Genomic DNA, 144,179 nt, shown 5'->3' on the forward strand with positions numbered 1-144,179 from the left:
GGCAAGTCATGTGGGACCCATAAATCAAACTTGTAGTGCTTCGCAACTTGATAAAGTTGCTGCCGAATGGTTTCGTAACTCACACTGGTTGTGTTCAGAGTTCCTCACACGTCTGGTCACTGTTCACATCAATTGCTGCCAGAATATCTCCATTTCATACATTTTTGGTCTTCCTGCACGTAGTTCGTCTACGAGTGTTTCGTCACCGTCCTTAAAGTTGTTAAACCACTGCTGCAGTGTCCCCAAAGTCACGACACCCACATCAAAGGCCTGTCATATTTTCCGTCCCGCTGACACTAAGTTTGATCCCAGTTTGACTCCTGAATCCATTGTAGCTGAACTGGCAAAACCCGGTAGTATGTTGTGATATAATCACATCAACAACTGTCCTTCGCCTTATCTTCATTCGTATTGAACTCACGAAGTGTGGGCCAATGGAACACAGACGTCCACAAATAGCGACAGAACTTTCTTGGTAACATTTATAGTATCTCCCATGCTGAGCACGGGCGAAACGTTGAGACTACCCACTATAAATATTCATTGCCCGGTTATTAAATTTTCAGATGCAACATTACTATAGCTCCACGAACTTATAGAAGTGTAGTGTTTTAACAAATAAAATTAACTAGATTGTTGTATTGGTCTACTTATGGCATATTATTGTGCGTAAATTATTGAGTATACGTGTTTTTGTGCTTCATGGAATGTGTTTACTTCTATTATATTTTAATTGCTAATAAATCTTCGGACCATGTAACCAAGAAATAAGCCAATGAGAAATGATCTTCTTAACTTGAATAAAATGATGAAACAACACTTCTATTAGCTTTAATAATTATGAAACATTTTGGTTGGAAAAATAAATTATTACCTTAAGGATAATTTGGTAATGTAGTATACACTCAAAGATGTTGTTCTCGATTACATCTTCTTCCCTAAGATTCAATACCTACAAAGGGATTAACTGATTTTTAGAAAGAAATTGATTAAAACTTACAACTTTTAAAAGAAAAATGCATATTATCATACTTACTGTTATTGCATAGATAGGGGTTGTAAAAAAGAATCTAAAACTTTAGCTAAAGTGTGAAAAGCATGCCTAGTATGGTGTGGGGCCTCCTTTTGGATTCCACGTGGAATGGACGTATACAGATCCTGAATCTTGGTGTGTGGAATTTTATACCGTTGTTCCTCCAAAACATGCTACAATTCCTTAAGGAATGCTTGTGGAGGGTAATGATACCGGAGATGGCTCTATAACTCAGAACGCATTTGGTCAATGATGCTCAGATCTGGCGATTGTGGGGCCCAGGGGAGGTTTGATAGCTTCTGGTCATGTTTCTCAAACCATGATTTCAAGGTTTTTGCAGCGTGACAGGGTGCCAAATCATCTTGGTAGATGCCATCACCATTAGGGAACAATATTTGAGTCATGGGTAGAACTTGGTTCCCAAAAATGGCCTCATACGCCTTAGCATTCATCATTCCATGCAGGGCTATGATGAGACCTGCAGAAAACCACGATTTCATTGCCCATACTGCAACTGAACAAAGCCCATACTTTACAGTTGGGAGCAGTCACAGGAAACACCGTTCTAAAATTAACAATATACTGACGGTTCGGTTAAGGACACTTATACAATACGACCAGCAAGTTGTGATTCATCGACATCAGTACAAACGAGAAATCATTTGAATTGATATATTAAACATCACTCATTGACCCAAAACCAAAGGAGTCATGCTATCTTCACAGATTAATCCAAATAAGAAACTATAGGGTGTATTAATTTGGAGAGAACGCGAAAATGTACCGTCTGGCTAAAGTTACTGAACTCAGATATTAAAGGAGTGGATAAATCAAGGTGTGCTGTGGAATCATCCTTCGATCTTGTATTCAACTGCTTCAACCTACAGAGTACTATCACATTAAACCCTCGGAGAGTCTCTGGCATTATAATGAGATTCAAGCTTACTATGTCCGTTTGTTTGGGGATGGAGTAACCTTTGATTTCATAGTAAGTGAAAATAATAAACTTCTCCATCAAACTGGCATAGTCAAATGATCACTATGAATCTCAGGATATTAGACGATTGATTGGTTCATAGAATATCCATGCTTGAACCGATTGCACCATGCGTTGGACATTCTTCATAGTCAAAATTCACGCCTTCACAAGGCTTAAAGATGTATTCTCAATATCGACGAGGCACTTATCCAAAATAGTAAGTCAAACCCATCCAGTTATTGATAATCTGAAACACAATAGACAATGAAGTTTTCTGCATGTCTTGTTTGTGTCGGCAAATCATACCAACTTTTGGTTTCCTGTACATAAACATTTTCTTGGATTACTAAAAGGACGCATATTCTAATTTTCACGCACATGTACACATTCGTTTCTGTTACTCGTTTGAATGCCTTCCCTCATAATGTTTTCAGTCAGTTACCATCAGCATTTCCATCCTCCACTATGGCTAGTTCTCCTTTTTCTCAGAATGATACATCTAGTAAACACAGTAGTGGTTCGAGAGTTCTAGGAAAAGAAAGTGTCAACGATGATGGCGTTCTAAATGACTTTGCACTCCTTCCGGCAAAATTAACTCTTGGCTTTTGAACCTCCAATAGTAATATACAATAATAACAATTGTCCTGAGAAGATGTGATACTGAGTTCTTGAATATGCATTGACGACATTCGTCATGGCAACGTCGCAGATTAATTTGGACCCATTAGCATTACTCTACGAATGCAACAAGCAGTTAAATCGATTGCTACAGTAATAAGTGATGCTAATGTCAAGCAATATCGATTTCAGTTGCCATCTCAAAAGAATTGATATAACTATTTGGTAGATTGTTAGATCTAATCTATGGTTCTTTATTTGTGACGTTGTCACATAGTGCAATTTGTGTCTTCAGACGAGTACTCGAAAGGTGTATATATATATATATATATATATATATATATATATATATATATATATATATATATATATATATATATATATAAAGATTACCATTGTTGCACCCGCTACATTCCGCAGAATTGTGGCAACCACTAGAAAAGGTTAAGCATATTGGTTTCCATGTGCAAATATTGTCAAAGTTACATTTTATCAGAATAAAAATGACTTCTGATTTTAAAAATTTCCAAAAAAAAAAAAAAAAAAAAAAACTAGTGGGTTTCCATTCCATAGGTAACGTGGAATCAGTGCATGGTACCTGATTTTGATACCCGAAATAAACGGTCCCACAAATTTTACTCCATTATCTGTATGAAAACATTCAGTGCACCTTTGTCTGTGCAATATTTCTTGTCATTTGTTTTAGTTGTGCAAAAGGACAGAGAGGAATCAAAGAAGAGTGACTAATTTTTGTTTTCTGGTGTTTTGTTGGAATTTCTTCTTATTCTCCCCCTTCTCTCTCCCACACAAGGGATGACTTATTAGACAGTAGTTCAGATAAAATGCAAACTTCTTCTACCGACTGATATCTTCGGGCACCAACCAGAATTTTGAAAGTTGACGCCTGATGGGCAACGAGCAGTGGACCGAAACAAATGAAATTGTGCACAGATATTGTAGACGTAAAATCAGGGAATACTTGTCACTCACTTTGCTGGAAAAAATTCTAGATGGCTCACGCGGCCCCCTCGAAACATTTGATCATGAAATATCAAAATGTGTGATATGTGTAATTCAATAGTATCTAAATCATACTGTGTACAATTTCAATAAAACTCAATTTAGAGACAATACGCACAAAATAACGAAATACGTGTTTTTTGATTGTGTACGAAAAAACAGTTCGGGAGCAAAAGCATTCACCAAAATTCTGAAATTTGCCGCCCGAATGGTAGCAAGAAGTGGGATGCAGGAAATGTGTACAGATATTTTAGTTAATATGCCTTTCGTATCTTCCTAAAAAAAAAAAAAAAAAAAAAAAAAAAAAAAACTTGAGTGGGGCATGGAAACATTTCATCATGAAATAACTACATTTTTGGTAAGTGTAATTTGAAAATACCTAAAGTACATGCAGAATTTTAAAGAACTGCATGGCACCTGTCTAATTTCTCTTCTCTTCTGCCGTCGCGCCGAAGCAAGTACATCTTCTACTAACTTTCGTTCGATATATGTAGTTAGCGAATACTTAACAACGAATATTTAATTCATAATAAAGTTATTGCTGTTCAGTATTTTTAAACTTTACTTCTAAAGTAAATAAATGCAGTGTACATTACTTCACTTCTTAACAATTTGGTTTTACAGAAAATTAACCCTCAAAGAACCAAGGGGGCTATAAACTGTCCACACTTTTGAACATCGTTGTTTTGATGTTGAATATTTGTGAGCCAGATCTCCATATTTTTATTTTGTGTCAGTAAGATATCTAAAATAATTGTTTCGATGGGACAAAACTTTCTCCTTTGTTTTGTTGGTTAATAATAAAACCAAAATTCGACGGTGGACACAAAATAACCCCCTTGGTCCAATTAAGCACCTTGAATTTTGATTTTTTTTAGTTACTGCTATTAGCTGGCTACTATGTTCATATAGCAGACAAACGACTATCTACATCTTCCCCATTAGCAGTACAAGGGTGATATTCCTTTGAGAACAGTTGTACAGTCAGTGAACAACCTTTCTATAGTTTTCAGTGCGTTCGGTTCTTTTTTACAATATAATAATGAATAGATTCTTGTGGGAAAAAGAAATAGCGGAGGAACTTTCTTCTGATGTGAGTGAAACTGAGTTATGTGGTTTAGGAGAAGATGTAAGTGAGACCGAGAGCCATGTAAGTGACATCAAAAACATTTATTATTGTGACGATGAAGTTTACCATTCCAGTGACTCGGAATTGCTAAGATCAAAATGTAGTGATAATCCAAATGTGAACAATAGTAAGAGAACATATGTTTCTACAAAATACATAAGCAAATCTGGTAGATTGTACGTTGATAAACCACCAGCTTGTCTACGACGAACAAAGCAAAACATTATACGTGAACGACCTGGACTAAAGCCAGACACTGTTGTAAACAATCTTTTCGGAATCTTTTGACAGGTGAAATTCTAGCAGAAATCGTGAAACATACCAATGAAGAAACATCTAGGGAAAATATAGACCCAACCGATGAAAGTAAAGTGCTAGCGCTTATAGGAGTGCTTATTCTGATGGGAACAAAAGATAACACTAATTTAGACTATCATGATTTGTGGTCCGAGGAGTTAGAATTATCTGTATACATTGCAAACATGAGTCGGAACAGATTCCGTTCTCTTCTCAAAATCCTTCGGTTTGACAAGGATACGCGATAGTAAAGGAAAGCTAAGGAAGAATTTGCATCTTTACGCGAAGTGTTCAACACTCTGAACGACACGTTTCCGAAGTATTGTAAACTTGGAACTAATACAGTTATTGATGAAATGCTTTCCCTTTTCCGCGGTAATTGTAATTTCAAAGTTTTTATGAAAGAGAAACCTGGCGAATACGGTATACTCACCGGGATGTTAGCTGGCTGTGATCGCCGATACGTTTATAATATGGAAGTGTATGCCGGTAAGGAAGAGAGCACAACAACTGCCTCAAGAGGACCAAAAGAAGTAGTCAAACGGCTTGTCACTGCTATAACGAATACAGGTAGGAATGTCACTACAGACAGGTACTGCACTTCAGTAGAATTAGCTGAAGATTTTTACACTCACTATGGTCCTACATTAGCAGGAACATTACAAAGCAATAGGAAACACATTCCTGAGGAACGGAAATCCATCAAAAATAGGGAACTATATTCTAATGTTTGTATTCACTGATCCCAACAGTGGAAAGCCTCCGGTAACAATAGTGTCCTATGCAGCTAAGGAAAAAAAGAAAACAAAAACTTCTATCAGTACTGTCAACTCAACATAATGATGAAAACATAACAGATTCGGAGGGAAAGAACAACTCAGACACAAATTTATTCTATAACGCAACAAGGTGGTGTCGATACAATCGACCAAATGGCACGTAAATACAGCACCAAGAGAAGTACACGGAGATGGCTAGTATTCGTCTTTTTTACGCTTATTGACATCGCTTTATAAACGTATATACCTTCTACACAATGCACTTTCCTGATTGGAATTATGTAAAGAAACTATGTAGTGTATATAATACATACTGACTAACTATATGATACGACTAACAATGTATATACAAGGGTGAATCAAAAAGTAAGGTGAATTGTTGATTTACAGAAAAACGTACAGAGATACGTCGATGAAGCTTTACTATGTTTGAACTATGGTATCACACTATTATTCGAAGAAGGAACCGTAGTTGTCTAAACATTTGTTCCAACGTGGCACGAAATCATCCATGCCCTGTTCAAAGGAATGTGGTTCCAGATTTCCTAACCAGGTATGTGTAGCATGTTGTGCCTCTGTCAGTGTCTGGAAACGCTGCCCAAGGAGATGTTGCTTCAGGGGGCCGAATAAATGGTAATTCGATGGGACTAAATCAGAGCTATACGGAGGGTGATCGAGAATTTCCCAGTTGAACCCGCCGAGGGTCCGTTCGGCTGTATGTGGACGTGCGTTATCATGCAGTAACAACACGCCCTCTCGGAGTGCCCCCCGCCGTTTCTGCTGTATGGCTGCTTTCAGCCTGTCCAGGGTTTGGTAGTAGGTGTCTGCATTAATGATCGTACCCTTTTCCAGAAATACAACATGAATAACACCGAGACGGTCCCAAAAGACAGTAGCCATTGTTTTCTGAGCAGATGCTATTGTCTTGCATTTCTTGGCCTGTGGTGACGATGGATGTTTCCATGTCATGCTCTGACGTTTGGATTCAGGTGTCCATAGAGGTATCGGAGTTTCATCGCCCGTTATGATGCGATGAAGGAATGAATTTCCTTCGTCGGCATAACGTGTGAGGTGGCTCAGGAAAACGCCCATTCGCTGGTTTTTGTGTTCGTTACTCAGAAGCTTGGGTACCCAACGCACACACACTTTTGTGAAGCCCAGTTGGTCATGGACGATACCGCTTACGGAACCATAAGAGATATTCAATTCATTGGCAATGTCCTGAAACCGCACTCTTCTGTCTTCACGAATCATGGCATCGACGACAGCCACATTCGTGTCGGCGATGGACGTTGATGGTCTGCCACTTCTGCCATCATCTGTGACAGTACTCCTACCACTTGCAAATGCGTTACACCACACGTAAACTTGTTTCAGCGACATAACACTATCTCCGTAGACCTGCAACAATTCTCGATGAACATCACATGGTTTTGTTCCCTTGGCCCAGAAAAAACGAATGACACCGCGCACTTCCTCCTTGGTGTAATGTTCCAGTCGTTGCGCCATCTTTGAGTTGCTCTCAACACCAGACTGGTGGACATAGAATGTTGTACAAGCCGTCACACTTCTATTACCAGGTTGCCTGTAACATGGAAAAGAATTAATTAGCTACACACAATACTATGGGTTTGACAGGCAATTTCACCTTACTTTTTTATTTATCCTTGTACTAACCAACTATATAGCGTAAATATACTTGTTTAGAATACTGTATTGTATATTTACTTGCCTAAAGAATTTCAATGAATTTTTATAGCTCTGTTCTAATATCTGAATGTAGTTCAAAAATTTCAATTTTAAATATTTACAGTACTTCCTAACAGGGTTTCTTATCCATGAAAAAATAGTACTTCAGGAACAAAGTAAATCACATATGGATTGGCATAAGAAAAACGTTCCACCACCAAAAATAGTTCGGAAATAATAACAACCCTAGGGCGAATGGTCCCATAAAAATATAGCATAACATCACTGACATTATATAATCTTTCATCTGCGAAAGATTTTTTTTTAAAAATCATTTACATAAAGAAACCGATATGTAAAGAAGCAAAAGCTGCCTACGCCAGCATCCAATTATCCATATCATAGAATAAAATTTAGCATATAAATATCGGTATTAGGTAAACTTCCAACAGCAAAAGCATTTCTGAAATCAGTTCAATTGGTTCAGATAAATTTTTTATACATCATAAATTAATAACGCCCCCAGAGCCCGATGCCTCATGTTTCGGAGTAAAATGTAATATATCATCAAATGCATTAAATAAGCAAATCGATAGTGAAAGAGTATTTTTTTTTAATCGGTACAGTATAGTTTCAGAAAATCTCATTATAAATAACGAAAAAGATTACTCCCATGCGCCCGAGAGCCCTTTACCAGAATAACATATAACGTATCATTATAGCATTAGATAAGCTTTCCAACACGGAAAAAAATTGAAATCGATTCAGCCCTTTCTATATATTTCTTATATATAGTGAACCAAAAATGACGTCAAAGCACACAATTGCCTATTTTCCAGGATAAAATATATCTAGTGTATCATGATTGGAATTAGAAAAGATTTCGAACACGGAAAGAATTTTTGAAACCGATTAAGTAGTTTCTGAATAATTCTAATTATTATATTTAAGCGAAACATAACGCCCCATCGTCCGGGACCTCATTTTCCAGGATGAAGTATTGGGTATCATTACTGTCATTTAATAAGTCATCCCGTATCAAAATAATTTTAAAACCCGTTTAGATGGACCTATTCTTCAGAACAAAATATAGCGTGTCATCACTGGAAGTATGATACGCTATATCACCCAAGCTTTTCAACAGGAAAGGAATTTTCGAAATCGGTTCAGTAGTTTCTGTATATTTCATATATTAACTGCATCGAAAAATGACGCCTCAAGGCCCATTTTCCACGATAAAATACAGCGTTTCATCACTGGTATTAGACAAGCTTTTCAACTCGCAAATAATTTTTGAAACCGATTCAGTGGGTTCTAAATATTTCTATTAAATATATTTGAACAAAAAACAACGCCCCAGCTCCCGGAAGCCTATTTTGCAGAATAACAAATAGTATATCATAACTGTCATTAGACAAATTTCCCCACAACGAAAGAATTTTTGAAATTCGATCAGTAGTTTCGGAAAATTTCTTATATATAGACAATGAAAAAACAATGTTCCGTACATCCAAGGCCCGATTTCCACAACAAAATATAACGTATCATCACTGACATTAGACAAGCTTCTGAAAAGGGAAAGAATATTTGAAACTAATTCAGTAGCTTCTCAATATTTCTATTAAATATATTTGAGCAAAAAATAACGCCCCAGCGCCCCGAAGCCCATTTTGCAGAAATTAAAATATAGGATAACATAACTTGCATTAGACAATCTTCTCCACAACGAAAGCATTTTTGAAATCCGTTCAGTAGTTTCTGAAAATTTCCTGTACATAGTGAATCAAAAAACAATTCCCCTACATCCAACGGTTCATTTTCAAGGACAAGATATAGCGTATTGTCACTGGCATTAGAGAAGCGTTCCAACATGGAAAGAGTTTTTGAAACTGGTTCATTATATTCTGGATATTTCTATTAAATATACTTAAACAAAAAAAATCGCCCCAGGGGCCAGTAGACCATATTCCAGGATAAAATATAGGATATCATCACTGGCATTAGATAAGATTTTCCACATTCAAATAAGTTTTGAAATCCGTTCAGTAGTTTTTGAAAATTTCTTATATATAATAGATCAAAAAATGACGCCCCTTGCGTCAAAGTGCCCATTTTCCAGGGCAAGGTAAATAGTATCGTCACTAGCATTAGACTAGTTTTCCAACAGGAAAAGATCTTTTTTAAATCTGTTAAGTAGTTTCTGAAAATTTATTATAAATAGTGAATACAAAATGACACCCTTATATCCAAGGTCCCATTTTTCAGGGCAGAATATAGCGGATGGACACTGGCAATAGACAAGCTTTCCAACACGGAAAGAATTTTTGAATGTGATTCAGTATTTTATGAAATTTTGTATTAAATATATATAACCCAAAATAACGCCCCAGCACCCGGGAGCCCATTCTCTAGGATAAAATATTAACACTGGTATTAGAGAAGCTTTCCCACAGCTAAAGATTTTTTGAAATCCGTTCAGTAGTTTCTGAAAATTTCTTATACATAGTGAATCAAAAAATGACTCCGATATATCCAAGATCCATTTTGAGGTACACAATTTAGCGTATCACCACTAGCATTAGACATGCTTTCCAACACGATAACAATTTTTTGAATTCGGTTCAGTAGTTTCTGTATATTTTTTATAAATAGTTGAATCAAACAATTATGCACCCAGCGCCCAAGCGCCCATTTATCGCGATAAAATGTAGCGTAGTTTTACCAGCGTTAGTAATGTTTTCCAATAGCGAAGGAATGTTTAAAATCAGTTGAGTATTTTCTGAACATTTTTTTTTATTTCTAATGAATGAAAAATGACTCACCAGCGCCCGTGAGTCTATTTTTTCGGGATAAACTGTAATGTATCGTAATCTACATTAAATTATCTTCCTAGTAATGAAAACGTTTTTAGAACCGGGAGAGTATCGGCTGAGAACTTGTGATATGAAAATTAAACACTCAAGTTCATAGTTTCTAGAATTTTAGCACTAACGTACGTTAATCATGTTACTGTTGTTGACGGATTCGGGGGAGGCGTGTCCCTCCCGTCAGCTTCGATTCTTCATGGTATGACGTCACGTTTAACAGTTATCAAGCAACTACTAGCTGTGGAATGAAATCACACACTCAGGCTAAGGCAGAAGAGGAGAGAGTGAGAGAGACAAAATCATAGATCATGTGTGTCCAGGCATATTTTTAATTGGCTCTCGCTGTTACCTCCTATGAAACAATTAAAAGCCATTTCAAGCAGCCAGACAAGAGTATCAACATTCGCGTCGTTGGTAACTTTGAATAAAATGTCGTGGTTGGCTTTCTTGTTTAAATGAAATGTCTCTTCCACTCTGGGAATGACGGACCTTGAATCCATCCTCATGCATGACATTTCCCAATTGAACCAGGAGTTGCTCCTTTCAAGAGTGATGAGGTCATTTTTTTCTAGGAAATATGAACATTGGAAGGACAAAGCCCCCCCAGCATTCATACAACAGACAAATGTAACTAATGATCCCTTTCTGCTGAACGCAGTGCTCCCACATGCTTTTTTAACTTTGAGACCAACCACTCGTGGTGTTTTGCTTTGCACGATGGTATCCCTGTTTCATCCACATTGAAAACTCGTTGTGGTGGATATTGGTGACTCTCGAATTCAGCCTCTAAAATGTAAAAAAGAATCACTGCATCGCGATTAAAAGAATTTGCACGTACACATGATGTTGTTGTGTGTTTTAATATAGATAACACATTCTTATGTCTATTCAAAAAATGATCAAGTCACGCCCGCCCAGCCAGGCAATCTTTGAAGGTGTGTTGCATCCCGTTCCTTTCACATCATTGGAATGCCAATAGTCGTACATCTACCCTGCTTCGTCCATGGAAATTGCTTTCCATTATCAATAGATAATTCACTACTTCTTCGTCCAGGTCTTTTGCATTTTGGGGTTTCTTCCCACCAGAACATTTACACCATCTTCTAGTCCAGTAAAGATAGGATTAAAGGAACAAATTAGAAACAAGCTGAAAATTGGTATGGAAGTAGAGAGATGTATCAGGAATAACATACTAAAAGTCCCCTAAAATACCACTGTAACTTTTCCCGCAATTTTAAAAAAATGTCCACCATCTTTAGACGACGACAAGGAATTTATGGAAATCGTCACCCTTTATGTTTATTCCTCTAGCCACTGTTCTAATTATCACAAAGCCATGAATCATATATGGTTGGAAAGCTTGAAAGACGGAAAATCTAAGTAAATAACATATATGACCATCGTGCTAAATTTCTAGAAGAAGAGGAAGAAGAAAACAGCTTTTTTCTTTTAAAAAAGATATATTTTCAGAAATCATGAGGAGTTTGCAACACTGACAGTTACTGCACAACAACGAAACAACACCAACATATGTCCTTGATGTTTATCTCAATCATAGCCAACCATGACACAAATCCGTGCAATACAAGCAGAGAAAACAAATATAACTAATGTTACTTTCGGACCTCTTTGTACGAAAGTGCATAAGGTGACATACACTTTCACGGTTCTAGTCACCTTCTTTTATCACATAGAACCAGGACTTATATATCATTGGAAATCCTAAGAAACGTAAGTTCGAACGAGGAAACACTCAGTGACGTAACTAAAATCTTCGAGGCCCCACCTCACACAGCGAGGAATGGGGCCCCGTCTCTACATCCCACTTCACGATTTGGGGTCCCGTGATGGCTTGGTCCCTCCGCGATGCGGGATCTGCGGGACAGTTATTTACGTCCCTTCTAACACTTATACTAATCAAGCCCAATTTGTGTAAGAATCGGAAAACCCAAAATTTCGGGACAAAACGTGATTTTTGCATAAATTCTTTAAAACTTGCAACACTGACAATTATCGCATTTTAACAAAACTCAGCCACCGTTTACACTATCGTCATTATTAAATTTACTTTTAAAATGACTAATATTTTTCCCCAATGGAGTAAGCTTTTATGACACATAGTTTTAAATCAGTTATATATAGCACAACAATTATTTATTGACAGCATTAGAAAGTAGCAGAAATTGGTAGTCTCCTTTTTATAGGAAAATCGTAATTCACACACTTAAAATCACTCTCAACTACAATAGTCATTTAAGTGTATTTTTTAAAATGCGATGTTTATAACTAGAATGCAATTTTCCTCCTAGTATTCTTCAAATCAACTTAATATTTACATTAAACGTTAGTATGCAGTTTAGGAACATTTTTGTAACTAGTCCATTCGGACTTACCTTATTAGAAAGGAATGAGGTTATCATTATCTCGTTCATCTCCATGGTTTTCATCATTTGATTTTGTATTCACACATCCAATTCCTCGACAATGACATAAATTAGAGAACAAAATTCCTGCTTTCCGACAACCGTACATACTTTCACAGCCCTTTTTACAGTTATAGGATATTACACGGAGCGGGTTTCTTGGTCGTTCTTGCTGGTACGAGAATACCTCCTAATGTTGTTCATTCATATGCAGTCGCTCGCATATCATTGAGCAATACCTGAGCTCAAAAAACGTACACTGTCAAGGAATGAATGACTAAAGAAGATACCGATACTGATGTAGTTTTTCAACATTCAAACATAGTCAATCAAGATTACAAATGACCTGAAGTTATTCATTGACGCTGCTGCAGAAACAAACCGCATCTGTAAGTTATTCGCTCTGTACTTTCAGCTTGTAGAAATTATGCGTCTTTTAGTTCGAAAGAACTGGAGACTTGAATCTTCATCTTCACTGCATGTGGGAAATGTTACTATACTTCTATGCAGCTGGGTATCTTTTGTAAGTCATCTTTACTTACAAGAAATGTTGCAGTTGGAGGATGAAATGAATTTTCATGAGTTCCAGCTATTTACAGGAGACGGTTACTTCACTATTCGTAGAAAAGATATATTTTGTAGTGTTACATGGTCTGATATGACAATTGAACAGGTTTTAACGAGAGCAATAAAGAGCAGCGGTGGACTGACCCATGGGAGAGACATGACTGATAAGATAATATCTAGGTGTGTGCCAAGTATGCCAGCAGCATGCCACTTACGAGAATGTCTTGAAAAATTATTAAACAAAGATAGGCATGAACGTCACACTGGTCGGCATGTGGACCTGTACCAAAGGAGTCAATCGCGTGATATATTACATCTAAAGAAATTCTTGCGTTGGTTTTGCCAGCATTCTCCATTCCCTTCATATCCGAAGCTCGTGTCCCTAAGCACTGGCATGGTAGGTAATGAAATGGTAACTGATAAATCTAAGGAAATCGGATTGGCTGTTATGGAAGGAATGTTTGGACAGACGTTTGGAAATGTGAAACTTAAACAAAAAGATAAAGCCATCCCACTATCCGTAATGCGCAATGTAGTGCGTATCCGTGATGAGCTACTGGCTGTAAACGCCATACTTCAACTGAATCATATGAGTAGAAGTCCGAAAAAGAACTCCAGCAGTGTTTTACTTAAGAGCTTCCACCCTATTCACTTTCTCTCTTCACAGAAATGTCCATGAGAAAAACGAAAAATTCCGCTGTGCACGACATATTTGAATGTGGGACAAATTTTAAAACTCAAATTGAAAACACTGTGTACGTTATAGATAGTGGATGGCTTCTACATCATATTGTTTGGCCACAACATGGAACATACCTTGATGTGTACAAGTCATATGTGTCCTATGTACTCACAAACTCAGGAACGAAAGCAACAATTATTTTTTTATGGGTATTGCACTGAAAACTGTACAAAAGCCGATGAGCGGGAGCAACATGAGTCAAAGGTTCAATCAGCTTTGGTGTTATTCTCAAACGAAACCGCATTATTAACAAAAAAAGACAAATTCGTAGGTAAATTCAAAAATAAGGATTGTTTCGCCCGTGAGTTGCTGGTTCATTTGACACAAGCTGGAATTTAAAGCCAGCAAGCAAGAAGTGATGCTGACGCACTTATGGCTAAGAACTGCTGTAGCCAAGTCCTTAAATCCTTGTAGGCACGTCGTAGTATTTGGGGAGGATGTTAAAATTTTAATCATTTTGCTCGAACAAGGTAATAATCAGTACGACATCATATTCCGAAAGCTTGGACGTGAACAAGATGTGAGTAAAGGATTTAGTACTAAGAAGTTGTAAGATACACAGACACATATACTAACTGTTTTGCTAAGTTACCATGCTTTAACTGGATGTGACACATCATGTGGTTTGTATCGACAGGCAAAGAAAAAGCCATTGCGATTATTTCAAAAACGGAAAGATTTATCCTATGACTTGAAGTTTTGAATCATGATAATGCTAGTATACAATCTATGAAGCTGGCACATCATTTCTACTAACACACTACGATTCTCCAGCAATAATAACCTTACTGGATGAATTCCAGTATCATTCATACATCCTTGCAGAAAGTCGCTCCCCATTCAGAACGAAATACAATTGGCAACATTGCCATCCATCAGTGAAGCTGCGAAACACCATATCATCAGGTTCAATTGTACCGTGGAAATGTTTTGCGAGCTACTGAATATGGATGGACAACATTAGAAGGTATTCTCGTACCAGCAAGAATAACTAAGTAACCCGCTCCTTGTAATATCCTGTAACTGTAAAAAGGGCTTTGAAAGTATGTATGGTTGTCGGAAAGCAGGAATTTTGTACTCTAATTTATGACATTGTCGAGGAATTGGAAGTATGAATACAGAATCAAATGATGAAGACCATGGAGATGAATGAGATAATGATAACCTCATTCCTTTCTAATAAAGTAAGTCCGAAGGGACTAGTTACAAAAATGTTCTTAAACTGCATACTAACGTCTAATGTAAATATTAAGTTGATTTGAAGAATACTAGCAGGAAAATTCCTTCTAGTTTAAACAAGGTTTTTCTTAAAAAAATACATTCAAATGACTATTGTAATTGAGTGACTTTAAGTGTGTGAATTACGATTTTCCTATGAATAGGAGAATGCTATTTTCTGCTACTTTCTAATGGTGTCAATAAATAATTGGTGTGCTATATTTAACTGATGTAAAGCTATGTGTATGTTTCCAACCATATATACTTCATAAAAGCTTACCGCATTGGGGAAAAACGTTGTTCATTTTAAAAGTAAATTAATAATGATGATAGTGAAAACGGTGGCTGAGTTTTGTTAACATACGATAATTGTCAGTGTTGCAAGTTTTAAAGAATTTATGCAAAAATCACGTTTTGTGCCGTATTTTTGGGTTTTCCGCTTCTTACACAAATTGGGCTTGATTAGTACAAGTGTTATCTCGAAACGTGAAAGTGTATGTCACTTGATTCACTTTTGTACAAAGAGGTCCGAAAGTAACATTAGTTATATTTGTTTTCTCTGCTTGTATTGCACGGATTTGTGTCATGGTTGGCTATGATTGAGATAAATATCAAGGACATATGTTGGTGTTGTTTCGTTGGTGTGCAATAACTGTCAGTGTTGCAAACTTCTCAGGATTTCTAAAAATATATCTTTTTTAAAAGAAAAAAGCTGTTTTCTTCTTCCTCTTCTTCTAGAAATTTAGCACGATGGTCATATATGTTATTTACTTAGATTTGCTGTCTTTCGAGCTTTCCAACTATATATGATTCATGGATTTGTGATAATTAGAACGGTGGCTAGAGGAATAAACATAAAGGGTGACGATTTCTATAAATCCTTGTCGTCGTCTAAAGTTGGCGGACATTTTTTCAAAATTACGGGGAAAGCTGCAGTGGTATTTTAGGGGACTTTTAGTATGTTATTCCTGACACATCCCCCTACTTCCATAACAATTTCCAGCTTGTTGCTAATTTGTTCCTTTCTTGGCAGAAAAATAGGCTATCTTTACTGGACTATTCTGGCTTCACATCAATATGGGTAAGTCTCTGGAGCGTTTGTCTGGAAACTGAAAATGTTTTTGCGGCTTTCTAAACCGATGGATTCATTTCTTAATGCTCGAATGGACTAAACCATGTCATCTTTCTTCCAAGATTTTCTGTGCGAGGCTTTTGGTGAAAAGAGATTTTTCTAGGCATCTGTAACAAGCAAAAGAAAGTAATGCAATGCTTGTAATATGAGCCCCTTTAGTAGGGGGCTCACATTAGCAGCAGGTTTGGGGCTCATTTTTCAACCCTAGTCATGTTGACATTCAGTACTTTATAACCTTACAATTTGGCGAAAGTTTTCTCTCACATTACACGACAATATTCCTTACAGATGTACATAAGCAAAGTGCTAATCATTACACTTACGTACAGTACGTAAAATATAGTGTGACAACGTGCAACAACATGAATTACAAAGTTTTCAGCAGGACGAAAACGCACACGTTCATACAGCTGACAGCCCCTATCAATGACTGGCACTAGCGCGCAGCAACATGTAATCCAGTGCATAATGCAGTGATACCAACTGCTGTTGGTACAAAAACAAATTCCGAGAGACCATTGGGGCTCGAGATACTCGCACGGGCTCGATATACTACCTTTTCCTAATTTCCCGTATCTTAACCTACTAAGTGGCGTGGTATATTTCCATGTCTTGCTCCTCATTACAAATATAAAGAAATAGTTCATCCAAGTTAGACGTGCAGTTATTGTTTAAATTAAACCAATTGCCTATCGAAATTCGGAAAATGATAATCAGAGACACATTAAAGTGGAAGGGGATAGGCACGCTGTCTTTTTCCAGCAAAATACAGATGCCTGATGAGTAACAAATTTTAACACCAGATAATATTTAAAATATTACACAAACACACAACTTAATTTTGAAAGGTTAAATCAAAATGAAAATTACATTTTTTCGACTTACTTTTATACGATTGCAGTACATTGCCACTCTCTTGATAATTTTTCGTTTGCTTGTAAATTCTCATCCTAAGAGCAAAAGTTTTTTATGCAGGTGCAAAGTCTCTAGCGTATTACCAAATTAAAACAATGACAAAAAGTGATTAATAGTAACCTCCTTTTACCACAAATGACACAAAAACACATAAACTCTGGATAAATGACGAAAAGTAAACTAAAATTGAAACAAATGGAAATCAACATGCACGGCAGTGCATGGCAGCCAAGTTCCGCTAAGAAAATTAAAATTGGCCTGCACTGCCGTAAGTATGTTATACACGAACAGCATGTTTTGGTCGATTTCGAGGCTCTGTAAACACGACTCTATTAAAGGTAGAAACACGAGATTTAGAATTTAAGGAGATATACTAATGATGTGCTCATATGCGAAATCTAAAATTCCTACCTTTAATCAGATTTGAGTACTAGACCCCTAAATTATGCAGTTTTCAGGCTCACTAACTTACTGATTCCTCAATTGATTGGATACTTCCCAATGAGATAGAAACGTGACACTTTGCATAAAAATACGGCATAATGACTGAAGTACGAAAAAAGTCCGAAATGTGAGGAATGTGCTATGGAAAATTTTTATGGCCAAAAAATGTCCTTAGCTAAGTGAAAAATCGTTTCAATCACTCACTCATGAAATTTATTATGTTCTTCCTAATGAGATAGAGACGTGAAACTTTGCATGACGATACCCTATAATGACTTGACTACGGAAAAAGTCCGAAAGGTGAGGAATGCGCTTTGGAAATTACTTTATGGCTAAACATTTGTTTTTAGCGAAGCAAATAATCTTTTCATTCACTCACTCATCAAACTGATTTGTACTTTCCAATGAGGTAGCGATGTGAAACTTTACATAAAGGTACCCTATAATGACTTGTGTACGTAAAAACTCCGAAATGGGAACACTGTGCTATGAGAATTTTTTATGAGCGAAATCACTGATCACGTTGATGAGGTACTTCGCAATGAGATAGAGACGTGAAACTTCATAAAAGTACCTTATAATGACTTTAGTATGGAAAAATTCCGAAATGTGAAGAATGTGCTATGGGAATTTTTTTATTGACGAAAAATATTCTTAGCAAAGCAGAAATCGGCTCATTCTCTCACTCATCAAATTGATTAGGTACTTGACAATGAGATAGAGACGTGAAACTCTGCATAAATGTACCTTATAATGACTTAAGTGTTAATTAATTCCGAAATGTGAGGAATGTGCTATGGGAAATTTTTCAGGGGTGGCAAACTCTCCTTACAATAGCAGAAATCTGTTCATTCATTTACTCATCGCATTGATTTGTTAGTTTCCAATGAGATACTGACGTGAAACTCTGCATAAAGGTACCTTTTAATGACTTGATTAAAAAAGAAAAGTACGAAATGTGAGGAATGTGCTTTGGGAATTTTTTATCGGTGAGAAACTGTTTTTAGCCAAGCAGAAGTCGGTTCATTCACTCACTCTTCACATTGATTAATTACTTTTTATTGAAATCGTGACTTTACACTCTGTATATTGGTACCTTATAATGACTTGAGTATGGAAAAGTCTGAAAGTTAAGGAATGTGCGAAGGGAAGTTTTTTTATAGGTAAAGACTGTCCTTAGCGAAGCAGAAATCGGTCATCTCACCCACTCATCACATTGATTTGGTACTTCGCAATGAGATAAGACGTTAAACTCTGCTTAAAGGTACCTAACAATGACCTTAGTATGGAAAAGGTCTTAAATTTGAGGAATGTGCTATGGGAAATTTCTTATAGGCGAATCATTATCCGTAGTCATTAGGCACTTCCCAATGAGATAAACATGTGAATGTCTACAGAAAAGTACCTTGTAATAGCTTGAATATGAAAAGTTAAGAAATTTAAGGAATGTATTATTGAATTTTTTATGGGCGGGAAACTGTCTTTACCCAAACAGAGATCGGTTCATTCACTCATTCATCATTGACTACGTGCTCCCAAATGAGATACAGACATGAACCACTACGTGATTATACTTACCTTGCGTAATGACTTCAGTAAGTAAAAGTTTCCAAATTTAAGAAATGTACTATGGGAATATTTTTGGGCGAAAAACTGTCCATAGTCATTAGGTATTTCTTAATGAGATAAAGACCTGAAACTCTCCATGAAGATACCCTATAACGGCTTGAGTATGAAATTTGAAGAGTTTGCTACGGAAAATTTATCATTGCCAAACAAATCTGTCCTTACAATCAGAAATCGGGAACGATTCCGTTATTCAACACATCATGCGCATAGAAATAATGTCGCCAATCGTCCGAATGGGTGCCGTTCTCACTGGTCTATTGATTATCGTGTGCGCCTTTTGTGTATGAGGTCCCGGTGGGAGAGTCTTTGGAATTTTAACTCTCCTCGATTTTTATGTGTTCGTGTCCCTGTAGTTCTAGGTTAATAGAAAAACGAGCAAAGATCTCTGAGAAAAATCCGTTATCCAGACATCGGTATATTGGAGAAATATACGGTATCTTTATGTTTACTACAGAAATCAATACTTAGCTTACGTTATCCTTACGCTACATACGTACTGCCCTCTTTCTCGTTTAGTTGTTACACCATGTCATTGCAGGATGTCTGACATTTAACAGTCTTCCGTACATTACGTACGTATACGTATGTTGTGTACGTTAGCTATAAGTTACATACGTCCATCTGTATGTGAGATCTTAACCGCGTACATACAGTTATTTCGTTTGTGCGAAAAGTACGTTTATTCGGAAACTATTTATAAAATGTACTTTATCAGGGATACGTTTAGTGTACATTAAGTCCAAAAACTACAGGATTTACACATGTAACCTAAGATTTTACGTGAGCGACATTCATTTTTTCTCAGGGTACGAGTAAAACATGTGAAAACTAGGATTTTTAACACTGCAAGACAATCGATACGGAAAAAATCCTTTTAGTGTGTTGATAGAACAACGCAGAAAGCTGAAGCAATAGAACAGAAATATTGACAACACTAGTGTTAGTAGTGTTAGTAGCCTACTTTTGATCCTTTAAGTGAAAGTAGTATTGAAGAAAACTAATTGTAAGTAATGCATAGAAATATGAAACAGAAACAAAAATAATTACCATTTAAGAAAATACTTTTTGTTTATATTTGAGGTGAAGTGTAATTAATTACATCCTTGTACTTATTCTTCGCAATTACTTTATTTTCAAGTTTCACAATTAAATGCGTGGTTAAATGAGAAATGACATGTTTTCACAATTTGTTTTAACACATTAAAATAAGTCATCTGTCTTGGTTAATGTAAGGATTTATATTATAAAGCAAACACATTTATTTATGTAAAAAATTTAAAATATTTACAGAGTAGTTAAACATTGTACTTCGTTTCTTTCTTTCGTCTAAAGATGATTGCCTGTCCTTCATAATCATGTCTTAAATTCGTAGGTTTATCTTGAATTTTTGAACATACTCGGGAATCACCAATATTACTTTGTATCCATTCTAGATAATTTGCAACTCTTGTGTATACACCTGGATTATTAGGTTTTGCACATCCAAATCCAAAAGAAATGATTCCTGTAAATAATGTAATAAGTAATAGCAGTGGAACTGGCACAATTGTCATTTTATGTTTTGCATTGACATGTTTGTACCTTGATGAGAAGTGAAATTGTAAAATAAATAATCAAGGTGGACTAAATAAAAAAATACCTTATATTTTCAGTTCTTTATGCTACACATTGAAACATGATTTTTCTCATGGGAAATGATTTATTTTAAAAAATAATGATTAATCAGATCTTATGCTTAAAAATGTGTTCCAAATTAAATGTAACTATTTATGTTGTGAGTTTTAATAACCAATATGATACATACAGCGTTTCAAAAACAATAACCTCATTTTAGAAGTCCATAGGTATTGATAAAAGAAAGATACTACAAAAACGGGATAGTTTGAAAAATACTCACAAAAATTTCACGTTTTATCTATGATGTTTCAAGTGTTCTATGTGTCCATTCGCAGCACCCCGAAAAGACATCTAGACGATAATTAATTAGCTCCATTTCATCGGAGTGGGGCCGCGGTGGCTCAGTGGTAGAGCGTTCACCTCTGGTGCTTGGGGTCCCGGGTTCGATCATAGCCCCCGCGAAGTGAATTTTGTGGTGGACAAACACCGTGTGCGTGGATTTTCTCGGGGTTCTTCCGTTTCCTCCTACTTTCTTCATTTCACCATTTCATTCATTACTCATCATCACTGTCTCCTTTAGCCTAAGCGTGGGACGTTAAACTCAAAGATTTCATTTCTTTTTTTTGCATTTCATCGGAAGTGCAGGGAGATCTGGACTCTTACTTTTGCACTCGTTTCTTCAAAGTGGCGATACCAACTACTAATGTTTTTGGGTACATTAGGATCAATTCTAAAATGCCGACAGAAAGCACGCTGGAACGAAATCACTGACTCAGTCTTTGCAAACCACAGAAAAAAAAAAAACTTCTATTGAGCGGACACCCATCTTACTTTTGACTGACTCTAAACTGAGCAGATGCATTGATTGACATCTAACGGCGATTTTCTGAAACCCTAGACTACTTTCTTTTAAATGATACTCATTTCCTTGCCGGCACGTCTCATATTCAGTAATTGTTATCGTCCAAAATCAGGCCATTCTTTTTCAAACACATTGTATATTAGTTTATGAGTTTGTGTGTTTAATGATAATGTAGTAAGTTGTATCCATAAAATACTAAATACGAGGCAGTGCTATTGGCAAAATTTACTCCTTTACTATGTGCATTAATATAATCTGTTTATTAAATGACAATATGAGGATTTGTTTCTTCTATTATAGTGCCTTTCGTTATTTTTACTGATCACAGTAGACTAACACAAGTAAACCTGGTGTACAGAATAAGCTCTTCTGCATTTAGTCCCCCTTCAATCGTTAAAGAAAGTAATTGACCTTCAAGCTAAAACAGCCAGTTGGTAAATCAGTACGTATTGCTGTTTCTCTCAGACGTTGAGGAAAATATATGTATTATATAATAATTTGTACCTCTGACGTAAATTTTATTTTCTTTGTAATTGTCAATCGTCTTATGAATTGCGAATAGAAAGCATGGAATGGAAAGAGGACTCGGTCCAAGATATTACTAATTATAAACTATGGAAAATGAAATGTAATGTTGTTTAACTCCAAATCTATGATATCTATTTTAATTGGCTGCGGCACTTCAAAAAAGACATTAAAATAGTTTGGGATATTGTGACCTACCTGTAAGTACTAACTTGACCTAGATGAGATTTCTCCACTAGGTAGATATTTAAATGTAATTTCTTTCTCTTTTGGTGGGAGCAAAGATAATATCAGTGTTGATTTTTCTGCAATAGTAGATATTGTTTTCAGGTGTTAATGAACCTCAATATCTTCTATAAAAATATGTGTCTGTTTTAAAGGATATATTTGTTGTTTAGAGAAGAAGAAATAACAGTTCAATTACCCAAGTTGGAGTGAATATTGCGTAACGTTTGCACTGTACACTGAAGTAAATGGGAAAGTACATATTATTTTCTTAATCACAATGGATATTTAGAGTAAGTAAACTTCAATCTTTTAAGCTATGGAATGAGTTTCAGATGGACATCTTAAGAAGAAATATTTTTGAAATGACCAAAAATGAACTTAATTTCCTTGCGCACTGAACTCATAGTATTTACTAGCTTATCTCACAACTAAAAATCATAATGTTACGTAATATTTATATGATTAACAAAGAATTTGTGTTTAGAAAGGCAATGTAGCTGCAGCATTGTAGAATGGAGAAAGGACACTACTCTATCCCACTATTAATGTAATGAATCGAAAATAAATTCTCATTGCAGGTAATATGTTCCACTTGTGATTTCGTATTAGATTGTGTATGTTTATAATTGCTCACAAAAAATGAATTATGAGTCATGCTCGGAAACTTAGTTACCAAAAGCTCTATCATTACGCATACACAAGATTTCAGCTGATCAGATACGTGCCGTATTCTTAAACGTATTCAAATCTTTCTGTTTCAGCTGATACTAATTTTCTTTAAGGTACGCATAATATTGTAATATAATTGGTAGAAAATATAACGATTTAGCTAAGAGAGAAATGGAGATGACCATTTGAAACGTGAGAAAAGTTATTTTAATGAGATGAAATAAGTGAATATTATTCATATTTAACATTATTTAAAGATTGTATTTGAAAATATGTTTACGTAGAAGATAACCAAGTAGAAATATGATAGGTGTCCACATCCATTTACTGATGTACCAAAAGATATTTTTGAATAACAAAATAAATGCATATAATCAGTTCCTTTTTGTATAGTGATAATGGTTCTGATACTTAAAAAGTACAGTACGTAGCATTGACAAACACCTTTAAATTGAATAAATTAACTGAAAAGAGGACAAAAATAGAGTACAATATATCAGATGTATTAGAAAAAGGTACATCGTTCTCTGCTTACCTATAATTTCATATTGTTTCCTTTTCCCTGGTATTTGCATCATTAGTGGTCCTCCACTATCACCCTGTAAAATATGTTCATTTCAGAAATATTTCTACAGTATATGTACAGTGTTTTAAGATATTAATAATTTGTGCAACCACTTCTCTTTTAAGGAGCAGATTTTTGCCATCGGTTGTATAATGTTTTAGTACATTTGACGGAAACAAAGGCAATATTTGGCCAAATAAGATATAGATTTAGTATTTATTACATCTATAATAAGCATACATGAATTTGTAAAGACGTGTGGCAGGGCAAGTCCTTGTAAAAATAATTATTAATTTAAATTAATAAACTTATATATAGTCATTTTTCTATTGGAATATAATTTAAAACTTTCAAAAATATAAATAAAAATCATGTTTCAAATTACTTTCCATCACTAGGGAAACACGAAATCTAAATAAATTATGTTAGATTTTGACCTATGTCTAATATAACTATGGATTATGCTCCCAAGTTACTCCGAAACTTCAAAAACACATTTTGGTGCAGTTAGAGATTTTCCTGCTTCAATGATCTGTTGAAATCCCAGAATATGATTTCGAAGAAATATGACTACAGATTTGCATTAATGATTTGTATTTTCAGATCCGTCAAGCACAAGTTTCCGAATACATTCAGTAGCAATATTTTTTTTCACATCAAGGAAATTATTATTCTCATTGTACATAAATCGAGCTATATCGTCGAACTCCATAGACCAACAGTGATTATATATGTATCAAACGTACTTGATATATGAATTATATCGACTCTGTGAAATATTCCCTATTTACTATTTATTGTCCATTAAAACAAGAACATATAATTATTTTGCAACGAAACTATTGTTGTAAAAGCCTGGTGACTATCGGAGTACTACTTACAGGATAATGATAAATTGAATAAATTTGAATTTACTTGTAATGATAAATAATTCATAGGAAAATCTAGGATATTATGCAGGGAAATATTTGGGGTCAGAGTGGCAATTAGCCTTTCCCGAGTTTAATATATATCAATTTAGGTTTCAAGTGTCCTAACTTGGAAACTATGGTATATGTCACAAACGTTTCAAGCTATTACACAGAAACTAGCACGCACCCTTTCCAAATATCTACTTTTTAGTATCTTCTGGTATAGATTAAATAAATTGTATATACGATATTGAGTAAGGGAATAGCCTGCTTTTATGTACTATTGTTGTTTTAGATTATTACTATTCATTTTGTAATATTTTCGTTATATGTTCATTTAAATTTTTCTGTCTGTTTTCAGTTTTCTTTTAATTGTTTGTTTGATTATATCATTTTGTACATCTTCCATTCAGTGCATTTTGTTTGAATCTTTCTTGTGCAATAAGAGGTATCTGTCAGTCATTTGCATTCCGGTGTAAAACTAAATATCTAAAATATTTGTGATCTTACTAACGCCAAATCAGTATTCATAAATTACAGGTAAGGTCTTCTGTTACTGACTATAGAAGTAGGAACTCCAGAGGATAACATAAGACGTGGATTATTATAAGGATTGTTGTTATAATGAATTCCAAACATACAATTGATGTTATCATTGAACACAAACATTAGTCTGTCATAATAATGTTAAAGATATTTACGCGTATTTAACAACAAATGAGTTACTGTGATGAAATGTATCCTATATATTGAGAAAAGATCTCAGGGTGGCACAATGATCATTACAGATACAGTTCTATCACCAGAATATCAATTGAAGCAAATTTGGAATCTGTCGTTAACATTGTTATTCTGGCAAGTAGCCTGCCACATTGCAATGTTTTCTGGTAATTAAGAAGCATATCTTCTGTGACTAACAATGTGTTTCTTCCGATGATTTTCTTCCTTTTCCAACACCATCTCTCATCTTAAGAATAAATGATTTTTAAAATAAAAGCTTTTTTCGCACTATATATATATATATATATATATATATATATATATATATATATATATATATTTGGTCTAGGAATTAATTCGTGCGGGTGGACAAGAGATGGCGCAACGAACGGAGCGTCCCACAGTTCCGTGTATCCACACATGTGTTGCAAACCCCTGTCATCGCGTATCATTCGTAGTATAGGGCAGTGGATTAAAGCGTCAACAACACCAGTTTGTAGTTAAGTGAACATGGCGCAATTTGTGCCTGATAAAATGTGTTTTTGCGGGGTGTCCTGCTGCATTACTTTAACATGCAGAAAAGTGCGACTGAAAGTCATCGTATTTTGGTGGAAGTGTATGGTGACCATGTTCTAGCTGAGCGAACGTGTCAGAAGTGGTTTGCACGGTTTAGAAGTGGTGATTTCGGCTTGGCAGACCAAGAGCGAGCTGGACATCCAAAAAAATTTCAAGACAAAGAATTGACAGCATTGCTCGAGCAGGATTCGTGTCAAACGCAGGAACAACTTGCAGCAGCATTAGGCGTTGATCAAACAACAGTCTCCAAACGCTTGAAAGCCATGGGAATGATTCAAAAGATGTCACATTGGGTTCCACATGAATTGAAAGACAGAGACGTTGAAAGACGAAAAAACATTTGCGAATTGCTGCTTCAACGACAGACCAGAAAGGGGTTTCTGCTTCGAAATATTACGGGTGATGAGAAGTGGATCCATTACGAGAACCCTAAACGAAAAAAGGCCTGGGTGAAACCAGGTGAACCAGGTCCATCACAACCAAAACGAGATATTCACTGTGCAAAGGTTATGCTGTGCATATGGTGGGATATGAAAGGTGTGGTGTACTATGAGCTGCTGCAACCGGGTGAAACTATGAATGGAGAACGTTATCGACGACAATTAATGCGTTTGAAGCAAGCTCTGGCCAGAACACGACCAGAATGGGAGAACAAACATTATAAACTTATTGTTCAACATGATAACGCTCGCCCAGATGTCGCAAAACCGGTCAAAACCTATTTAGAAAATGTGGGAAGTTTTACCCCACCCGCCGTATTCACCAGACGTTGCTCCTTCGGACTACTACTTGTTCGATTGCATGAACAACGATTTGATTGGACAGCGGTTTACTTCTTCAGAAGATATCGAAATATGGGTCTCTGACTGGATCGCTTCCAAGGATGAGGACTTCTTTCGCCACGGAATCCGTACATTGCCTGACAGATGGGCGAAAGTGGTGACTAGCGATGGACAATATTTTTCTTAAGGTATTTATGTATTTTGTGTTTGTACTACAGCTTCAATGTGTGCGTACCAACCGCACGAATTAATTCCTAGACCAAATTGATATATTTCACTATCGTTTCATTATATTTAGGGGGGACGTTCTCATTTCTATTTGCTCTATTTTACAAAGAATGGGTCATGATAAGGGTCGATTTCTGCCTATCAATGGAGTTTTATGAAAATTGATACCTGTTATCTACGCGATATTCCGCGTCAAAGGTCGTTTAGATTATGTTGAGATCATTTCCGGTTCTCCCTGCAGAGTATCCGGAAATTACCCCTAACTCCAACCTTAGAAAAGCCGACGTAGATGCGTGAGAAACGGATTTCCGTGGAAAGCGCCAAAATGATGGCAAAATTCTTAATAATGTTTTCTTCTGCAGATAAAGCCACATAAAATAACAAAATAGCAAGACCACAGGTTGAAGTGTTACATCATGAAAGTAATTTGGTTAAAAAAGCGTGTTTGTCAACCTGTATTTCACTATCAATATTCGTTTTTGGAGTTGTAGTAACAACAGAGCGGACACCCAGAACAACACCAAAAGTTGCTAAACTGTAGTCTGGTATGTCTACTTTAACATACTAGAGACTCAGATTATTCTTGAAGTCCGCTATATATAAAACGAAACGTTGCACTTGAAATCGCATGTATGATATGAATCCACAGTAAAGCACAAAAAAAAACAATTATGCAAACAACAACCTATCAAAAGAAAATATGTGAAGACTTTTGTGTTAAATGTCGTCCTGAAGAATGCTTGATCGTATTCTGCATCGTCAGTTCAGTCATCATTCACATTACCCTGGGCATCTTCAACGTAATCGTCCTAAGATGCTGGGCCATGGAATAAGGTTGGGTCGTGCGTGATACCGCAAGACCGATGGTACGTGAGCAGATCAGCCTATTACCCTGGGACCGGCCTTACGCGGGGAGTACGATTCCAGTATATCAGCAACATCGTACTTATTCAGAGAGTTTAGGTGCGGAAAGCCATGTTTATAGGCTGGATTTTAACACGACTGACATAATCCTTTTGCTGATTAAGAAATAATTCATGGGCGAATGCGGTTTCCACATGCTCCCTAGTATAGCTTTTATGTTTTTTTTTGAGTTGGAAAACGTTGATACTTAGTTTACGCAGCATCTCTTCGGACAATACAGGAAAGTTCAAAAAATCTACCGCATCCATTGGAGCCCATGTAATTTTGTTGCGCTCGTGATCTGAACCTTTCTTGCTTAGTGATGTGTGGGGTTCGTTTTCTTTGTGAAGAAGAGCATGCATCCTTAGTGTAATGTACTCGTCGTGTTAGGTGTCAAGTATGACTGGATACCTAAATATGTTGCAAAACGCACAAACAATTTGCACATAGTCCCCAATAATGGAATCTGGATATTAGGCATATGTACCAGGGACTTCAATCCCTTTTTATTCTGGAATTGGCGGATTCGAAAACACATTTTTGTTCCCATATGAGACTGTTTGGCTTATCGTACTCAACGTCTAAGGCCGGTGCCAGGGTGATAGGCTGCTGTGCTCATGTACCATCGGTCTTGCGGTATCAGGCATGACCCGACCTTATTCCATGGCCTAGCATCTTAGGAGGATTAAGTTGAAGTTACCCAGGGTAATGTGGATGATGACTGAACTGACGATACAGAATACGATCACGCATTCTTCAGGACGACATTTAAAACGAGAGTCATCACATTTTTTTTTGGTAGTTTATTGGTTGCGTAATCGATTTTTTTGTGCTTTACTGTGAATTCATATCATACATGCGATTTCAAGTGCAACGTTTCGTTTTATATATAGCGGACTTCAAGAATAATCTGAGTCTCTAGTATGTTAAAGTAGACATACCAGACTACAGTTTAGCAACTTTTGGTGTTGTTCTGGGTGTCCGCTCTGTTGTTACTACAACTCCAAAAACGAATATTGATAGTGAAATACAGGTTGACAAACACGCTTTTTTAACCAAATTACTCTCATGATGTAACACTTCAACCTGTGGTCTTGCTATTTTGTTATTTTATGTGCCTTTATCTGCAGAAGAAAACATTATTAAGAATTTTGCATCATGTTGGCGCTTTCCACGAAAATCCGTTTCTTACGCACCTACTTCAGCTTTCCAAAGGTTGGAGTTATGGGCAATTCTGGACGCTCTACAGGGAGAACCGGAAATGATCTCAGCATAATCTAAACGACAATTGACGGGAAATATCGTGTAGATAACAGGCATCCATTTTTATATAAATCCATTGATAGCCAGAAATTGGCCTTTACCACGACTCACCCTTTTCTCCGCTTTATGTACAGCCAGCCACAAAAGTAATTCTCCCCTAACCGCTCTAATTCCATTACTTGCGGTACAGGTAATTTGCAGTTGTGAGAACTCCTAGCCAAATGCAAAACATCTTACACGCAAGTTTTCTCGGTACTGACAACAGTTGGTAGCCCTAATCCCGGTGTTTATGAGGGGTCACGTTAAAGAAGGTCATTAACAAAATAGCTCTCCATTCCAAGATCAATATCTCTGCTTCAAAGCGTGTTGTCCAATGAACATCATTAGGTAATCTCAATATTGCTGCGTATATAATGTATTTTTTTCATTATATACTGTATAATCAAGGAAATGAAAACACTGATCACATATGAATCAGAAAGTACGTGAAAGTAGCTGAAAATATCCAATCTAGAACAACTGCTGGAAATAACTTTGTAAATGATTGAATCCATTGAGAGACCTTCTCCAATTCTCCTCATTCCAACATCTTCTTCTTTCTGGAAGTGAGAACATCTTGCTTATCACACTGAGTATGCATTGAAATTGCAATTGAAACAAGAAAACTTGAAAAATCTACAGTCTGGCCGGTACTCGAACCCGTGTCCACCAAATTGAAGTTCAATACGCTAAACACTCACCCACCGCGCCATTTAAGTTTCCACCCTAACGAATACCTACTTACAATCATTTCATGCAAAAAATATAAAAAAGATACTCCAATTAAACACAAATATAAAAAATATAAATAAGAAAATATAAGCAACTTGTGTGAGTGTCTTAATGGCTTACTCGAGATTTTCTTGTTTAACTGAAAAACAAGTTATATACACGAAATCAAAAATAAATCATCAAATAAGGTCGCTATATTTCATAAACAAAACAGCACACAAAAGGTAAATAGAACAGAAATGACTCTTGTACACATTTGAGAAATATTTATTCGTAAGGCTTTGAAATATATCAATATTGTCCCCTTAATAATCTTGCCATGTATGGAATGGGCCCAAGGAGTAACTAACGAAACCGCAGACCTTGCCGTGCGGGAAGGTCCACAAGCTGCGGTGGGGCCATAAAGATTTAAAAAGTTGGAGAGAGAGGGCCCAATAATTAGAAATCAGCTTTTTAAGGCCCAAATATGATTATTAATGATTGTGCCCCTCAGAAAACAGTTGAGTTGATTTTGAGTTTAACTTCCGTTCAGCAGCGAGGCTATATGATACGTGGACCTACTAATTAACGTGAAATCCTAACCACATGAGCTCCCGCCGGGAATTGAACCAGGGTCTACCACGCAAAAGGCCTCTCCCAGAAGATAATCTAAATTACGGCGGTGGTCATCGGTTGCAGGGATTGTCCCGATTTACATTACATTTCGTCTTTTACACAACTTCTAATTTCCAAAGAAGGAAAGATGATCATATACGATTCTGTGATGAGAATAGGTGAATCATGAGGATTAATAATTACAAGAAGTATGATAAATTCAGTGAGAAGTTCAATGAGACAATATCAGGTGTATTTGGAAAATAAATGCTGAAACAAGAAGAGGAGAAAGAAACGGAAGTTTCAGCAGCAACTCAAAAGGCTGGAGGAAGAAGAGAAGAAAATTAAACTGCGAAGACAAGAAGGATATACAGATCAATGACAAGAAAACTACATGAGAAAGTATGAAAACAAATTTCTAAATGGGTTGCATTTAACAACTGCACAAGCAAAAGTATGTATTACATAATGTGTGTGTGTTTTTATTTTTTAGTAATCAGTAAAAACCATGTATAAACTGTTTATTACTATAGGCAATATTATAACGCTGTGTAATTGGTATTATAATGTGTAAGCATATAATGTGCATTGTTTCATATCTTAAGTACTCTGTATATTACACACTTTCGTTTGTAACTTTACATTTTGTGTAATGTGTAGGCCTAATCAGAATCGGCTAATGCACATATTTGTAAATTTACATTCATTTGGAAAGAAAATTGAAAAAAAGAAAGAAAACAGAAGCGGAAGAGAACAAGGCCAACTATGGGGAATGTGGAGGCAGGGCTTTTCTTCTTTTTTCTATATTTTTAAGTTATTCAGAGGGTCAGAGAAATCTGGAATTTTCGTCAAGGAAAGTCAGGGAAAAGTCAGAGATCTTTTCTCCAAATTGTATGGACACCCTGTTTACATTTCCAAATGAAATTATATAAATTTGGGCGTCATTTCAAAAAAGGGCCGGGCAACTGCTCCCTCTTGCCCGGCTAACCACCGCCCATGTACTCAAATACATCAAAACAAACAAATATAAACAAAAAAAATTAAGAAAATATAAGCAATTTGTGTGTGTCTTAATGACTTACTCGAGATTTCTTTGTTGAACTCAAAAACAAGTTTTATAGATGTTCCTCAATGAGCAAAATATCACGAAACGTTCTTCAAGTTGAGGCTACGCTATTGGCAGAGTCATAATTTGTGGGGGCAGGGGTAAACTGCCCCCTACAGAAGCTCCCGCCGTTCGAGGGCCCCATTTTCAGACAAAATTTTCTTACTCCATATATCATACAAACATGGATTTAGAAATGAATCATCAATTAGAGTTGATGCATTACATAACCAAAACACCACACAAAAGGTAAATAGAACAAAAATGAGTCTTGGACCTATTTCAGTAAAAAATGTCTCCTATTAGGGGCTCTAGAAATATTATTTACTCGTTCGGCTTCGAGATTTATTAATATTGTCCCATTAATAATTTTGTCATATATGGAATGGGCCCAGGGAGTAACGGAATTCGCTATCTTTGTCGTGCGGGAGGGCCCACAGGCTCCGGGAGACCCATAAAGATTAAGAGAAAGTTTGAAAAGGGGACACAAGAATCAGAAGAACAACTTTTTCTAGTGGGCGCAAATAAGCTTATTAATGCTTGCTCCCCTCTGAAAAATCTAAGTTACGGCGGTGGTAGTCGGTTGCACGTATTATCCCGATTTACATTACATTTCGTCTTTTACACAACTTCTAATTTCCAAAGAAGAAACGATGATAGAAATTATTTTCACTTTCCTTAAATTGCATCAACACGTGTAGAAATAGACAGTTCTATGTTTATGTTTCATAACTACTAGTTTATTTTCTTATGTTCATATGAGAAATTTCTGCCAAATTGAGGCCACATGATCATGAGGCTGCTCATCACGAGGCGCAATCCACATGGGATTGGAATTCCTCTGAAGAGCAAGTTCGGAATTTTAACTATCCTCAGTATTTCGATGTTCGTGTCCCTGTAGTGTTTGGAATACGTCGAAAGGACATGAGGTGCCAGGGCGAACAATACTCCGGTTGAGGCGATTTGTTTAAAGAAATTGTGAAGGCAGGAAACTCTACTTCGCTTCAAATCCTGTTGTGGTAACTAGCATTTTTTATGAATGGGAAGATAATGTTTATGTAATTGGTATTGTAATTATGTTAGTCCTTGATTATTATTATTATTATTATTATTATTATTATTATTATTACCAGAGACGGAAAGAAAAAGTAACATAGTCGAAGGCATTCATAAGAATAAAAAAATATAGAGTATGTCAGAGATTTCTTAGGTTTACACATGAACGCAATAATATCATTACGTTTATCGATTTACAGATAAAATTATCATTTTACAACAACAAGAACTAGAATATAAAGCTTTGCTAGCTGATAACAGTAATGCATTTTGTTTCGCCCTTCTTCTAGGTAGAAAGGTGAGGTGACATCTGAAATATGATCATTCTCGTGACTAGCGATCCCTATTTTAAATTCGATCACTATTAGCAATTTGTGTACATCTAGGAACAATTCCTTGGAACTCAGTTTTGGCCCACACTACAACATTAAGGACGTGTTTACCCCTTATGTGTTCATCAATTCTTGTCCAAACACGTTACTTGCCAGACAGTTACGAAGGTTGATGCATATGACGTAATTTTATGTTATTGGCGTTTGACTTGTAAAGAAATTTGTCTCAACACTTAGACTCAGATAAATTGAATATTTTTCATGTTATTATACATCAGAAGTATCAGTTTTGTAGAACGCAAAAGTTACTGAATTGCCACACTCGGAATCGATCTCGCGTCGCCAGCTTTATGAAACTAACGTTTAAGCCACAACTCTAAGACAGCACTATTCTGGGAGAATGAAATAATGGAGCTGTAGTGAATTCAGTAATTACACACTTTTACGATTCCAGTGTAATAATGCTGAAACTTTCTGATTTCAGTCATGATAAAATAGTAAAGTATTCTGCAGAATGAATAGTCCAGAGAAGTCAACTTTAAATTGACATCTCACATGTACGGAGGCGCTGCCATATGCTCCCGCCTCCGGCCCTGATTTTTCATGGCACGGCATTGGACAGATACTTATGTTGATTGGAATCTGATGTTTCAAGGCATCCTCTCTGCTCATGGCATTGCAGACAGCATCTTCGGACGCGGTAAAACGCAAATGAACCACAAAATTGCTCCCTGAAAATGTTTTAAATCGCCTCTATGTCTAACTTGATTACATTAAGGTGTGTCTAAAAACACTAAGGATAGTAACAGAAAAGTACACCGGAGGAGGTTCGAACCACCAACCTTATGATTACTATGCGGGCTTTTTCCCACTTCGCCACGGTGGCGATGAAGCAGACGTGGCTTGTAAAGGGATTAATCTTTGAGATCGTTATAATTTGGTCAAACAGAGTGTTCTTTTAGCTGTATATATGAGAGGATAAGTGTTTGGGATAAAATAAAATGCGTTCGCCATGTAATTTTATAACAAAATGACTAGTGTCTATTTACTTTATTTCATAGTTCTCCCACACTCACTTCCTAATGATCGACGACAGTTGCCATTAAAATTCATACAATTATCGCACTCAAGATTTTTCACTTCATGATGTTGAGGCATTGATTATTCCTGACCCCTTTATCTCACTTTTGGAACAATTTGTCAGGAAAAAATAATATATAATAATAATCTCATGCACATTACTGGCGATAGTAAGTGTTGGTCCCTTCGCGATTCTCCGCGACGAATCGAGGGAGCACCTACGAAAGGGAAGTCCTCGCAGAGACGCAGTGGTAACTTCAATACCACGACGCGAGATATCTGCTTCGACTCGACGAAACCCTGCCTGCACTGGGACACTAGCGGCCCTCCTACGACTCTTCTCTATATTGACGATCGACGTTTACCCGCAAGTGCTCCACTAAGTGTTCGCGACGTTTACGGAATGGTTTAGCTCCGTTATCGGCTGAAACGTACGTTAAACTCAAAATCAACTACACTCAAATAAACAGAAAATACAGTGCTTCACACCATATATTCATATATGCTTAGCGTGCGCTAGTTCATGGTGGATGGTTTGTCGGAGTGGGTCAAGGTGGGTACTGGGTCAGAGAGAGCCAAGTTGGGTAGTGGACCATGGGTCAGAGTGGGTAGCGGCGGGTGAAGTTTCCATTGACCCACGCCAACACTGATGAAATCTGTAAAACGAAACCAAACAAAGAGCAATACTATTATACAAAACGCTCAACATCTTAGCTATTCATGACAAACTACTGCATGATCCGAATAACACTAGTATATCCACAAACTACTGCAGAATAGCACACTAAAAGTAAATAAAACAATAATGAGTAGTGGGCCCATTCCCGTAAAAAGAGTCTATTATTAGGGCACTAGAAATAATATATATTAGTATATTATTGTCAGATTTGTTAATATGGTCCCCTTATTTAATTTGTTGTGTATGGAACGGGCCCCGAGGCGTAACTAACGACCCCTTAGACCTTGGCGTGGAGGAGATTCCAAGAATTTCAGATATCGTCTGACCTTATTAGCCAATAAAGATAGGACATCAAGAGTCATGACCTACATATGGTTGAAATTAAGGCAAACTGCTGTCGGCCATCGTGGCCGAGTGTTCTAAGACAACGTTCTAGTAACGAAAATACTTTTTGGTGTAAGTTCAAAATTTGCCAATGGAATTTTTAAATGTTCCTAACACTATTTTAATTAAAATAAGCTTGCAGTTTTACTATACGGATCCATAGTAAAAGTAATAATAATAATAATAGTAATAATAATAATAATAATAATAATAATAAGTAGTAGTAGTAGTAGTAGTAGTAGCATTGATAATAATTATATTGTTAATGCAGCGGCGGTCGCTGGAGGGGAGCCAATGTGCCATGGCACTACCACAAATAATACAACAAAATAATATAAATAATATAATTTGCCTATTACTAAATACATTTCTACATTTTACGCACAGTACTTTACTTGCAACGTGATTATTGCTCACGAGATGCTGGTTCGCGCGCTAGTAGTACATATCTTTCTACTCTGTTCGTGCCAAATTCTACGTTGCTCTCCCTACTGTTCTAAAAATGGTTTGTGCGCATGCTCCTTAGTTGGAGAACAGGAGGAAAGTACGGAGAAATAACTAGCATTTTTGCCACGGTTGAAGGTAGCTCGAAGCTGGAGGTTTTTTTTGTCTTGTTTTGATGCTCTAGGAAAGGGGGCTTTGTTTCGGAGCTACAGTCGCCTAGAATTCCAACACGTGATTCCTAATTTACTGTTTTTATTGCAGTGTTTCCAAACTAGCTACTTATTACATATCAATATGTACCATCTGGATTTGACCCTCCCAAAAAATCGTTTTGGAGTTTGTTTTTTTCGTTATTGTGTTGTCAACGCAGGTATGGTTTTTCCCCGGTAATACAAAAAAAAAAAAAAAAAAAAACACATTGCGCCTGAGTGTTTGGGTGTTGAATGTAGTGTGTGTATATAACTAGCGAATTATATATTTTTGCGAAGTTTTGACGCTGTGTATTTAAGTGTAGTACTGTTTTCTTCTTTCTTCCTATTTATAAGTGCTTTCCGTGAAACCAGGACAATACATTACGATGAATGCGGTAAGTAATTTACTGAAAATTCCGTTTTCATCCCTATCATATGACGACAAACTAAGTGTTAAAATTTTAGGAAGGCCAATGCCTAATTTAGAATTGTCTGTTAAGCAAGTGATCCGTAATAAGGAAATATTGCGTCAATTTAACATGAACATATATTTCAAAAACAGTTGGATTTGTGGTTGTGATGTAGCCAATGCTTTATTCTGTTTTCCGTGTATGTTGTTTGGGGGGGCGCAAGCTGCACAAAATCAGGCGTCACAGACTTAGTGCATATTTGGGATAAAATTAAAAGAGCATGAAAAGTCAGCAGTACATCTGAACAATGTACTAAGTTTGTCTTTGTTAGGGAAGACAAATATCCAAGCTCGGCTGGATTGTCATTATCATCAGTCCATAGTTAAGCATAATGAACAAATAAATAAAAACAAATACATTTTGAATTTGATTATAAACTGCATTCGTTTCTGCGGAGCTTTAGAACTTGCATTAAGGGGGCATGATGAGTCTGAGGACTCTTCAAATAAAGGTGTCTTTCGAGAATTACTTGATTTCAGTGCAGAGCTGGATAAAGATTTGAAAAACCACGTAAGCCAGTCATCCGTGTTTAAAGGCACGTCAAAAACAATACAAAACGAACTGCTTTGCTGTATGTTACAAGTGTATCATGATGAAGTAGCTAAAGAAATAAGAATTGTGGATTACTTGCCATTATAGGTGATGAAAGAACAGATATATCTACCCAGTTTCAGTTAGTTTTAGTACTGAGGTATATCGTTGGGAAAATCCCACTAGAGAGATTTTGGAATTTTGTAAATCCCGATGGTCATGTTGCTCGTGCAATAGCAAATTGCATGCTAAACAAACTGGATTCCTTGGTCAGCGAAAATCCAGAGAAACTAATAGCACAAAGTATTGATGGTGCTTCGGTTATGAGTGGATGCACAAATGGGGTGCAAAAAATCATAAAAATAAATATCCCAATGCAAATTACATACACTGTTTCGCTTATCAATTTAATCTCATAATGTCTCGTGCAGCATCCATAAACCGCCATGCTCGTATCTTCTTCGCACATTTGTCTGGGATATGCGCATTTTTTTCACAATCAACGGAAAGAACAACAATCCTCGATGCTATTGTACAGAGACGACTGTCTCGTACATCACAAACCAGATGGGACTTCTATTCGCGTGGAGCAAATGTAGTGTATGAGTACAGAAAAGAACTGATTGGGGTAATGAAAACAATTGAAAACAGTAAAGATATTAAATTGCACAGTATCATTGAACAAGCTGGAGCATATAAACTGAGGCTTCAAGATCGTACATTGTATTCTGGCTAACATTTTTACATAGAATCATGCCTCACGTTGATATAATTTTTTCACAGCTGCAGAAGAAAATCAAAGATCCGTTAAAGTCAGGGAACAAATTCACAATTTCGAAATGGGCATTCAGAAAGTAATTGGAAAATTCATCTTATAATTGAGGAAGTTCGGAATGAGCTGGAATTTGATAACATTCCATCAAAAAGGCTACGCACTGATAATAAAGAAGCAGACACCACAAAAAGAGATGCGATGGAAGTGTGTGACACAATAGTAGTGGAAATTAAAAATAGATTTGAATTTTCTAGTCACCTAATAGCTACTAACCTATTCCAAGTTGAAGAACTGGATAACTATCACGTAAGATTCCCTGACGAATACCTTAGTGAAATGATAGACAAGTATCCTAATTTAATAAAGAATAGACTGAAGAGTGAACTTGCAGTGCTGTATGAAAGGGAAGAACTAAAAACTATTTCTGGAGGTGTTCCAGTTTTGTCTCTACCCATCGAAGACGGTTTGTGTGAATCATTTAGTGAAACTGTAAAGCTGTTAAAATTGCTAGTCACAATGCCGATGTCTATATCTGAGGCTGAAAGATGTTTTTCTGCCTTGAAGAGGATAAAGACATTCCTCAGTAACAGTACGAAAGAGGAAAGACTCAGTGCTTTAGGAATGTTATCGTGTGAGAAAAGTTTTGTAAACGATATAAGTGATTTCAATGGGAAGGTCATTGACCTATTTGCCAAACAGATGAATCGTCGGATGGACTTTGTTTATCGCTCCCATTAGGCTTCTCCCATCTTCTTATATTTCACAGAAGTCACCACATGCTAGGTAAGTTAAAAACTATTCATTTTGCATTATATTTATACTAAGTTTAATGTAGGCACAAAGAACTTCATTCTATATATATATATATAATGTTACAATGTAAGAAAATAATTTTAAAATGATGTTATTTGTGCCTTTGCATTACTGTTTCTTCTTCTTCTTCTTCTTTTTACGGAAATACATTTTTATTATGTACGTTTTCGCACTACCGTATCATATACTCACGAGCCGCCACTGTGTTTAGGTAGGATAATGGAAGAAAGTACTTGAAAATACACACAGCATTTTGCTCGATTTTCTTCGTTTTGACTCGACTCGAATCGAAACTCGAGTCAAAGTCGAGTCAACTTGGAAGAAAGTTTTCGAGTTAAGTTCTCGAGTGGAGCTCAAAGATGTCTGTTTTGAATCGATTCGAGCTTGAGTGAAAACTCGCTAGAATTCGCTCGTGCCCATCCCTACAATTATTCTTTACCTTCTATTTTCCAAAGAAGAAAAGACGATAGAAATTTTTTTCACATTCTCTAAATTATATCAACACATGTAGGAATAGTGTTCAAATCCCGGTATGCCATTTATTATTTTTTCTTGATTGGAAGGCATTTTTTACGTAACTAATATTGTAACTTTGTTATTTTATTATTATTATTATTATTATTATTATTATTATTATTATTATTATTATTATTATTATTATTATTATTATTATTATTATTATTATTATTATTATTATTGCAAAGTAGATACTTGGCTACATATTTTATATTTTATGAATTTTCTGATTGGATTTCACGCCTTTTTGTTGAATAAACGAAACACTCCATTGAAGGGGACTTGGCGGAGGGAAATATATTCCCGTTGATTTTTATTTGTTTCCTTGCATGCTACACTAAGCCTGGATATTACATTTCTTCTTTCAATATCTACGGGAAGTACCCTAAAGGTTGTGATGATGATAAGAGAATAAGTGAATCAGTGCAGAGATCAATGAACTTTGCGTATTAACAACATTTAAAATATCAGGTTGCCAGAAAAGTCAAGACGTATTTCGGTAAAATATGAAAAATGATGATTTTTGGATATACTGAAATGTTATTCGGATCATGCAATAGTTATGTCATGAATAGCTATGATGTTGATCGTTTTGTGTAGTAGTATTGCTCTTTCTTTGGTTTGGTCATTGAAGTTGGAACACAAAAAATTGCATGTTCTCCATATTTTAATGTTTTACTTCAGGCAAGGGAAGAACGTGCCAATAGTGTTTGTGATTTTTACTCTTCTCAATGTTTCTATGTTTTTGTCCCTTTTCTTTAAGAGTTAGTGGAAAAACTATCAAAGCGAGTAAAATGCGTAAAAGTAGGTAACAAGGTACGGAGGAAGGTTCGTTAAATGAATTAACTTAAAAATAGTAATCCAGTGCCCTGAAACACCAGATTCAAATCAATATAATTATCTATCCTATGCCGTGCCGAGAAAAATCAGAGCCCGAGGCGAAAGCAGATGATAGCTCCTCCGTACATATGACTTGTCAATTTAAAGTTGACTTCTCTGAACTATTCTTTCTGCTGAATACTTTACTATTTTATCATGACTGAAATCAGAAAGTTTCAGCATCATTACACTGGAATCGTAAAAGTGTGTAATTACTGAATTCACTACAGCTCCATTATTTCATTCTCCCAGAACAGTGCTGTCTTAGAGTTGTGGCTTAAGCGTTAGTTTCGTAATGTTGGGGACTCGAGATCGATTCCGAGTGTGGCAATTCAGTAATTTTTTACGATCTACAAAACTGATACATCTGATGTATAGTAATATAAAAATATTCAATTGCTGTGGGTCTAAGTGTTGAGACAAATTCCTTTACAAGTCAAACGCCAATAACACAAAATTACGTCATCTGCATCAACCTTAGTAACTGTTTGGCAAGTAACGTGTTTGGACAAGAATTGATGAACACATAAGGGCTAAACACGTCCTCACTGCTGTAGTGTGGGCCAAACCTGAGTTTCAAAGAACTGTTTCTAGCTGTGCACAAATTGCTAATAGTAATCGAATTTAAAATAGGGATCGCTAGTCACGAGAATGATCATATTTCAGATGTCACCTCACCTTTCTACCTAGAAGAAGGGCGAAACAAAATGCATTACTGCTATCAGCTAACAAAGCTTTATATTCTAGTTCTTGTTGTTTTAAAATGATAATTTTATCTGTAAATCCATAAACGTAATGATATTATTGCGTTCATGTGTAAACCTAAGAAATCTCTGACATACTATATATCTTTTTATTCCTATGAATACCTTCGGCTATGTTACTTTTTCTTTCCTTCTGTGGTAATAATAATAATAATAATAATAATAATAATAATAATAATAATAATAATAATAATAACAATAATAATAATAATAATAATAATAATAATAATAATAATAATAATAATAATAATAATAATAATAATAATAAAGGAATAACATAATTACAAAACCAATTACATAAACATTATCTTCCCATTCAGAAAAAGCACTAATTACCACGACAGGATTTGAACCGAAGTAGCTGCAATGAGAGATTCCTGCCTTCACAATTTCTTTTAAACAAATCGCCTCAACCGGAGTATTGTTCGTCCTGGCACCTCATGTCCTTTCGACGTATTCCAAACACTACAGGGACACGAACACCGAAATACTGAGGACAGTTAAAATTCCGACCTTGCTCTTCAGAGGAATTTCAATCCCATGTGGATTGCGCCTCATGATGAGCAGCCTCATGATCATGTGGCCTCAATTTGGCAGAAATTCCTCATATGAACATAAGAAAATAAACTAGTAGTTAGGGAACATAGACATAGAACTGTCTATTTCTACACGTGTTGATGCAATTTAAGGAAAGTGAAAATAATTTCTATCATCTTTTCGCCTTTGGAAATTAGAAGTTGTGTAAAAGACGAAATGTAATGTAAATCGGGACAATCCCTGCAACCGACGACCACCTTAATAACTTAGATTTTTTTCTGATGGGGGCAAGCATTAATAAGCTGATTTGCGCCCACTAGAAAAAGTTGTTCTTCTGATTCTTGTGTCCCCTTTTCAAACTTTCTCTTAATCTTTATGGGTCTCCCGGGGCCTGTGGGCCTTTCCGCACGACAAAGATAGCTGTTCCGTTAGTTATTCCCTGGGCCCATTCCATATATGACAAAATTATTAATGGGACAATATTAATAAATCTCGAAGCCGAACGAGTAAATATTATTTCTAGAGCCCCTAATAGGAGACATTTTTTACTGAAATGGGTCCAAGACTCATTTTTGTTCTATTTACCTTTTGTGTGGTGTTTTGGTTATGTAATGCATCAACTCTAATTGATGATTCATTTCTAATTTCATGTTCCTATGGTATATGGAGTGAGAAAATTTTGTCTGAAAATGGGCCCCCTCGAACGGCGGGAGCTTCTGTAGGGGGCAGTTAATCCCTGCCTCCACAAGTTATGACTCTACCAATAGCGTAGCCTCAACTTGAACAACGTTTCGTGATATTTTTCTCATTGAGGAACGTCTATAAAACTTGTTTTTGAGTTAAACAAAGAAATCTCGAGTAAGTCATTAAGACACTCACACGAGATGCTTATATTTTCTTATTTATAGCTTGTTTGTATTTGTTTGTTTTGATGCATTTGAGTACATGGGCGGCGGTTAGGCGGGCAAGAGGGAGCAGTTGCCCCCCACTTTTTTGAAGTGACGCCCAAATTTATATAATTTCATTTGGAAATGTAAACAGGGTGTCTATACAATTTGGAGAAAATATCTCTGACTTTTCCCTGACTTTCCTTAACGAAAATTCCAGATTTCCCTGACCACTGAATAACTTAAAAATATAGAAAAAAGAAGAAAAGCCCTGCCTCCACACTCCCCATAGTTGGCCGTGTTCTCTTCCGCTTCTGTTTTCTTTCTCTTTTTCAATTTTCTTTCCAAATGAATGTAAATTTACAAACATGCGCATTAGCCGATTCTGATTAGGCTTACACATTACACGAAATATAAAGTTACAAACGAAAGTGTGCAATATACAGAGTAATTAAGATATGAAAAAATGCACATTATATGCTTACACAATATTATACCAATTACACAGCGTTATAATATTGCCTATAGTAAGAAACAGTTTATACATGGTTTTTACTGACTATTAAAAAGAAACACACATACATTCTGTAATATATACTTTTGCTGGTGCAGTTGTTAAATGCAACCCATTTAGAAATTTGTCTTCATGCTTTCTCATGTATTTTTCTTGTCATTGATCTGAATATCCTTCTTGTCTTCGCAGTTTAATTTTCTTCTCTTGTTCCTCCAGCCTTTTTAGCTGTTGCTGAATCTTCCGTTTCTCTCTCCTCTTCTCGTTTCAGCATTTATTTTCCAAACACACCTGACATTGCCTCATTGAACTTCTCACTGAATTTATCTTACTTCTTGTAATTATTAATCCTGATGATCCACCTATTCTCATCACAGAATCAGATATGATCCGTTGAGCCACAAGAGATTCTTTTTATAAGTTGTCAATAATGAGATTTTTTTTTTATTGTGAAACCACTTTCAAAAAATGCGTTTCCGTGAAAGAAGATAAAACCCAATTTCATAACTGACCATAACTTTCATAACTAACTCAACGGAGTTCTTCCCATTTTATAAGACTAAGTAAAAAAAAAAAAAAAAAAACTCCTCAAGTCCAATACCATCTCTATCATTGGCTAAGAATTCATTCGAGTGTTCCTTAAATTATTTTGTCTGAGCTTTCACTGTGAGCTGGAGTGAATTTCTTCGCGTTCTCAGCCACTTGTCCAGATATCCTCTTGGCACCATGCAATCCTTCTAGAACAGCGTCTACCCTTTTGAGCTAATATGCTATGATGGAGTTAGATATGTTTTTTGCAGAAAATGAGTTTCAACAACTATATGAGAGAACTCTCACTCCCTCAAGATCATCATTGAGAGCACCACGTTTTGCATCCAGTAACAGTAAATAACTCAATCCTATTTCATAAATTCAGTAATTAAACAATGGGTTTAAATCGATTTTTTTCTGACTTTCCCTGACCAATCTGCCATTTCCCTGACTTCGCCTGATACATTTTTACTTCCCTGATCTTTCCCTGACTTCTCTTATTTTCGAGAATGTGGACACCCTGGAAAATGTTTTGTATGTATTACTGTTTCATAGAAAAAAATTGTGCCATATCATATTTGCCGTTGCGTGAGTACGTATTGGTTATTTGTCTTACCATGGAGTTAAGAAAGCTACAGGAATTGCGTTTTAATTGCAATTGTATATTTCTTTGAATGTCATAGCATGTGCTTGCAATACTTACTTTATTTCATTTTCTAAGAGTAAAAACATTCATTTAGTGGCATGAGTGGAATTAAAAATATAAGTTGTTCATTAACTCCCAGTTTCAATATAACTTCTGCAAAACAAGCGTCATTATTCATTACTATGATTAATATTATCCCTTCTATTTATTTGTTTTGCAAATTTATTATATAATGTGATAATTAACTTTCCAGACAGAATTTTAAAATGTTCATGGGCAAGAACTCAAAAATCTTCGTACACTGTACCTACTTGTATTGCTAGTACCTACTTGTATTGCTCTTATGAACTTACTTAATAAAATAGAAATACGATATACGGCATTTTAAGTGAAAAAAGATAGTATTCTATTAGTTATACAAACAGTGTTAGAAACAACCAGGAAATCTAACATTGATATACAATTGTTCAGATCATGTCTTGCCCCCCCCCCCCCCACTTCTAACGTCCAACCGCCACCACTGCTTGAGTATCTGGTTTATATTTTTCCATGAAACAATTTTAACTAGGTATTAGTTTGGGTGGAAGTTTAAATGGCGCGGTGGGTGAGTGGTTAGCCCATTGAACTTCTATTTGGTTGATCCGGCGTCGAGTCCCGGCCAGGCTGAAGCTTTCTTAAGTTCTCTTGTTTCAATTTTAATTTCAGTGCATGCTCAGTTTGATAAGCAAGATCCTCTCTCCTCCAGAAAGAAGAAGATGTTTGAATGAGGTGAATTGGAGAAGGCCTTTCAATGGAGGCAATCATTTACAAAGTTATTTCCAGCAGTTTTTCTAGATTTGATATTTTCAGCTACTTTCAAGCCTTTTCTGATTCATATGTGATCAGTGTTTTTATTTCTTTGATTATACAGTATATAATGAAAAAATACAATACATACACAGGAATATTGAGATAAACATATGATGTTCATTAGACAACACGCTCTGAACCAGAGACATTGATCTCATGATGGAGAAATGTTTCGTGCGTCATCTACTCACAATTTTACTTCCATACAGACTTGACTCAGTGCTACCAACTGCTGTTAGTGCCGAGAAAAGTTAATTGTAAGTTGGGTTGCATATGTCTAGGCTTTTTCACAACTGCAAAAGACCTGGACCCCAAGTAATGGAATTTGAGCGCTTACGGGGGAATTACTTTTGTGGCTGGCTGTACATAGTACTGTTTAGAACGTTTACACTCGTTTTGAACTCCTCTTTCATAACGTTCACATTTCTACAAGATCTGGTCCAATACGTAGAATGACACTTTTGAATTATTTTTGAGTTTAACCCTAAGATACACACTATACGCCTCTTGGTGTCCATAAATCTTCCATAGAAATTTTTGTCGCTTTTTCATTCTGCTCCTCACAAAATTTTTCACTTCTTTATATGTAAAATAGTGAGACTTTATTTCTTTTCTGAATACGAATCCTGTTTCGAAACAGTAAGCTTAAGATCTTGAAACCGAAGCCTCTTTATCTTTCTCGTTCCTACCTAAATACATTCATTTTATAAATCTTTTCTGATATATTTCGTATTATTAAATAGTAATAACGTGACTATTGTGATATCATAACTTGATCCAATGAAACAGTGAGGGCAGAAAATTTCTAAGTTAGACATACTCGTCCAACCGAAAATTATGGTCGCCAGTATCTCTCACGTACAAATTATTACAGGTCTCCCACTCTCCCACGGCCTTTAGTTTGGCGACGAAAAAGATTGCATCAGAGCATAAAATTTCAAAACCAGACAATTAGACTCAGGATAATCAATTTTGAATTGAACAATTAATATATACATGTTAAAAAATATCTTACCTTAAGACTTCACATTTCTGTAATACTGTCTCTTTGCACTGAAGTACCAGTTGCCGATTGCAGCTTTTACATAAAAGTGAAAGGTCATTGATGGAAATTGTCAGCAAATCATCCAGTGTGTCAGTTTTCAGTGAATTCCTGTAGGCACTCTTAACTCTGTTGAGGCTGTTGAAGCATCTTTCACATGAAGCAGTACTCGGAGGTAAAACTGCACAAAATGTGACAATTTGCAGCAAATTTGAAAATCTGCTAATGAAGTTTTCGATTCACGGATGAAAAAGAGGAACGAATTACAACGTTGTGAAGACCTCAGTTTCCATGTTCGTTGTGAAGACTTCACATTCCATGTTTTATTTTACTCAGTGACGATTATTTTCGTGCGGAACAGAAACTGGCGGCCCTTTGAGTTCAGGCAAAAACCATTCCTACTGAACGTTGGTCGCCAGCTTTCAATTTCTGTCGCCAGTGACGACCTGTCGACCCAAAATTTTGTGCCCTGAAATAATGATCTTTGATAGCTTGACTTTTGTGTGGCTCTTCAAGTTTATTATTATAACAACTGAATCTTACCTGACAAGCATCTTTTCCACCTTCTAAGAATCCAGCACAAATCATATTGTCCGTGATTTCGTAAGGAAAATATATTGTATTCTTACGACAGTAATCAGTGTCCATTATTGGTATTTCAGCAGACATAAGAGTATTAGACATATTTCCGTTAGGGTCTGTATAACCCCAGCCAGCTAATGTTCCATTCATCCCATTGTAATCAACATCTACAATATATAAGCAGTGTTTTAATATTGATCATATCTATATGTAAAAATACTTAAACTAATCCCATGTTAGAATTTCGATAATTAACGTTTCACTTCATTATTCAATATGGATATTATGTTTTAACATAAGATTAATAGTGTGTAGTAGTTTATGTGTGTAGTTTAACGTGATAATACTACTTTTTTTTTTTTTTTACAGAAATCAAGATTTGGATACTCAAGAAAAAAGTACACATTCCACACTATATTATCAGGTTCACATGTATAAAATAGAATCGTGTTACAAACTAGGAAACTTGTTGAGTTTAACATCGCTGTCAGCAGCGAGACTATATGAGACCTAAACCTACTGACTAACGTGAATTCGAACCACACGAGCTCTGCCGTAAATCGAACCCTGCTCTTTCACGTCAAAGGGGAGTACGATAACTTCTTAGCTATTAGTGAGATGGCAACTGTTGAGTGTTCGGTTTAACAAAAGATATAAATACTGTCCTCGTTAAAGATACTTTATCGATACAACTTACATTTATTCGAATGATATATTCAGTATGTTAGAAACGAATTATTAGTCTAGTAACTAAGTAAAAATGTGATTGAAATAAGATACAGTACTTTTATTTTTTTTAAAAATGTCTCTAAACATAAAACTTGTGTCGAACGTGCTAATGTGGAACACTTGTTCCATATGTATAAGTCTAAGCATATTTAGAGAATGATATGATTATCACTTCTCTCTGACATCCTTTACTGTCAGGTTTCTAGATGATATGTTGCACGTTCAATGTAAAAGAAAAATTACATTGATAATTTACCACGTTACTAACAACTTCACAACTTCTCTAAATGTTACTAGATATTGCTACTTTCACCCGTGGTGTTATTTGACTGTGTAAATTCTTTCTGTCGGATCATTACGTACATGAGGTATATGTAGAAAAAAGAAAAAAGAAATGTAGGTTGAAAAAATATGCTGGAAATAAATGGGTAGATCAGAAGAACATAATTCAAAGCGTAGCTTATTTTAGTTTGTGTAGATTGTGATCACATTACAGAAGAATATGTAGGTAGTTTTATTTCGCAGATGTACATGCAGAAGAGGAAGAAAGTTTGTTCGTCTTGTGTCATCGCACTAAATCACATGAGACTGATCAATCTTTTTTCTGTCTACTCGGTAGTTAGTTAGCTCAATATACAATTATTTTTGCCCAATCTACTAAAATTTTTATATACAGCGTGTGTGTAAAAGTACTATCATACTTTCAAGCGGTATGAGGTCGGTTTGGATACTTGAATGAAATTGGTCACATTTGAAAGGCAAACATAAATATTTCTTTTACCATAATTCATAGACATTAAATATGAGACCCAGAAGTGCGATACAGACATCAAGAAGATATACACATTCACGCCACACACACTCATATATATATGATGAAATGGACTGTATGGCAGCACTGATACAAACTTGTACCTCTTGCAGTTTCAGGCAATAGGGCTACATAGACACAATTCTTTACGTAACTACATAATAAGAAGTTACAGGCCGACACGCCAGGTGACCTCGGCAGCTATAGTGTAGTAGCTTAGCGACTGGATCATGCAAAATGTGATACCAACATGCCACTTTCAGGGATGATAGGCCTATTAATAAGAAGTAAATCCTGATATAGAACCACCTCGGCGAGGGTCTTGTTTTAGGTATATGACGTCATCAATATGGCCGCCAACGAATTTCGACTTAACTGAGTTTAAAAATGTATAACTCCATTATCATTCAATGTAGAAACTTCGTTTCTCCTTTATTTTGCATAGAATACATTGTATCTCTATTGTCATTATAAATACTTGCCTTATATTGTCGCCATTTTTAAATATTTCGTCTCAAACTGGAAAAATGTTTATTTTCAAAACGATTTTCTATGTTTTATAGTAAATAACTTTGAAACTGCTATGATTATGGAACAATACATTGAAACAATCGTAAGAGGTCATTTCAATAGCTTTCGAACACAACCAGAATCATTGATGTATCTCAACAAATAACTGAGATAATTAATTTTTTGTAGGACTAAATATCGAACTTTCGTGAATAATGTTCGAATATATCCGTAGATGTAGTTATATGGCATTTGTAGTTTCATTGGCCTTTTGATAATAGGAACATAGTACCGCTACCAGTATGTTCCTTTTAACGTGGAGAATAGCATATCACAAGTGTTTATCTGCTTTCCGAGCTGAAAACCCTTTATAACGTCATAAATCCAAGATGGCCGCCGCGGTTTATATCCGGTACGAGAAGTGGGAATTTCTCGCCACAGAAAAATAATAGAAACATGCAATAACCGCCAATCTCTTTCTTTGGATGTGAAGAATCTTGACATAACGTGTGATTGGCTCCTCTTTGTGTCTAGAAGCCAGATTATAACGTCATAAACAGTTCGGCGCTATGGCTTACATACGGATTATGATAATTTTTTATTTCTCGCATTAGAAAAACGATAGAAACGTGCAACAACCACCAATATCTTTTTTTCATATGTAGAATCATAAAGTAACATAAGTTATTGTCTTTTCTTTGAGGTGAAAGGCGAGTATATGACGTCATAAACCCAAGATTGCCGTTGACTCTTAAATATGTATTATGCATAATATTATATGGATTTATTTTTCTCGGCCCAACTCAAATTTTGGTACACGGCCATGAATCTTGAATCACTTCTTTTTTATTTGCTGGACAGTATTCGATCAGCGAAATTTTCCTCCTATTGTAGTGCATTGGATCAGATTTGTCCTTTTATGTTTGCTCTGGATCATATCAATTATGCCCGTTGGATGTCAGTATTCGTAAAGTCTTTGGGAGAATTGAATGTACGAAACCCACAAGTATATAATGAATTTCAGAAAGGTAATTTTGTGGGAAGAAAGACAAACAGTAATTATTCGTACATGTTCCACGACAAGTTACATGAACAATGTAGTAAGGATCTAAAATGTGAAGAAGGTGCCATTGGTCTATTTGATAATGAAAGTGCTCTTCTGCGTTGGATGATTTCGGGACCAGTGATTGCAGAATTACTAACTGAATTTGAGAAAGAGGCAGGAATAAGTGACGATTCAGATTATCACAGTCATCATGAAATACAGACGCTTTTCCCTCTAGGTTCAGAAAACATGTAAAAGCTTTAATAAATGCGTGTGAAGATGATGACAGAAATCCATTTGCTCAAGAAAATGGTGCCCTACTATGCATTGCCATATATGCTGTTATGAAGTCTGTCTTCAAAGCAGAAGAATTGGGTAAGCAACAGTACAAAACATTTGTTCGGAAACGGCTCATCGAATGCCAGACGCCTTTAAGAGAACCTATTAAAAGAAATAAACTTTCGATTTTTCACACATCGCAAAAAGAAGGAACGAAAAAAGGACTCAAGGAGCCAATTTTAAAGAGTGACTGTAGCCTGTTTTCTCGCTTATACATAGCTTGTCAAAGTCGAGGTGGAGACATCAAAGATTTCTTTGCTCACGAAAACCTTTCGTATCCTCCGTCGCTCTCTTCAAATGGTCAATTGCGCAAGGGAACAAAATCAGATGTTATTTCTTGCTTAGAACCACTTGGAACATCACAATACGATGTACCTAGTGTATCGTGTGTTATATTTGATGGAGCAGTATTAACCCACATGCTGAAACCTAGTCCGGGACAGACGTTTTCTAACATTCTGTATTACACTAACACATTTCAACCATTTTTAGAACGAGACCAATGAGGAAAAGAACCAAGAATACTTGTGAAAGACTCCACACTGACTCCCCAAAAATGAGCATTGTTTTTGAATAATTCTGAAAACAAAACTGATTTATTTCGACTTCTGAGTAAACACTTACAGAACATAAGTGATTCTGATGGTAAGAGAGAGATTGTGTGTGCATGTGATGATACCGCATCAGCAAACTCTAATATGGACGTAACAAGCCTTATGCCCTGCAAACAAGAAGCAGACACACGCATGTTCTTGCATGCATTGTATGCCAGCAACCACGGACATAAGAATATCTCAATTAAAACAGTCGATTCTGATGTTGTTGTTATTGCCGTTGCTTTATTCTTTGAGCTCAATGTATCACACTTGTGGATTGAATATGGGACTGGTAAAAATAAGAGATATATTCCTCTCCACGAAATTGCAACAAGCTTAGGAAAGTCTCACTGAAAAGCCCTGTTTTTTTGTTACGCATTTACAGGGTGTGACACAATGTCCGATTTTGATGGTCATGGCAAGAAGACAGCTTGGCAAGTGTGGCAAGCATTCCAAGAAATAACGAATACATTCATCAAACTTTCAGTTACTCCTGCTGAAATTTCAGCTCGAGACATTGCAGCTCTTCAACGCTTCACCGTACTCCTGTACGATTGCTCTAGTTCTTTACTAAATGTTAACGACTGTCGACAAAGATGAATGACGAAAAAGAATTGTTCTCACGAAGAGATCCCACCTACAGAGGCAGCCTTATTTCAACACTGTCTGCGAGCTGCCCTACAGGCCGGGTATTACTGGTCTCAAGCTCTCCAGAAAGTGCCCATAATACCCGAAATTTGTAAAGGGGTTGGAAGAAGGTGGATCGTGGTTATTATTCTCTGTGGTTCTTACTTCCAGAAGTTTCTGCACACTGTAGAGAACTTATTCGCTGTGGTCGCAAGACTCTTTGTCAACGTTCTTGCAAGTGTCAAACCTTGGGGTTAGGGTGCACTTTATTGTGTACCTACGATGGATATTGTGATCGAGATCATTTTATTGTGAATTGAACTTGTCTAAATAAGAAATGTGATTAACAAAAACTACTTCCCCTAGTTCTCTGAAGTACGTTTCAGATGTTAATAGTCATACTATATCACTAATATTTTCTCTTTTAAATTCTTAACATATTTAATCGTATAGCTGTTTATTGTGTTGTAAATTTATCTCTCGCTGATATACAGTTAAATTTATACTTTGGGTCTGTTTCATAAACATTTTAATACAAACTCCAAAAATATCAAATTCAGCTGGGCGGTGGTTTGAAAGTATGACGCCTTGTGCCTCGAGCTTTGTAAAATAATATGAAAAGCATAATTTTCAGACAATTACATTCTCATTGGACTCATTAAAAATGTTTTAAATGTAAAATATGTCTTTCGAAATACACAGTTCAAATATTCCTTAGAATTTTCATATAGCGCAAATACTAGTGCAAGCCTTATACTTTCATAATACTTTGTTCAATAACATGAAAATTATTCACTTTCGGACAATTAGTATTAAAGAGAATATATTTCAAATTTATTTTTGAATAATGCATAATTTCAGCTTTGTTAGTTTTTCAGTTTAATGCACAATTTAATATTCAATATACCTACAGCGGCTACTTTGTATAACCGTGTCATACACTTAAACAAGACAAATACTAACCTTTGGGCGCAAACACGATACACCTTTGTGTCACTTCGTGATCCAACTTATTTAAGGAGAAAATTAGTGGTTTTGCACGTTTCTATTACTTTTCTTAGGTGAGAAAGGCATAGTTTTCTTCATGCATATTTAGGAATCGACGGCAATCTTGGGTTTATGACGTCATATACAGTAGAGCGTCGATTACCCGAACGTCGGTCAACCGAACGACCGCTTAACCGAACTGTGTACTCGCTCGCACCTGTTACTCTCCCACCCTACCGTCCATCATCCCCCTCACTCCCAAACCAAGTTTCCCACAGTAGTCGCCGCACTGAGCCACCGCTGGCGGAACATTGCTTCTAATGGGGCCTTCATAAGGCGCTGCTGACCGGCCAAGCCGCCAGTCGCTGTGTTTCAAGAATCAGCACACTTCTGTCGGTTTGGCACTGGCTGTAGAAGTACAGTCCAGTACAGTGCAGTACAGTACAGTACAGTACAGTTCGATTATCTGAACAAACCAGTTTTCCGAACACCCATGTCCCCCAATTACTTCGGATAATCGACGCTCTACTGTGCTCGCCTTTCACCTCAAAGAAAAGACAATAACTTATGTTACTTTATGACTCTACATATGAAAAAAAGATATTGGTGGTTGTTGCACGTTTCTATCGTTTTTCTAATGCGAGAAATAAGTAATGTTCATAATCCGTATGTAAGCCATAGCGCCATACTGTTTATGACGTCATATACTGGCTTCTAGACACAAAGAGGAGCCAATCACACGTCATGTCAAGATTCTTCACATCCAAAGAAAGAGATTGGCGGTTATTGCATGTTTCAATTATTTTTCTGTGGCGAGAAACTCCCAGTACTCGTACCGGATATAAACCGCGGCGGCCATCTTGGATTTATGACGTTATAAAGGGTTTTCAGCTCGGAAAGAAGATAAACACTTGTGATATGCTATTCTCCACGTTAAAAGGAACATACTGGTAGCGGTACTATGTTCCTATTATCAAAGAGCCAATGGAACTACAAATGCCATATAACTACATCTACGGATACATTCGAACATTATTCACGAAAATTCGACATTTAGTCCTACAAAAAATTAATTATCTCAGTTATTTGTTGAGATACATCAATGATTCTGGTTTTGTTCGAAAGCTATTGAAGTGACCTCTTACGATTGTTTCAAGGTATTTTTCCACAATCATAGCATTTTCAAAGTTATTTGCTATAAAACATAGAAAATCGTTTTAAAAATAAACATTTTTCCAGTTTGAGACGAAATATTTAAAAATGGCGACAATATAAGGCAAGTATTTATAATGACAATAGAGATACAATGTATTCTATGCAAAATAAAGGAGAAACGAAGTTTCTACCTTGAATGATAATGGAGTTATACATTTTTAAACTCAGTTAAGTCGAAATTCGTTGGCGGCCATATTGATGACGTCATATACCTAAAACAAGACCCTCGTCGAGGTGGTTCTATATCAGGATTTACTTCTTATTAATGGGGCTTTCATCCCTGAAAGTGGTATGTTGGTATCACATTTTGCACAATTCGGCCCTTTTATGCTGCTAAGCTACTAGACTACTATTTGTTGAGGACATTATCATCATTTCAGGCACGTCTAATCTATCTTCCCGGGAGCCACTCATTCAGATATTTCCTAACATGTAAATGCCACTGATTAGGTGCTCCATCTCGTTGGAAAATTGCCATTGCCTTCTACCTCAAATTTTACCAAAAAAAAAAAAAAGAAAAAAGAAAAAATAGTAAGCTTGCCAAGATAAGTTAGACCTGTGACAGTGCCCTTTCGGGAGTGAAATGAGCCCTAGACTTGACGACTTGACATTTCGTCACGACATAAAGAAATTAACTTCAGGGGAGTCTCTTTCAGCTTCCAAAAGTGGATTCTCGCCATGTGAGTTCTGGGTAGCCCAAAACCTAACATTACGCATGTTCACTTTTCCATTAACATGGGATATGGCCGCATCACTGAAAATTATTTTCCGTGAAAATTCTCCATTAATCTCTATTAGTACCATTTAATGTTCACAGAAATCGAATCGTTCTACAGTGTCACCAGGTTTTACCTTTTGCAGTTATTGCAGTTTGTAGGAGTGAAACTTCAGTCGGGAACCAGTGTGCAATCGGGACATAGAGACTGACTGGTTTCTTCGTGTACACCAAGCATCCTTTTCCTTTGCTCACTGGAACCCGGTTTCTCCTTTTAACCAGGGTTTGTTTGCAGAGTTTATACAGTGAAACCTGTCAACTTGGCCACCTCTCGAAGTTGGCCACCTGCTTATCTTGGCCTAGTTCGTCTTAAACCTGCATTTTCCTATAAGAAATTCGTTACTTACTACTCTATAAGTTGGCCACCTGTCTATCTTCGAAGTTGGCAACACTGAAGATGTTTACCCTATGATGATAATGATAAAGTTACCTGCGTATCTTGGCCACGAAAAATACAGTTTTGTTACTTTTTTTTTTAACTCTTTCGAATTCCCATATGAGAGGCAGATGTTCTGTATTTGTGACTGGACACAAAGAAGCATAGATTTGCACGATTTGTTCTTGGAGGTCAATGGCCAGAACACTACCCTCATAAAAGGGTGGTGAAGGAAGATGTGAATAAGAAAAAGCACGTACAGGAATTCAGAAAATGGTTGTACGTATTTGTTTACCCTGTCTGTTTTGGTAAAACCATTAGCTATATCGGCTCCTTTCATCAATGGGAAGCTTTAGTAATTCAGGAAAATTCTCAAGGTTAAATCTCAACTGTCATTTATTGACACCTGACTGCATGTCAAAAGGTAGCGGAGGTTTTGAGATATGAATCCCCTCTAGATTTTCTCAATACATCTTTTGCTCCGAGGGAAACACTTCTAGCTTATTAACAAGAGGTAGTTAACTACAATATTAGAATGTGCATATCTACCAAAAAGAATAAAGCAAATATGTCTAGAATGAACCACCATTCACTAACAACTAAAAAGAAGTCTTATAAATTACATATGAATTTCTCAATTTATAACTTAGCTTTTCTTGTTTTCAATCTCAATCACTCAGTGTGCTATAATATAAATTTCAATAAACCGCGTACATACATTTCTATTTCATGGTTGTTTGTGTTATTGTGTTTTCAATCCAAATAATCCAGTGTACCAGACTAGTTGTCAGGAAGAGAGTGGTATGCATATATATTAAACATACTATCAAGAGCGCCGATCCTGGTGGAACCGAGAGGGCCCGGCCCCCCCCCAGAGCTCATGTGGCCCCTATTTTATTTATTAGTATACAATATTTGGTATAATTTGAGTGCAATTTGTCTTAAAATCTTCATATATATACATTCTCCATCTGAATGGCCTCCCATAATTTACAGAGAAATCGGCGCTTTTGCATACTATAGCAATATTTTCTAGTACTGTGTATTTTTATGATTACACTATATACATTACTTATAAGTAGCTGTCGTGCTACTGCTTATTAAAATTTTACAATCAAGTAATACTAGAAATTCTATTCTAAAAATACACAAATCACACTTATTTTCTGTAAGTTGGCCACCTGTCTAAGTTGGCCACTTTTCGATGGAACCAATGGTGGCCAACATACACAGGTTTCACTATATATATATATATATATATATATATATATATATATATATATATATATATATATATATATATATATATATGATATATATAAAATCATAGGGGGCTTTAAGTTTCCAAAGTATATCGTCCTTTTTGCTTTCCCTACTTTTATTTTTAGGTTCTTCTTCTTCTTCTTCTTCTTCTTATTATTATTATTATTATTATTATTATTATTATTATTATTATTATTATTATTATTATTATTATTATTATTATCATTTGTTAACTCGTTTGGTTCATGTTGATGCGGTGACACGTGTGGTAGTTTCACTATAAATTTGGTTATTGTTTCTGTTCTTTCGTTACCTTGTTGTTCTCTCCGTTTTCTTTGTTCTGTTTCGTCTTTGGTGTTTTGGTATTTTTTTCTGTTATTGCTGTTTCATTTGTTTTTAGTTCTTGTTTCTTAGATCTTTTGATTCGATCTTTTGGTTTGTATTAAAGTCTTTTTGTGTTTTGTTTTCGATCTTTCGTTTGTGGTTTCTGATTGGGATGTTTGACTGTTTTGCCTGAGTTTCTTACTGTCGTCACGAGTTCTTGTTTCGATTTTTTATTCATTGTGTTTATGATTTTTTTGCTTGGGTAGGTTTCTGTCTATCCCTCGTTTGGTATTTTTCCTTTTTCTATTTTTTGTTGCTCTTCCTTTATTTTTTATTCTTTTTGGTTTTTCCGTTTTTTTTTTTTTCTGAGTTCACTCCCAGTGTTTGTTGTAAGTTTTTGGGCTTGTTGTGTATTTTACGTCTCTAGGAGACAGTACAGAATCCTAGATGCCATGGATTTAGTGACGTACCCAGGATCTTAGGTACAGTGGAGTTAGTGACGTTCAACTGCTGACTAGTTCTGTTTAAGACTTCTTAAGACTACATACAAATGCCTCCCTCACCTGTTCCACAATTTCCGGATTGACAGATGGTCTCTCTAAATGGCCTTTAGTTTGATGACATATGAGGATACGATATACAAAACCACGGTATCACTTGAGAATTGACGTGTGTATAGCAACCTCACGTTGAAACGTTCGCGTACAAGCACACTGAACTTGCACCAGATTGTGTGTGCTATGGTATTTCTCTTGGTTCTTGTAGGTTTGCCATAACTCCTTTAAACTGATTGTTTAACAACAATACAACACAAGGAAAGGAATAAATTTACTTTAACACATTACGACATAACAATACAGAAACATAAAAGCTTCCATAGTGACTCCTAGCAGAAACAGCAAATGTCTGTTAAATATACAACAATGAACACATATCGATTAATCACAAAGAAAATATGAGTAAGTTGCATTTTCTGTTTTGGATCCCATCCATTATTGATATGGACAAAAATACTGGACTTTTTCTTTCAAACGTGACCAATCTCATTTAAATACGATTATCGAAAACGAGGTAATTCCACTTTAAATTATGATGAGTATTTTTATGGGCACAGTACATTATCTTTCAAGATGAATATATTAATTGTATTTGTTCGGTGAAGTTGCTACAGTACTGCTTCAATTAAATAAACTTTCACTTACTTAAAATACGAGGGAATCATAATGTAAAATATGCTAAAACATGATCACTTTGTTACCGTTGGTTAAACTTCTACAATAACTGTTATTTCTTATTCATTCATTTATATTATTTTTTGTGTCAATATGGAAAAAAAATGAAACGACTTTAGCCCACAGCATTGATCAATGTTTGTCATTCAAATACCGTGAAACAACAAAACTTATCAGAGCTTTCAGAATACAAATATTTCCACATTTTCCTCGCTAGGTGTTACATAAAGATAATGTTTTGGGAGGGTCTGATTCTAAATTTTTTTCCACAAGACGGGCAAGCTACTACCACCCGCAGAAAGTATCAAGAGACTCGTAAGCAATTCAAGGAATTTACTGAGATTTAGTTCACTTAAATTAAAATGTACCGCATGCACTATGACTCTTCTGTTCGATGCAGTTTCGTAGTTTCTACAGGCCTATTATGTTGTAATAGTGGTACCCTGCGAAACGTAATCCGTCGTTACTACTAAAAGCTTATCCCAAAAATTGACATCATGATTTTCCCGTGAGATTTGGACACCGACATTCTTTGCAGTCGTTCAGTAAGTTTGCTTCCCTTGATTTTGAGTATGTGTTAGTCTCTCATCATCAGTGATAGACTCATATTTGACCCTCAGTTAGTAGTACGTAAATTGTCCTAACTATTTATGGCCATACGTTGCTTGGAGCAAGTAACAAGTTCGTGTTTATAGCAAAGCCTTTCAGATGAACACCTTATAAAGGTTTCGTTGGCGAATTATTAGGTATCTGTACTCCAAAATGGCTGCTCCTGCTTGTACAATGGTGTCCTCATGAATAGGGGATCCGATTCTCAATAGAATAAGGATCGTTCATACGAAGCTCCGATTACGCCCTAACTGACCATGTCAGTGCTCCACAACATCATATGATTAATCAACCTATTCATAAATTCTTTTATTTTAAACACTATCTTTAGTATGATGCTTTGTAAATGCAGGGATGTAATCCTTGCTGGAGGTTTAGTTGTATTTATATGTGTGCTGTCTTTCCCATCAGTGCCTGCAATACAGAAAGTGTTAGAAGTGGGAGCATGAAATTTTACTAACAACTAATTATGTTAGATATATTAAAAAGCGAAATCATAACATTTTATGTTAACTACACCTAGGTCATGGGAAAACTTTAATAGACCTCGCATGTAGTAACCTGGAAAACACAGGACTTATCTTCTATGTAGCGGATAACATTTACAAGTTCAATGCAACTAATAGGGTCAAATTATAAAATTACATACTCAGTAACTCTTAGGAAAAAGGTATCTGAAGCGTGGTTCAGGATATCTCCATATGTCCTGGGAGAATAGAATAGAATAGAATGTATTGAGCTTCACCTCTAACACCTTATGACCTTAATACGACCTGTCACCAGTGATGAAAATTTTCCGATTGATAAAAACATACTCCACTTATTCCTACATCTTTGTTTAGCCGTGATGTGGAGTGGAAAATTTTCTTGTATAGTTTTCCGGAAACTTTTCCATTCTAAATAAATATCAGTGATCAAGTAACAATTTCCCAGTAATCATAAAATTGATTGCATTCGTGTATAGAAATGTTACAAAGTGAAAGATCGTTTAAAGAATCTGAAAATTTTCACAGCTTAGATAATTTTCAGTACTATGTATGAACAAGTGGAACAAATTTTCATGAATCGCAAAATTGTCTGTCGTGTCTGTCGTGTGAGAAACGTTTTATGAGTGGGAAAATTTTCATCATTTTGAAGCAAAAAGTAAAATAACATTATGTAAATTGGAGTTTTATTGCTCTGTAGAAACAAGTGAAATAAATTTTCGTGGATAGTAAAATTTTCATTACGATGTAGAAACAAGGGGAGAGGGAACTATTCATAAGTCGGCCAATTTTTGATATTATGTATAGTGATCTTATGTGGAAAATTCTCAACTATATTTAACTGCACATTAAGCTATAAAATTCAACTCCTGTAGAGGTAAGTTAGTCAGCAACAAATTATAATTTACCAATTAGCTTTCTAGAATCAGAAAATTTTCTAATATTTCAAGTTGGGAAGTAAAAATTTACGTAGTCTTTCTCTCTCTCCCCCTCCTCTCTCTCTCTGTGTGTGTGTGTGTGTGCATACGTGTAGCGTGCAGGGAACATGCATCGAGTTTGTAGAAAACAAATATCACACTCAAATGCTTAAAACGTAACACGAAATCTAAAAAAAACCTTCGTGAATTTATCAATTATTTTAAAAATAGAAAATTCTCCTATTTCTTCACATATAGGCCTGTCTATATAATGAAATAACTACATAAAAGTTCCTTATGAAGACAATCTTTGGAACAGAAAGTAAGGAATGCTTTGATTTTATTGTGTTTAACACTGGTAAATGAAAATACCAATACTGGAATTTTGTATAACAATATCTTAGTGCGGATATTTGTATTGCAAAACTGCTATTGTTATGTACAAAAACTGTATTAGAAATAACGATTCAATAGAACAAGTACGTATATATATATATATATATATATATATATATATATATATATATATATATATATATATATATATATATATATATGAAAAAAGAAATATACATTTTTTATTTTTAAATTATTGTTGCGTTTAGAATGCAGTCCTAATACTGTAGATTTTTACGTTTTATTTTATATGTACTGGAAGAGCAACTACACTAATCAGCTTCCTGATTAGTAATATTTCACTTTGTATTCTCAACAAAAATATGAATAAATAAATAAATGTTTATTTTCAGAAAATTTTCTGTATTTGTTTTCATGAGTTACTTAAACTGCAATTTCGGGTAGTAAAATATTTACAGTAGGCACTTTATATTATCTCTACTTATTTATAAATGTTGCACTATATAAACCCAGAAAATTAGTAAAACTAGGAGAAAACTTCGCCTTAGACGTATTAAACTGACGTAATATAATTTTGTGAGATCAAAGGCGGATCCAGAGGGAAGAATGCATTGAAGATTTTGAAACATTTTTGAAGAAATGAAGTATCATTAAATTTTCACTCCATGGAATTTTTTGACAATATGAATTACTAATATAACACAATGGGGCAGTTAAATAAAGTGGAAAAGTTTCCACCTAACATCACTATACATAATATCAAAAATAGCTCTTCATCTGAAAATAAAAATTCCACGTCTTTCTACATAGTAATGGAAATTTTCAAAACTATGGAAATTCTTATCACTTTTTTCTATAGGTCAATAAAACTTATCGATTTACTAAAATGTTTCGCTTTTTGCTTCAAACTAATGAAAATTTCCGGACTCATATAAAAGCTCTTTAATTTTTCCATAGAAGACAGAAAATATTTCGATTCATGAAAAAGTGTTTCACTTGGTCCTAAATAGTACTGAAAATTGTCTGAGCCATGAAATTTTCAGATTCTCAAAACTTTCTTAAACTTATTAACATTTCTATGAATTCAATTAATTGTTTGATTACGGAGGAATTGTTACTTGATTACTGATATCTTTTAGAACGGAAAATTTTCCACCTCACATCATTACCTGTTACAAACTCGGATCTCACTCTATCACAAATACATTATACTTTGTCAATTTGTGTTAGCGTTTGAGTAGTAAACATATTAAAACTTAAAGAGCACTATTGTGCTTCGTATCTCAGTTAACCTAATTTACTGATAATTAATTAATAGATAATTAATAATATTATTATAATTATATAATAATTATAATTATTACTAGTAATTATTCGGTAATTTTTGAAATGTTTCTCTGCGGATTGCTGATTTCATTATAGCAAATTAATTTTGTAATGTATAGAGTAGAATAATTAGTATCATAATTTCTATACAGCCAAATATATAATATGAGAAGTTCCAAACTACAATATGATTGTCAGTAGTTTGATATATACAAAACATCAGTAATATTAATTTTGTTATAGAAAAGTAAATTTCACTGTATTACTAGGCTATTATTAGCGAAGTGGCTCAGTTTAATTTATGTGAGAAGAGGTCGTAGTTAGAGTTTGATATGAGGTTAAACAAAGTAATGATTTTGGGCTTTCACGAGATTTAGTATGGTCTATTCAGAGGAACTTTAAATGTGTATTATTTGGGTAGTCAGCATGTTAAGTATTGCTATGTGGCGTAGTAAACTGTTAGGTTTTAGGTTATGGAAACTCTTAAGAGGTATTATATTCAACGTTATTACATTGTACAACATTGCTGGGTGTATTTATACGTATTTTACTATTTCTTCATCACTGTGTTTTCACACTAAATGTTAAGAAAAAATAATATCTACAAATGTTAAAAAGTTCATATGTGAAATATTACAACTATAGGCATTGCAGTAATATATTTTATTTAATTTACCTGCACTTGGAAGACATATTGGTCTTATGTGCGTATTGAAAGTAATTGACCGTTTCAGTTCAATCAAAGCTATGTCATTCTTGTACGACACTTCTTGAAATTGATCGTGTATGATGAACCTTTTCGAAGGAATAACAACCCCTTGATTTAGAGTTCCGTTCATATTGTGAGCACCCATTTGCACTTGAAGGTCTTGAGTTTCTACTCTGTAAATTTAATGAAATAAATTAAGAAGTAACGCTAAGAAAAAAACATAAATTTACTATTACATTTAATCGTCAATCTGTGTGAAGCAAGATGAAATAGAATAAATTAAATTTTAGTAAAACAATATTCACGCTTGTGACTATGCATGGAATAAAAGTGCTACATCGTTTCTTGGGAAAGTAAAGGACTGATTTTTGTTTATTTAAAAAAAAAACTTCGTTCCGTATTTTAACACATCCACTGAATAGTTTACAAAATATTAAACTTCTGCATCAGCACAGCATTTGCAGCGACTCAGCTAATCACTGAACGCTACCTGGAATGCTCTTCAGCTCTCTAGTCGCAACCTTCTGAATGTCCTGTGTTGATCCCTAGGGCCGTCCTTGTATGACCCATTTCATTCGTGACAGAGGAAGAAGTGTGCAAGAACCACATCTAGGATGTGGGGTGGGTGAGGTAGGTATGTTATGCTATGTTTGATCAGGAAGTCCATGACAGCAAAGGCAGTGTGGCTCGGTGACAATGTTGTAATGAAGTTCAGATGATCCAGAGATTCTGGATGGATGCGGGCGAGTAGTTTTGTGAGTCAAGTATTTTCTTTTAATACTCCTTCAAGTAATTTACCGTTGAATGCAGCATTCGCAATCTTCCGACCAGGCCCTAAACTGTCTGCGAACTATACCTTTGCAGCCAGAAAAGATTGTTAACATCAATTTCATTTTTTGCCTTGCTCATTCGGACTGTCTTCGGGCGACACAAGCTGGGGGTATGCGTTCAGAATTTGGTGTTTTACCCAGTCTCACTCACAGGTTTAACGTGTTTGACGCAAAACGTCAACGCGTAAAGCTGCTCTAACAAACAATTCATTGTAGAGATGACAATCACCTTGAAAGGGGTTCAAGTAAAACTCAATCTACACTCAGTGAAGTCTTGAAGACGACTGGCGATTGTTGCGCTTGTACCACCCAACCATCACACTAACATCACCTTCCTTCACCAGATTCTGACGAGAGAAATCAGTCCTACAACTTCCCGAACAACCTTGTAGGATACAAAAAAATATTAACATGTGTTTAGAGTATTATGAATGTAACTTTGTATAAGTACTTTAATTATATTATTTTATTATAAATAGAACAGTAAAAATTGTGGTTTATCATATTTCACAACACATAATTACATTCTTCGATGCTATATCTATAAATAATTAACAAGGAAGCTCTCATAAGGAGAATTTGAAAGACAACCATGATGTGTGAGATACTTCAAAAAAATATTGGTGACGCTCCTTATCTAAAGAATAACGTTTAAATTTGATACACTAGTACAGTAAATGGTGAAGTACAAATTGAAATTAAACAATATCAACCCAATAACGACTTCAATGCAAGATTAGTAAGAGTTACATGAAAGAATTGGTGTTTTTTCTTCGTAACGAATGTTTTCACAAAACAGATTTATTTTGAGTGCGTTTATTGGTACCACCTTGAGAAATACTGCTCAGTTATCCATTTAGAATATAGATCTGATAAGTTATATCACCAAAAGTTTGTTGTGATGCAATCGTTGAATTTGGTGCCGTTAAATTCGTTAAATTGAGACTATGAACCGCTGCAGAAACCTATTGAAGTACATACATTTTTCCGCTGCATATAATGACCATACATGAACTGTTTATAGAATTTCAAAGTTGTCCTACTTATCACCTGAAGAAACCGTCAAAAGTAGAATGATAGTATCAAGCGGTCCTTGCTACTCAAATCACTAAAAGTGCCAAAATTGTGGGAACCTTGCTGCGTATATTACGCAGTAATTCCATTGAACCGGTTGTATATATATATATATATATATATATATATATATATATATATATATCTTTCAACCTATCCAGCTATTCTCTCTCTCTCTCTCTCTCTCTCTCTCTCTCTCTATATATATATATATATATATATATATATATATATATATATATATATATATATATATATACAGATGGTAATCAGAAAAATGGAAACACCTTAACGAAATTGCAACTTACCAGATTAATATGGTGTTGGGCCACATTTCGCTTTCATAACAGCCTTGATGCGACGTGGGATGGAGGCATAGAGGTCCTGAATTGTAGCAAGTGGAATTTTACACCATTCCTCGTGCAGGGCATCGGCCAGTTCTGTGAGAGAGGATGGAGGTGGAAATCGTCGCCGGAGTCGTGTTTCCAAGACGGACCACAGATGTTCAATTATGTTGAGATCTGGGAATTGGGCGGGCCAGTGGAGGCGTTGAACTTCATCCCGATGTTCCTCAAACCACGCTGCAACAACACCAGCTGTGTGAATGGGTGCATTATCATCTTGGAAGATGGCGCCATTGTCCGGGAACAACATCCGGACCATAGGATGCAAGTGGTCTCCTAAAATTGCGACATAATCGTTGGCAGTGATTCGTCCGCTAAGTGTGACCACAGGACCAATGAAAACCATGATATGGCGGTCAACAGCATCACCGAGCCGCCGCCATGTTTCACAGTTGGGCGGAGACACTGCAGATCACAAGCTTCTTTGGGCGTTCTCCACACATAAACACGGCCCGTGGTTGGGAATAGGGTGAAGGATGACTCATCCGACCATATCACACGTTTCCAGTTCTCAACAGTCCAAGTTGCATGGTCGCGGCACCATTTGCTGCGTGCGAAAGCGTTATGGTCCCTGATGATCGGTTTGGCCCGTGCAACACGATTTCATAAGTTCATGTCATGTAATTCGCGGCGGACTGTGATTGTCGGAACAGGGTGGGGGAGGTGCTGATTGAGTTCCTCCGTCACTTACTCCACAGGGGCACGATGGTTCTGCGTGACAATACGCTTTAATACTCCGCGTGACCTGTCACTCATGATTTTCTTCCGTCCACTGTTCCGCTTCCCGATGTGGTTTTCCCGTGTGTTGTGTAGGCTGTCATCACCTTTGACACTGTCCCACGCAACACACCTAACACGTAAGCCACTGCCGTCACACTCACTCCATTTAACCGCGTACCAACAATTTGCCCTCTTTGAAATTCTGAGAGGTTTCCCACTTTACACTACCTCCGTCTGCTGCAGCCACTGGACACTGCTGTTCCACTGTGCCTGACGTAGTATGGAGACCGACCTAACACATCACCACCAGCGGTCCGGCGCTGTGAGCGCCACGACACACCACGACGACACCATTCAGAGTTCAACCAGATTTTTATATAGGCCATTTATCGTCAACAAATGTCTAGCGTTGTTTCGGGTTTTTTAATACAATAAGGAAAAACCGGTCAAAATTTCACTTATATGCTTAATGTTTCACTTCAAGAAGATTAGCCACATAATTTAAAAGGCAATTGCATATTATAGCGAAGGGTCAGAGCATACTTTATAAGCAAGCTCAAAGTTTAAACTTTCAATAAAGGGCCAATGTTATTGTATTGTTGAAAAACTAGTACAACTTCAAGATCAAAAGGGCCAATGTCAAAAGATATCTCAGAGATAAGCTTAGATATATTCATGAAAATTCCAATATCCGATAGGGCATAAACATATCTTTCATTCGTGGAAGGATGGATTTACTATTTGCAAGTATGTTTGAAATACCTTCAAACAAAAAAAAACTGTAAGAAACCTTCAAATGCATTTTTATCAAAATGTTTTTTTTTTTTTTTTACTTTGGGCCTTTTAGACCGAAACCACAGATACATATAACAGCACTGATAACACGAGAGTTCAGCGGGATATGCACATAACCAAGTATCACGAACGCCTGTTACTAACGAACGTAATTAAGCTGTTAATGTACGCGCATTTAGCGTGGTTGACCCGGGTTCGATTCCCGGCGAGGGCTCATGTGGTTCGGATTCCACGTTAAGCAGTAGTCTACCTTTCATATAGCCTCGCTACTGAAAGGGACGTTAAATTCAAATTATAATCAAACAACCGCGTGTTATTTCTTCTCTTTACCTATCGATCATGATCGATTATGTTTAATCAAAAGGATTCCAAATTATGTGACATTCTTCGAGATCTCTTACATTGGTTGGTAATTGTGTTAACCAAAGAAGCAGTTGTTATTTAGTAGTATCTTAAGTAAACTGCCTTATACCATTTCACATAGCTTGTAGCGAAGTATTTCAGAACCATAGTCCAGATTGTGTACTCGAATAACTAAGGCGTTTTGCGACACGCGTCCATCAGACTCTGAAGTTGTGGTCTCATCATACAGTCCAACACACTTGTGTGTTTTTTTCCCTTGTTTACGGTTAACACAACTATGAGCCAGGTTCCAATCTCCTTGAAACCTTCAAACACGTATGAACAGATTATTCGTATAACCTGCCGCATTTCAAGATTGTTGTGCGTGTATTTGCTACTACTAATTCCTGCTTTCTTATGTACATCGTTAGTAAGTTTCTTGTTTCGACGCCATGAAAATATGAAACAACAACAAGTACTCACTTCATCGTTGACTAATATGTATCTGTAAATTGAAATATACAGTACATACAAACTTTTCATTTATACATAGTGGTTAAACATTGTATCGTATTAAACATTTATTAATTCCTGCTTTCTTATGTACATCGGTAGTAAGTTTCTTGTTTCGATGCCGTGAAAATATGAAACAACAAGTATTCACTTCATCGTTGACTAATATGTATCTGTAAATTGAAATATACAGTACATACAAACTTTTCATTTATACATAGTGGTTAAAAATTGTATCGTATTAAACATTTAGTATAATTTTAAATGCTTAATTGAGACTAGTTCTGATTTTGATTTCATAATAAATACAATTGTGTGCCAAATTTAAATTTCACATGCGTATCAAGATACTTCAGAGGCCTTCACAGCGTTTAAAAGTAACTGCTATTAAGTAAGACTGATGCAGCAACAAACCCTTCCCTTAGTCTTACATTCACAACAAGTGATATATATATATATATATATATATATATATATATATATATATATATATATATATATATATATATATATATATATATATAGTATATATATACCGAAGTTCACCAATGATATGCGCAACGACTGGAGAACTTCTCGTTAGGAACAAAATAAAGGAACCACCTTGTATGCATATGAGCTGATTGACGTGAGTCCAAGTAGACACCTAAGAACCAATCTCGTTTTTCAGTATTGTAAGATGTCGTTTCCCATGTTTCTTAGAAGAATGGAATTAAGCTACACACCTCATGAATGTCCAGCGCTTTTCTTTCTCGCAAATAAGTTACAAATTATCTCATGTCATAATTGTAACGAGTACTGCAACATTTTCTATACCGAAATCGTCCGTTATCTGAACAAATAATATTCTTAATTAACTTTCTCCATTATCTGTATTATGTCATCATAACCTCACTGCACTCTATTTGATGTTCTGTCTCATGCTGATAATTATAAAGAGAAAGACGTTAACTAAAGTTAAGTGTATCTCTATCAATAGTACAGTTCTTCCGGGGCTTCAATTTATCTAAAGGCATCTATCTGTTCTATGTAATATAAGCATCTCCTGAAATTATATATCATTTTCTTCTGTACTGGATTGCTTCTGAGATATTATTCTAGAGAGATCGTCATCATTCATTTGGAATGACAATTTCATTTAGCCTTTGGATGCAATAGAGAACACTAGGTCAATCTACTTATTGCCAACATCTCTCTCTCCCTACGTCATTACCTGCCACTATTGTTACATGAAGCGAACTGAGATCGCTTAGTCAGTAATGAAAATTTCCTAAGATTTAGGTATCTTCTGTTACTAATAACATCAACATAATATACATTGGGACTGCTTCAAATGGCTCTTTCCCCAACCACTGCTTCTTTTCACCCCCACAACCCTCGGTTAGTCCTCGCAAGCGTGAAAACTGTCACTGCTCTCAGTGTTGCCGTACCTCCGATCCACTTGTGTAGTTAAAGCCCGGCAAAATAAGGAGAAAGCTTTCCTTCCTATTTTCAGTTAACAACAACAAAAATTTAAAAAAAATCAACTAGGAAAAAGAAAAGAAGGAAAATGAATCGAGGCAACATTGGTTTTTAGCCAGAAGGGATCATAAATCTCTACAACGTGTCGCGAAGACTAATAGGGGAAGGTCGAGGAATGAACAGGGTTATGACCCAAATTGTAATATGATTAGTTCCTCACTATTTTAGATATATAATGCCATTTTGTTGCAAGAAAATGTAATATTATATTTAGCATAAAATAAACAAATTAAATAGAAACTCATTTTATTCATTCGCTCATCACCTACGTGGTTTATGTACACACACACACACACACACACACAATCATATATATATACACTGCTGCCAATTTCTGCATTCTGCCAATTTACTAAAAGTTTACTAAACATTTGTCTGATCCGGCTTTTCATGAATTCGCAGGAAGATATTGAGATTGAACCTTGAAAGGTATGATAAGAGAAACCATATAATAATTCCTTAAGGACGCCTCTTTGAAAATAGGATGCTTTTTAATCACCTATCGAAAGTGTTTCTCACCCTCGATTTCTTATTTTACTCTATCATTACTTGCTTGTGTAATATACTGTCTCTGTTGATACCGTGTTAGAAATCTGTAATTCTATAATGAAGTTAAACTTATTTTTTGATTCATTCATTGATCTTTTAGTTTAACGTCCCGTTCGGTGGTGAGGCTATATGAGACGTTCACATAGTGATTAACGTGGATTCCGAAACACATGAGCTCAGACTATTACTTAAACTCTAGTTTTTCAGAAAATAACTTTAGAGCAGTCCCGTTTCATTGGTAATCTATTATTTTAACAGGGAAAGTTTAGCAAGATTTTGATATAGTTCTGTATAACCGTAATATTAATATTAATATTAATATTAATATTCACATCATGCGGAAGAGTCTGGCTGTGCTGAAAAGTAAGTGAATGCAGGATAGTGCTCTTCCAAAATCTGGAGGCTTTTAACATTGAAACCCAAGTCCGTATGGTGAGCCCATGAGGTTTTCCTGGTACAACATATAGATCATAGTGGTATCCATTCCTTTCATCTAGTTGATTTTGTTATTATTATTATTATTATTATTATTATTATTATTATTATTATTATTATTATTATTATTGATTGATTGATTGTTAATATGTCAGGGATACTTTGCTTTCCTGATTGATAGTGAAAGTTTCAAATAATAATAACATATATTATTATTATTTTATTAATATTATTAACTTTCGTCATTTAAACATAAGTTACATGGTTAAAATTTGTAGATGCTCCTATAACAGACTACTTAACATTTTGTTTTTTAGCCATTAATTTATTTAGTTTTAGGCAGAGCATTCTAAAATAAAATACAATAATAATATGTTCTATCTAGATTTTACGATTAATATCCAGGTTCAACTCAATTTCGATAAGAACGTTTCAATATGGAGAACTGTTTTTATAATATATGACGAATTTCCCATTGTTTATCTTATAACTTCTATCATAAGTTTTTTAACTCATATTTGACATAATCATATATATTTTGATAAATTTAAATATATTATTTTATTATATATATAACCGAATAATACTAGTGTATTTCATTCTAACGACGAAATGAATGATCAGTTTTATTGCAAATTTGTTGTGCCGAATCCATACTATAAAATTTATAAAGAAATAAAGCGAGTTGAAATAATAAGACTGAATGAAGTTATTAGAGTTATGAACAAAATTTTGAACCAAATTATATCCACATTCAATATATATATATGGCAACACAATTCTCTTTTTAAATGTAAAAACGTAAAGCTTGAAACACATCGGATTTTCAAGAAAAGAAAAATATACAAAAACGAAACCATAAGATACTAATTTACTCCTAATATCTCTATGCTAAATGTTAATTTAATATGATATATAAAGAAGAAAAGATACAATTACCCCTTGAGACAATGTGCTCCAGTAACTACATATTTGTCGCTTACAAGTGTGGATCCGCAAGTTGGATTTCCTTTAACAATGAGTAGGCTAAGCCATGGATACTGATCAGCCATGGCTTCTGTGCCTCCTACAATTTTCATATCTTCTTTTGAAAGCCCACATTCTGAAATGAACATTTCAATATTTATTTGTATATCAATATTTACTTTAATAAAATCTTCGCATTACCAATATTTGGGGTACTTTTGCTGCATTTTCTTCTTCATAACAATAAGTAAGTGCAATGTGTTTTGCAGCTAGGAGTAAGAACACACTCCTTTATTGAAATTATTTTATTTTTGAAAGATGATTCCACAACTAAAACCTGTGATTTAATTAATTTTTCCCAACTCTTATTTGCCTTGACAATGTGTTGACATAGTACAAAGACCTATTATGTGAGTAAGCAGAAATTTTCAAACGTATTTTTTCCTTTTACTGCTTGATTCATGCAAGACATTGATCATTTAATATTTTCATTTTCGTTTAAATAACTTTTTGACTTATTTGAACCAATCTGTTTAAATATCTTGTCTTCTTCCTGATTTGTATGTTGCATCATAATGTAGTTACCCATTTTGCTTTGCATTTATGTGATTTAGTAATTTCTCTATAACTCTCTGCGGGATAATTTTTATTCGCACTGATTTCCTATGGGAGGTTAAAATTGATTTTAAAATAAGTCTTTAACATATTCCCTTATGCAATAATCTTCGCAACAGAAGTTATATTGGCCCAGGCGTGATAGCAGAATATTATTATCAATTGCACAAAATTAATACTGGTTAGTAAAACATTTCATTCACCAGCGGAAAAAATAACTTAATAAAGTTCGAGACAACATTACATTCCAAATCGACTTCCTAAACTTCGAAAACACAACAAAATCATTTAATTAAAGCAAGATATGTTTTAACAATTCAGAAGAATCGCTATGTTACAATATAAGATAAAATAATATTATCATCCAGTATTTATAAATCAGAAGAAATATTCTTTTTGTTTTGTTTTCAGAACAATCACAAAATCTATAGTTTTTATACAAGTGTTCTAAACCCATTTATGTCCAGAACTTCTTTTTTGTCACAAATATAAAAGAAAACTATATTCGTTTCATTTCACACTAATGAATACGAAATTTATTACTTTTTCGTCTTTCATTATTTGAGAGGCGAGAAATTGCATGGGTCGTTAACGATCCGCAGGGAACTAGCTTCATAAATTATTTAAATTTACAAATAAATTAGTACATGTAAATATCAGGTTATTCCGTTAGTATATATAAGCTTAGTACTAGTCATAAGCATTTTATATTCTACACTTAAATATAGATATTACGAAGTGAAATTTGTATTATCTACTAAGCAAAGAACAATATACTTGCAACAAAGAACAACATAGTAATATAAATGCTATAAAACACAATAATAATATTAATGCTTTTATTTTAACCCATTACTCTTCCTACTTCTTTTACTATTAGTGATAACTATCGGAGCACCCATCATGCAATAAAACTTCACACCTCTTGCATGTTTTCAGTCTTCTTGCTACAAATTTTGGAATAACAACGTTTTTGACCTGTAATGATCAGATGTCCCATGTGGTGAAGTCGAGTTTGGTTTCCAGGTAGATCAAGATCCTCGATGAAACTGCAGATTTAGGCGCTGTTCCATATCTTTGCAGAAGATTCTTAGTGAACGCCTGCCCAAGACCCAAAGCATTTAGATTTTGTCCGTGAGTTCGGCTGAGTATCCACGTCTTATTCATTTTATAGTAGTCTCACTCTAAAGACAACCAGTTACTCACAAAGGGAAGCTGACAACGTGTGCGATTTATTTTCATACTATCCTGTTTGGTTTCTCTCACCCGAAAAAACTGACTGATGGATAATAAACTGAACCCAAACTCTTGCAAAATCTTTGTCAATGATCTTGTTTCTTTGACACAACTCCCCACCACACACACACTGTTAGACAAATGGATGGAAGAGAAACAGAGAGAGAGAAAGGAAGGCACGACAAATTGCAACGTTGAGATTTTTCCTCTTCCAAAGGGTCCACAAACTTTATGAAGGCTACTTTGTTCTAAATTCAAAATCTACCACTGGCTAGCGTCTGGGTGGTTTTCTACGTAGTATAACATCGAATAGCCAGAACAGAATAGGCAGGTACCGTTTCTTCCTTCTAATTGTTATACAAAGGTTTGATATGTTCTGGTCCATCAAGACTATACCAACCCCATGCTGCGGTTATATTTGTGAAAGGTATGGGTTGTTTCACTATGATTCTTTCTTTATCTTAGAGCTCCATCGTGGCTAAGCGGTTAGCGTACGCGCCTTTGGCGTGGGAGACCCGGGTTCGATTCCCGGCGGGAGCTCATGTGGTTCGGATTCCACGTTAATCAGTAGGTCCACGTCTCATATAGCCTCGCTGCTGAAAGGGACGCTAAACTAAAATCAACTCAACTCTTTCTTTATCTTGCAAAGAGTATCTACTCACTTAGTGTAAAGGTCAAACGTCAAAGTGATTTAACATAATACTTATTGAACCACTACTTTTCCAAGTAACCACAATACACCTGGTAGACTTGTCAACCGTGGATTAATATTCACATCTTCAGTCAATAAATTTAAAGTCAATAAGTCAATCAGTCACTCAGTCAATAAATTTAGAAGCGGAAGAATTTTCGCCTTTCGATAATTAGCATCAATTTCTTCATTATTACAGGCGTGAATATAACGAAAGATATATCCAAACCGATTTTGTCATTGATTTGTAAACCAATACATATCGAACGTCCTCATTTGTTGCTATAGTCTTCTACGCTTCAGTGGCATACAGTCGTTTAAGAAGTATTTCTAAAAAGCAATACATGTCTTCCACACTTACATCAAAATCAGCGTTTTTGGCAGCATATGTAACCATATTTAACAACTCCTTGGACCACATTTATACTCAAAAACATTTGTAAGACATCAATAGATTCAATCTTTTCCGAATCGAAGATTCCAAAATTTTAGAAGATTCCATATGAAGATTTTAAATTATGTATAAAATATATAAAATTCTCCCTGAAATTAGACCAAATTTATAAGTAGGTCGGCAATTTTGATAGAATCCAAACTCTAAAACCCTCCCTCCTTGCGTACGCCCCTACCTGAACTTGACTTTTATTATAATTTATGGACTGAGCACTAAAATATATAATATATGGAATCAAATATTCTCAATCCAGAATCAATGTAAATCATGCCCAGCGGGTCGATAGCGACCCGCACCAAAAATAAGGTTTAATATAATGCTTATAAGGTTATAATGATTGCCGTTATGTCAGCATTAACTTGTCATGTTTTGTGATTATAAACAAATCACTGAATGTAACGTGTCATCAATGATGAGAATAAAAATTATCTTGATACTATCTTGATACATTTACATGCACTGTAAAATTAAATTTTAGAGACTCAAATTTCCTATGAATTGGCAAGCCACACAACTGAAAAAAAGGAAAATACCACTTATTGTTTGGTCTACTTTTAGGAACACTCAGGTTACAAACCCTGAAATGTGAAATATCCCCTTCTCCGACTATTTCGCTTTTTCGCACAAGACGCTCACTTTTTCATCTAGCAACACTGCTAGCACCTCTACTGGAAAGAGCTGAAAGATCGTAGCGCTCACATTTAATATGTCCAGGATATCCACACTTGAAGTAAGCAGAGAGAGGAATACAACAGTTTTTTTGTGCACATGCAGTCAGTCATAGTCTATTTTTACAAGACGTGTTCAGATGTACGGCAAAACCTCAATTATTGACGGCAACATAAATATTTTCTTTCTGCAAGCAAGAATAGAGTTTGTGTAAGAAAACCGAGAATTAGTTTGCTGAGAACGGTCATTCGCATCGTGTTCACAAATTTTCTATCGTCCGTTTATCACATGAAGTTCGTTTTTCCTTTTTGATTATTACCAGAATATAACGTAGGCCTAAATAACCTAAATGGTTCTTTCTATACAGAAAACAAGCACACAATAGTAATATTTTCTTACAATTATCAGTATTATATGATTGTTTTTAAGTGTATGATGCATGAAAAATGAACAGAATGAATTTTGAGTTTTAATTTGTCGCTTTCATTCTGAGTAGAGAGAATGCTGCGGCGCAACTAAAGAACCTGTAGAGACCCCAACGGTGGGAGGCCTACAAGAGACCCATTTCAATTTCGAAGTTAACTTTATAATGTTAGGATGTTAAAAATTAGGTGATGTTAAAACTATATCTCATCTTTTACTCGTGAAGATGGCAAAACCTGAGCGATTATTTAGTAAATTACAAGCCAACAAAACTTGTACTCAGCAGCAGAAACATTATGACCACTCACTACTTTTTGAATGAAATCATTGGGCTGAGATAACACCTACGAGGCATAACGAAACCGCCCGCGAAACGGTGAAAAGAACCTCACTCGATTTGTGTGGAGCTTGTGATTGAATGGGAAAGGATGACGATATATTCATTTTGGGAACTTCATTTTGGAAACAGCGCGAATTTTCGAGTTTTCGTTTGTGCTTAGTGTATCTCAAAAGTCGGAATAAGACAGTGAAACCAGCACCGAACCAAACAACGAAAAATGGGCGACCACACTTCATTTAAACTGTCGGATGTCGTAGAATCTTGAGGTTTGTACAGCAGAATAGTCGAAAAATATAGCACAATATAATAATAATAATAATAATAATAATAATAATAATAATAATAATAATAATAATAATAATAATAATAATAATAATAATAATAATAATAATAATGCCATTTTTTACTTATGAGCTTGTAGTTACTCACTAGATAGAACATGGAAAGTCAAAACTCTGTTCTTTGTAAATTTTACGTGCCTCATGAAAGTGGAAAGAGGGGGTCCATTTAACTTTTTTGCTGGGAGGCCCATTTGTCATTACGCTACTGAGAGAATGAGAGGTAAATTGATAACACTAATATATATATATATATCCCCTGGCGCAACAGTCCTTTGTGATCTGATTCTGCAGCGGGCTTGTGTGTGGTCAGTGCAACTATACCCAACGTCGCCGGCTGTCTACATTGCAGCCCGCTATCTTTTAGTTTTCCAACTTTTCTCTCAATGTTTGGTCAACACCACCATGTTCGAGTGCCACACCGGGAATGAAATCCTCCACGACGCACACCGTATCACTCTCGCTAATCATTTCGTAATGCTTAGGTTAGGGTGTTACTGAATTACTTTAGGAATGTGTCATTTGTCATAGGGTAAAGTGCAAAAATATTGTGAGATAACTATAAACCTCATTATCAGACACGCATTGTACCCTCTAATATATCTAAAAGTTTTCGAGATATCATATGTCAAAAATTGTTGAAACGCTTTAAGAGGTTAATTTAGTTACTTGAAGAAAACGTTGGATTTATACCTACATGATTAAAATTATCTGATTTTTTATTCTTCTTTCTCATAAAGAAATACAAAAATTTAATTTCAACAATTTTGGTAAATTTATCATAATTTCAAGCGCGAACAGCCGGTTTTTTCCTTAGGGTTTCCACTTGGGATTTATATTCTACGTGTCACTTATCAGGGAAGTCATATAATGGCATGGGTAAAATACCTTGAATATAATATGCAACAGAGGCAATGACAATTTTTTGCCATTTCATATCTCTAGGTCAATTTGACATTTATTGGACGGCATCGGTTTTATAGTACGCATAAATTTTTCGCAACAAGGTGCATATAGTGGTCATAAGAAATGAGAAAAGCTAACATTGACCTTTATAGTTTGACTGATGTTTCTTTGGTCATGGTGGGGCCGCGGTGGCTCAGTGGTAGAGCGTTCACCTCTGGTGCTTGGGGTCTTGGGTTCGATCCCCGCCCCCGCCAAGTGAACTTTGTGGTGGACAAACACCGTGTGCGTGGGTTTTCTCGGGGGTCTCCCGTTTCCTCCCACTTTCTTCATTCCACCATTTCATTCATTACTCATCATCACCGTCTCCTTTAGCCTAACCGGCATAACCGTGGGACGTAAAACTCACAGATTTCTTTTCATTTTCATTTTCTTTGGTCATGGTCTTCCCCTTAAATTTTGTAAAGGACAATATCATTTTAATTACCTTGAGCTAATTCCCTAAATCGCTAAACTTACCCAAAGTCCTACCCTAAAAGAAGGATTTCTATGTTTCATGTATAAGAAATCAGGAAAAGCAAATTTATTAAAACTTTCTTTACGAATATAAATCAACTAAACAGATATTCGTTCACAATTCCTGGTCCGAGACTTCTGGTTGTCTCGTCTCGTTTCGTCTCTTGTCTCGTCTTGCAAAGATGTGCCCGTCTCGTCAAATGTCTCGTCTCGTGTCAATACCACAAATGAAGAGTCCCACGAAAAGAGCTGTTATACCAAGAGGTTAAAATTACCATTTGTAACCGAGTTTGTTTTAGTTAACAGAGCCGATAACACAACACGACTACTTAGCTTCGACTGAACCAGTAATTACTACAATATGAACATTTGTCAACACCGTCAGTACAGTCGACAGGCAAGTCTTCCCCACTTATTCTGATGTCCTTTTCTCAGAACCCCTAACACCACTTCAACAAATAAGGAGGCCTGTGTAACTTTCCGATTTCAAACATGGCTTAGGTTCGAATAACCCCATAAAACAATAAAAAATGTAAATTTTATTGTCAAATCAGCGTCTTTTCAAAACTCTATTCCGAGAAAGGCTGACACGTTTCTGTCTTGGTTCGGAACGAGAAAAATCATAAGATAATGGTTAGTTACTGATAAAATTGACACTTCTACTTGTACTTCTATAACAGGAGTTTTATACGTAGACATCTCCACCAGCCCCCGGAATAACATCTTTTGAAACACTAATTGCATTGAATGCTTTATATTGTACTTGAATCTGGAGCATTATCACATAATAATTAAACTTGAATCGAGTAAAAATCAAATTAAAGCCGCTTGTGAGAATCACTTAAAAAATATTTTAGTTATTTCCTGTTCTTTGGAGGATTTGAAATATTGAATCACTTGGATGATTTGAAATAATAAAAGATGGTATACATTTCGAAGACAAATAATTTATTCCGAGTTATGAAATTTTTAAGCAAATTCAAAAAGTATTTTTTTTTTTGTATTTTTCGAGATACGAGACGAGACGATACATTACACGAAACTCTTTCTCTCGTCTCGTGTGTCGCCTCAAGGAGTCCTGCCTCGTATCCTGGCAACACTAAGAGAGTGTTATACATTCTCTTTCCAAAAAATGAGCCAGAAACTTGAAAAGCTTATTTAGTCAATTGTTATCATAGTATATGCTATGGGCATATCCACTGATATGTAGAAGGTGACTGAGGTGGAACTTGCTGTTACGAGACCCTTGGCGAGTTCGAGTCATGGCGCTCCATTATTTGGAGTGGAAATATTGCCTAAAAAATAGTTTGCATTTTGCATACATAGATAGACACACACACACATATATACATGCATTGTTCCTTATTTTCACCATGAGGAAAAGTTGGATATTTTCAAGGGTATACAATTACCCTTCATACTTGCCGAGAGCAAATATTCAGCTTGTAAATTTATTTCGAAAATTTTCATTCCCTAATAAATTTTTACTCTTTGCCTAAAAGCCGTAAAAATTTACACAGAAACTTAACAGAATTCAAATGTGTTGTATATGCTGTGAAGTACGTGTTAGTTATATAGGAGGGGCTTTTAGAGTGTAATTCTAGGAACGCTGTAGGAGATCATCCCACCCCGCCTGACACAAGAGAAAGTCTGACATCAAGCAACTACCTTACAGTGGTTCCAAAGGAGGCACAACAAAGTTCTGAACTAAATGTGCTTTCTTTTGCACTATTCCATTTTCCTAAAAATAGCAATTACCAGTGACCAGTTAACCCCTCAGGTATCAGGACACTTGCGGTACTGGACATTTGTGGTACAACCAGGGCCTGCGAGAAGGGGAGGCCGGTCCGATCCCTGGGGTCCGGGGTCCCAAAGGGGGCTCGGCGGCAGAGGATAAAGAATTACTAAATGTTGGAAATTCTTACTCAAGTTTTTTATGGTTCCCTAAGTTCTTTAATTAATGATAAATTGGAATATCAGTATGTGTATATGCCTAGTGTCAGTCTCAGACGGGAAACGTTTTAATTTGTAATTAAATCTTATAATATTTTGATTGACTTGAAATAATATCGATTCCATTCTGATCCCTGAACCCTGATATATTCTTACGAACGGATATGTTTACTTTATTTGTGAAGCTCACCATGTGTTAGTTATTCCTCGCTGTTCCGCATTGAAAATGATCACATAAAGACACGAAATTTGGCACAGAAGTATTTTAGTACCTGAACTGGTGCACCTCAAAGCCGGATTTTCGATTTTTGTTTTGAGTCATTAATGAAAACAATTACAACAATGTCGCGTATCCGCTGTATATGTTGAAAATTAAAGGCAGTTGATTTAACGACTAAACAACGTCTGGACGTGTTGAAAAGCCGCTCTTCTGTATCTCATGTTTGACAGTGGTTTTACTCAACCAAACGCGTATAATTGTGCATCGGCAATTCAGTGAGTGCTCAGAGTGTGTTTCTGAATTAAGTGTTGTCTAAATGAACATATGTGGGATGAGGAAATTAGTGATTTTTGTCCCTTGTCTTGGTGTGTTTGAGTAAAGCACTTTCGTAATGGCAGCGCCTGGTAAATAGTGAGCGACTCATAAAACAGTGAATATGGATTGTGTGCCCTATACTAATTTCAAACTGGTTACTGTATATACATGGAATAGTTCGACCGAAGTGTCATCAACTAACAACTACATATTCAATTATTTTTATATTTTAAAATTTGTATGCTCTCCTAAAGGAAAGATCTCATGTTTACTGCTCAGCCATTGCACGCTTCTAATAGGTAGATCTAACTTTGAATTCTCCTACGACGGACATCATGGTTGCCACTTATTGCAACCTTAGCATCATCCAGTTTTAGGAATAACACTGTCCCAGAATCATTACATGCTTATACAGGACATTTCATAATTTTCTAAGATATTATAATGTTCGCAGAAGAAATGAGTGCATCTTTCATGTAGCTACACACAACAGTTTAGCAATAAACTATTTTCTTTATTAGTTTCAAGGACGCAAGGAACGCTAGATAGCCGCCATTGCTTTTTCTTTTCCCATACAAAACACGCTCCTCTCGCATCACAGAATGTGATTCTACAGTCATCACACTTCTTGCATCGCCAGTATGACCGGATCGCTTTACACTCATTAAAATATGCCGTCTTCTACAGTATATCGTCCCTAAGATTTCATAGTAAGTGAAGTGATTATAATTAAGCTGGTTGTTATGGTGTTTGTTGGATAGACTCTGAAAAACCTGTTCTGTTGATGTGTGTACTACTAATTTACTATAAATAAGTGAAAGGCCTTGCGCATTACTATTGAAATACTACCGCATATCACCGCAAATTTTGGGTCGCGTTTCCTCGACACGAACCACTCTTGAATGACACCCGTGAGCAAAATTGTCAACTTAATTTAAGGTGTTATTCACTGTGTTTCCTTTATTTTCGATCATGATGCGGGAAAAGTCTTTCATTATGTGTAGCGTAGTGTTGTTGCTACATATTTAATTGTGCAATAGTGTAGTCGGGTACACGTACCTATTTGTTGACATATAACTTGTGTTGATCTTCCATTTAAGCATTTTTACATCTCTGGAAATCATTTCTTTAACTATTATAGTGACGAAATGGTCGTTGCAATCTTATGTGTTTGGAAAATCCTTGCTGGTAGCTTGCACCGTAGTTTTGAGTTTTAATCACGAAATACACCGTTGGTAACAATTTCCATTATTGACGGTGCATAGCAACCACAGCGAAACAGGCAGCTTCCTCAGACAGAGTGATTCTTTCGGTAGTCGAGTAGTTCACGTAGTTCACGCTCGTTCGCTGAAATCTTATTTAAGTTCTCTTTAGTGGTAGTTGAGTGTAAGTTATTGAACAAGTTTGAGTGTTCACGAGTCGTTACGGTACAGTTTTAGCTGCAATTTTAGTTGTGCACTTGTGCCTTGGGTGTGTGACACATTATCATTTTAAAAATAAATTAGTGGCAATGAGCACGAGCTACAAGCACAAATCCGGTGCGCAGAAGAGGAAAGAAAAGAACGACAGAGAGTTGAAAGAAAAGGAGTCAAAAAAGGTCAGATGTCACTTGGAGATTTTTTAAAATCATCTTAACCATCGTCTGAGGCTTCAGTCGAAGTAGAAAATAACAGCAACTTTAGAGTAGATAATCCTAGTACTGTAAATGGAGTTGTTGTAAATGATAAAGCTGATTCTGATACTGGTGTTCGTGTTAGTAGGCCTGCTTCGTCTGCTACGGCTATGCCCCAGTCATCCCCATGGCCATAGAAACACTTTGATATAGAAGACCCTAGTATTGATGCAAGTCGAGACAAAATATCCCCATATTCCAATGCCAGAACATTTCCCTGAATACTCTTTAGGGTTTTCGGTGCCAACTTCGGTATTTGAAAAGAAACTTACCTTTGGCGAACTGATTACACGAGATTGGCTAGTTTGGAGCAAATTTAAGAAGGCATTTTACCTTGTAGGATATTTAGCAAGCTACCTCAGCCTCAACGGTCTGTGTTGGCACTTCCTGAAAATTTCTCGACAGAAAAACGTTGGAAAAAACTCATTGATAAAGTACCCGAAAACGAAAATAGCTCTAGCTATATAAAAATTGAATATAAAAACTGTTATATTCAGTGAAAGTCCGAGGTGATGAAATCGAAAAAAGATAAATCGCTGACAGGATTGCTATTGTACTCTGTCCAGCAGAAGAAAGACAAGTGGCACGAGCTCTTAAAGAGAGTGTTCAATGTCACTTTGTTCCTAGCTGAAAGAGGTCTTTCTTTTCGAGGTAATAACGAAAAAATCGGGGACCCATCTAATGGATTTTTGGGGGGAATTTCACAACTGCTTGCTAATTATGATCCTCTTCTGAATGAGCATTTAAATAAAGTTCGCTCTTTCCAGGACAAGGCAGAGAGAATGCAAGTTCATTACTTGTCTCATGACATTTAGAATGGGTTTATTAGTTTATGTGCTGCCCAGTGACAAAGAAAATACTAGAAGAAAGAGAAAAAGCGAGATATTACGCTATAATAGTTGATGCAACGCCCGACTCAGCACATGTCGAACAGACTGCAATTTTAATAAGATATGTCAATTTTACTGAAAAAGAATACCTACCTTACCAAATTGAAGAAAGATTGTTATGCTTCACTGATAGTTCAAAACAAGTGAAGCCATAGCTGAGCTGATTTTGAATAAGCTGAAAGAATATGAAATCCCATTGGAAGACTGAAAAGGCCAATGGATACGACAATGGGAGCAACATGAAAGGAGCATATAAACTAGCCCAGGCTGTCATACTCTCAGCCAACAGTGAAGCTGTTTACTCTGCTTGCACGTTTCATTCTTTAAATCTCTGTGGAGAACAAGCAGCGGAGAGCTGTTCAGCTGCAATTACTTTTTTTTTGGAGCTGTTCAAAAATTGTATAACATTTTTAGTTCTAGCCCCCAAAGATGGGAAATTTTAAGAAAGGAAATTCCTAGCTCTCTTCACTCAACGTCAAAGACACGATGGTCTGCTAGAGAAGATAGTGTCAAAACAATTGCTGCACATCTTCCAGGTATAATAGAAGCCCTTGAACAATTAATTCTGCTAAACCTTACGGCGGAATGTCGTCGAGACATACAGGAACTGACAAAATATTTAAAAACATTTAACTGCCCTCTTCTTGCATTTATTTGGTTCAAGATTTTGAAGTCAATAGACATCGTAAATCGAGTATTGCAGCAGCGTGGTGAAACAATGGATGTTGCGTCAAAATATTTAAGTTCTTCATTAGAAGATTTCAAGATGATTCGTAATGAAGGATGGAATCCTATATTTTGTGAAGTTCTGGTAGTAGCTGAAAACATAGGTTGGCCCCGACATCTTCAAAAAGAACAGAAGAGAGGAAGGAAACGAAAGAGACTAGCTGATGAAGAAGAGGGCGATAATTCAGATGATTATCCTGATCCAAAATCAGTTTTTAAGCCTGAAGTGTTTAATGTTATCCTGCACAGTGTCATAGGAGATATGTCAGTTCGCTTCCAATCAGTGCGCTCTTTGTGTAACAAATTTTGTATACTGTGGTTTTGCAAAGAAATGACAGGTGACTAGATCCAAGAACAAGCAGCTGCACTAGTCTATCGATACCCAAAAGATTTAGGAGATGATCTTTGTGATGAATTGCATAGCCTGAAATTGATATATTCGGCCAATTGTGGTGAGAAAACGCTTTCACCATGGGATCTCCTAAACAACATCAAAACTTTGAATCAAGAAACTTTATTTCCAAATCTAACAGTGGCCCTTCGTATATTCGCCACAATCCCTGCTACCGTTGCTAGTGCAGAGCGCTCTTTCTCTGTATTTAAGTAGAGTAAGAAATGTTTTACCCTCTACAATGTGTCGAGACAGATTATCAAGCTTAGGCGTGTTGGCAGTGGAGACAGAACTTGTCAAGTGTACCAAACTGGATGCTATCATTGATGAATTCGCCCTGAAAAAGGCCAGAAAGGGAATTTTTTTGTAACTATACGTAGAAAAAGATACTTTGTAACTGTAACAGTTGTCTAGTAGTAATACATATAATAAATTTCTCCTACAGACAATTATTATTAATATCACATTATTAGTCACACTATAATTAATTTGAGCAATATTTCATTGAAATAACTAAATTAGGTCTAATACCTCATGTCTCTAGTTAAGGAAGGCTACCTGCATAGCTTACTTATATATAATTATTTATAGCAATAATTTGTGCAAAGATATTCATAATACAGGGTAGGTTGGATGGTTGAAAACATTCAGTTTCTCAACTTTTATTAACTATTTAACACGTACGTTCTTTTTGTATTTCCTTCATAAATTATTTTGTTTTGAGCATTTGATTGAGCATTGGGAGAGAACTTTTGCTATTACAAATAGAAAAGTTAATTTTTCTGTATTTAGATACTATTGTATTAAATATATTATTTTATTATTCAGTTTAGTTTTGAAGCCTTGAAAAATCTTAGAACCAACAAGTATAGGGTCTAAACAAAATCATAAATAGTGAATTAATGATTTTTTTTCAGCGAACAGTGAACATAGGCTAGGTTCAGAGTTCTTATTATTTACTTATTTTGAGGTATAGAAATACTGTTTAACATGTAAATTAAACGCATCAATGGTTTAATAAAGAGTTCAAAATAAGTCTTAATGTTCATTTTAGTTTACCTCCGTCCTAAGTGGTGAGTACGTAAAAAGTCATAAGAGAACATGTAAGGGGCCCGGGATTGCTCCACCCTGGGCCCGCCACCTCTCTCGCCGGCCCTGGGTGCAACCAGAAAATGGATTTGCAAAGTTTGGTCAAGTTTGTTGTAGAAAGTGTGACAGATAAAGTTGATTGTGTATTTAAAAATGTTGGCTTGCTACAATGAATCTAACATCAATTAGTGAAATCGATATGTATCATTCCATGGATATCTTAATCGTAAATGAGTATGCCATGGTAGAAACTATGGCAGATAAAGTTGATTGTTTATTTAACAATGGGGGAATCCGAGGATTGTTTATTCAACAATGGTGACCCCAACAATGAAACTAACAATAATATGTGAAATCGACAAGTACCTTTCCCTAAATATTTCAGTATCAATCATAAATGGGTGTGCAAGGTTTGTCATTTTTTGTAGAAAGTGTGCCAGATAAAGTTAATTGTTCATTTAACAATTGTGGCCTTCAACATTGAAACTAACAACAATATGTGAAATCAAGAGAGACTATTACCTAGATATTTCAGTCATAATCCGATGACTGTGCCATGTTTTGTTAGTTTTTGGTATAAAGTATAGCATATAAAGTTGACTTTTTCTTTAACAATAGTGGCCTCCAACAACCTATCAACAATATATGAAATCTACATGTTTCATACTATATAAATTTTAATCGTAAATGGGTGTGCCAAGTGTAGTCAGTTTGTGGTAGAAAGTGTGGCAGATAAAGTTGATTATTTATTTAACAACGGTGGGTTTCAACATTGAAACTAAGAACAATATGCTAAATTGAAACGTATCATTCCATAGATATTTCAAGCTTAAATGGGTGTGCACAGTTTGGTCGGTTTCTGGTAGAAAGTATAGCAGATAAAGTGTGTTCTTTATTTAATAATGGTGGCATCTAAGAATGAAACTAACAATATGTCAAATCGACTCGTACCATTCCCTAGATTTTGTAACGTCTTTATCCAGAATGTACCAGCTTTGCTTTTTTTTTGAATTATTCATTTTAGTTTTAATTTTTTTTATAATTTTATTAGTCATATACATTATTGACGGTGGCGCCATTTACTGTGTTAGCCACAAACTATTGGGATGTTTTAAAATAGTCTTAATTTAAAGATTTTAGAAAATTTGAATGTTTCATACATAATTATTTTGCACAGAAAACACTAGTATGAATACATAAGGTTTAATTAATGATAAAATCTTTTAAATTGCAATAAGTATTAAATATTTATTAACACTTTCAGGAAATTCAATCCATGTACAATAGCAACGTGGTAAACATTTACGTCTGCAGTTCTCCGCTATCTCTGAAAGATTGAAAAAACATGTTCTTATAACAAACTTTGAATGGAGTTCTCGTTGATGACTACTCCAGGTATTGCTTTCCATTTTTTATTGCCACCTAGGTAGTCTGCCTCCACTATGTATGCTAAGATGAACTAACCGAAAGTGTAGTTTTATACACTAACAAATTCATTGAAGCTATCAAAAACAACTTTTCAAGAGAACGGGATGCATTACTCACAAACGTAAACGAAATGAAAGCTTTACTTGTCCTATTGGTTTTAGCTGGCTTACATAAATCATCACACGTCTGTGTTAAAGATCTTTGGAGTACAGATGGAACCAGCGTGGAAATGTTCAGATGTGTCATGAGAGAGAAGAAATTTAAATATTTGCTGCGATTCTTGAGATTTGATGATATTGACACTCGCCCTCAATGATTACAATTTGACAAACTAGCGAAAATCCGAGATATCTTTGACTATTTTGCTGCCAAGTGTGTCAGGGCATATTCAACCAGTGAATACGTAACAGTCGATGAAATGTTAGACTCTTTCCGTGGTTAATACCTTTTTGGCAATATATACCTAAAAAAAACAGCAAAATATGGTATCAAAATGTTTGCCCTGTGTTGTGCTAGGACATTTTACGCAGTGAGGTTGGAGGTTTACGCAGGTAAGCAACCAGCAGGTCCTTTTCAGCAAAGTAACAAAGTCATCGATATTGTAGATAGAATTGTACAGCCAATAGTTTGTACTGGCCGAACGGTGACAGTAGATAACTCGTTTATGTCAGTTCCAATGGCCATCCATTTGAGGGACGACTACAAGCTGACTGTTGTTGGTACTATGGGCAGTGATAAATCACAGCTATCACTGGTATTTAAAAGTTCAACCGATCTACCAGTGAACAGCAGTATGCTCGCATTTCAGCCCTCAACTACTGTTGTTCTCTACAAGCCAAAGAAAAAGAAAAATGTTCTTCTACTTTCGACAATACACGAGACGTATTCTATTCATCCCACCACTGGTGATGCTTCAAAATCTGATATCTTAACTTTTTATAATCTAACAAAGAGTGGGGTTAAAGTTGCCGACAAAATGAAAAACGAATACACAGTGTCTAGGATCAGTGAACGATGGCCTCTGACCATATTTTTTTCTTTACTGAATATTGGTACAATAGATGCGAATGTCATCTTGAACTCCAATATACAGGAATGAATGACCCGAAGAGAGTTTTTGAAAGACTTATCTTGGGCTCTTTGCGTTGACTACGTAAAGTCAAGGCCGGTCATTCAGCAGGTTCCTAAGGACTGCAAGGAAAACATCAAAAGAATATTGCAAGTGAGAGGCGAAGCCCTGTCGAACGAGGCACCACCAGGTAGACGTCCAGCACCAAACGTTGAAGGTCCTTGTGGATTTTGGGATTCCTACAAAAACCGCAAAACCAAGACTTCATGCGCTCGGTGCACGGTATAACTTTGCAGAAAACATACTCAACCTCTTTGTGTGGCTTGTGCAGCAAATGACTGAGAAGAAAGTGAAGATGATCAAGCTAAAGCTTTGCGACCAATAGAACCCTGCTATTGTGCTACTATGGACCTCCGCTGTTCATTTAACATCCTATGTATAGACATATAATCAGAAAATGATTTATTAGCTATAAGTTCGAATTAATCTATATCTTATAAAAAGATACATATATTCATTACATTTTGATTTATAAAGTTCAACAATAAAAATTATTATACCACTTGTTTTATTTTTACCGTATGCAATTTGTATTTTTATAATGTAAAATTTGCTTTGTACATCAGTAAAATAATTCACATATCATGTCTTGTACTCATTTTCCTTGGTTTCCATGAATTCTTTGTTTTTGTTTAAGAAAAAACTTAACTAGGTCAAAAAGACCGATGCGCCGATTCGTGTCCGTAAGGCCAATGCGCCCTCTCGAGGGTTAAACAGGAAGCTGAAAGTCCAGACAACTGGAAGGTGGATTTCCAGTTCAGAACTTAAAAGAAAGAAGCTTATTTATACCAAGATTCCAACAGGCGGAGTATTTCATAACAATGTGACCTTCACAATAGTTTTTTTTAAAAAAACTTCAGTTTTCATGACACATATCACATATTTTTAATGCGTATAGTATTAATATTTCATGAGATAGCAGCGGAGAAAAGACAATTCTTTCACTTCCATTTTTAAACGATAATTTTAACTTTCAAACAAATATTAATATATTTTAGAAAGCATAACCAGCGTTTTTTCTGAGACTCATAATGTAATAGATTGGAATAAATTGTGGATTAGTAGCGTGTATTAGGATCATCAAAGATAAACGTTTCATGGCAACTAAACTTTAGCTCTCATATTGCTTTAAGATATTCGGTTTTCCTAAAATACAAAAATGGAAACTTTAAGACTTGAGTATTTTCACTGTGGCTTAGTGATTGTCGTCGAGCTCACGAAAACAAAATGTGAATTTTTCCTTACATTAATAAAACATTTTAGCGTAATCTAATGAGAAGAACTAACTTACTATATAAAATATTCTATGCAAATGCAGATCTTAAAAGTTAACATTATTATTGCGAGTTTAAATTATCGAATTGTAAAATTGAAATAAATCCCAACTAAAATATGGTAATATCACCACGGTAGCAAACGACACAACAAAACTATTATTTTTCATAACAGTTTTGAAGGCAACGCGGTAAGATAATTTATTGGGGCATTCAAATGAAACCCGGTCACTAGTGTAAAGTAACGGTAACGGTTGTATTTATTTAAAAATGTAGTTATACACAGTATACATACTCACTGATAGTGATACACAGTACACATACCCAAAAATAGTCGCCAAACTACAGGCACATTTATCCCATTGCGACACTAGCCGGTCAATTCCATCCTTGAAGAAGATAGTAGGCTGCTGATGGATCCAGGCCTGGACCCAGTCACACACTTCGTCGTCCGTTGCTAATGGATGTCCGCGAATAGCTTGTTTCAGAGGTTCAGACACATGAAAATCACACGATGAAAGGTTGGGACTGTACGGTGGATGTTCCAGCGTTTCCCACCGAAACTGCTGGAATGTCGTCTTCATCGCATTGGCCGCGTGTAGGTTGGCGTTTTCAAGCAGGAGGATAACACAATTAGACAACATGCCTGGGCGTTTCGACTTGATGGCTCGTCTAAGGTTCTGTAAAGTCCCTTGATAACGCTAGGTATTGGTGGTGGTACCCCGTTCCAGGAACTCGACAAGCAGTGGGCCCTTGTGGTTAAAAGAGAAGGACATCATGACCTTACCAGAACTCATGTGAAAGGCCTTTGATTTCTTTGGAGGGGTGAATTCGCATGTTTCCACTGCTTGCTTTTCGGTTCAAATTCGCGACACCATGTTTCGTCCCCTGTAACAATACGAGACAAAAAGCCGTATTCGTTCTCATGTTAACGTTGCAGATGACTCAAAGACAGCGCCATTCGCGTATTGGGCTGTTCGGTGGTCAGTTGGTGGGTAATCCACTGTGCACAAGTTCAAGTGTTGATATATTATGGTGAGGGCGGTGCCCACGCTAATACCCAGTAACCGATGGATCTCGTCCACGGTTATTCTGCGGTTGTCCAAGACTAAAGCATGCACTTCTGCAATCATTTCCGGTGTGATGACACGATGAACCTATCCAGGACGAGCACTGTCTTACAGTGACTCACACCCCTCAAGGAATATTTTGCAGCATTCAACAACACTTGCACGACTCAGTCTGTACTCGCCGTACACAGCCTTCATCCGTCGATACATTTCATGGCCTCCAATTCCCTCCGCCGCCAAAATCGAATCACTCCTCGTTGTTCCTGCTTACTCGCCTGCACGTTCGGTAGTGGACGATAACTTGTATGACAGCCTTTTCTTCGGCGTACACCACATTGGCTCTATGCTACGTCTATCTGTGCGCAAATTTCAGTCTCTCTACCAATCGTTTCACCCCCCTTGCCCGCAGTTACGTTGTGCCACCTTACATGTAAGGCAAAGTTAGATGGACTGACCAGGTTTCATTTGAATGTTCCTCATAAAATGGAACGAAGGTAAATTTCATAAAATTGAGAACTAACACAATGACACAATAAAATACAAAATTAATATCTGAAGCTATGAGAATAGTAACCGTTAAGAAAATAAAATGCTCATAGGCAAATATTTTTACATTAAAATCATTTAATGATCAATAGTATGCAGGCTTATAAATGACTATTTTACGAAAAAAAACATAAATGTGAAAAAGAGAACCATGTTCCCGTATATTAATATATTCACTCCGCCAGAATATTTAGAAAAAACTTTGTTCTGTCAATAATACTAATAATAATAATAATAAAATGAATAGGTTAAATGGGGGTGTATTTGAAACTGAATTTTAAATATTATATCGTACGTACTTTTTTGAACTCATGATCACAATATACATGCTAGCGTTTTGCTGTACACTCTTTAGATACACACATTGTGAAACGATAGTTCTTATTACTTATTTTATTCCTAATATTTCATCCTTATAACATCGCTTACGTCCATCACATCTTTCAATGTCTGCCGATTGAACAATGATTAATCAAATTGTTCATGTTTTACAATTCGGCACGATTTTGATATTGGCAAAAATTCATACGAAACTGAAGACCTTATGCCAGTGTTAAGAAGAATGTCTGAATGGTGATATAAGCCACAATTTTTGTTTACAAAAAATGTAGCATTCTAAGGTTATTTTTCTTATTTACAATTGTCTTCATATCTGCTTGGAAACTGCTCAAAATGTAGATAGTTCATGTTGCGTTTCCTTTCCTTTGGTAAGTTCTATTTTTCTGTGATCAACTTTTAGTACTACTGTATTACGTAACTCTTCCCTGCCATTTCTTGCACACACTCACACACAAACAAAACATTTTTAAGTATCAACGAGACTGTTGTTCTTCTTTAGGTTTTCGAACAGAGAGAAAGAAGAGAAGACATGTTCACTATTTGTGTTCCTCCCTTTATTCTCCATATGCTAAGCAATGCGCAAACTGTCAGTACGGGTTTCATTCATTCGTAACTGTGAAAGTTACTTTGAACATAATTACGTTCTCGATAGTCCGAGGATAGGATGAGTTATTGACAATTCCTGAGCTCCCTGACTCAAGACTTGTTACTGCGACGGAAATTACTTTGAATAATTACGAATTGTAGTTTCCATTTCTTTCTTTCCTTTTATTGTTTGCTTTCCAAATGGTCCTATGTCATATTTTCAATCGCACCATCCCAATATTCCAGGAAAGTAGTTCACCAGTAAGTTCAGCTTACAGATATCTGTACAAGATGCATTGTCGAGATGGGTGAAGATAATTCAATTACTATCTATCATCTGAAATGTATTTGTAGCCAAATCATGTATTTTAATAGATGCATTCTCAAAGAAACTCGTCTTGCACAGCATACAAAAGAACATGTTTTAGTTCCTTGACATGAATGGTACAAAATACAACACAGTATTTTCACTTTAATGAAAACAGATAAATCAACGACTCAATAATTACTCGCAGAATGACCAGGAGTTATATATCATTAGATATCTTTACAACACAGTCGCGTAGCACCTGTTAAGATTATAACAACTATAACAATAAAAAACGATACATGCTCAATCGCAAATATGCAGTATGTAAGTTTTAAGTATCAGAACATTTACCATAGTTCACTTACCAGAAGAGAAATTGCAATAGTGACTTTCGGACTATCTGACATTTCTACAGGTTACAAGAAAGTCAAAAAATTTAAATCTGACATAGATGTAGACAGTGTGACAATTAAAACTCTAGACCAAATGCTTAGCACATTGTTGCAAGAACCTATCAAAATAACGATAATAGCGATGATTTGCACATCTTCTCCAACAACTGTTTTAATATTCGACAAGATCCGGCCAACAGCTTAGCACTGGAATTCACAAACATTGCACAATGTATACACGACTACAAAAGTGTATTACCACCTGCAATTCTCCTCTTCCTGCAAAGGCAGGCAACCCAAAAAGCTCGGCGCTTCGGTTGGTTGCGAATTCGAAAGGCGTTGGACCAAACCTCAATTTTGTAACAAATATATCAGTGTGGCAAACTGCAAATAACAGAATAAAACTAATTATTGAAAATGACAATTTTGATATCGTGGCGGAGTTGGATGACATCAAAAGTTACAACATGATCTTACTTAAGCAGTTCAAACAAGATCAATGGCAAGAAACATATCACAGAAAAGCATTTCTCTCCCCCCCCCGCAACAAAAAATAATCTCATAAAAAGAAAAAAGGTTACATAATGTGAAGGTTTAATATAAAAGCCTCACTAAATATTTTGAAAGTTGACAACGGAAAATTCAAGAACAACTGAACCGAAGTGCATGCGAATGAATTGTACACGTAAAATGAGGATACGGGTTTCGTATTTACCTTTAAAAAAGGTTGGGTGGGACACGAGCCCCTCCAAACCTTTAATCACGAAATATGAAACGTGCTAGTAACACTATATTAAATTAGTGTAAAGGACATGAAGAATTGCAACGAAACTTTGTGTACGGACAATACGTCAAAAATAAACGAATACGGGTTTTTATGTTCTGTGGAAGAACGATTTTAGGGGGCAAAAGTCCCCACGCAAAATGTTTAAAGCTGACGCCCGAAAGACAAGGAGAAGTGAACTAAAGTGAACGAAATTGTGAACAGAGATTCAGACGTAAAATGAAGATGCGGGTATCGAATTTTCTTTAAAAAAATGTTGGGTGAAACACGGACCCTTCCAAACATTTGATCACGAAATTTGAGATGTGCTAGTAACACTATGTCAAATGAGTGTAAAGAACATGAAAAATCGCAACGAAACGCAACGTATAGACAATACGCGAATAAAAGGATTACGGCTTTTTTATTTTCTGCGGAAAAACGGTTTTAGGGAAAAAAACACATCAAACTTTTGAAAATTTACACCCGAAAGATAAGAAGTGAACCAAAGTGAATGACATTTTGCACACATATTGTAGACATAAAATGTGGGTATACGGGTTCGTATTTTCCTGGAAAAAACTGTTAGGTGTTGCATAGACCCCTCCAAACCTTCATCAATTCTGTTTTTATATTCTGTGGAAAAACGATTTTTGGGAGGAAAAGCTCCCACCAAAATGTTGAAATTTTATGCCTCAAAGGCAAGTTGAAGTGGACCGAAGTGAATGAAATTGCGAAAAGATATTGCAGACATCTAATTAAGGAATACGGGTTTCGTATTTTCCTGGAACAAACGGTTGAGTGGGACACGGAACCATCCAAACATTTGATCAAGAAATATCAAAATATCCTCATCTATCAGTATGTCAGATGTGCGTAAAGGACGTGACGAATTGCAACGAAAGTTTGTGTATGGACAATACGCGAAAAATAGACGAATATGAGTTGTTTTATGTACTGCGGATATGCGGTTTCAGGGGGCAAAAGCTCGCACAGAAAATTTTAAATGTTGACGACCGAAAGGCAAATAGAAGTTAATCGAACTGAATGGAATTGTGAACAGATATTGCAGACGCAAAATGAGGGTACGGGTTTCGTATTTTCATAAAAAAAAGTCGGTTGGGTGGTGCACGGACCCCTCCAAACCTTTGACCACAAAATATGAAAAATGTTAGTAACACTAGGTCAAATGTGTAAAGGACATGAAGAATTGCAGGGAAACTTTACGTGTGGACAATACGCAAGAAATAAATGAATACGGGTTTTTATTTTCTGAGGAAAAAACGGCTTTAGAGGGCAAAACTATGACCCAAAATTTTGAAAGTACGCCCGAAAGGCAAGAAGAAGTGAACCGAAGTAAATGAAATTATGCACAGATATTTTACACACAAAATAAGTGAATACGAATTTTGTATTTTCCTGGAAAAAAAGATGGTTGGGTGGGGCACGGAGCCCTCCAAACATTTGATCACGAAAACATTGTAAGCGTCAAAGGTGCCTCCCGAAATATTATAAAATACTATATATACTGTTTGTGCTTACTGTTGATCTTCCAAATTTAAAAAATCGGATGGATACACTTGTGAAACACGAAAGGTCTTATTTTACATATCCAATATCTACACACAATTTCTTTCGCTTCTGCCCACTCCTTCGGCCACCAGACGCCTCGGTCCACCCAAAAGTTTTTTCTTTCATGAAAATATGAAACACGTATTCCTTCATCTTACCTCTACAATATTTGAGCACAGTTTCATTCACTTCGGTCCACTTGTTTTTGCCTTTTGGGCGGCAATTTTCCAAATTTTGCGTGGGGGCCTTTTTCCCTTTACCGTCTTTTCACAGAAAGCAAAAAAACCGCATTTGTTTTTTTCACATATTGTCACTACACAAAATTTCGTTACGATTCTTCATGTTCTGTAGGCACTTTGTCAAACTGCTATTAGCACTTTTGATATTTCGGGATCAAAGATTTGGAGGGGTCTGTGCCCCACCTAACCGTTTTTTTAGGAAAATACGAAAAATGTATTCCATCATTTTATGTCTACAATATCTGTGCACAATTTCATTCACTTAGGTCCACTTGTTATTACCTTTCGGGCGTCAATTCTCAAAATTTTGGGTCTGGTTTATCACCCCCTGAAACAACTTTACCGCAGAAAATAAAAATGCACATATTAGTTTATTTTATGTGTAGTATCTACCTACCAAAATTTTATTAAATCGGAGTGTTACACTTGGGAAGTGTTACTTGTCAGTCATTGTAGAATTATTTTCCTTGTTTTTCCATCAATAAGAAAATGCATGACAAGTAAAGGGTCCAAATGGATGAATCGATTTGCGGGATGAGACTTAGTGCGACTGATAGAGGATATGGAAATATGTATATGTGCAAAGCTATAAGGGCTGAACGCCATAAGAAACGGTGGGGGTCAAAATGTATGGGAGGAGAGGTATGCTATGTTATTCAAGTATATCAAATAAACTATTAAATCATAAAAATAGTGAAAGATAGACAATGCAAACGGCGATAGTTTGTCATATTGACAGAAGAAGAATGGGCAGAGTAGATCGCGAACCTCTGGCAGCACCTTCAAATCCGCCATTTTGAAATATATGATAATTTTGGAATTGGAAAGGTAGTGATGTGATATATCAGTTAGGGCCAGCATGTTCTCAACAGTCAATTGTGAACTTTAGTGATCGGTATCTGTACTTAGTTGTTAGATTTAGGACAATCTTCATAGTTATTTTCAAAAATCTAGGAGACTGATACTCGTATGTTGAAAGTATGGACTACCACGAAAACACATTTAAGTTGAACATGTCCAAAGCCAAGAAAACTAACCTCGAAATTGATATCCAAGTTGTATATTATTATATTTCACTGTCGAATATCAAATTTCACTGTTAGTTTTCTTGGTTTGTAGATATGAGTTATTTTTGTCCATAATACAACTAATAATGCTAAAAGACTCACAAATCAAATTTAGGTCGTACCTTTAGCATTTCTTACAATCAACGTTCAATTGTAATTCTTAGCCTTTCAAAATTATGAGCCTCACAGACTCCTTCTTTATTACAAATATTAGTATCAATAATATAACCTATTGAAAAATTATATTAACGGTAACCCACCGACAAACTGTAAGAATCTCCTGTAAAATGAAATGAAGTATTTCATTTTAACGAACCACGATTATGCTCTTTAGGCTAAGGAAGGCAATGATTAATGCAAGTGAATGTTGATGGAAGATATGATGGAATGATAATGTGGAAGGAAATTGAAGTATCCCGAGAAAACCCACACACGATACGATGGTTTCCACAACAAAGTTTCTTGGCTGAGGATCGAACCAGAGGCCCCACGTACCAGAAACAAGTGTTTACCACTGAGTCACTGTGTCCTCCCCCAATCCCTAAAAGACGCGGATATCCAGTTAAGAATTACTGACATAAAAAAAACGTACTTACCATTTTCTCACAAAGGAAACTCCACGAATCCCACATTCTGACCGTTTGTACTTCTTGTGTGTTGGTTTGTCACAAACATGACTTAGTATATCGATACATCTGTCAGAATAATTTGTGTTTGCTCCAAAGTAGGGGCAGGTGACTTAGTGATAGAGCGGTTACTTCTGGTGCGGGATGGACCTCATTCGATCCCAGACTTAAAGTTTGTAGTGGATACCATCGTACCCGTGAGATTTCTCGGAATTATCCTGTTTTATTCTACATTCTCATTTCACGAATTATTTCCCAAAAATTAGCTTCCATCTATTACGTCTCTTTATTATTGGATCGGATTTCAGTTTAGCATCCCTTGGGTAGCAAAATTACATGAGATATGGAGCTACGGATTAACATGAGATCCGAAATGTTTCCGCTCCCGCCGGGAATCGGAGCCGGGTCTTCTATGCGAAAGTCGCAGACGCTACCCAATATCCATTCGTGATCTCTCTGTCTTCATTAGCCTAGAAGGCATAACATTTAAACTTTATGGACTTCATATAATTTCAGTTCTTCCTAGATAGCCAATTCTATACTGAAACAAAGTAGATCTATCAAAAGTGTCCATCTTCCCTTTTTTATAATTTTAATGATGTTCTTGTAACTTTGACCGTGTTCTAAGGTTCCTGTTAGTCGAAACATCTTAGTTAACTTGCCTCGGTCAACGTTTCATAAAATATCCTCATAATTCTTCAATTTCTTTGAGGTGATCTTTGTGCTGCCCCTGTACCATACCGAGTTGTGCATTAATGGAAGTCATGGCTAAAAATAATATACATTTCCTTTCCTCCGACTTCGATCCGACATTTTGTTCTAGAGTTATCGCTGTTTTGGGCATTTTTCCGACTGGTATTTGGCTGCTCATAGTACCAAAAGGAAGCATTTGTGCACCCAGGCTGTCTTATCATGGTGTCAAGAATAAGCTCCCAACGCTGTCAGTGTTGTTTTGAAACACGCTCTATATTTCTACCCTGTTTCTGATTAGCTTCTCTTTGCATATCAATTTCCAGTATTCCCAAAACAAACCAAAGGTGAACTAAATACACTAAATAGCCTACCCCCTATGCTTTCTTCTTCTATAGTACTTGTTATATATTTAGATTGTAGTTGACAGAGATTGCCAATATAGATTGAAATATCTGGTTAAAATGCTGGTATAGGAATTCCCTCTTCAGTACAGAAATTCCCTCCTTGCATCCTACCGCAATTTTAGGCGAGATGGGATTAAGTAAGATGGGAATTCCCATCTCGCCTAAAATGATAGGCATTCTTATCTTGGAGATGTAAGTGGCTGATAAATCGTTAGGCTAAGTGGGATTAGGCTAGAAGGGATGGAATCATCTGAAAAGGTAAGGGGACGGTAGGTAGCGGCATGACGTCACGCAGTACCCCATGCCTATCTTTGTCCATTGCAAATGCTTCGGAAGTGGGGGGTCGCCGTACCCAGTTTTTTGGAGGTAGGGATAGGGTCCCCCGCGTTCCCACGCACTTTTACCCTTGCTGCTAAGTATTAATTGCTGTGAGGACTAACGAAAAATATTACAAAATAATAATGATGATGATGATAATAATAATAATAATGATAATAATAATAATAAATAAACAATATTTATCTGAATGATAAATATATTTTTTCAACTTTTCTCAGCTAAGTATTAATTGCTGTGGGGACTAACGAAAAATATTACGTAATAATAATAATAATAATAATAATAATAATAATAATAATAATAATAATAATAATAATAACGGATCTGGATGATAAATATATTTTTTCAACTTTTGTTACAATTGCTGTCTGTTCCCGTGAATCTGGTTATATTGTTTTTGTAAGTAATAAAGAGGCTTCAAACAACAATATGATTTGTATAAAAGAAAAAAAAGCCTTATCAGTTGTATTACGAACTGACAAACTGACCTTGCGTGTGTTTTTTTAAAACACAATGTTACGAGGCACAGAAGCCACCACGCCTGCGGTGTGCTTGTTTTTTTTGCCTCAGGCAGCTTCAGTACTAAAGTTAAGACTTTCATTCTGTCAATTTATGTCAGTCAGTCACACAGGTTCTTTGCAACGCTGAATTTTACAAGAAAGATTTCGTTCATCGGATAGGAAGCAGTCCATCGTACGTTGTAATCCCTTCCCCTTTTTTGCACAGTGTGTGAAATTTAACTGTACTGTAGTAAGTTACAGAAAAGAGAATGTTATTTTTTTAAATGACATTATCGAATAAGATTGACCATTATTACAATATATTCAAGATGAAAAATATTCATTTAACAGTCGTCGTACTTAGTTGTCTGCACTGAAATTCCCATAATGTGCTTTCTTCTTTTCTAATATGAGCTCCGAGCTTCTTCATGGCTAAATGGTTAGTGTATGCGCCTTTGGCGTGAGAGACTCGGGTTCGATTCCGGTGAGAGCTCATGTAGTTCGGATTTCACGATTAATCAGTAGGTCCCGCCTCATATATTCTTGCTGCTGAAAGGGACGACAAAATCAACTCAACTCATATTCAGCACCATAGGAGATATAATTCTGAGGGTATTTTTGTCCCTGGAAAATCTCCCAAAATCATCAACGTTACGAAATGTCTGCAATGCAAGATGTCTATCATTTCCAACTCTATGCTCTGTGACCTAGTTTGCTTTTCATGTTTTCAGTAAACTAGACAGACAAAAGGAAGAATAGAGGCTTTCTTCCAGAAAATTGTGTTCGAGGGTGGGGGGTTACACAGGTCCGTATCCATGGGGAGTCTAGGGGGAAGGGCTCAACTAAAACTTTTACATGAGAAAACTTTTACATGAGAACATCAGCCATTAGGATTTTGTTTTGTTTTAGGATGGTACTAGATTCGACTCCTGGTTTAAGCTCAATTTTCAGTCATGTGTCATTTGCAGGTCTCGTTTTATACAGATTCGTTGAAAAACCTCTAAACATGTGCTATGACTAGTATGCGAACTAAAGTTTTTTTTTAGCAAAAAAAGAGAAATTTCTTGCTTTAGACTCTGCCCTGTAATCCAGTTTTCCTGGAGGCGAGGAAGTATGGTTGGGAACCGCCAATCAGATTCAAGTTCCGAACCCACATTAAAAAGACCTTCCTTTATAACCTTACTGTTGTATAAGGACGAAAAACAAAAATATACTGATAGCTCCAGTAATAGATATTATGGGAAAGAGATTTAAAAAATAGGTGGTTTTGAAATAGAGAAAGGCCAATACCTGAGCTTTATTAGTATTACTAGCACATATTACCCGCTTTGCTAAGTTGAAATGAACATGTACATGAATCTGTATAAAACGAGACCTGCAAATGACACATGACTGAAAGTTGAGCTTACACCAGGAGTCGAATCTAGTATCATCCTAAAACAAAAAAATCCTAATGGCTGACTACTTTAATGCTCATAAGTCATTCTCATGTAAAAATTTAGGGCGAGCCCTTACCCATAGACTCCCCATGGATACAGGCCTGTGTGACCCCCCACCCTCGAACACAATTTTCTGGAAGAAAGCCTCTATTCTTCCTTTTGTCTGTCTAGTTTACTGAAAACATGAATAGCAAACTAGGTCACAGAGCATAGAGTTGGAAATGATTGACATCTTGCATTGCAGACATATTTCGTACCGTTGATGATTTTGGGAGGTTTTCCAGGAACAAAATTCCTCTCGGAGTTATATCTCTTATCAGAGATGGAATGGGTCAGTGGGTCGGTGAGTCAAGTGGGTTAAGTTTTCTGAGTGGGTCAGTGGGTCGTGGTTCAACAGCATGTGACCCACTGTGTCCCATCACCCACCATGACCCACCGTGACCCACTGTGACCCACCACCCACCATGACCCACTGCGACCCACCACCCACCGTGACCCACTGCGACCCACCACCCACTGCGACCCACGGACTCAGTATGATCTACCGATCCTCTCTGCTCACTGCATTGTAGACAGTATCTTCTGAAGACTGGTAAATTTGTCTCCGTTTTACTTTCAAGACCTTCATTTCCCTTAAAAAAAAGAACTTCAGGCACTTTTGGATATTGATATTTTTAATAGTAATAATAGCAATAAGACTTACACTACAACTTGGCTTTCGAGACCAGTAGCGTACGTAGGAATTTATTTCGGGGGGTGTCCAAACTCAATATGAGGGTATTTTATATCAAAATTCCTAAAATTGCCCCTTAAATTAGGCTAAATTTACATAAAAGTAGAAATTTCGGGGGGGGGGGGGGTCCGGACCCCCGGACCCATCCCCTGCGTACGTCCGTGTTCGAGACCTTTGAGTTTTTAGAGCTAACTACTGGAAAAAATACATTTTTGAATCACTGTAATATATAAATTATTATATAAAAAATTGAATGTAACTATGTGTGCCTGATCATCACGGTCAAATTGCAAAGTCAAATGAAATTACTTTTGGTATATAGTTAGGCCTTAATCCAAACTGGGATGTTATATTGCTTTTATTATAATGCAATAATAATATCCTAAGGAGGTAGTGAGTATCCGAATTTTTGCGAAAAAAAATTGGTATCTCGCAAGCCGTTAAACTTACGGAGCTGAAATTCAGTGTATTAACTCTTTATTGAAAATAAACAGAATGTATCCTAGCATGTTTTAAATTCTCCTTTATGTGGGGGGAGGGCACTTTCTATATATGGGAAATTGGTAGTGAGTTGGTTTGTAAAAATGATCGAAAACGATCGATGATATTTAAGAAAAAAAAATCAGAAACAAAAAACACAGTGCTTGGCTTCATATATCCATTGCTTTCTGCTGTAATAATTGCTGAGGTTTATGTTTATTATATAGAGCACTTAAAGTACAGGACAATCAACCGATAAAGTTGTTAGAAAAATAGGCATAAAATTTGTACTCTAAGCTTACACGAAAATTTTAAGTTTGGATTGTACGCATAATTGTATGAAAATTTTATACATTTTTCCCTTTACGTTGGTCTACTTACTTTGATTTGGAACTTTGAAATTTCATTATTTTTTTCCACTGAAAAGTATTGATAATTCAACAAGGAAATAATTATATTATGATAATTTAATTGAACTTCCTCGTAATTTGGCACATGGCAAACAGCAGTGTGCTAATTGAAGGGGAAGAAGGAGGGAAATTCCCATTCACCTCTGAACACTTTCCAGGAACCTCCTTCCCTTTCGCTTTCTAGACGTGGGAGGGAACTTGATAATGGCATCAAACCTTCATGTGTAATTGCAAAAATTAAATTTATAAACAAATAAGAAATCATCAGTTTATCAGGCTTTAATTGATAATTTATTCACAAGATTCCCTATCAAAGGCGTGGTAGATGAAGTTTCTGTTCTACATGGGTCGACATTGCAAACTGACATGGTCGATATGGAAAAGATGTTGTATGGTGATAGAAAGATGATACTTCTTGCTGAGTATTTCAAACCTGATCAAGAAAAATCATTATCAGACTTAAGTCTAAGAAGTAGATTGTCGATGAGAAGTTGCAGAAATCGGGTAGAAGTATTATCAATTTCCACGACAGAGTGGCAATGGGGATTTTCCCTTATGAATTTACAGATAACTGATATTATAAATAGACTAAGTGGTCAAACATTGTCTAACTTGTTGCTCATCAATGTTAATGGCCTACGGCTAGACATGCTCAAAGTAGACAAGCTAGTTACTTCTTGGCTGAAGGATGGACATCATTCCACTGCGGATGATTTACCGCCAAAAAGTTACAAACAGGAAATAAATCCGATTTCAGATTTGTTTTAAGGTGGAATATTACGAGTTACGGAAAATGTATACTTGTATTACTAATGGCCTACTACTAATTACTATTACTAATGTATACTATTTGTGCTATTCAACTTTGTACCTAATTTTTAGTGTGTCTCTTCTTTCCTTTAGGTAAACTACTGTGAATAAATATTCATAATAATTGGTATTATGCATATTTGTAACTTAAATTCAACGTGGGGTTTTAGTGATTACACAAATTACAATTATGAGCATACTTTATGGAAATGCTCTCACATAGGGTACCCGAGCACTTTTATACCCTATGAACAACTGATTTTTCAAGTCTTTTGTGAGAAAAATACTGTGAACTGAGAAACCATAACCTTTTCCATATTGTACAGGGGTATTTTCCTGTGAATAGAAGTTTCTTGTGGAATGCGTTCAGAAATTAACACTTGCAAGAATCCTCTCTCAGTACAAGTATATTTTAGGCACACACTGATTTCCCCCCACCTCGAACTGTTTCAATTTCCTCACTGATAAACACTTTACGATTTTATATCGTAAACGTCAGATCCACCGTTATTGTAACAGAGTGGTGCTTGAGCGACTGACTAGAAATTCAAACTCCGATTAGTGACAATTTCACAGTCTTGTTTTAGTACAAGTGTAAACTCTTTAGTTTTTCAGAAGAGGCCGTGGATCGTGTTCAGACTTGATGACGATTGATTTTGGTGAGTCAGATTAGGTCAAAGTGGATGAGAGTGGTTCATTGTGGGTGGTGGGTCATGGTGGGTCAGAGTGGGACACGGTGGGTAGTGGGTCATGGTGGGTCGTGGGTCAGATTGAGTCATGCGGTTGGTGTGTCAGTGGGTCGTGGGTCACAATGGGTGGTGGGTCAGTGGGTCGTGAGTCAAGTTTTCATTGACCCACGCCAACTCTGACTCCTATGGTGCTGAATATGAGTTGAGTTGATTTTGTTGTCCCTTTCAGCAGCGAGGCTATATGAGGCGGGACCTACTGATAAATCGTGAAATCCGAACTACATGAGCTCTCACCGGACTCGAACCCGGGTCTCTCACACCAAAAGCGCATACACTAACCACTTAGCCACGAAGAAGCTCGGAGCTCCTATTAGAAAAGAAGAAAGCACATTATGGGAATTTCAGTGCAGACAACTAAGTACGACGACTGTTAAATGAATATTTTTCATCTTGAATATATTGTAATACTGGTCAATCTTATTCGATAATGTCATTTAAAAAATTAGCATTGTCCTTCTGTAACTTACTACAGTATACAAGTTAAATTTCACACACTGTGGAAAAGAAGGGAAGGGATTACAACGTACGGTGGGCTTTGCTTCCTATTCGATGAACAAAACCTTTCTTGTAAAATTCAGCGTTGCAAAGAACCTGTGTGACTGACTGACATAAATTGACAGAATGAAAGTCTTAACTTTAGTACTGAAACTGCCTGAGGCAAAAAAGCAATCACATCGCAGGCGTGGTGGCTTCTGTGCCTCGTAACATTGTGTTAAAAAAAACAGACGCAAGGTCAGTTTGTTAGTTCGTAATACAACTGATAAGGCTTTTTTCTTTTATACAAACCATATTGTTGTTTGAAGCCTCTTTATTCCTTATAAAAACAATATAACCAGTTTCACAGGAACAGACAGCAATTGTAATAAAAGTTGAAAAAATATATTTATCATTCAGATCCGTTATTATTATTATTATTATTATTATTATTATTATTATTATTATTATTATTATTATTACGTAATATTTTTCGTTAGTCCTCACAGCAATTGATACTTAGCAGCGGGGTAAAAGTGCGTGGGAACGCGGGGGACCCTATCCCCACCTCCAAAAAACTGGGTACGGCGACCCCCCACTTCCGAAGTATTTACAATGGACAAAGATAGGCATGGGGTACTGCGTGACGTCATGCCGCTACCTACCGTCCCCTTACCTTTTCAGATGATTCCATCCCTTCTAGCCTAATCCCACTTAGCCTAACGATTTATCAGCCACTTACATCTCCAAGATAAGAATGCCTATCATTTTAGGCGAGATGGGAGCATAAGGGGTATGCGATTTAGTGAATTTACTTCACTTTTGGTTTGTTTTGGGAATAATGGAAATTGATTGGCAAAGAGAAGCTAATCAGAAACAGGATAGAGATATAGAGCGTGTTTCAAAACAACACTGACAGCGTTGGGAGCTAATTCTTGACACCATGATAAGACAGCCTGGGTGCACAAATGCTTCCTTTTGGCGCTATGAGCAGCCAAAACCCAGTCGGAAAAATGCCCGAAGCAGCGATAACTCTAGAACAAAATGTCGGATCGAAGTCGGGAGAAAGGAAATGTATATTATTTTTAGCCATGGCTACCATTAATGCACTACTCGGTATGATACACGAGCAGCACAAAGATCACCTCAAAGAAATTGAAGAATTATGGGGATATTTTATGAAACATTGACCGAGGCAAGTTAACTAAGATATTTCAACTAGCAGGAATCTTAGAACACGGTCAAAGTTACAAGAACATCATTAAAATTATAAAAAAGGGAAGATGGACACATTTGATTGATCTACTTTGTCTCAGTATAGTCCATAAAGTTTAAATGTTATGCATTCTAGGCTAATGAAGACAGAGAGATCACGCATGGATATTGATTAGCGTCTGCGACTTTCGCATAGGAGACCCGGCTCCGATTCGCGGCGGGAGCGGAAGCATTTCTTATCTCATGTTAATCCGTAGCTCCATATCTCATGTAATTTTGCTACCCAAGGGATGCTAAACTGAAATCCGATCCAATAATAAAGAGACGTAATAGATGGAAGCTAATTTTTGGGAAATAATTCGTGAAATGAGAATGTAGGATAAAACAAGATAATTCCGAGAAATCTCACGGGTACGATGGTATCCACTACAAACTTTAAGTCTGGGATCGAACGAGGTCCATTCCGCACCAGAAGTAAGCGCTCTATGACTAAGTCACCTGCCCCTACTTTGGAGCAAACACTATTATTCTGACAGATGTATCGATATACTAAGTAATGTTTGTCATAAACCAACACACAAGAGGTACAAACGGTCTGAATGTGGGATTCGTGGAGTTTCCTTTGTGAGAAAATGGTAAGTACGTTTTTTTATGTCAGTAATTCTTAACTGGATGTCCGCGCCTTTTAGGGATTGGGGGAGGACACGGTGACTCAGTGGTAAACACTTGTTTCTGGTACGTGGGGCCTCTGGTTCGATCCTCAGCCAAGAAACTTTGTTGTGGAAACCATCGTATCGTGTGTGGGTTTCCTCGGGATACTTCAATTTCCTTCCACATTATCATTCCATCATATCTTCCATCAACATTCACTTGCCTTAATCATTGTCTCCCTTAGCCTAAAGAGCGTAATTGTGGTTCTTCAAAATGAAATACTTCATTTCATTTTACAGGGGATTCTTACAGTTTGTCGGTGGGTTACCGTTAATATAATTTTTCAATAGGTTATATTATTGATACTAATATTTGTAATAAAGAAGGAGTCTGTGAGGCTCATAATTTTGAAAGGCTGGGAACTACAGTTGAACGTTGATTGTAAGAAATGCTAAAGGTACGAACTAAATTTGATTTGTGAGTCTTTTAGCATTATTAGTCGTATTATGGACAAAAAATAACTCATATCTACAAACCAAGAAAACTAACAGTGAAATTTGATATTCGACAGTGAAATATAATAATATACAACTTGGATATCAATTTCGAGGTTAATTTTCTTGGCTTTGGACATGTTCAACTTATATGTGTTTTCGTGATAGTCCATACTTTCAACATACGAGTATGAGTCTCCTAGGTTTTCGTAAATAACTATGAAGATTATCCTAAATCTAACAACTAAGTACAGATACCAATCACTAAATTCATAATTGACTTTTGAGAACATGCTGGCCCTAACTGATATATCACATCACTAGCTTTCCATTTCCAAAATTATCATATATTTCAAAATGGCGGATTTGAAGGTGCTGCCAGAGGCTCGCGATCTACTCTGCCCATTCTCCTTCTGCCAATAGGAGAAACTGTCACCGTTTGCATTGTCAATCTTTCCCTATTTTTATAATTTAATAGTTTATTTGATGTATTTCAATAACATAGCATAGCCCTCCTTCCATAATTTTTGACCCTTCTCCGTTTCTTATGGCGTTCAGCCCTTATAACTTTGCACATATACATATTTCCATATCCTCTATCAGTCGCACTGTCTCATCCCGCAACTCGATTCATCCATTTGGACCCTTTACTTGTCATGCATTTTCTTATTGATGGAAAAACAAGGAAAATAATTCTACAATGACTGACAAGTAACACTTCCCAAGTGTAACACTCCGATTTTGATAAAATTTTGGTAGGTCGATACTACACATAAAATAAACTAATACGTGTATCTTTATTTTCTGCGGTAAGGTTGTTTCAGGGGGTGATAAACCAGACCCAAAATTTTGAGAGTTAACGCCCGAAAGGTAATAACAAGTGGACCCAAGTGAATGAAATTGTGCACAGATATTGTAGGCATAAAATGAGGAAATACGGGTTCCGTATTTTCCGAAAAAAAGGTTAGGTGGGGCACAGACCCCTCCAAATCTTTGATCCCGAAATATCAAAAGTGCTAATAGCAGTTTGCCAAAGTGCCTACAGAACATGAAGATTTGCAAAGAAATTTTGTGTAGTGACAATATGCGAAAAAAGCTAATGCGTTTTTTATTTTCTGTGGAAAAATGGTAAAGGGGAAAAGGCCCCCACACAAAATTTGAAAAATTGACGCCAAAAGGCAAAAACAAGTGGACCGAAGTGAATGAAACTGTGCTCAAATATTGTAGAGGTAAGATGGAGGGCTACGTGTTTCGTATTTTCCTGGAAGGAAAAAAACTTTTGGGTGGACCGAGGCGTCTGGTGGCGGAAGGAGTGGACAGAAGCGAAAGAAATTGTGTGTAGATATTGGATATGTAAAATAAGACCTTTCGTGTTTCACAAGTGTATCCATCCGATTTTTTTTTAAATTTGGAAGATCAACAGTAAGCACAAACAGTATATATAGTATTTTATAATATTTCGGGAGGCACCTTTGAGGCTTACAATGTTTTCGTGATCAAATGTTTGGAGAGCTCCGTGCCCCACCCAACCATCTTTTTTTCAGGAAAATACAAAATTCGTATTCACTTATTTTGTGTGTAAAATATCTGTGCATAATTTCATTTACTTCGGTTCACTTCTTCTTGCCTTTCGGGCGTAAATTTTCAAAATTTTGGGTGATAGTTTTGCTCGCTAAAACCGTTTTTTCTCAGAAAATAAAAACCCGTATTCATTTATTTCTTACGTATTGTCAACACGTAAAGTTTCCCTGAAATTCTTCATGTCCGTTACACATTTGACCTAGTGTTACTAACATTTTTCATATTTCGTGGTCAAAAGTTTGGAGGGGTCCGTGCACCAACCAACCGATTTTTTTTATGAAAATACGAAACCCGTACCCTCATTTTGCGTCTGCAATGTCTGTTCACAATTCTATGCAGTTTGATTAACTTCTATTTGCCTTTCGGTCGTCAACTTTTAAAATTTTCTGTGCGAGCTTTGGCCCCCTGAAACCGTATTTCCGCAGTACATAAAACAACTCATTTTCGTCTATTTTTCGCGTATTGTCCATACACAAACTTTCGTTGCAATTCGTCATGTCCTTTACGCACATCTGACATACTGATACCAGCACTTTTGATATTTCTTGATCAAATGTTTGGATGGTTCCGTGTCCCATCCAACCGTTTGTTCCAGGAAAATACGAAACCCGTATTCCTTAATTAGATGTCTGCAATTTCTTTTCGCAATTTCATTCACTTCGGTCCACTTCAACTTGCCTTTGAGGCATAAAATTTCAACATTTTGGTGGGAGCTTTTGCTCCCGAAAATCGTTTTTCCACAGAATATAAAAACAGAATTGATCAAGGTTTGGAGGCGTCTATACACCACCTAACATTTTTTCCAGGTAAATACGAACCCGTATACGCACTTTTTATGCCTACAATATGTGTGTACAATTTCATTCACTTTGGTTAACTTCTTATCTTTCGGCGTAAATTTTCAAAAGTTTGAGGTGGTTTCTTTTGCCCCTTGAAACTTTTTTTCCGCAAAAAATAAAAAAGCCCTAATCCTTTTACTCGCGTATTGTCTATACGCAAAGTTTCGTTGCGATTTTTCATGTTCTTTACACACATTTGACATAGTGTTACTAGCACTTCTCAAATTTCGTGATCAAAGGTTTGGAAGGGTCCGTGTTTCACCCAACCTTTTTATCAGGAAAATACGAAACCCGTATCCTCATTTTACATCTGAATCTCTGTTCGCAATTTATTTCACTTCGGTTCACTTCTCCTTGCTTTCCGTGCGTCAGCTTTAAAAATTTTGCGTAGGTACTTTTGCCCCCTAAAATCGTTTTTCCACAGAACACAAAATCCCGTATTCGTTTATTTTTTGCATATTGTCCATACAGAAAGCTATGTTGCAATCCTTCTTGTAGTTACACACATCTCACATATTTTTACCAGAACTTTTGATATTTCGTGATCAAATGATTGGAGGGGTCCGTGCCCCACCTAACCGTCATTTTCAGTAACTACAAAACTCTTATGCCAACATTTTTGTCTACAATATGTGTGGAAAATTTCATTCACTTCGGTTCACTTCTTGCCTTTCGGCGTCAGCTTTAAAAATTTTGCGCGGGGACTTTTGCCCCTAAAATCGTTTTTCCACAGAACATAGAAACCCGTATTCGTTTATTTTTGGCGTATTGTCGATACACAATGTTTCCTTGAAATTCTTCATGCCCTTTACACACATTTGATATACTGTTACTATCGCTTTCGATATTTCGTTATCAGAGGTTTGGAGGGGCCCTTGTCCCACCTAACCGTCTTTTTCAGGTAAATACGAAACCCGTATACCCACATTTTATGCCTATAATATGTGTGCAAAATTTCATTCCCTTCGGTTCACTTCTTTAATCTTTCCGGCGTTAATTTTCAAATTTTAGGGTGGGTTCTTTTGCTCCCTGAAACCGTTTTTCCGCAGAAAATCAAAAACCGTATTCCTTTGTTTTTGCGTGTTGTCTATACGTAAAGTTTCCTGGCAATTCTTCATGTCCTTTACACACATTTGACATAGTATTACTAGCACTTTTCATATTCCGTGATCAAATTTTTGCAGGTGTCCGTGCCCCACCCAACATTTTTTTCTAGAAAATTCGATACCCGTATCCTCAATTTACGTCTGCAATCTCTGTTCACAATTTCATTCACTTTAGTTCACTTCTCCTTGCCTTTCGGGCGTCAGCTTTAAACATTTTGCGTGGGGACTTTTGCCCCCTAAAATCGCTTTTCCACAGAACATAAAAACCCGTATTCGTTTATTTTTGACGTATTGTCCATACACAAAGTTTCGTTGCAATTCTTCATGTCCTTTACACGCATTTATCATAGTGTTACTAACACGTTTCATATTTCGTGATTAAAGGTTTGGAGGGGCTCATGCCCCACCGAACCTTTTTTTAAGGAAAATACGAAACCGTATCCTCATTTTATGTCTACAGTTCATTCGCATGCACTTCGGTTCAGTTGTTCTTGAATTTTCCGTTGTCAACTTTTAAAATATTTAGTGAGGCTTTTATATTAAACCTTCACATTATGTGACTTTTTTCTTTTTATGTGATTCTTTTTTGTTGCGGGGGAGGAGAGAAATGCTTTTCTGTGATATGTTTCTTGCCATTGATCTTGTTTGAACTGCTTAAGTAAGATCATGTTGTAACTTTTGATGTCATCCAACTCCGCCACGATAATAAAATTGTCATTTTCAATAATTAGTTTTATTCTGTTATTTGCAGTTTGCCACACTGATATATTTGTTACAAAATTGAGGTTTGGTCCAACGCCTTTCGAATTCGCAACCAACCGAAGCGCCGAGCTTTTTGGGTTGCCTGCTATTGCAGGAAGAGGAGAATTGCAGGTGGTAATGCACTTTTGGAGTTGTGTATACAATGACTTGGTTCTTTCCATTATGGAACATTGTCTCCTATATATTTTGCGATAAAATTCACAGCAATAGCTATAGTATTCCATGACATACTACAAAAGGTTTGGGGACGCAAAATATTATGTAAACCAATTATACTGGTATATATTAATATAACGACATTAATCGTCACAGCTCAGTCTGAGGAAGCCAAGACGGATCTAAATTGCGATGCAGAAGTTACGACTCAGGTTTTTGTGGAATGTATTTCTTTGATATCAAGAGCCTCATTCACCAACTATTGATGTCTTAAGCCTGTGTAATTAAATGGTAATTTGTTTTTTAGAATTCACAAAAACAGTACTCCATCTATATAGCCCGTATGAAGCAATAATTAATCAGCATCACCAACTGAATAATTCTTGATATTATCCTCTACATAAAACTACAGCTGTCACGTAAATTGCGGCACAACACATATCAATGACAGTGAATGCGCAAGATAAGAAACAGATTCACCTACGGCACACTTGTTTCTTTTCTGTTGATACTGCATCCCAATAATAACATGCCAGAAATCACTCATGTCATGTTATTCCTAAGGCCTGGGAATTGAAAGCATTCAAGAATAAGAGGTCTCCAACAATTTCTAGTAGCGTACCATCAAGCGAAGTTACGACCCGAAACATGTGACTACGTGAAAATGTAAAAGGGATACTTCTTTCCTGTAAGTAATGTTATTGGTTTATACAAATAGTTTGAGGTGTTTGATGCCGTACTCGGTACGCAAAAATATGAGTCTTGTATCTTGTGATTTGTTCAATTTATATTAGCTTGCAATGTCCTTTTTTAAATATTATTTAGTGTGATTGACTCAGATCTGTAGAAGCTTCCTTAGTTTGATTTTCATTTGATTTTATTTGATCAGTAGAAGTTTTTTTTTAAATAATGTGTCTTTATAAAGAAATCGCTGTTATACGTCTCTGGTTATAACTCTCAGTTTACATTTAAATAAAGAAAACTGTATTTTAATGTAAATTGGTATACTGAATACTTGCCGCAATTTGAAACTTTTGCAAAAGCATTTTCTTTGGAACGCTGTCCATCCGAATCTGGAACCTGAAATTCAAAAATTAGCAATGATTCAAAAATAAAAAGGTAATTAGGTAAACTGGTAGTTAGAACTTACAAATTATACGTAAGTTTTTCGGACCACATCAATAAACGATATCCTTTACTTATATATAATATTATGTCTTGTGTTTAAGTAAATGCAACATTAGAAATTAAGAGATTAGTGTTTTAAAAAGAATTTTATTATCTTATTCTGTGCTTTCATTGACATTACACTAAATTGTTATTATATGAGATCTGAAATACAGTGTCCATTATTTTAAAACGTATGTTTCATGTGGTAATGTGGTTTGTGTTTATATTAGAGACTTTAAAGATACTTACCTGATTAACATGGGAATTGAAGCGGTCAAGATGAGTTGAAGTATATCCTAATTTCCGAAACCCAAACTGAACAGGCCCATTAGTGGGTATAGATACACTTTTTGTGCACTACAGATATTTTCGATAGTGATTATTATATCGGAAGAGAAAATTGCAAATAAATATTTAATGACTCACATAGCCTCGCTGCTAAAAGGGACGCTAAACTGAAATTCAACTCAAATATTTAATGAAAGATATTTACTTTTTGTTCGGGAATTATAGGAACGTAACCAGCGAGATTACTTTATGCTGCAACACTTAAAACCCATCTAATGTGAAGTTTAATCTTCGAATTGTCTTAAATTGTTGACGAGAGTAAGACTAAGAAATTTAAGAAATTTAGGAACTACGTTATTTATAAAAAGTTCTTATTTTCAGATATTTTCACATTAGGAGTTCGAAGAGAAAGTTGAGTAACTGAGTATTTTATTACGTATTTAGTACCTTATACAGATGATTCCGTCGCGAAATATATTACTGTTTCTAGCTCTCAAAGGGTAACACAGTAATTACATTAGGGTATTAAATATCTTTTGTAAATATTGCACATAAAGTTCCTCACAATCGTTCTACTTTACTTAATAAAAAGGGGCAAAATCAACAAATAATCCGTAAAATCATTCACAGATATTTAAAGTCAAACGAAAACAATATACATCAATTGATTACTGATCCGTCCAGGCTGTGGCAGAGATGGTGGTTTTCAAATTCAAACTTTCCTATTCCAAAGAAAGAAGACTCTTTGGCTACTAGTCGATAAGAATATTGTAAGTACTAAAATCTCTGTCTTTTATCATATTTCATATACTTTATAAACACATCTTAATTATTTTTCGTTAAATTGTATGAATAGTATTTCTTTCAATCAACAAAACAAGATAAATGTACCAAAAAGATTAATTGTTTGTTGAAATACAGCATATTCAACACTGACGCTATATGAGACAGTGACGAACAGTTAAATGTGGAATTGAAACCAACGAAATAAATTAAAACAAGAACAGATACACAAAATACCGCTCGTAATCACTAGACTAGTAGTGAGGGATCGAAGCCCGTATAAAGTGTCCATCTATTTAGACATGCGGAGATGATTTGGGAAATGTGGTTTCGATTCTCAGTGGTTGCTGATTTGGTTCAGATTCTAATATGTTAACCTATAAATCCATAATGGTATGATGAAGAGATCGAACAATAAACCAACTGAACCTCCGCACATTACAAGTTTTCTTTTGAGAGATTTATGTTCGTTTCACATTTTTAACCTTTAAATCTAATTTGTATCATACAATAACCAAAGTGTCTTAGTCATTCATTTCTCACATTTACTGTCCATCTGACAATGATATTCATATTAAAGATAGCACATACCTGACAGTGTCCCAGTATAACATGAACTGTGAAGAATATGAAGAAAAGAATCTTGGTCATAGCAAAGAATTTGCAATTTGAAGAACAATAAGCAAGAAAAGTCGGAACTAATTCTTTCCTATAGTTATGTTATTTTCCTCCGAACAAAACAAGATTTTTATTCTGAGTGGTTTAGGTGTTTGCAAAAGTATGAATTACAATGTAACAGAAATCAATTTTGTTGTAGCAAATGATATCATGCTTCATGATTTATGCTAGTCATTTAATTCTTTTCATCATTGCCATTGTTCATTGAAGACAAACACTTATGTTCGGTCTTTCTTGTTACTATTTCGTACTTGACATATAATTACATTGACCTTAATAAATCTTATACTCTTTTGTCTTTATTATGTGTTTTGGTTTAATCAAATATATGTTTTTTATGTTTATTCAAAAATCGAATAAGAAACTAGAAAAATATGTTCAAAGGAGTACTGTAGGATTTGGTAGTATCCGTTCATTTAACAACGGAAAATCAATGAGCTAGTGATGCGTCTCAGGTCGAAGTTCCAACTATCATAGATCTTAAAAGAGAATGCTGAAAATAACGAAATAATAATAACTATCTTCTTCTTCACTTGTTTCGTTGAACACAAATTCAAGTACTTGCCTGTCACTATATTTCTCCACATAAACGCGCCGTTAACCGCCCCTCGTCACGTTGAAGCATTTGTATTTTCACCGAGTCCCTAATACTTAAAATAAATTTAATGATTCGTTTTTAAATTTTCTTCGTGTTTTATAGGGTTTTCCACAGTTCGAATAATACTAACAATCAAAGAAAACACGTAATGACTCAGTTTGGGTGCATAAACATCTCTTTATATTCCTACCACAGTTGGAATGTTATTTATCCTATTACATTTAAACCTTCTAAACAGTTTGAAGCAATGTAATATAATATGTATACAATAATACATAATCACACACTCACATATCACGAAAATCTCGATCAGCGGCGATGAACAAAAACTCATCAGAACTCTCTTTCGATGCTCAACTAATTGCACGTAATTAATAATAAATGATTATTTGCAAACATTACATGCATAGTTGATAAAGTTCTATATAAATGATCATACGCGATCTAATGACTATCACTACCCAGCAGATTTCATCGACTACCAAGTTGAAATTTAAGACCTATTACTATGTTATTAGTGAAGATTAATTTACAAAGTTTGAATAATTCTTCTTCGTTCAGGAAATATATTTAACCCATGAACACCAAGTGGGGAGGGGGGGGGGCTAGGAGGCCCACAAATTACTTTTTTTTTTTTTTTGCATTTTGTATCATTTCTAATTGCATAAAAATCTATAAAGAATGACATTGTGAAGCTTGACCCCATCATCATAAAACGTACTTTCTTAATTTTTAGTGTTTTTTTATTTATAAACAAAGGAAGTGCTGCGGACCTCAGAGCGTCCTCTCCTTGTTAGTACTAAGCGGCAATTAACTACATACGCTAACTTTTATATTCGAATATTTTGGCTCTTTATTTCATTTTCCTTTGTAACAAATTCTTATTACAACATGGAGGAACACTCTGAGCTATTATTTTGATGTAGTGTTGACAACTGCGCATTATAAAAATTTAGAATATACATTTTTTCTGATTATTTTTTGCAATCTAAATATTTTAATTTATATTAGTTTATTTCTTCAAACCTCCTCACATCTAAATATGTCAATATATCACTTTATATTATAATCACACACAGACACAGACAGACAGACAGACACACACACACACACACACACATATATATATATATATATGGGTGATTCCGTTAGTCCGTCCCAGGCCTTTAAATCGAAAGTGGTCAGAGATATGTACAAACTAAAAAACACGTATCCCATTAGTTGCAAAGGACAACAGAACAAAGTAAAAAGTTTCGTCCCAGAGTCCTCTGCCGGGTCCCAGACGTGGTCCAACTCAAAATTGTCAAATGGAAAGAGGGGTCAAGTGGTATATCGCTTGAAAGCGCTTGTAAAAGGAAAGAAGATACAGCAAGTCCCGATTCTCTACGATCACCCGATGCAAAATGGCGACGGGTCAAACTGACATCAAAATTCGCATTGAAAACAATATGGCCAACCCTATGAATCTGAAACGGGCAGCTAGACGGAAAAACTGAAAAAGAAGTGTCACATGATGTTTAAAGAACAACAGATCGAAGTAAAAGGTTTCCCCTCAGGGTCCCAGACGAGGTCCAACTCAAAATTGTCAAATGGAAAGAGGGGTCAAATGGTATATCGATTGAAAGCTCTTGTAAAAAGAAAGAAGATACAACAAGTCCGGATTCGCTACGATCACCCTATGCAACATGACGGCGGGGAAAAATGTATTCAAAAGTCGCATTGAAATGAATGTGAAAAAAACACATATTCCAGTGGAATTGTCGGTAAAATTGCTGGACAGTCCCAAGTAGCCCTGGAGAGTTGTGGTGTTCTTCATAAAAACACATTAGCGAGTGGTGCACACAGCCGAAATATTGAGTCAATGACACTAGTCGGTCGGGAGAAAACAACTGTTTCCACTATGCTTGCACAGAATTCTTCGTGATGTGGAACGAGGCAAGCATGCTCTACCAATGTTTCCAGCATCTGTTTTGTAAAAGGTCTGGGACTCTTCCCAGATCTTGACCTTGGTGTCCGCACATGATGTGTGTTTGAAAGCATTTGTCGGTAGTTGTGATGTTGCTTCTTAGGGTGGCCTCTCCCCTCCCAGACCTGCGAAACCTTGGGATCAAGGAAATTGAACACTGTATCCTCCCGACTGGTTAGTGCAACGGATGAAATATTTCGGCTCTGTGCACTACGCGATGATTTGTTTCCGTGATGCTCACCATAACTCTCCAGGGTACAGCAATTATACGAAACATTCCCCTGGGATGTCGTTTTGCACCATTTGCCTGCATTCATCCCAGAACCAAAACTGCGGTATAAACAGACCTGTATTCTGGACTTGCTGTGTGCTATCCAATGACGTATAAATCATGCCAATCCCCGAGTGTCACGTTACGAACTTCTCCCCGTTATTGTTATTTCCGTTCGACAATGAATTCCCCCCCTCCAATTCCCGACCTAGGTTTGAATGATGTCACAGCCTGGTTCGCCTGTATACGTATCTTAAGCTCAGGGTTCCTCAGTAACAACAGGCGAATAATGGGATTGACGCAAGGTTCCAGCTCTGTTCTTACCTGCCTTTTTCTTCCCTATGCGTCGTGAAAAGTGAAATTCATGAGACATTAATGTCGTGAAACGTATAACTTCAAATGAAATGCCGAAATAAATAAACATACACATCTTTGATAACGATTACTGCAATTGGATTGTGCTATTTGCTGGTTCATGTTTGTTGTACAAAACATAAGCCTCTCGAGAGAAACAGTCGCAGATAACCTTGAATTGAAGGGCACGAACGTGAGGTACGCTGGAACACAGTTTGTTCCTCAGTAAGTTGAGCAGGCTTTGCTGAAGGGTCGTTAGTACGAATTGTAGTGAAGTACTTGTACTGTGCAAAAGATAATACACGCTACGAATTGAGGTGTGTATGTGTGTGTGTATGTGTGTGTGTCTGTCAGAAGGCTTCCATTTCATTGTAGAAGGTGGCACGTACTACCCTAATATCGTGTATTAGCGCAGTGTCGACTAAAGATAGCCTTGTATTGGAACAATGCCATATACGAACGGGGAGGCTTTTGACATGCTAATGGTGTTAGGGGAATGTGGGCAAAACCATAGATCTGCAGCCCGAATTTATAACGCAAGGTTCCCACAGTGACAATCAATTTCCCATAATGTACTTCGACGGATAGCAAATCATCTGAAACAAGCAGGGCGCATACCTCCTCAGTATCGGAAGTCACAGACATGCTCCAATTGTAGATGACAACTATATCGTTATTGATGTTTTGGATGCTGTCGAAGTACGTCCTAAAGCATCCTCAAGAGATATTGCCCGTAATCTGCGGAATTAGTCAAACAAGTGTACTGCGTATACTGTGGAAGCATAAACGCCACCCGTATCATATCTCCTTCTGCCAGGTTATAACAGATGCCGACCGTAATAAGCGCCTCCAGTTTTGTAATTGGGCCCGTCAGTAGTTGAGGACAAACCTAATGTTTTTCAGTATGTACCTGCTGTGGACAGACGAAGCAATATTTACAAGTGGTGGTCATGTCAACCTACACAATGCGCATTATTGGGCTGCGGAGAATCCGCACTGGACAATAAAGATCGACCGACAAAGACGTTGGAGCATCAATGTGAGGGGTGGTATCATTGGAACACATGTAATTGGGCTCTGGTTTATTGATGGAAATTTGATATCGGCTCTGTTCCATCAATTCTTGACAGAACATCTACCGCAACTGCTGGAATATATCCCACTTCATGTGCGGCGTAATATGTGGATGCAATTGGTCGTTGTCCAGCACATTATGCTCGTATATGCAGAGGTGCATTAAATACTTATTTCTGCACCCTTGGTTAGGAAGAAGGTCCAATACTCCTCTCCCTCCTAGCTCTCCAGACCCTACGTGCATGGACTATTATTTCTGGGGTCGACTTAAGGAGCTTGTTTACACGAATAGACCAACTACACCAGAAGATATGAGGCAACGTGTAATGACCACATTTCGAAGCATAGGAGAGGCAGAGCTTGAAGCTCTGGGCTATAATTATTATCGCCGTCTGGACCGTTGTCCTGCTGCCCATGGACGACAGTTTCGGTAAAACGTGATGTAAAACCTGCTGTGTGAAGTGCACATCTGTTACATAACGGACAACAGCCGTCTCCAAGGTAAATATGATGTATCCTTTGTATGTTGTGTGATGGTAAATTAATTCTTAGAACAACGTTAGACGTTTCAATATAATATGTTTACCTGTCCACCATAACGCTCCCATTTCCATACTGTGTATGTTACCAGTGTTGACTACGAGACGAGACAACACTTTTCAGTAGTGTCACGAAAGAGGACTGAACAGTCTCTGTAGTATTGTACCCGGAAAACGTATGTTATCAATGTTATGAAGGAAATATAGCTGTTCAAAATGTTCAGGGTCTTCCCTTCAGAACAGTTGAGTTGATTGAGTTGATTTTTAGTTTAGCGTCCCTTTCAGCAGCGAGGCTATATGAGACGTGGACCTACTGATTAACGTGGAATCCGAACCACATAAGCTCCCGCCGGGAATCGAACCCGGGACTCTCACACCAAAGGCGCGTACGCTAACCGCTTAGCCACGGAGGAGCTCCCCCTTCAGAACAATCACACAACTGCTAATTTGGAGGTGGACCCTGCCTGGATATTCGAACTGGTTACTGTGATATGTTGTACTTTTGAAATAATGAGACACTTGTTTTTCAGTTTCTACATTTGGCTGCCCGTTTCAGATTTATAGGGGTGGCCATATTGTTTTCAATGCAACTTGTGATGAAATTTTGATCCGCCGCCATGTTGCATAGGCTGATCGTAGCGAATCCGGACTTGTTGTAGCTTCTTTCTTTTTAAAAGATGTATCAAGCGATATACCACTTGACCCCTTTTTCCATTTGACAATTTTGAGTTGGACCCCGTCTGAGACCCTGCGGGGGACCCTGGGACGAAACTTTTTACTTCGCTCTGTTGTACTTTGCAACTAATGGGATACGTGTTTTTAAGTTTGTACATATCTCGAACCGTTTTCCATTTTGAAGGCCTGGTACGGACTAACGAAATCACCATATATATCACCATCATCATCGGATGTTATCAAGTATTTCTAATCATAGAATCTACAAGCAGCAGGCTGCAACACTGACTGAAGACACGTATTTCATAGGAAGTTGTCAGTTCGTTATTCTTTTACTCTGACTGTACGTGGGAATCTGCAGCAGCATTGGAAGTATGGCAAGTCGAGCTTTTCGCCAAAGTTCTATTGAAAAAGAACTTAAACAACTTTTAAGAGAATCCGACATAGAAGATAATGAGCTCGAATATAGCAAGGTGGAAATAACTCTGTTTGATTTTGATGCAATACACAGAGATTTGAACATTTTATTTCATAATGCAAATGGAATAAAAGGGAGCAGTGGCTTGTTTTTTTGCAATTAATCCCTTGTAATATTCATGATGTCGTAGTGGTGTTACTTTACAAAACTGACAGACAAGCCGTAGCTTGATTGCTTATGTTTTACATGTTCATTCCATAGGTGCAAAAACCTCAAGTTGTGCTACTAGAAAAATTGTAAGTTGTGTTGGCAACACTGTTTCTCTGGTGACATCCCCTATAGTGTCGAATGAACGTCTCTCACACTGCCTATCTTTTCGTGGAAACAAAATTTGAAAGAAGTTCGCTATTCCAAGTATAAGCGGGATGGAATTATAAAAGATAAATTCTGAATTCAATTGAATACTGAAGTATACCCCACTCTTCCACATTTTACTCCACTTTACTGCACCACCACCAAAATGCATTTAGAAGCCACCTTTGTACTCATACTACACTGTATTACGTTGCTATTGATCTGTTTGATACTTTTTTAGACAAACAAATAAAATTAATAGGTCATAGTTATTGATATAAATAAAAAAAATCGTAACCAACACTGTACTTAGAAAACTAGCAATAATATAGAAAATAGCAATAATAGAGAATAAAAAAATATGATGTCTTAGACACCCCAAGTTCATATGAGACAAGATAAATTATTTCCCGTTGGAAATAATGACTTTTGTACTGTGGGCCTCAGAGCTTTCCCCTCCCAACCCATTGGTGTTCCATGTAAACCAAAAATACCTTGGTGTTCCTAGGGTTAATATCCGTGCCTTGAAAGAGTTTGTAATACTTCGCAGTTTGCACGAATTAACAAAACCATCCGTGTGTAAAGACTTGTAACCTTGCGTGTACTTATTCTGCTCTTGCCGTAATTTTTCATACATTAAATCAGGTAGCATTTTTACAAATGATACTACAATATTTTATGAAAAATTTTATTTAAAAAAATTTCCAACTAAAAAATAATTCAGATATATTTCATTAACAATAAAACGTTTCGAGCATTAACTTAGAGTTGATGTTTATATCTATGCACATTATCAACACAACAAACTGAAATTCACCTATTGAAAATGTATGTCTTTGTTTTGTATATTGGTAGTAAGATGCTCCAATTTATTTAGTTGATTCTTCACTTCTATTCTTCTGCGTTTTCTTCTGCTTAAGAGTGCTACTTATCTTTGTTGTACCTTTTTATATTAACTTTTTGAAAGTACCTTCTCTGAAACCCATTAAATTTTCTGTTCCCATTGGCTACTTATTTTGCTAGACTCCCAGAGTACTATCAATGTTGCGTACAAAGAAACACTGCAATAGTGTTATTAACTAAAAGAGATACATTCTTTATATGAATACCCACCAAAAACGTAATAGAAGTAGTTATTCTGCAAACTTAAACTAAAATGATTATGAATTACGATGCTACTTAAAGGCAGCAACTCACTATAATATAAATTGAAGTGAGTGGTATAGGTAGCCTTCTATTCCTTAGCTAAGAGATTAATGAATTCTGACGTGCGTTTTGTTATAATCTCTAATGTAAAAAGCTGTGTATTGGTTGTAGAACATAACGCTCCGGTATGTAGATTTGCCAAAATAGTAGTTTCACAAAACTTACAGTCAGTCGAAATTAGGTATAAGTTCTATTTTTTGTTAATTATTAACCTAAACGGCCGATGTCCTATATATAGGACAGACTGTACCGGACGTACCTCGGTACATATAACCAAATTCTTTTCTTGTTTCGAATATATGTTCCGTGCATTAGAAAATATTTCACATGTAATCAAATTTACTCAGTGAAAATGGATTATATGTTCGGTTATATGGTATGCATAGTTTGAAAACAAAGTCATCAAACCTGCAACAAGGCAAACATGTCATTAATCTTATATAACTTTCCATTAATCTTTAGTGATAACACGAAAGTTCTATACTTTCTAAAATTTTTTCATCATATATATATATATATATATATATATATATATATATATATATATATATATATATATATATACCCAGCGTTATATTTCTAAAAATATAGATGCCGGTACGCTTGACCTCAGGTTCAAATGGTTAAAACGTTGCATACATTTCAGTGTGTAGTCCTATATAGCGTAGTCGCTATCGCTGTCTCCTAGCGGTTCCTGAATCGATTCCACACTGAGAAAAGAAAGTAGGTGGCGTACTTAAAAAGATAGGTTACATGCGTAATTCCTGTAGTTTTTGGACTTAACGTACAGCAGACGTATAACTGAAAACGCATGTTTTATAATACTTTCTGTATAAGTGTTCCGTCTGTACCTACTTTCCGTATGCAACAATGTAGGCGGTCAGGATGTCACATACAAATGGACGTATATAACATATAGCTGACGAAGGTAACATACATATATGTATGTAATATACGGAAAACTGTTAGATGTCAGACATCCTGCAACGTCATGATGTAACATCTGAGGGCAGTGCCTATGTAGCATACCGATAACGTATGCTCCGTACTGATTTCTATAGTAAGCAAGAGGATTCCGTATATTTGTACAATATACCGCTGTCCGGAGAACAGATTTTTCTCTGTGCAGGTGGGGCCACTCGGCCGAAAAATGTAACGCTCCTTTTTAGGCCATGCCACCCTGAGTGAGGTTTTTCTCGGTTTTCCTCATTCAATCCAGGCTAGTGCCGGGGTGGTACTTAACTTATAGGTTTCAGGCCCCTTCCTTCCTTCCCCAATCCTGTTTTCCTTCCCTTTCCGCAGATTGTATGCTCACCGACGGACGTCAATCCTCAAATTGTGAAGGGGTAAATGACCATAAAAGCCTAAAACCCAGAAATGTAAATCCTACATCCTAAAACCTTTCAGGCTATTATTATTATTATTATTATTATTATTATTATTATTATTATTATTATTATTATTATTATTATTATTATTATTATTATTATTATTATTATTATTATTGGTAATGTCTGGTAGCATATCACTGCAGACTCGTAGTCAAAAACTCTTACCTACATATATATAAAGATGCTTTACGAATGTCTAATTCTTACATCTTAAGTCTATAATACAAAAATACGTAAGTACAAAAATATGTAAAAATACATACCAAATATTTCTAGTGCCTGAATACAATTAACTGACTTCAAGAAGGAATAGAGATTGCAACTCTTTCTCCAAAGAGACAAAATACGAAGGCGGTTTGATAAGTCCGTGCAAAATTGAAAACTTCTGCATTTTCAGGGATATCATTATTTTATTTTTCAACGTAGTCTCCTTTGAGGCTGATACACTTCGTAAAATGCTGCTCCAGTTTGTTGATCCCCTCTAAATAATATGATTGGTCCAACTCTGCTAAATAGGCACCAGTTGCTGAAACCACCTCCTCGTTTGACGAAAATTTGCTTCCCGCCAACCATTTTTTCAGATCGGAAAACAAGTAGTAGTCCGAGGGGGACAAATCTGGTGAATCAGGAGGATGCGGAAGGAGTTGGAATTTTAATTTTATCAATTTTGCGGCTACAATGAGAGATGAGTGCACTTTAAGATTAGTCGAACTTCAGAGACAGACAAATTTGTTGGAATTATATCGTTGTGGAAGGTAGGTCTTTTCAGAAAAAGAAATCTGGTTAATTCATAGATTTTACAATGTATATTAATGCGTAAAAGAATGAAAAAAGGTAGGCGCAAAGACGTTACAAACAGCGAGAGACAAGAGAAACCAAACATTCCTACTGCCTGAATACAATTAACTGACTTCATGAAGGAATAAAGATTTCAACTCTTTTTCCAGAGAAATAAAAAATAAAAGAAAAAAACAATAAAAACGCTGATTTCCAACAAACTATATATTTACTTGTTGAATTTTCGAAGGTCATCGACTAATAAAGAGGAAATATTACGTTCTCATTAAGAAGGTGCCTGTAGTTAAGGGCACAATTTTTCTGTAAATTTGGGGGGGGGGGCATTCACATGAAGAAGGCATATATGAGGATTTTAAGACAAACTACATTCAAATTATGTCAAATATTGTATATTCTTAAATAAAATAAGGGGGCCCCACATGAGCTTTGGAGGGACCCGGGCCCCTCGGCCCCCCAGGATCGTCGGCCATACCTGTAGTCGTTCGGCCGATCCTTATTTTACATCAATGCAATTTTCTTTTCGGGACACCCCTTCATTTAGTGCCACTTGTTGAAATGTTATCCTGTGCAAAATTTCATTCCAACCGAATGAGGATAAATGGTGCTGCATAGAGCCTAAAGTTGGTGTTCATATATTGGGAGCTTTTTAATTATCCAATAGATGGCTGAACCTATAAAGATATAATAACAAGCACTTACAAGCTATATTTAATTTTTTTTATTGTAGTTTCAAGAAAAAATAGTAAGGGAAAGCAAATAACGGGTAGTATCACGAGTAGTAAGTGAAAGTGAATCAAGCTTTTACTTCACTGAAAACTAGTCACGGAAGAATGAAATCTTCAAGGAATATATTGCTTTTGTCATCCATCTGGCATAATGATAAGCTCTTGGGCAACGAAATGGTATTCTTCTGGATGAAACTCTTCCGAGAGAAATAACAGCAAGTTCAATAAGTTCAAAATAGTCCTCTCTGGGTAAGTTATTCTTGATATTCTCCATAGCAATCTGAAGAATGTCATTAACCGTTTTATGTAGTCTTTCTTGAATGTGCTAATCTTGTATAGCGGGCTTGAAATTATTTTTGTAAATATCATTTGGACCTTATCGCATACGATTCAAGAGACAAATGTTTTTTTCCGGAACAATTGTTGTTCTGCTACACTAAAACAACTTTTAAAACGAAGTCATAAATGTGATAGCTGCATACAAGGGCGTTCATATTGTGGTTTCAAAGGGGGCAACGATACGCGACATTTCAAATATAGATTCAAATTTTCCTGTAACTAATGTAAAACTTCTGTGGGGTTTTCAATATTCCCAAGTTCAATTTTCTCTTAGATCGGGCGAGCGTCTCACCTTGCCCCCTCTGATGGGCGCCCTTGATTGCATAACAAATATACAATATCTCTTCTGAAATATTGTTCCGGAAAGATGCATGAACCTTTTATACTATTCATTCAGTGTTTGCGGAGGTTGTGTCACAGCAAAGAGCTTGGACTTTATCACGAAGGCCACATTTGTCCAGAGTATTATGCACATCAATCGCTTGATGTTCTCCTGCGGTAGATGGTAATTTCTGAATATCTCGGTGCTAGTAATCGTTGAGGTTCATGGAAACAATAAGCGGTAGTCTGTCAACGAACTGTGTTTTTGTTAACACAAGAAACATCTTTCCATCCCTGTGCAAGGTAGCAGTATTTACTTTTTCAATTTCACCCAAGAAAACTTCTTGCAAGCTTGCAACTTCTAACTAACGCAAATATTGACGACAAAGAAGAACAGGTTATCTATTTAACTAAGACATCTACATCTTGATTCAATGCTTAAGCAACATCAGTTAAAATATGAATGGTATGTCTGTTACTAAATTTGCATTTATCCAATCCTGGAACAAGTTTCTATGTAATGAAATTTCTACGCTAACGCTTTCTTTCTCGCCCATCACCATCACCAGGAGTATTTGAACAGTTTGAACTACTGAACCCATCTTCTTGTACAGATGTTGAATCTTCTTCATTCTTTATTCCTCTGATTACGAAGAAACATTTTATCTTTCTCGTTGTCGTTGAGATCCAAAGTAGAAAAATGGCCAATGTCGAAACAATCATCTAGTTTTGTTCAGAAAGTTTTCCTTTTTTTTATTTTTGTAATTCAGTTCGCCGAACAGGCGACTTCTGCAAAGACATCCATTCATTGTAAAGGTTTCCCAATTTCTCTACACTGTGTTGGATTTTTTGGTTTTGATACTGGCCTTTTGTTTAAAAACTTCAACCTCTTTTATCACTACAGATGCACTAAGATATTAACTTTACTTTTCTAAATTTGTAAATAACACACACAATTAACGATATCTCTCACTAGCCTCAAGATCTTACAGGTATAGTGACTATTGTAGATCAAGTGACTACTACTGCATTAGTTAAAATTATGCAAGTGTTCGCACGACCGCATTTCATAACACAAATTTTACTTGCTCAGTTTTTATATGTTCCTGTGAGCGAGAGAGCTCTTAACTCTGAAGTGAAAACAGATATGTAAACGTTGGTTACGGAAATGGATTCAGGAGTATATTCCAGTGCTATTTGATACCGCACATGACCCCTTGCCATTTATTATATTTGACGGCGATTCAATATGGCGCCTTTCAAGATGGCGATCATGCACTGGAAGTACTCTCACATATAGATTATCTACGTTGGTTTACAATACTGATGTCAGATCTATCAAAAGCTATTTTATTTTTGTGCTACAAGGGTATTCTTGCACATTGCCTACAGGATTTCAAGATGGCGTCGGTGTAGCAGCTTAACGAAGCGTTTGCGCATCGAGTGACTATTACTACGTTACTTAGTAACTCGAACTAAATCTTGCCACTAATTTTCACCAAAATTCAACTCTCACGGTTTATGGACATTCCACGTGAGTGAAAATCAGACTTCCGATTGTGAAAAGTGCGAAAACTTAATGAAATCTGTAAAATACAAAACTGTAACGCTTGTCTACCGATATAAATGCACATACCGAAAGCATAAACATAAACAAGAAGGGCGCACAAATTCTATAAACCCAACAATACCTGGCTGTATCACATGGAACTAAAAGGAATGAGTTATTTTTTATTTTACTTTCTTTTGTCACATAAAATCCATTCAATGTATATGGGAAAATTTACTAGTCTCTAATCAGACCGCAGTATATTATTATAGTTTCTGTCGAGAAGTTTGTGAAGTGATATGCTCTCAAACCGAAAATATACAAATTGGCGAGCCAGGTAGAGTCACGAACATTAATAAATGGAGGCTAAAGAAATTATTTCTTACGGTTTCAACCTCCATTTATTAATGTCCGGGACTGTACAACAGTCGAAACAGAAGAGACTTTATTATTTCGACGAAAATATAACCAAGGGTGAAAACTGAAAGGATAAACTGGAAGATCTTCAGCATGTACTGCAGGGAATGAAGAGGACTAATCTTTAAAGTCCCAAATAAATCAAAACAATATGATATGGCCCCACATGTACAAATACATTAAACTCGGTACAACCATAATATCCGATAGTGCGAAGCAGTATCAAAACTGTGAAATTGGTTTTCAAACAGCACCAGACAGTATGCCATAAAAAACATTTCGTAGATCCCAAAAACCCTATAATCAAAAAACAAAATGGGTTACGTGTACAATAAAATTATAGTTAAAGGTATAGTCAAAGTAAATTGCTGCTCCAACTGAAAAGATTTGTGAAACAACCTGGTGCTGTGTTCCAATAATCATAACGGTTTTGCTGTGAGAATTACATAATATAGTTAATCATTCTATAGTTGCATCCACAATGTGTACCGTTCATATTTTGTCCCACGTTTAGGCTAAAGGAGAAGGTGATAATGAGAGATTAGTGAAATGGTGGAATGAAGAAAGTGAGAGGAAACGGGAGAACCCCGAGAAAACCCAGGAGTATGGTGTTCACGATCATAACGGTATTAAAATTTTGAAGGATGTCCTTATATTAGCCAAAACTTACAGATAAGTCGGGAATTCGGGAAGGTGTTCGAACCTCCAGAACACTCTTCTGCAACTACAAAAATTTTAAACGTAGCGTTCCACTAAACTTTACGAAAGTTTCTACTCTATCCTTTAAGCAAAATGTGTGTTATAAAATAACAGAATATCACTGAACAGTAAGGAATATAATAAACTAACTTTTAGGATATGCAGAAGTAATTATAATCGATTTGCGACACATTACTTACACAGGCCATAATAAATTCAATGAGCTCTGAAATACAAAGCAACAAAATAGAGCAAAACTTTCAGTCTACCATGCAATTGATACTTAAATCATGGACTACACTATTTTGAGAATAGAGATAAAAGAAGAAATGTTTGCGATACTGTTCGTTTCATCTCTATTCTCTTCTTCAAACGAGACGATAATTTGAGTTATCCTTGTATCTTGTCGAATGTAAGATGTTAATTCTCGTCGCAATTTTGTTTGTTTTGTTTTATAAACGAGAAGAAAAATACCTCTTCCCGTGGGTATAAAACAAAACCGAAATATTCTTGCGAAATGCTGCGTATGTGGCTGTAATGTTATATCCTGTACGATAAGAGATCCTTACTTTGAATCTTTTATGAGATTGTAAATATTATCACAATTATTACTTCTGAAGATTTGATAGTTCTGATACTGAAACATCCGATTATTCAAATGTCTGAACATAATAAAACGTGTGTCATCGCCGATTAATCGCCACCAAAATATCTATAGCAGTACAAAATTACCGGTTATTCGTGGATCTGACTCGATTCGATTACCTTCAGATTACTGGTCAAGCACATTGACCACTGAACCACATAAATTACTGCATACCAATATTAAGCATTTTCAAAAGTGCTTTAACGAATAATGAAATCGGACAAGTTCTTCTTTCGAAGTAATATTACGTAACAATCAGTGGCAGCGGAAGCTAGGAGCTCAGGCCCTGTTAGAGCCCAAAATTTTAATTAGGGGCTGGGGTCTTCCTCTGAATGATCCTTCCATGTTTTTATTGATTTGCATTTAGGAGTACTATTAATACTTCTTAACTCTGAGCAAGACTTTGTGTTTACTTAAAAATAACCTATTATATATATCGCATATTGCATCCATATATTTTTGATACGTATGTATGTATAATCTTATGAATTAAGTTAACTTGTTTATATAATCATCATTTGAGTTACTTATAAGATTATTTAAGTCCCCTATCTGTTATCTTCTCATCGGTGCCTGTTGTGTCCTTATACATTTTCCTGGTACTGTGCTGTGTACTGTGAGTACAATATGCAAAGATTCTCTTTTGTCATTTTGTCAGCCAGCGTTTTGCCTTTTCCCACACAAAAGTGCTCTTTAAGATTTGTTCTTTTAACAAGTGAGGGCAACTTCATGCTGTTGTTCTAGCTGCTATACCAGGCGTAATAACTGCCTTGCCTTGCCTAACGGATTTTCCTCAAGAATTTATGTGCCCCACTGTACACATAGTAATTCGCTATTAACATATGTTAGTAATAGACTTTCAACTGTTCAACGTTCTTTCTATTTTATGCTGGCATCATTATAGAATAGTTCATTATATCAGATTGATATTTTTGACTTTGGGAAATATTTCAAAAGAAAATTAATATCTTGGTAAATATGATCATTCTTATATCTATCTATCTAACTGTCTACGCTCTACTATCACTTCGGTGACATTTTGCTTTTATTGTAGCGACTAGATATTTCTGACTACTATATAGTGTTGTCCATCTATTAGCACTCACAATCCGAAGACCTCAAAGGAAACGAACAAACAGTTCCTGATTATGGACGCTCAAAGATTTGTACCTCTGAGTTTCAAGACTAAAAATTGCAGAAAAAGCATGTGTAAAAAGTGAAGTGTATCCGACAATGATAGACACGCGTGAAACACATTTACATTTAAGTTCATGCACATTCTACTTTTAGCGAAAATGAATATTGTAAGTGTATAACCATTTTATATTCAGTATTAAATAAGTAGGGATGATTCCATACCGGGACGAAGTACCTGGGGAAAACCTATATCATCTGAAAGGTCTTACCATGAGATGTACGAAATCGTTTACAAATCACGGACAAACCTGCAACCTGACCCTAATGGGGCCAGTTTATTGGTGTTTGTGACCCTATGTATGGTATATTGGACAGAAATAAAAATGAATGTTTCGATGCATCATGCATAAGCCCTTGAGCCCATCATTTTCGTGTTTGGCTCACTGCTGGAACGTGACTCTGGCAAGGGTTTGATACCACGTTGCACCCAAGCGTACCCATTTCGTCAGTGTTACCAACGAATTGTAAATACAACGCGGCAGATGGTTTCCGTACAACTGGATGTATATCCATGAAACGTAGCATAAACATTATTCGTCACTGGAGAAAATATACGTCGGACATATTCGTCTCCCAAGGATTTTGTTTATCAATGTTGCCAACAAAATATGAAAATAAGAAATTGTAAAACAAGTTCCGTATGATGAGATATGTATACGCCAAGCTTGGCAGAAACATCACACAACACTATAGCAAAAAATAAACGTTGAGTTTAACCGTCCCCCAACCATTCTAGCTTGTCACTGTTACCAACCACTTTAAACATCATAATGTAGAAAATGGGTGAATGCCATTGAACGAATATATAACAAATGTAACAGAAGCATTTGGCGGACATAACTGACAACATGGATGTTTGTGGGTGCACACTAACATAGTACAAGCCTCGTATAGATAACAGTTTAATTATATCTGCCAATGCTGTAGACTTTATGCGAAAATCTTGTATGTTAGCATTGGTTGACAACACTGTCACACTGGGGTACTTGGAAGACGAGAACACTCACACTATGTTTTCCATTTTCCAACGCTGCTTCTGTCACATTTGTCATATATTCGTTCAATGGCATTCACGTCATTTTCAACATTGTGATGTTTACTCTTGTTGATAACACTGACAACCTAGAATGGTTGGGAGACAGTCACACTCAACGTCTTTTTGCTATAGTGTTGTGTGATGTTTCTAACAACCTTGATGTAAACCTCTCATCGTACGGAAGCTGTTTGACAATTTCTTATGTTTATATGTGGTTGGCAACACTGAAATATTTTCAAATATATTATAGGGAAGAAAGTCTGCATAAGGAAAGTAATGACATCGATGTTAGCCTCGTGACGATTCCAACATCGTAAAATGTTATCGTGAAAAGTACAAAATTACGAATTCCCGACGGTCATAAATATACTTGGACCTCACCAGATGGAAAACCATATAATTATTTGATCACGTTTGCTTAGATAGCAGAACGCAATCTAGTATAAATGATGCTCGGTTGTTTAGATGAGCTAATTGAGACACTGCTCACTCCTTTGTACTAGCGGTTGTAAGAGATAGGTTATCGATGAATGAAGAAGGTATTGAATATGTGAAAATTGAGATCAAAAATAACTTTCCTACAAGGCTGTCTAATTCTTTATTATAAATTAAAGAGATATTAAAAGAAATTAAAAGAGATCCAGGTAAGAGAGGAATATCGATTGACGTTTCAAATAGATTTACGGTCTTAAAAGACTCAGAGTTCTGTAGTGTTGAAGATCCTTGGATTAAAATCAGAGGTAGCAATTAAACTTTAGCAAAGGAGAAACTGGGACACACGGAAATACGTAGGAACAATCATTTTTCAACCACGAGTGCATGGAAATAGCTGGGAAGAGAAAACAAGCAAAGGTGAGATTACTTAAAAATCTGATTGAAATAACTACATAAGAGTTCGTAGACCTCAGTCGGGAAACTCCCAAAGACCTTAGAAGAAAGAAACGCGATTTTTTGAAAGCAAAAGTTAAAGACGTTGAACATAATAGTAAAATCAAGAACATTTTGAAAAAGTACAAGGAATTCAATAAATTTAAGAAAGGCAATTAACGGTGTGCTTATATATTATAGAAAAGCGACAGAACAGTTATCACAGATACATATAGCATCTTAAATAGATACTAATATTTCCTTGACGATCTGCAGCGAACAATCTTCGACGAACACACAGCCAAAAACTTATTGTACGGGCAGAAAGTGAAATACACACTGCAAAGCCGTATATTCCAAAAAAACCGAATGGAAGTAGTAATCGCTGTAAAGGAATTAAAGGGACAGAAATCTCCGGGCGTAGAAGATATTCCGGCTGAGTTAGTTTTAGCTGGGACGAAAAATTGTGGAACAAGTTACAGTAACTATTCTCCTTATCTGTAACAAGCAGGAATTGCCACAAAAGTGGATAGAACCAGTCATTGTTCCAATTTAGAAGAAAACTGACACAATTGATTATAATGATTACTGAGATATTCTTCTTCTGTCAACATTCTACAAAATCATCTCAAACGCACTATTACTATGATGGATCCCATGTGCATATTAAATTATTGGAAGTTATCAGCGCTGATTTAGACGAAATCGATAAACTATCTACAAAATATTTACCAAATAGTCCAAAAGAAGTGGGAATACAATACCCCGGTACATTAACACGTTAGCTGTCATGTGGGTCCGATCGGACCTACTGGAGTGATCTAAGAAAATGTTCTTGTAGGTACGATCGGACGCACAATTTCTAATTCGTCGAATTGACGTTAGAGTACTTGTATTGTAAAATCCTGTCTCTACTGTTAATGAACTGTAGTGTTTTTATTACACATGTAGGTTTTGGTCTTTGATATTGATTATTAACGCCACTAGGAGCGCTAAATACCAAGTAACAAGCATTTGTTGCTTTTGTAGACCCGATCGGACCTATGTTTTGCTTTTTCAGTGACGTTAAAAAGTTTAACAATGGATCCATTATTTATTCTCATTTATTTTCACAAGATGTTAGTGTCCCTGTCATTTGCTGAATTTTCAAAAGAGTCTAGATCACTACACTGCTATTACTAATGAGATCGAGTTCTGCGCATATTTCTTCGTTTTTTATTGCACAAAAATATTACTTATTAGCACCAAAAGCAAGATGAATATATCCACACTTCTCACTTCTGCACATGTAGTAATAAACAAATAACTTTATAACAGAGTTGCCAGATCAACTGTAATATATTCCCTTGCCCATAAACAAAATGTACACACGTAGGTCCGATCAGACCCCCAACTTTTATGCACAAGGATTCAATACTTTGTCTTAGATTATGTTTCAATATTAATATTATGTTTAACAAATATGAACAAAACAAGAATAATGTAAGTAAGTACGCTTGGCACTCTACCGGAGAGCAACAAAATTCGCCATTGGCAGCTAACGTGTTAATTGAATGGGTGAGTTGAAAAAGGGACATATTCCAAAAACCGCAACTTTCAAACATGGGTGGAAATATGAACACCTTCCAGAAATATCTTCGATTTTTCACACATACGTTCCCGTAGACTTCAGTAAAGAGGACGTAAAATTAATGAATGCCTTCCTTGTTCTTCTCAAGCAGTGTAGGTACATATAAAATGAATATAACCATCCCGGTTTAGCTTGCCTATTTTTTGGAAAATGTACCTTTTTCAACTCACTCGTTCAATTATTTATTGATTTTAGAAAGGCTTACGATTCGGTTAGGAGAGAATCGTACAATATTCTTATAGAATTTGGAATGCGAAAAAGCATAGTAGATTAATTAAGACATGTTTAAATGAATTCCAAAATAAAATACGGGCACGAAAATTTTTGCCCACGAGCTTTCACGTCGAGAATGGCCTGATACAAGATGTGTTGTCGTCATTATCATTCAATGTTGACCTGGATTAGGCTATAAGGAAAATCAAAGATAGCAACGAAGGCATACAGTTGAGTCGTATTCACTAGGTTAGGGCATACGCTCATCATGTAAAATGCAGCGATTTCATAAAATACTTGCATGGACAAGGGCTTAGAAATAAGTACAAACAGAACTACAAACATCGAAGTTCGTCGGTACCGAAACACGGCCAATTATGGATATTGTAAAATATAAAATATTACTTTTTATAAAGTTGATACTTTTAAACATCTAGGATCAATACTAATAAACGAAAACCATATTCACGAAGAAATTAACTGTAGACTAAAAAAGAGGAATTGGTCTTATTGTTCAGTTGAAAATCTCTTGTCGTCTTGAATACTTTTCGGAAATTTGAGTCTTAGAATATGTAAAACGGTAATCATGTTTGTTGTTCTTAATGGTTGTAGAACATGGTCGTCTACTCTAAGAGAAGAATATAGACTGAAAGTATTTGAGAACAAGATTCTGAAACGAATATTTGGACTAAAGAGGAACCGGAGTTGGGAATGGCGGTAACATTATAACGAGGACCTAATTCATTTATACGATTTATCAGACATTGTTAGGATTTAGGATATAGATTCCTGAGATTTCGGCATCTATGACCGGCTTAACCCGTCAGGATTGAGGAATGACATCCCTCAGCGAGCACAGTATCCTGGAAAAGGGAAGGAAGGAAGGATTAGGAAAGAAAGTAAGCGGCCATGAACATATATGTTACGTTCCAGCCCGGCATTCGCCTGGTGTAATTGGAAAAAATCCAAGAAAAAACTCTTTCATGATATCTGGCCAAATGAGCTTTTTACACTTTTCAACCAGGTATCCCCATCGGGAATCGAACCCGGGACCGCTTCCAACTAACATTGTTAGTCATTAAATCAACGAGGCTCAGATGGACAATTTATGTAGGAACACTTTCAAAGTCTTAACCGGAAGACCAATCGGAAAATAACCATTACAAGACTAAAGCGCAGACGAAAGAACAATATTAAGATAGATCTCGCAGAAATAAGAACACAAAGTAGAAATTCGGTCCAAATTTGCTACGGACATTAACCAGTGGAGTGCTTTCGTGAACTCGACGTTGAACATTTTGGTTCGAAACGCCATATGGTTGGTTAGTTAGTTTGGTCTTCTTCATAGTTCTAATAAGTCTTCTTTATAGACTTTGTTTCCCGTATGTGTGCTACAAGTGCTCGACAAATTAACACGTTATCATCATCGAAGTGTACACACGTAGGCCATGAGCTGTGCTTACATTTGCGTGGTATTGGCATAAAGTAGACAGTGTTACATAATTTTATTATCAAATAATTGAGATTTATGGAACACATGGCTGTAGGGAAGAACAATACAATGTGAAAACCATAAAAAATGATTTCTTTATTATATGTACCGACCCTTTGTTCAACTCGAATTCTCTGGATTGCCACTACACGTATCAGGGACAAAATAAAAACAATTTTTCACATACCACAGTGAAAGGTTGAGAATTAGGTCGAGAATAGACCACTAAAAATATGAAAAAGAGTAAGCACGATGGTTCTCAGAACTATACCTATGTTAGATTTAGGATGAGCCAACTTAACCATCAAATTTTATTCAGGGCTGTAATATTAACTAGCCCGGAGAATTGAACAATGAAGTTTAAAAAGGAAAGAAAATCGTTCACTGAATGACTTCATGCTGCGTGGGTTCCCGGAGCACAACGGAAATTTATCTGTAAAGAATGACAACACAAGTCATATAAGGGGGCGTTTCCAAGATGCCAGATAAAGCTGGAATGATTTTACGAAAGTCGTACATTTGTTGTACATTATTTTTTTCCAAAATCCTTCGTATCTCTACACGCATACCTTTTGCCGAAAGTTAAGGCTTGAATTCCAATTAAAAAATGTGTGAGCTGGACGTTTATATGAAAGATTACTCCAATTAACCTGGCATTCCTGTTTCCTCACTTCTGCTGGAGTAAGTAAAAATAAATTAGTCGAAATTGCAAAATTACTTGCATTAATTATTACTTATATTGGTAAAGGTATGCCTCACACTATGGCCTATAGATAACCCAACGCGTTTTATGTCGCAAAGGTCTCTATTTAATATTGTATTTACTACAAGTACTTAAGCGGATATTTTCTTTCTTCTATTCATTTAAAGATATCATATTGTTAGGGGTCTATTTGCAAGACGATTATGCACGTGTTTCGCCTATCTTTTTTCTTTTTCATTCTTCTAAACATAAATAGGAACAAAAATAAATATAAATATTTAAACATAAATAGACAATTTACTTGTTATCCAGATGTTATAATTTGTGGTGTGATAAAAATCCACATTGTGATAGTGACATCAAAGTAGTTTGATTTATGCGAATGTGTTATTTTGAAAATTCTCCTCCCTATCATTCTGAATACAGATACGTGTGTAATATATTTACTACAAATATTAAACTACTCAGAAATATAATGGATAATTATAAAATATGAAACATTTTCTGAATAACTTTCCGAAGCACTACAGAAACAATAGAAGAAAGATTGTTTTCTTCAAATACAAACATAACCGATCGAATTCGACCGTCGATCAGTTTAAAGAAATTGTAGATTTCTGAGATTGGCTGTAAATGAAATATATGTCCAATAGGTTTGTCAACGCTAGTATAATCTGAAAAGTACTGTGATTTACGTAACTCTGCCTATTATTTAAACGTACATATAAGGAAAATTATTTATACATTTTATTAAGAATGTACGAACGTTAAGTGAAAAGACAAGTTGTTTGTAACATGCAAGCGGTACACGCAATACAGTTTTACCATGGTTATTATCACGGATGTCAAATTACGTAAGTTAGTGAAAATTGCTAATAGCTGCGATTATTTTTCTACTGTTAAATAATGTAGTATGTATAAGCATTTGCGTAGAATGGAATGCGTAATTACTTTTACGAACATTATATAAATATACGAACAAAATATGAGCAATCTGAAATCTAATTTTTTTAAATCCATATATCGATGCCTGGGTGTGTGATACTTATAGTATGACATTCGACATGGGAAAGTTCTATACAGAGAAATTTATAAAGAAAATGACTGAGATTAGTCGTTGCTAAGATTATTTAGACAGTAGTTTCTAAATTAATATGGACACACTTTTAAGTATAATCTAGCTATTGTAATTTATACTATAGCAAATTAATGGAATTATTGAGGTTACGTTAACCACATTATTCTGAAAACTAAGGCTAAAATATATAAGAGTTAGAGATAGTTTGCTGTTTATACCATCAAGTTACAATAAATTATTTCAAACTATTTAGGAATGGGCAAAAGCAAAGTACTACACAGTGTGATAATGTAATCGCTGTGTGATGTTTTAAAATGCCTGCTGGTTAGAAAAGACTAGTACTTGGATCAGTTACCTTTAAAGAAATAGAGAAAATAGCATTCTCATTTATGTAACATTTGACATTACTTATAAACATCACGCTTAAAATCTATAAACAAATCTTCATTTTGACCATTACCAGTGATACGAAGATCACCGAGGCAATTATATTATTCCTAAACTTAGGCAAAAACATCCTGTTTCGTAGCAGACAAAGATATTTCTAACCAAAAAATATTCTACCATGGGATAATAATAAAAGTCATATACAGATAAATGGAATATTAAACAAAACACTCCGGCAAATCGCTTTAATTTGCAATCTAAGCACGCCGGTTTCAAATTCGCACTACATGTTTGTTTATCTGCCCACTAAGGTAGAACAATGTTTCATCGTTTACCAGAACTCACCTGCGACATTATTATTCTCTTCAACAGTACGCTGTATCTGACATATAAATTTCACTCATTTGTCATTTACACTAAAAGCAGATACTATGTATAATTTGTAAGACATCAAAACCACTCCACTTTTCAACAGTCACTGTACTGTTATTTGAATTAGTATCTTAGAAATCAGATTTCATTCTTGCAACATATTACATGTACACCTTGTCTCAAAAAGGTTGAGCGCATTCTTTATTGGTGTTTTGAGGCAAAAATTTTCTAAGTCCAGCTTCGGGTATCTTCGGGAAAAAGTAAGCCAGGTTCGAACCTCCAAGCCAGCCTTTGCAATCGGGAAAAAGTTTGCAGATGTGTTTTTCTTCTTTTAAATATAATAAGACTTGTTACCAAGTGTTTAAAAAAGCAACATTGATTGAAATACTTAATGATACAATATTTCGAAACCTTGCACATGCTTGTTTGTCATTTAGCTCTCTATACGTAATGGAGCATTTAAATACGTTAAAGAATCTTTCCATATGTAAAAGAATGCTCAAAATTAAGAAATAGAACATAATTATCGCCTGAGTACTAAAATAAAAGTCAAAGTAGAACAGAAACAGCGTTTGTAATGGATATGAATGTCATAATTATCTTGAGATCCGTTATACATCGCTAGAAGCTTAGTTGTAGAAGTCCTTGTGTTAGCTCATTGGTAAGCTGTCGGATTTCAAATCATAAGGTTGTGAGTTCGAATCCCATCTGAGTCAATACTTTTTTAAAATTATATTTTCCGCAATGCATGAAAAATTATATAAAATAATTACATTAAAATACATAAGTTGTTTATATATAACATAATAATTGCAGAACATAGTAATTATTATGTTTAAAATATAACATCTGAGATAATTTTCACAGCAGGTCGTTATTAATATGAGAATGTTAAATACAAGTTAGGAAAATCGTTTAATAGCAATAAATAAGTTATGTAGTGTATTTATTTGCAGCTATTTGTCATACAGATTTAACTTCTCAATATTCTCATTACAGTATGTTATTTATATTCGTGAAATACAGTACATTCCTACGGATATAGAAAGTGTATAAACAGAGTATCCAAAGTCGTATCCTGCTTCAAGACACATAGCTTTTCCCGATCCCCTTAACGTCACGGGAAGAAACACAAATTCTCTTTAGAACGGAATGTCGTTACTTAGAGTCTCATTCGAATACGTTGAATATGCTTTTGTGTATTCATCTCTCTCTCTCTCTCTCTCTCTCTCTCTCTTTCGCTTTGTTTATGTGTGTGTGTGTGTTGCAGAATATCCCAAGTTGAATACAACATTTGCAAAGTATATGAGCATCATTGTCATCGAATACCAGAAATTGAAAGTCGTGTTTCTTCGGGTTAGGTTTACGTGTTCATGTTAGCTCACTGGTAAAGTACGGACTTGCCACTGAAGAGGTCTTGAGTTCAAAGCCTACAGCTAATTATCATTCTTTTGTTAGTAGGATTGCACAGAAATCGGATAGAAGGAGTTGTTTACTTCTAGAAATATTTTCAGAAGCGTTTAGGTAGCCCTGAAAAGGGCTGTTTTCGGGAGTTAAGGCGGGGTCATTAATATTGTGTCCAAGACCCTTCTGAATTTATTACACGCTCCATTCTTCTGGGCATGGAATCTATTACATGGGTGACAAATCTATCTCCTTTCCTTACCTCCAGCCATGCTTCGGAAACAAGATGCCACAGGTCATCCTGAGTTCTTGGTGGATCTGCCTCAGGCCAACTTTCCCTTAGAGTACGCTTCACTTCTGCTCACATATTTTCCATGAGATTGAGGTCTGCTCCACGAGGCGGCCAGTCGATTAAATCAATCTCAGGGTGCCCTGCGAACCATTCCTGAACCACACGGGAATTATGTATTGGCGACTGGTATTGCTGGAACTGAATTATACTATCAGGCTGAAACAGATGGCACCATGATATTACTGATAATGTCTAAGTACTGAGCATTGTCCAGATGTCCTTCAATTCTATGAAGCTGTCCTGCTCCGCGACTGGAAATCCAACCCCAACATAAAATAGATACATGGCCACTGCGATTGCAAGCAGCCACATATCCATGGTCATATCGGGTGCCTCTCGGACGATACACAAAACGGCGTCCCTCCTTTGATGTTGTGAATATGGATTCATCTGAGAAAACTACGTTTTCCCAATTGAGACCCACATTCGCCTGTGCAAACGCGAGACGGTAATTTTGTGGTCGTCTGAGAGTTTTTCCTTCACGGCAGCAACACGGCCACGTAACCCAGCATGACGAAGCCTTCGCAGAGCTGTATGCTTACTACCAGGAAAGAGAGAAGCTTCCCTTATCTGTCTAGACGTCCTTAGTGGGTCTAACCGGGCTTCGTTTACTAATCTCGCATCTTGGGCTTCGGTTGACACATGTGGACGACCAGGAGATCGTAAATTACCAGTCTGACCTGTAGCACCATATTTCCGAATCCATTGCCTTCCTGTAGAGGCCGGGACACCTACTCGCCTGCTAGCTGCAGTTACAGAATAACCTTCAAACTCCCATAAAGTAATTACTGCTGTACGTCTATCCATAGTTACCAATGTTCTGAGCTGTGAGAAGAAAGCAATAGGTAAAAGCTAGTACCTGACGTGTGATTGGTTACTTGCACGACAAGCCTATTGTGGGGAACAGCGTTGCCAAATCTAGCATAATGATGCTAGATCTAGCATAATTTGCATGTCTCTAGCACCTAGCATCTTGCTTTTAGCATCCTGCCCAAATCTAGCACAATTTCAGCAAGTTATCAAAAAGCCGTAAAACCTGGAGAAGTTGGTCGTGGGAAGAAAAAGAACGGCAGAAATGTATCCTCTTCCATTGATTCATACACTCGGTAAACCATACAGGCAGTCTTATTTTCCTAAGTAAGTTCGGAACGGCTTTGGGTTTTTTTTTGTGGCTCCACCCAGGGTTTTCTAATCCTTTAACTCCGAGGCATGGGCGGAGCTATGGGGGCCATTCTCCCCCCAACTTTTTGACAACTTCACCATCTTTACTTCTGACTTCATGATCATATTTATTCCTGAAATGACAGCTCAGAGACCGACCAAAAATCTTCCCCCTCCCCCAGCAGAAGATTCCCAACTCCGCTTATGCTGCGAAGTAATTTTCTTTCAAAATATGTAAACAAAAACTTTGCATTCATTTATACGATATATACGCCATTGAGTTTGGCAACGACTGCAGTAATTTAGTTGAGTTAAAATTTTGGTGCGTGAAGTATTGAGTTCTATCCATGCATTCTTGCTCTCTGTGTATTTTAAGTTACGTTATCGTATCTCAACTTTGTTTTTTTTTTTTAACTCCTGAATTAGTAATTATGAGGATCTAGCATAATTTGACCGAATCTAGCATAAGTTCGATCAGGTTTTGGAATAATTCCGAGCTGTGAGTCTGGCAACGCTGGTGGCGAACGACTTGGTCAACGACTTGCGAAAGAAATCTGAAAATGGTGCGCCGTAATAATAATAATAAAAACAGTTTTTATAAAGGAATATTAATACATACGAAAAGCTGTTTAAAGAATGAATTGTTATACTGACTTTACACGTATAAAAACATATACCATATACCAAACAGATTGAGCGATATGATTATAGCTGTTTTGAGACCAACACTTTCGAAGTATAACTTCGGGTGTCTTCGGAAAACAGTAAACTAAAGCTGCTGGTTCGAACCTCCAAAGCCAACCTTAGTAATCGGGAAAAGATGTACAGATATGTTTTTCCTTCTGTTAAATATAATAAGACATGTTGAAATGGTATTAAGTGTAGAAAAAAGTAACGTTGATTGAAATACTTAATGATACAATATTTCGAGACTATGTATTCACACTCTAGTTTCGTCATTGTGATTTCCATACGGAAAAGAGCATTTACGTATGAGCTCAGTTATATTTCAGAAGCAGCTTCCGAAAAGCGGTCATGTTAGCTCAGGTGTACACCCCGAGCGTTTAAATCGTGACTTCGATACCCGTTCAGGTGAGATTCCTTTATGATATTCTACTTTCCTCAATGCATGAAAATTATGTAAAATAGTTACATTACAATTCATCAGTTGTATATATATTTTCATATCATCAGTTGTATATATGAGTTGAATATATATATTCATATCATCAGTTGTATATATCAGTTGAATATATATATTCATATCATTTCACGACATAAGTAATTCTCATCTTTAAAATATAACACCTGAGGTATTCACAGAACGTCGGTGTGTTATGTGTGAATATTGAATACAAATTTAAAAAATCGTGTGATAGCAATAAGTAAGTTATGTAATATATTTATTTGCAGCTACTTTCATCGCAGATAACTTCTCAATATTCGCATTACAGCATTTAGGTAGAGCATATCGAAAATCGGATCGTGGTTCAAGACAAAAAACTAGCTAGCCCCAAACTGTCACGTAAGAAATTCACGAATCGCAAAAGTAAAGTGAAGAGATTGAGAGCGGTAATTCCTTAATCGCTCTCTCTCAACTCTCTCTTATCTGCATTTATACATATAAAAGTGTATGTATGTATGTTCCATCATAACTCATGTATGCCTAGAGCAGGGTTTCTCAACCTGGGAGTCGCGGCCCCTAGGGGATCGCGAAGATAGGCGGAAGAGATAAATATAGTTAGAATCTAATACCAGAAATTATTTTTAAATATTATTTTTAATTTTGTTCTGATAGGCATACTTTTATTTTTTATACACACTGTAAAGAACAATAAAAAATAAGTCTACTGAACATTTTCAAAGGGCGTAGAATTCGTGTTACTATTCGGTTCAAAGTCTCTTGTCGTCGCGAATTCTGTCGAGAAATTTGAAGCTTAAAATATACAAAACGATAATCATGCCTGTTGTTCTGTATGGTTGCGAAACATGGTCGCTTACTCTGAGGGAAGAACATAGACTGAAAGTATTTGAGAACAAGATCCTTAGACGAATATTCGGACCCAAGAGGAACGGGAATGGGGAATGGCGGAAACTTCATAACGAGGAACTACATAATTTATACGGTTACCCAACATTGTTAGGGTCGTCAAGTCTAGGAGGCTTAGGTGGGCAGGTCAGGTAGCTAGAATGGAAGAAAGTAGAAACGCTTTGAAAGTCTTGACTGGAAGACCAAACGGAAAACGACCATTAGGAAGACCTAGGAGCAGATGGGAGGACAATATTAAGATGGATCTCGCTGAGATAAGAATACAAAGTAGAAACTGGATCCAATTGGCTAAGGATAGAAGTCAGTGTAGAGCTTTTGTGAACGCGGCATTGAACCTCCGGGTTCCATAGGCCATAGAGTTAGTTAGTAGAGTTGTTTAAAAATGAATTTAAATCAAAGAGGTATGATATAAAACTAATGAGAACTGTATATAGAAATACTAGAAAAATACACATGAAACAAAACCTGCACATTGAAATACAATTAAAATTAAAACCTAATGAGATACCTAAGCATGGTGTAATTTCACTAGTGCAGCAATGCCCGGTTCAATCTTCATGACGAATATTATCAAGCCGTTTTCAACTGATAAGCGATTTCTTATCTTTGTTTTAATGTTTACCATAAAAAAAAACACTTTCGCACAAGTACGATATAGCAAATGGAATTATTACTTTTAAAGCAGCAATCACCAGACCAGGATATTCTTCTCTCCTCATCAGGCAGAACTTGTCCAAGTCTTCGTAACAGAAAACCAGTTGCAAAGACTTGTCGCATGATCATTCTATTATTTGGTCAAGAAGTTGTGGGCTTAGATCGGATACGTTAATGGCCTCTTCAATGAAGGAGTTTAACATCCGTCTTGAACCAGCACCTTCGTCGTTGGGAATATAGATATTACAGTTACTGTATCCACTGTCAGTGCCGGGCGCCGAAAAGAAGGGCCACACATTTCGGAGGAAATGTGTTACTCAAGTTAGGAAAGTGCATGTGCACATGTGTAAAATAGAAGGAAAAACGTAATAAAATGTGCTCAAAATTAAGGAAAGGTAGGGTTTATTTTGAAAATGTTATTGAGCTTCGTGCCAACCATGGTGGCGCTTCGTAGCTAGTCTGTCGACGTCACTCATATATACGGTGACATCGTACTATACTCTCGCCCCGGGCAATGATTTTCCATGGCACTGTTCACTATAAACAAAAAAAATGGATTCTACTATTATAGAAATAGGTATGTTAAAAATCCCACACAAGCTTATTATAAAACAAATTATAAAAGGGTCGCTGGCAAGAGCGTGTGATAAAAGGGGATCGTGATAGGAATTAGATTGAGAACCACTGGCCTAGAGTAATTTTAACCACATTTCTTATAGTTTCAAAAAGAGTGCTGTCGGGTTACCTATGGTGAATGGGAGGGGGATACATATAAAAGATTGCTAGAAAATGATCGATATTAGATTCATAGTTTTCGGGGTCGCTTAGATAAATAGTGAGACTTTCAATTTCGTTCAACTCCGATTAAGCTCTCATTAGTAGGGATGGGCACGAATGACTTTTCTTTGAAACTCGACTCGACTCGAAACAGACATCTTTGAGGTCTACTCTTGGACTCGGCGCAAAAAATATCTTCCAACTCGACTCGGATTAGAGTCAAGTCGAACCAAAACGAGCCAAATCCTGTGTGTAGTCCTACCTAGACAATACATAGACAATAATTATTCTATCATCAATTATACTACTGTTACTACAAATAATAATAATAATAATAATAATAATAATAATAATAATAATAATAATAATAATAATAATAATAATAATAATAATAATAATAATAATTATTATTATTATGACAACACCGTGTACAAACATGAACGATAGATGGTTAGTAAAGGAATACTAAAAGCTAGTTGACTGCCGACGTCGGTAGTCATGAAGTCTACAAGGCAAGGACATCGTTCATTACCCTAAGCTGTAAGCGTCGGTGGACTACAGATGGTCAACTATTAACCTCTCGCCAGAAATTGGTGGCCCCGCAGCGACGATCCGTGATGGCCCAAGTTCCATATTGAAAACTTTACTACCAGCGGCAGAGACGCGATGAAACGCCAACGAACCACAAAATTACTCTCCCAAAATATGTTAAAATGCCTATATGTGTGATTTGTTTATATTTAGGTGAAACAAAAAAACACAAAACAAATACCCCGGGGTGGACGCGAACTATCAATATTACGATTACTAGGCACGTGTTCTTCTGACTTCCCCACGGAAACGATCATAAAAAGCTTGGTTGTTGAAGGATAAATCATTGACGTCTTAATTTAGCCAATCAGACAAACCCCTACATCTCGAGTTCTAGGAGGTCATACCGTGAACCGTTTCAGATTTATTGCTTTCTGGTGGAGTACTATCCATGCGCAAAATTTGAGCATAATAGCCGACATGCATCTTCGGTGCCTCTTATCTTTAGTACAATTTTAACCAGAGATGGTGTGGGTCAATGAAAATTTGATCCACGACCCACCATGACCCACTATGACCCACCACCCAAATGACCCATTGGCCCACTCTGACCCATCAACCATCGTGATCCACTCTGACCCACCACCAACTATGAACCACTCTGAACCATTGCGACCAACTCCGACCCACCAAAACCCATCGACATCAACTCTGACCGATGACCCACGTCCTCCTCTCCATTGACTAAAGAGATTACACTTGTAATAAAACAAGACTGTGAAATTATCACTTATCGGAGTTTGAATTTCTACCGTCATTGGCTCAAGCACCTCTTTCTTACAATACTGGTGGGTCTGACCTTTACGATATATAATGGCAAAGTGTTTCTAATCTTCCGAATTAAAATGAATTTAATTTTATCATATGTAATTATTTCTTTGTTGCCTTACAGACACATTTCAGTAGAAAATAGGGTGAAATTTAAAAGTTTCGAATCAAGGAAAAGTAGACCAACGTAAAAAAAAAAAAGAGAGAGAGAGAGAGAGAGAGAAACTAATTTTCTATATAATTAAGCATGCCGTACTAATTGGAAATGCCCATGTAATTAAGTTTAGAATACAAATTTTATGGCCATTTTTCTCTAACTTTATGGCTTGATTGCCTTATGCTCGGAACGCTCCATATATTAAACACCAGCTACAGCAATTATAAATAGAAAGCAGTGGGTATAAAATTCAAAAAGAACTTTAGTTTGCATTATTCGATTTTTTTCTCAACTAATATCAATCGTTTTCGATTATTTTTACAAATCAACCCACTACCAATTTCCAATATATAGAAAATGCACCCCCGTCCCCCCGCTCATAAAAGACAATTTTAAAAAATGCCAGGGCATATTCTCTTTATTTTTAATAAAGAGTTATATGCTGAATTTCAGCTCTCAATTGAACGGCTTGTGAGATACTAAATTTTTCGCAAAAATTCGGACTTCTACTCCCCCTAAGGATATGTATTATAATGAAAGTGACACGCGTATGATAACTTCCCAGTTGGGATTGGAGCCTGATTATATACCAAACGTCAATTAATTTGACTTTGCAATTTGACCGTGATGATTACGCAGACATAGTTACTTTCAATTTTTTATGATACATATCCTTATTTCATATGTTACAGTGATTCAAAAATATTTTTTCAAGCAGTTAGCTCCTCTAGAATCTCACAGGCTGCATCCCAAAATCCAACTCCTACTATCCTATGACAATCCAAAAGTGACTGAACTTTTTTTATTAGGAACAAATGACAAAAGAAAAATGGAGATCTTGAAAGTAAAATGTAGAAAAGCTCGGTGCCCCCAATAACTCCATATTTCTCCGCCCCTTCATTCCGAACTTAAAAATAAAACTTAATTCGAATATGGTTAATTAGTGAATTTATTACAGTTAAATTCCACTCACTACATGCTACAGCTACAACTATGTAAGAAAAAATAACAACTGTGAAACATGTTCTGAATTACTATTACATTTCTTACGCTATTATTAAACATATTAGAATAGTAAAAGGGGATTGTTCGTGAAATAGTATATTTGCTCATAATTTTTAACTTTTTCATACGGAAAAAATTAAAATATTATTCAAGTTTTAAAATTTGCACTCTGCAAATATGTTGCCCTCTAGGTAATGGGACTAATGTGGACTAATGGGAAATGCTGCACTCTTAGCGGCGCTGAAAACTTATGATTCGATTCTAATATCGGCTGATTTCGATATCTTTATGTCGCTACGTAACCACCCTGGGTGCTAATGGGAGCTTAATTGGACTTGAATTGAAAGTAGAGCTATTCACCTAAGCGACCACGAAACTATGGATTCAATAATAATATCGACCCGTTTCTAGCATTTTTGATATGTATCCCGACAGTACTCTTTTTCCAGACTGTAAGAAATATAGTTAAAATTGCTCTAGATATATCAGAATTATGTTGAAACACACACATAAATCCACTTTTATATTCTGAATAAATAGAGATAGAGTGAGCGAGCGAGCGAGCGAGAGAGGGCGACTCAAGGCATCACCACTTCCACATTGCAAAAGCATATATCAGGAATTGAATTGAAAATCTATGTAAAGACTTTCTGCTGTGGCATGCTTCATAAGGACAATTCCAGTCTGCTCACGTGACCTTTCGGGTTCATGAATTTTTTTGCGAGCGTTC

The 144,179-nt window shown here is 36.0% G+C and overlaps 1 protein-coding gene across 1 annotated transcript; it reads right to left on the minus strand.

Annotated features, from left to right (window-relative positions):
• Nucleotides 1–20,639: 20,639 nt before the first annotated feature.
• Nucleotides 20,640–111,266, minus strand: LOC145684774 (trypsin-like). The gene is made up of 7 exons (XM_081757145.1): nt 111,129–111,266; nt 109,316–109,376; nt 69,654–69,816; nt 61,499–61,704; nt 46,261–46,466; nt 23,918–23,981; nt 20,640–20,985 (listed from the first exon to the last, which is right to left on the minus strand). Exons 1-7 carry the CDS (start codon nt 111,186–111,188, stop codon nt 20,777–20,779), a joined length of 969 nt encoding a protein of 322 aa, XP_081613271.1. The 5' UTR covers nt 111,189–111,266; the 3' UTR covers nt 20,640–20,776.
• Nucleotides 111,267–144,179: the final 32,913 nt, after the last annotated feature.

This window comes from Thermobia domestica, chromosome 5 (genome assembly GCF_964235325.1).
Source record: "Thermobia domestica chromosome 5, izTheDome1.hap1.1, whole genome shotgun sequence".
NCBI lineage: Eukaryota > Metazoa > Arthropoda > Insecta > Zygentoma > Lepismatidae > Thermobia > Thermobia domestica.

Bases quoted from the DNA above. Each gene is read 5' to 3' on its own strand.
- LOC145684774 (XM_081757145.1), bottom strand. From the start codon at position 111,188: ATGACCAAGATTCTTTTCTTCATATTCTTCACAGTTCATGTTATACTG. The intron at 69,817-109,315 runs GCAAGTATTCAG...TGTTCATTTCAG, and splicing joins TGCAAAAGTTTCAAATTGCG to AATGTGGGCTTTCAAAAGAA. The intron at 20,986-23,917 runs GTAAGCAGAGAA...CATTATTTACAG, and splicing joins GAAACAATATGAAATTATAG to GAATCATTTCTTTTGGATTT.